Source organism: Dermacentor albipictus, unplaced genomic scaffold, assembly GCF_038994185.2.
Source record: "Dermacentor albipictus isolate Rhodes 1998 colony unplaced genomic scaffold, USDA_Dalb.pri_finalv2 scaffold_37, whole genome shotgun sequence".
NCBI classification, from domain to species: Eukaryota; Metazoa; Arthropoda; class Arachnida; order Ixodida; family Ixodidae; genus Dermacentor; species Dermacentor albipictus.
The window spans coordinates 593240-737418 of record NW_027225591.1 but is presented as its reverse complement, the minus strand read 5'-3'; positions in this window follow the sequence as shown (position 1 = coordinate 737418).

Genomic DNA, 144179 nt, shown 5'->3' with positions numbered 1-144179 from the left:
GCAAGGGAGTCATTCTTACTCCTGTCTTTTATCCACGCTTTTTTTTTTCAATTTTTCCCTTCGACATTTAGAGCACTGTGCAGAAATCACACTGCGTCAGCATGCTCAACGGCCCCCAGAATGGTTTGTTTTATTTGGACAGTGGATTCTGTCAGTCCGTGCCAGTTCATTCGCACCAGACCGCGCAAGAGCTGCACTGCGCTAGCCGCACCTAAAGGGTGTCATAGTTACTCCTGTCGTTTATCCAGCCCTTTCCTTAATTTATTTATTTCACGTTTAAAGCACTATGCAGAAATCAAATTGCGTCAGCATGGTCAACGGCCCTCGCAATCATTTGTTTTAAATGGACAGTCGGATTACCCCGATCCATCCCAGTTGAAGCGCACCAGGCAGCGCTAGAGCCGCACTGCTCTAGTCGCAGCTCAAGGGAGTCATTGTTACTCACTTAGCTCCCCCACGCCTTGATCTATTTCTTCAGCTTGACATTTAGGGCACTGGGCACAAATCACCTTGCATAAAAATGGTCAACCGCCCTCGCAATTATATCTTTTAAAAGCACAGTAAGATTCCCCCTGTGCATTCCAGTTGAACCACACCAGACAGTGCAAAGCAGCACTGTTCTAGCCGCACCTTAAGGGAGTCATTGTTACTAACGTCCTTCACCCACGCTTTGTTCCATTTCCTCACATTGACATTTAGAGCCCTGGGCACAAATCACATTGCGTCAGCATCGTCAAAACTCCTTGCAATGCTTTGTTTTAAGTGGACAGTCAGTTTCAGCCGGTCCATGCCAGTTGATGCACAACAGATAGCATAAAGCGCCACTCCTGAATCCACACTGCAAGGGAGTCATTCTTACTCCTGTCGTTTAACCACGCCTTTTTTTCATTTCTGCACGTTGACATTTACAGACCTGGGCAGAAATCACATTGCGTCAGCATGGTCAACGGCCCTCAAAATGCATTGTTTTATTTCGAGAGTCGGATTCTCCCGGTCCATGCCAGTTGAAGCGCACCAGGCAGCGCAAGCGCCACACTGCTCTAGCCGCACCTTAAGAGAGCCATTGTTACTCGCTTTGTGTAGCCATGCCTTGTTGCATTTCTTCACGTTGACATTTAGAGCGCTGGGCAGAAGTCACATTACGTCAGCATGATCAAAAGTCTTCGCAAAGCTTTGTTTTAATGGACAGTTGGATTCCACCGGTCCATACCAAATGAAGCATAATGGATAGCACAAAGCGAAACTGCTCAATAAACTCTGCACGGGAGTCATTCTTACTCCTGTCCTTTATACCCACCTTTTTGCATTTCTTCACGTTGACATTTAGAGCACTGGCTCCCAGAATGCTTTGTTTCATTTGGACAGTGAATTCCGCCGGTCCATGCCAGTTGAGGCGTACCATACCGCGCAAGAGCTGCACTGCTCCAGCCGCACCTCACAGGAGTCACTCTTACACCTGTCCTTTATCCAGGCATTTCTTTATTTCATCACTTTGCCGTTTATAGCACTAGGCAGAAATCACATTGCGTCAGCATGGTGAACGGCCCGCGCAATTATTTGTTTTAAATGGACAGTCGGATTCCCCCGATCTATGCCAGTTGGAGTGCAGCAGACTGCGCAAGGGCCGCACTGCTCTAGTCGCACCTCGAGGGAGTCATTGTTACTCTCATCGCATACACACCTTCTTGCATTTCTTCACGTTGACATTAAATAGCACTGGGCAGAAATCACATTGTGTCAGCATCGGCAACAGCCTTCACAATCATTTGTTTTAAGTGCACAGTGAGATTCCCCCGGTGCATGACAGGTAAACCACACCAGACAGTGCAAAGCTGTGCTGCTCTAGTCGCACCTCATGGGAGTCATTGTTAGTCTCTTCGTTTACCCACGCCTTGTTGATTTTATCAAGTTGACATATAGGGGACTGGGCAGAAATCACATTTCGTCAGCATGGTCAAAAGTCCCCGCAATGCTTTGTTTTAAATGGACAGTCGGATTCCCCCGGTCTATACCAGTTGAAGCGCAATGGAAAGTGCAAAGCGGCACAGCTGAATGCACACTGCAAGGGAGTCATTCTTACTCATGTCGTTTATCCATACCTTTTTTTCATTTTTTCACTTTGACATTTAGAGCACTGTGCAGAAATCACACTGCGTCAGCACGGTCAACGGCCCCCAAAATGCTCTGTTTTATTTGGGCATTTTATTTTACAGGAGGTATTCAGAGACATGGATTGGGAAGAATTGGGGATAAAAGTTAATCGAGAATAGCTTGGTAACTCGCAATTCGCTGATGACATTGCCTTGCTTAGTACCTCAGGGGACCAATTGCAATGCATGTTCAGTGACCTGGATAGGCAAAGCAGAAGAGTGGGTCTAAAAATTAATCTGCAGGAAACTAAAGTAATGCTTAACAGTCTCCGAAGAAAACCGCAATTTACAATAGGCAGCGAGGCACTGGAAGTCGTAAGGGAATACACCAACTTAGGTCAGGTAGTGACAGCGGATGCGCATCATAAGACAGAAATATTCAGAAGAACAAGAATGGGCTGGGGTGCGTTTGGCAGGCATTCTCAGATGATGAATAGCAGGTTGCCGTTATCCCCTCAAGAGGAAAGTATATAATACCTGTGTCTTACCAGCACTCACCTATGGGGCAGAAACCTTGAGGCTTACGAAAAGGGTTCTGCTCATATTGAGGACGACACAACGATCTATGGAAAGAAGAATGATAGGTGTAACGTTCAAGGATAAGAAAAGAGCAGATTGGGTGAGGGAACAAACGCGACCTAATGACATCTTAGTTGAAATCAAGAAAAAGAAATGGGCATGGGCAGGATACGCAATGAGGAGGGAAGATAACCGATGGTCATTGAGGGTTACGGAATGGATTCCAAGGGAAGGGAAGCTTAGCAGAGGGCGGCAGAAAGTTAGGCGGGCGCATGAGATTAAGAAGTTTGCAGGGACGACATGGCCACACATAGTACATGATCGGGGTTGTTGGAGATGTATGGGAGAGGCCTTTGCCCTGCAGTAGGCGTAACCAGGCCTATGCTGATGATGATTCCGCCGGTCCATGCCAGTTGAGGCGCACAAGACCACGCAATAGCCGCACTGCGATAGCCGCACCACGAGGGAGTCATTGTTACTCCTGTCGTCTATCCGTCCTTTTTTTTAATTACTTCACTTTGACGTTTAGAGCACTGGGCAGAAATCACATTCCGTCAGCATGGTCGACGGCGCTCACAATCATTTGTTTTAATTGGACAGTCGGATTCCCCCGATCTATGCCAGCTGGAGTGCAGCAGACTGTGCAAATGCTGCGCTGCTCTAGTCACACCTCAAGGGTGTCATTGTTACTCTCATCGCATACACACCTTCTTGCATTTCTTCACGTTGACATTAAATAGCACTGGGCAGAAATCACATTGTGTCAGCATCGGCAACAGCCTTCACAATCATTTGTTTTAAGTGCACAGTGAGATTCCCCCGGTGCATGACAGGTAAACCACACCAGACAGTGCAAAGCTGTGCTGCTCTAGTCGCACCTCATGGGAGTCATTGTTAATCTCTTCGTTTACCCACGCCTTGTTGATTTTATCAAGTTGACATATAGGGGACTGGGCAGAAATCACATTGCGTCAGCATGGTCAAAAGTCCCCGCAATGCTTTGTTTTAAATGGACAGTCGGATTCCCCCGGTCTATACCAGTTGAAGCGCAATGGAAAGTGCAAAGCGGCACAGCTGAATGCACACTGCAAGGGAGTCATTCTTACTCATGTCGTTTATCCAAACCTTTTTTTCATTTTTTCACTTTGACATTTAGAGCACTGTGCAGAAATCACACTGCGTCAGCACGGTCAACGGCCCCCAAAATGCTTTGTTTTATTTGGGCATTTTATTTTACAGGAGGTATTCAGAGACATGGATTGGGAAGAATTGGGGATAAAAGTTAGTCGAGAATAGCTTGGTAACTCGCGATTCGCTGATGACATTGCCTTGCTTAGTACCTCAGGGGACCAATTGCAATGCATGTTCAGTGACCTGGATAGGCAAAGCAGAAGAGTGGGTCTAAAAATTAATCTGCAGGAAACTAAAGTAATGCTTAACAGTCTCCGAAGAAAACCGCAATTTACAATAGGCAGCGAGGCACTGGAAGTCGTAAGGGAATACACCAACTTAGGTCAGGTAGTGACAGCGGATGCGGATCATAAGACAGAAATATTCAGAAGAACAAGAATGGGCTGGGGTGCGTTTGGCAGGCATTCTCAGATGATGAATAGCAGGTTGCCGTTATCCCCTCAAGAGGAAAGTATATAATACCTGTGTCTTACCAGCACTCACCTATGGGGCAGAAACCTTGAGGCTTACGAAAAGGGTTCTGCTCATATTGAGGACGACACAACGAGCTATGGAAAGAAGAATGATAGGTGTAACGTTCAAGGATAAGAAAAGAGCAGATTGGGTGAGGGAACAAACGCGACTTAATGACATCTTAGTTGAAATCAAGAAAAAGAAAGGGGCATGGGCAGGATACGCAATGAGGAGGGAAGATAACCGATGGTCATTGAGGGTTACGGAATGGATTCCAAGGGAAGAGAAGCTTAGCAGAGGGCGGCAGAAAGTTAGGCGGGCGCATGAGATTCAGAAGTTTGCGGGGACGACATGGCCACACTTAGTACATGATCGGGGTTGTTGGAGATGTATGGGAGAGGCCTTTGCCCTGCAGTAGGCGTAACCAGGCTGATGCTGATGATGATTCCGCCGGTCCATGCCAGTTGAGGCACACAAGACCACGCAAGAGCCGCACTGCGATAGCCGCACCACAAGGGAGTCATTGTGACTCCTGTAGTTTATCCATGCCTTTTTTATTTACTTCAGTTTCACGTTTAGAGCACTGGGCAGAAATCACATTGCGTCAGCATGGCCGACGGCCCTCGCAATCATTTGTTTTAAATGGACAGTCGGATTCCCCCGATCTATGCCGGCTGGAGTGCAGCAGACTGTGCAAAAGCTGCACTGCTCTAGTCGCACCTCAAGGGAGTCATCGTTACTCTCACCGCTTACACACACCTTCTTGCATTTCTTCACGTTGACATTAAATAGCACTGGGCAGAAATCACATAGTGTCAGCATCGGCAACAGCCTTCACAATCATTTGTTTTAAGTGCACAGTGAGATTTCCCCAGTGCATGCCAGGTAAGCCACACCAGACAGTGCAGAGCCGTGCTGCTCTAGTCGCACCTCATGGGAGTCATTGTTAGTCTCTTCGTTTACCCACGCCTTGATGATTTTATCAAGTTGACATATAGGGGACTGGGCAGAGATCACATTGCATCAGCATGGTCAAAAGTCCTCGCAATGCTTTGTTTTAAATGGACAGTCAGATTCTCCCGGTCCATACCAGTTGAAGCGCAACGGAAAGTGCAAAGTGGCACAGCTCAATCCACACTGCAAGGGAGTCAATCTTACTCCTGTCTTTTATCCACGCTTTTTTTTTAATTTTTTCACTTCGACATTTAGAGCACTGTGCAGAAATCACACTGCGTCAGCATGCTCAACGGCCCCCAGAATGGTTTGTTTTATTTGGACAGTGGATTCTGTCAGTCCGTGCCAGTTCATTCGCACCAGACCGCGCAAGAGCTGCACTGCGCTAGCCGCACCTAAAGGGTGTCATAGTTACTCCTGTCGTTTATCCAGCCCTTTCCCTAATTTATTTATTTCACGTTTAAAGCACTAGGCAGAAATCAAATTGCGTCGGCATGGTCAACGGCCCTCGCAATCATTTGTTTTAAATGGACAGTCGGATTACCCCGATCTATCCCAGTTGAAGCGCACCAGGCAGCGCTAGAGCCGCACTGCTCTAGTCGCAGCTCAAGGGAGTCATTGTTACTCACTTAGCTCCCCCACGCCTTGTTCTATTTCTTCAGGTTGACATTTAGGGCACTGGGCACAAATCACCTTGCATAAAAATGGTCAACCGCCCTCGCAATTATATCTTTTAAAAGCACAGTAAGATTCCCCCTGTGCATTCCAGTTGAACCACACCAGACAGTGCAAAGCAGCACTGTTCTAGCCGCACCTCAAGGGAGTCATTGTTACTAACGTCCTTCACCCACGCTTTGTTCCATTTCCTCACATTGACATTTAGAGCCCTGGGCACAAATCACATTGCGTCAGCATCGTCAAAAGTCCTTGCAATGCTTTGTTTTAAGTGGACAGTCAGTTTCAGCCGGTCCATGCCAGTTGAAGCACAACAGATAGCATAAAGCGCCACTCCTGAATCCACACTGCAAGGGAGTCATTCTTACTCCTGTCCTTTAACCACGCCTTTTTTTTCATTTCTGCACGTTGACATTTACAGACCTGGGCAGAAATCACATTGCGTCAGCATGGTCAACGGCCCTCAAAATGCATTGTTTTATTTCGAGAGTCGGATTCTCCCGGTCCATGCCAGTTGAAGCGCACCAGGCAGCGCAAGCGCCACACTGCTCTAGCCGCACCTTAAGAGAGCCATTGTTACTCGCTTTGTGTAGCCATGCCTTGTTGCATTTCTTCACGTTGACATTTAGGGCGCTGGGCAGAAGTCACATTACGTCAGCATGATCAAAAGTCTTCGCAAAGCTTTGTTTTAATGGACAGTTGGATTCCACCGGTCCATACCAAATGAAGCACAATGGATAGCACAAAGCGAAACTGCTCAATAAACTCTGCACGGGAGTCATTCTTACTCCTGTCCTTTATACCCACCTTTTTGCATTTCTTCACGTTGACATTTAGAGCACTGGCTCCCAGAATGCTTTGTTTCATTTGGACAGTGAATTCCGCCCGTCCATGCCAGTTGAGGCGTACCATACCGCGCAAGAGCTGCACTGCTCCAGCCGCACCTCACAGGAGTCACTCTTACACCTGTCCTTTATCCAGGCATTTCTTTATTTCATCACTTTGCCGTTTAGAGCACTAGGCAGAAATCACATTGCGTCAGCATGGTGAACGGCCCGCGTAATCATTTGTTTTAAATGGACAGTCGGATTCCCCCGATCTATGCCAGTTGGAGTGCAGCAGACTGCGCAAGGGCCGCACTGCTCTAGTCGCACCTCGAGGGAGTCATTGTTACTCTCATCGCATACACACCTTCTTGCATTTCTTCACGTTGACATTAAATAGCACTGGGCAGAAATCACATTGTGTCAGCATCGGCAACAGCCTTCACAATCATTTGTTTTAAGTGCACAGTGAGATTCCCCCGGTGCATGACAGGTAAACCACACCAGACAGTGCAAAGCTGTGCTGCTCTAGTCGCACCTCATGGGAGTCATTGTTAGTCTCTTCGTTTACCCACGCCTTGTTGATTTTATCAAGTTGACATATAGGGGACTGGGCAGAAATCACATTTCGTCAGCATGGTCAAAAGTCCCCGCAATGCTTTGTTTTAAATGGACAGTCGGATTCCCCCGGTCTATACCAGTTGAAGCGCAATGGAAAGTGCAAAGCGGCACAGCTGAATGCACACTGCAAGGGAGTCATTCTTACTCATGTCGTTTATCCACACCTTTTTTCATTTTTTCACTTTGACATTTAGAGCACTGTGCAGAAATCACACTGCGTCAGCACGGTCAACGGCCCCCAAAATGCTCTGTTTTATTTGGGCATTTTATTTTACAGGAGGTATTCAGAGACATGGATTGGGAAGAATTGGGGATAAAAGTTAATCGAGAATAGCTTGGTAACTCGCAATTCGCTGATGACATTGCCTTGCTTAGTACCTCAGGGGACCGATTGCAATGCATGTTCAGTGACCTGGATAGGCAAAGCAGAAGAGTGGGTCTAAAAATTAATCTGCAGGAAACTAAAGTAATGCTTAACAGTCTCCGAAGAAAACCGCAATTTACAATAGGCAGCGAGGCACTGGAAGTCGTAAGGGAATACACCAACTTAGGTCAGGTAGTGACAGCGGATGCGCATCATAAGACAGAAATATTCAGAAGAACAAGAATGGGCTGGGGTGCGTTTGGCAGGCATTCTCAGATGATGAATAGCAGGTTGCCGTTATCCCCTCAAGAGGAAAGTATATAATACCTGTGTCTTACCAGCACTCACCTATGGGCCAGAAACCTTGAGGCTTACGAAAAGGGTTCTGCTCATATTGAGGACGACACAACGAGCTATGGAAAGAAGAATGATAGGTGTAACGTTCAAGGATAAGAAAAGAGCAGATTGGGTGAGGGAACAAACGCGACTTAATGACATCTTAGTTGAAATCAAGAAAAAGAAAGGGGCATGGGCAGGATACGCAATGAGGAGGGAAGATAACCGATGGTCATTGAGGGTTACGGAATGGATTCCAAGGGAAGAGAAGCTTAGCAGAGGGCGGCAGAAAGTTAGGCGGGCGCATGAGATTCAGAAGTTTGCGGGGACGACATGGCCACACTTAGTACATGATCGGGGTTGTTGGAGATGTATGGGAGAGGCCTTTGCCCTGCAGTAGGCGTAACCAGGCTGATGCTGATGATGATTCCGCCGGTCCATGCCAGTTGAGGCACACAAGACCACGCAAGAGCCGCACTGCGATAGCCGCACCACAAGGGAGTCATTGTGACTCCTGTAGTTTATCCATGCCTTTTTTTATTTACTTCAGTTTCACGTTTAGAGCACTGGGCAGAAATCACATTGCGTCAGCATGGCCGACGGCCCTCGCAATCATTTGTTTTAAATGGACAGTTGGATTCCCCCGATCTATGCCAGTTGGAGTGCAGCAGACTGCGCAAGAGCCGCACTGCTCTAGTCGCACCTCGCGGGAGTCATTGTTACTCTCATCGCATTCACACCTTCTTGCATTTCTTCACGTTGACATTAAATAGTACTGGGCAGAAATCACATAGTGTCAGCATCGGCAACAGCCTTCACAATCATTTGTTTTAAGTGCACAGTGAGATTCCCCCGGTGCATGCCAGGTAAGCCACACCAGACAGTGCAGAGCCGTGCTGCTCTAGTCGCACCTCATGGGAGTCATTGTTAGTCTCTTCGTTTACCCACGCCTTGTTGGTTTTATCAAGTTGACATATAGGGGACTGGGCAGAGATCACATTGCATCAGCATGGTCAAAAGTCCTCGCAATGCTTTGTTTTCAATGGACAGTCAGATTCTCCCGGTCCATACCAGTTGAAGCGCAACGGAAAGTGCAAAGCGGCACAGCTCAATCCACACTGCAAGGGAGTCATTCTTACTCCTGTCTTTTATCCACGCTTTTTTTTTTTCATTTTTTCCCTTCGACATTTAGAGCACTGTGCAGAAATCACACTGCGTCAGCATGCTCAACGGCCCCCAGAATGGTTTGTTTTATTTGGACAGTGGATTCTGTCAGTCCGTGCCAGTTCATTCGCACCAGACCGTGCAAGAGCTGCACTGCGCTAGCCGCACCTAAAGGGTGTCATAGTTACTCCTGTCGTTTATCCAGCCCTTTCCTTAATTTATTTATTTCACGTTTAAAGCACTAGGCAGAAATCAAATTGCGTCAGCATGGTCAACGGCCCTCGCAATCATTTGTTTTAAATGGACAGTCGGATTACCCCGATCCATCCCAGTTGAAGCGCACCAGGCAGCGCTAGAGCCGCACTGCTCTAGTCGCAGCTCAAGGGAGTCATTGTTACTCACTTAGCTCCCCCACGCCTTGATCTATTTCTTCAGCTTGACATTTAGGGCACTGGGCACAAATCACCTTGCATAAAAATGGTCAACCGCCCTCGCAATTATATCTTTTAAAAGCACAGTAAGATTCCCCCTGTGCATTCCAGTTGAACCACACCAGACAGTGCAAAGCAGCACTGTTCTAGCCGCACCTTAAGGGAGTCATTGTTACTAACGTCCTTCACCCACGCTTTGTTCCATTTCCTCACATTGACATTTAGAGCCCTGGGCACAAATCACATTGCGTCAGCATCGTCAAAACTCCTTGCAATGCTTTGTTTTAAGTGGACAGTCAGTTTCAGCCGGTCCATGCCAGTTGATGCACAACAGATAGCATAAAGCGCCACTCCTGAATCCACACTGCAAGGGAGTCATTCTTACTCCTGTCGTTTAACCACGCCTTTTTTTCATTTCTGCACGTTGACATTTACAGACCTGGGCAGAAATCACATTGCGTCAGCATGGTCAACGGCCCTCAAAATGCATTGTTTTATTTGGAGAGTCGGATTCTCCCGGTCCATGCCAGTTGAAGCGCACCAGGCAGCGCAAGCGCCACACTGCTCTAGCCGCGCCTCAAGAGAGCCATTGTTACTCGCTTTGTGTAGCCATGCCTTGTTGCATTTCTTCACGTTGACATTTAGAGCGCTGGGCAGAAGTCACATTACGTCAGCATGATCAAAAGTCTTCGCAAAGCTTTGTTTTAATGGACAGTTGGATTCCACCGGTCCATACCAAATGAAGCATAATGGATAGCACAAAGCGAAACTGCTCAATAAACTCTGCACGGGAGTCATTCTTACTCCTGTCCTTTATACCCACCTTTTTGCATTTCTTCACGTTGACATTTAGAGCACTGGCTCCCAGAATGCTTTGTTTCATTTGGACAGTGAATTCCGCCCGTCCATGCCAGTTGAGGCGTACCATACCGCGCAAGAGCTGCACTGCTCCAGCCGCACCTCACAGGAGTCACTCTTACACCTGTCCTTTATCCAGGCATTTCTTTATTTCATCACTTTGCCGTTTATAGCACTAGGCAGAAATCACATGGCGTCAGCATGGTGAACGGCCCGCGCAATTATTTGTTTTAAATGGACAGTCGGATTCCCCCGATCTATGCCAGTTGGAGTGCAGCAGACTGCGCAAGAGCCGCACTGCTCTAGTCGCACCTCGCGGGAGTCATTGTTACTCTCATCGCATTCACACCTTCTTGCATTTCTTCACGTTGACATTAAATAGCACTGGGCAGAAATCACATAGTGTCAGCATCGGCAACAGCCTTCACAATCGTTTGTTTTAAGTGCACAGTGAGATTCCCGCGGTGCATGCCAGGTAAGCCACACCAGACAGTGCAGACCTGTGCTGCTCTAGTCGCACCTCATGGGAGTCATTGTTAGTCTCTTCGTTTACCCACGCCTTGTTGCATTTTATCAAGTTGACATATAGGGGACTGGGCAGAAATCACATTGCGTGAGCGTGGTCAAAAGTCCCCGCAATGCTTTGTTTTAAATGGACAGTCGGATTCCCCCGGTCTATACCAGTTCAAGCGCAATGGAAAGTGCAAAGCGGCACAGCTGAATGCACACTGCAAGGGAGTCATTCTTACTCCTGTCGTTTAACCACGCCTTTTTTTCATTTCTGCACGTTGACATTTACAGACCTGGGCAGAAATCACATTGCGTCAGCATGGTCAACGGCCATCAAAATGCATTGTTTTATTTGGAGAGTCGGATTCTCCCGGTCCATGCCAGTTGAAGCGCACCAGGCAGCGCAAGCGCCACACTGCTCTAGCCGCACCTCAAGAGAGCCATTGTTACTCGCTTTGTGTAGCCATGCCTTGTTGCATTTCTTCACGTTGAGCGCTGGGCAGAAGTCACATTACGTCAGCATGATCAAAAGTCTTCGCAAAGCTTTGTTTTAATGGACAGTTGGATTCCACCAGTCCATACCAAATGAAGCACAATGGATAGCACAAAGCGAAACTGCTCAATAAACTCTGCACGGGAGTCATTCTTACTCCTGTCCTTTATACCCACCTTTTTGCATTTCTTCACGTTGACATTTAGAGCACTGGCTCCCAGAATGCTTTGTTTCATTTGGACAGTGAATTCCGCCCGTCCATGCCAGTTGAGGCGTACCATACCGCGCAAGAGCTGCACTGCTCCAGCCGCACCTCACAGGAGTCACTGTTACACCTGTCCTTTATCCAGGCATTTCTTTATTTCATCACTTTGCCGTTTAGAGCACTAGGCAGAAATCACATTGCGTCAGCATCGGCAACAGCCTTCACAATCATTTGTTTTAAGTGCACAGTGAGATTCCCCCGGTGCATGCCAGGTAAGCCACACCAGACAGTGCAGAGCCGTGCTGCTCTAGTCGCACCTCATGGGAGTCATTTTTAGTCTCTTCGTTTACCCTCGCCTTGTTGATTTTATCAAGTTGACATATAGGGGACTGGGCAGAGATCACATTGCATCAGCATGGTCAAAAGTCCTCGCAATGCTTTGTTTTAAATGGACAGTCAGATTCTCCCGGTCCATACCAGTTGAAGCGCAACGGAAAGTGCAAAGCGGCACAGCTCAATCCACACTGCAAGGGAGTCATTCTTACTCCTGTCTTTTATCCACGCTTTTTTTTCATTTTTTCACTTCGACATTTAGAGCACTGTGCAGAAATCACACTGCGTCAGCATGCTCAACGGCCCCCAGAATGGTTTGTTTTATTTGGACAGTGGATTCTGTCAGTCCATGCCAGTTCATTCGCACCAGACCGCGCAAGAGCTGCACTGCGCTAGCCGCACCTAAAGGGTGTCATAGTTACTCCTGTCGTTTATCCAGCCCTTTCCTTAATTTATTTATTTCACGTTTAAAGCACTAGGCAGAAATCAAATTGCGTCAGCATGGTCAACGGCCCTCGCAATCATTTGTTTTAAATGGACAGTCGGATTACCCCGATCTATCCCAGTTGAAGCGCACCAGGCAGCGCTAGAGCCGCACTGCTCTAGCCGCAGCTCAAGGGAGTCATTGTTACTCTCATCGCATTCACACCTTCTTGCATTTCTTCACGTTGATATTAAGTAGCACTGGGCAGAAATCACATAGTGTCAGCATCGGCCACAGCCTTCACAATCGTTTGTTTTAAGTGCACAGTGAGATTCCCGCGGTGCATGCCAGGTAAGCCACACCAGACAGTGCAGACCTGTGCTGCTCTAGTCGCACCTCATGGGAGTCATTGTTAGTCTCTTCGTTTACCCACGCCTTGTTGCATTTTATCAAGTTGACATATAGGGGACTGGGCAGAAATCACATTGCGTCAGCGTGGTCAAAAGTCCCCGCAATGCTTTGTTTTAAATGGACAGTCGGATTCCCCCGGTCTATACCAGTTCAAGCGCAATGGAAAGTGCAAAGCGGCACAGCTGAATGCACACTGCAAGGGAGTCATTCTTACTCCTGTCGTTTAACCACGCCTTTTTTTCATTTCTGCACGTTGACATTTACAGACCTGGGCAGAAATCACATTGCGTCAGCATGGTCAACGGCCCTCAAAATGCATTGTTTTATTTGGAGAGTCGGATTCTCCCGGTCCATGCCAGTTGAAGCGCACCAGGCAGCGCAAGCGCCACACTGCTCTAGCCGCACCTCAAGAGAGCGATTGTTACTCGCTTTGTGTAGCCATGCCTTGTTGCATTTCTTCACGTTGACATTTAGCGCGCTGGGCAGAAGTCACATTACGTCAGCATGATCAAAAATCTTCGCAAAGCTTTGTTTTAATGGACAGTTGGATTCCACCGGTCCATACCAAATGAAGCGCAATGGATAGCACAAAGCGAAACTGCTCAATAAACTCTGCACGGGAGTCATTCTTACTCCTGTCCTTTATACCCACCTTTTTGCATTTCTTCACGTTGACATTTAGAGCACTGGCTCCCAGAATGCTTTGTTTCATTTGGACAGTGAATTCCGCCCGTCCATGCCAGTTGAGGCGTACCATACCGCGCAAGAGCTGCACTGCTCCAGCCGCACCTCACAGGAGTCACTCTTACACCTGTCCTTTATCCAGGCATTTCTTTATTTCATCACTTTGCCGTTTAGAGCACTAGGCAGAAATCACATTGCGTGAGCATGGTGAACGGCCCGCGTAATCATTTGTTTTAAATGGACAGTCGGATTCCCCCGATCTATGCCAGTTGGAGTGCAGCAGACTGCGCAAGAGCCGCACTGCTCTAGTCGCACCTCGAGGGAGTCATTGTTACTCTCATCGCATACACACCTTCTTGCATTTCTTCACGTTGACATTAAATAGCACTGGGCAGAAATCACATTGTGTCAGCATCGGCAACAGCCTTCACAATCATTTGTTTTAAGTGCACAGTGAGATTCCCCCGGTGCATGACAGGTAAACCACACCAGACAGTGCAAAGCTGTGCTGCTCTAGTCGCACCTCATGGGAGTCATTGTTAGTCCCTTCGTTTACCCACGCCTTGTTGATTTTATCAAGTTGACATATAGGGGACTGGGCAGAAATCACATTGCGTCAGCATGGTCAAAAGTCCCCGCAATGCTTTGTTTTAAATGGACAGTCGGATTCCCCCGGGCTATACCAGTTGAAGCGCAATGGAAAGTGCAAAGCGGCACAGCTGAATGCACACTGCAAGGGAGTCATTCTTACTCATGTCGTTTATCCACACCTTTTTTTCATTTTTTCACTTTGACATTTAGAGCACTGTGCAGAAATCACACTGCGTCAGCACGGTCAACGGCCCCCAAAATGCTTTGTTTTATTTGGGCATTTTATTTTAAAGGAGGTATTCAGAGACATGGATTGGGAAGAATTGGGGATAAAAGTTAATCGAGAATAGCTTGGTAACTCGCGATTCGCTGATGCCATTGCCTTGCTTAGTACCTCAGGGGACCAATTGCAATGCATGTTCAGTGACCTGGATAGGCAAAGCAGAAGAGTGGGTCTAAATATTAATCTGCAGGAAACTAAAGTAATGCTTAACAGTCTCCGAAGAAAACCGCAATTTACAATAGGCAGCGAGGCACTGGAAGTCGTAAGGGAATACACCAACTTAGGTCAGGTAGTGACAGCGGATGCGGATCATAAGACAGAAATATTCAGAAGAACAAGAATGGGCTGGGGTGCGTTTGGCGGGCATTCTCAGATGATGAATAGCAGGTTGCCGTTATCCCCTCAAGAGGAAAGTATATAATACCTGTGTCTTACCAGCACTCACCTATGGGGCAGAAACCTTGAGGCTTACGAAAAGGGTTCTGCTCATATTGAGGACGACACAACGAGCTATGGAAAGAAGAATGATAGGTGTAACGTTCAAGGATAAGAAAAGAGCAGATTGGGTGAGGGAACAAACGCGACCTAATGACATCTTAGTTGAAATCAAGAAAAAGAAAGGGGCATGGGCAGGATACGCAATGAGGAGGGAAGATAACCGATGGTCATTGAGGGTTACGGAATGGATTCCAAGGGAAGAGAAGCTTAGCAGAGGGCGGCAGAAAGTTAGGCGGGCGCATGAGATTCAGAAGTTTGCAGGGACGACATGGCCACACTTAGTACATGATCGGGGTTGTTGGAGATGTATGGGAGAGGCCTTTGCCCTGCAGTAGGCGTAACCAGGCCTATGCTGATGATGATTCCGCCGGTCCATGCCAGTTGAGGCGCACAAGACCACGCAATAGCCGCACTGCGATAGCCGCACCACGAGGGAGTCATTGTTACTCCTGTCGTCTATCCGTCCTTTTTTTTAATTACTTCACTTTGACGTTTAGAGCACTGGGCAGAAATCACATTCCGTCAGCATGGTCGACGGCGCTCACAATCATTTGTTTTAATTGGACAGTCGGATTCCCCCGATCTATGCCAGCTGGAGTGCAGCAGACTGTGCAAATGCTGCGCTGCTCTAGTCACACCTCAAGGGTGTCATTGTTACTCTCATCTCTTACACACACCTTTTTTGCATTTCTTCACGTTGACATTAAATAGCACTGGGCAGAAATCACATTGTGTCAGCATGGTCAACGGCCTTCGCAATCATTTCTTTTCATGGCAGGGGTTAGATTCCCCATTTGCATGCCAGGTAAACCACACCAGCCAGTGCAAAGCCGCGCTACTCTAGTCCCACCTCATGGGAGTCATTGTTAGTCTCTTCGTTTACCCTCGCCTTGTTGCATTTTATCACGTTGACATTTAGGGGACTGGGCAGAGATCACATTGCATCAGCATGGTCAAAAGTCCTCGCAATGCTTTGTTTTAAATGGACAGTCAGATTCTCCCGGTCCATTACCAGTTGAAGCGCAACGGAAAGTGCAAAGCGGCACAGCTCAATCCACACTGCAAGGGAGTCATTCTTACTCCTGTCTTTTATCCACGCTTTTTTTTTCATTTTTTCACTTCGACATTTAGAGCACTGTGCAGAAATCACACTGCGTCAGCATGCTCAACGGCCCCCAGAATGGTTTGTTTTATTTGGACAGTGGATTCTGTCAGTCCATGCCAGTTCATTCGCACCAGACCGCGCAAGAGCTGCACTGCGCTAGCCGCACCTAAAGGGTGTCATAGTTACTCCTGTCGTTTATCCAGCCCTTTCCTTAATTTATTTATTTCACGTTTAAAGCACAAGGCAGAAATCAAATTGCGTCAGCATGGTCAACGGCCCTCGCAATCATTTGTTTTAAATGGACAGTCGGATTACCCCGATCTATCCCAGTTGAAGCGCACCAGGCAGCGCTAGAGCCGCACTGCTCTAGTCGCAGCTCAAGGGAGTCATTGTTACTCACTTAGCTACCCCACGCCTTGTTCTATTTCTTCAGGTTGACATTTAGGGCACTGGGCACAAATCACCTTGCATAAAAATGGTCAACCGACCTCGCAATTATATCTTTTCAAAGCACAGTAAGATTCCCCCTGTGCATTCCAGTTGAACCACACCAGACAGTGCAAAGCAGCACTGTTCTAGCCGCACCTTAAGGGAGTCATTGTTACTAACGTCCTTCACCCACGCTTTGTTCCATTTCCTCACATTGACATTAAGAGCCCTGGGCACAAATCACATTGCGTCAGCATCGTCAAAAGTCCTTGCAATGCTTTGTTTTAAGTGGACAGTCAGTTTCAGCCGGTCCATGCCAGTTGATGCACAACAGATAGCATAAAGCGCCACTCCTGAATCCACACTGCAAGGGAGTCATTCCTACTCCTGTCGTTTAACCACGCCTTTTTTTCATTTCTGCACGTTGACATTTACAGACCTGGGCAGAAATCACATTGCGTCAGCATGGTCAACGGCCCTCAAAATGCATTGTTTTATTTCGAGAGTCGGATTCTCCCGGTCCATGCCAGTTGAAGCGCACCAGGCAGCGCAAGCGCCACACTGCTCTAGCCGCACCTTAAGAGAGCCATTGTTACTCGCTTTGTGTAGCCATGCCTTGTTGCATTTCTTCACGTTGACATTTAGGGCGCTGGGCAGAAGTCACATTACGTCAGCATGATCAAAAGTCTTCGCAAAGCTTTGTTTTAATGGACAGTTGGATTCCAGCGGTCCATACCAAATGAAGCACAATGGATAGCACAAAGCGAAACTGCTCAATAAACTCTGCACGGGAGTCATTCTTACTCCTGTCCTTTATACCCACCTTTTTGCATTTCTTCACGTTGACATTTAGAGCACTGGCTCCCAGAATGCTTTGTTTCATTTGGACAGTGAATTCCGCCCGTCCATGCCAGTTGAGGCGTACCATACCGCGCAAGACCTGCACTGCTCCAGCCGCACCTCACAGGAGTCACTCTTACACCTGTCCTTTATCCAGGCATTTCTTTATTTCATCACTTTGCCGTTTAGAGCACTAGGCAGAAATCACATTGCGTCAGCATGGTGAACGGCCCGCGTAATCATTTGTTTTAAATGGACAGTCGGATTCCCCCGATCTATGCCAGTTGGAGTGCAGCAGACTGCGCAAGAGCCGCACTGCTCTAGTCGCACCTCCAGGGAGTCATTGTTACTCTCATCGCATACACACCTTCTTGCATTTCTTCACGTTGACATTAAATAGCACTGGGCAGAAATCACATTGTGTCAGCATCGGCAACAGCCTTCACAATCATTTGTTTTAAGTGCACAGTGAGATTCCCCCGGTGCATGACAGGTAAACCACACCAGACAGTGCAAAGCTGTGCTGCTCTAGTCGCACCTCATGGGAGTCATTGTTAGTCTCTTCGTTTACCCACGCCTTGTTGATTTTATCAAGTTGACATATAGGGGACTGGGCAGAAACCACATTGCGTCAGCATGGTCAAAAGTCCCCGCAATGCTTTGTTTTAAATGGACAGTCGGATTCCCCGGTCCATGCCAGTTGATGCACAACAGATAGCATAAAGCGCCACTCCTGAATCCACACTGCAAGGGAGTCATTCTTACTCCTGTCGTTTAACCACGCCTTTTTTTCATTTCTGCACGTTGACATTTACAGACCTGGGCAGAAATCACATTCCGTCAGCATGGTCAACGGCCCCCAAAATGCTTTGTTTTATTTGGGCATTTTATTTTACAGGAGGTATTCAGAGACATGGATTGGGAAGATTTGGGGATAAAAGTTAATCGAGAATAGCTTAGTAACTCGCGATTCGCTGATGACATTGCCTTCCTTAGTACCTCAGGGGACCAATTGCAATGCATGTTCACTGACCTGGATAGGCAAAGCAGAAGAGTGGGTCTAAAAATTAATCTGCAGGAAACTAAAGTAATGCTTAACAGTCTCGGAAGAAAACAGCAATTTACAATTGGCAGCGAGGCACTAGAAGTCGTAAGGGATTACATCAACTTAGGGCAGGTAGTGACAGCGGATGCGGATCATGAGACAGAAATATTCAGAAGAACAAGAATGGGCTGGGGTGGGTTTGGCAGGCATTCTCAGATGATGATTAGCAGGTTGCCATTATCCCCTCAAGAGGAAAGTATATAATACCTGTGTCTTACCAGTACTCACCTATGGGGCAGAAACCTGGAGGCTTACGAAATAGGTTCTGCTCAAATTGAGGACGACGCAACGAGCTATGGAAAGAAGAATGATAGGTGTAACGTTAAAGGATAAGAAAACAGCAGATTGGGTGAGGGAACAAACGCGAGTTAATGACATCTTAGTTGAAATCAAGAAAAAGAAATGGGCATGGGCAGGATACGAAATGAGGAGGGAAGATAACCGATGGTCATTAAGGGTTACGGAATGGATTCCAAGGGAAGGGAAGCTTAGCAGAGGGCGGCAGAAAGTTAGGCGGGCGCATGAGATTAAGAAGTTTGCAGGGACGACATGGCCACACATAGTACATGATCGGGGTTGTTGGAGATGTACGGGAGAGGCCTTTGCCCTGCAGTAGGCGTAACCAGGCTGATGCTGATGATGATTCCGCCGGTCCATGCCAGTTGAGGCACACAAGACCACGCAAGAGCCGCACTGCGATAGCCGCACCACAAGGGAGTCATTGTGACTCCTGTAGTTTATCCATGCCTTTTTTTATTTACTTCAGTTTCACGTTTAGAGCACTGGGCAGAAATCACATTGCGTCAGCATGGTCGACGGCCCTCGCAATCATTTGTTTTAAATGGACAGTCGGATTCCCCCGATCTATGCCAGCTGGAGTGCAGCAGACTGTGCAAAAGCTGCACTGTTCTAGTCGCACCTCAAGGGAGTCATTGTTACTCTCATAGCTTACACACACCTTCTTGCATTTCTTCACGTTGACATTAAATAGCACTGGGCAGAAATCACATTGTGTCAGCATCGGCAACAGCCTTCACAATCATTTGTTTTAAGTGCACAGTGAGATACCCCCGGTGCATGCCAGGTAAGCCACACCAGACAGTGCAGAGCCGTGCTGCTCTAGTCGCACCTCATGGGAGTCATTGTTAGTCTCTTCGTTTACCCACGCCTTGTTGGTTTTATCAAGTTGACATATAGGGGACTGGGCAGAGATCACATTGCATCAGCATGGTCAAAAGTCCTCGCAATGCTTTGTTTTCAATGGACAGTCAGATTCTCCCGGTCCATACCAGTTGAAGCGCAACGGAAAGTGCAAAGCGGCACAGCTCAATCCACACTGCAAGGGAGTCATTCTTACTCCTGTCTTTTATCCACGCTTTTTTTTCATTTTTTCACTTCGACATTTAGAGCACTGTGCAGAAATCACACTGCGTCAGCATGCTCAACGGCCCCCAGAATGGTTTGTTTTATTTGGACAGTGGATTCTGTCAGTCCATGCCAGTTCATTCGCACCAGACCGCGCAAGAGCTGTACTGCGCTAGCCGCACCTAAAGGGTGTCATAGTTACTCCTGTCGTTTATCCAGCCCTTTCCTTAATTTATTTATTTCACGTTTAAAGCACTAGGCAGAAATCAAATTGCGTCAGCATGGTCAACGGCCCTCGCAATCATTTGTTTTAAATGGACAGTCGGATTACCCCGATCTATCCCAGTTGAAGCGCACCAGGCAGCGCTAGAGCCGCACTGCTCTAGTCGCAGCTCAAGGGAGTCATTGTTACTCACTTAGCTACCCCACGCCTTGTTCTATTTCTTCAGGTTGACAATTAGGGCACTGGGAACAAATCACCTTGCATAAAAATGGTCAACCGCCCTCGCAATTATATCTTTTAAAAGCACAGTAAGATTCCCCCTGTGCATTCCAGTTGAACCACACCAGACAATGCAAAGCAGCACTGTTCTAGCCGCACCTTAAGGGAGTCATTGTTACTAACGTCCTTCACCCACGCTTTGTTCCATTTCCTCACATTGACATTTAGAGCCCTGGGCACAAATCACATTGCGTCAGCATCGTCAAAAGTCCTTGCAATGCTTTGTTTTAAGTGGACAGTCAGTTTCAGCCGGTCCATGCCAGTTGATGCACAACAGATAGCATAAAGCGCCACTCCTGAATCCACACTGCAAGGGAGTCATTCTTACTCCTGTCGTTTAACGACGCCTTTTTTTCATTTCTGCACGTTGACATTTACAGACCTGGGCAGAAATCACATTGCGTCAGCATGGTCAACGGCCCTCAAAATGCATTGTTTTATTTGGAGAGTCGGATTCTCCCGGTCCATGCCAGTTGAAGCGCACCAGGCAGCGCAAGCGCCACACTGCTCTAGCCGCACCTCAAGAGAGCCATTGTTACTCGCTTTGTGTAGCCATGCCTTGTTGCATTTCTTCACGTTGACATTTAGAGCGCTGGGCAGAAGTCACATTACGTCAGCATGATCAAAAGTCTTCGCAAAGCTTTGTTTTAATGGACAGTTGGATTCCACCGGTCCATACCAAATGAAGCACAATGGATAGCACAAAGCGAAACTGCTCAATAAACTCTGCACGGGAGTCATTCTTACTCCTGTCCTTTATACCCACCTTTTTGCATTTCTTCACGTTGACATTTAGAGCACTGGCTCCCAGAATGCTTTGTTTCATTTGGACAGTGAATTCCGCCCGTCCATGCCAGTTGAGGCGTACCATACCGCGCAAGAGCTGCACTGCTCCAGCCGCACCTCACAGGAGTCACTCTTACACCTGTCCTTTATCCAGGCATTTCTTTATTTCATCACTTTGCCGTTTATAGCACTAGGCAGAAATCACATTGCGTCAGCATGGTGAACGGCCCGCGCAATTATTTGTTTTAAATGGACAGTCGGATTCCCCCGATTTATGCCAGTTGGAGTGCAGCAGACTGCGCAAGAGCCGCACTGCTCTAGTCGCACCTCGCGGGAGTCATTGTTACTCTCATCGCATTCACACCTTCTTGCATTTCTTCACGTTGACATTAAATAGCACTGGGCAGAAATCACATAGTGTCAGCATCGGCAACAGCCTTCACAATCGTTTGTTTTAAGTGCACAGTGAGATTCCCGCGGTGCATGCCAGGTAAGCCACACCAGACAGTGCATACCTGTGCTGCTCTAGTCGCACCTCATGGGAGTCATTGTTAGTCTCTTCGTTTACCCACGCCTTGTTGAATTTTATCAAGTTGACATATAGGGGACTGGGCAGAAATCACATTGCGTCAGCGTGGTCAAAAGTCCCCGCAATGCTTTGTTTTAAATGGACAGTCGGATTCCCCCGGTCTATACCAGTTCAAGCGCAATGGAAAGTGCAAAGCGGCACAGCTGAATGCACACTGCAAGGGAGTCATTCTTACTCCTTTCGTTTAACCACGCCTTTTTTTCATTTCTGCACGTTGACATTTACAGACCTGGGCAGAAATCACATTGCGTCAGCATGGTCAACGGCCCTCAAAATGCATTGTTTTATTTGGAGAGTCGGATTCTCCCGGTCCATGCCAGTTGAAGCGCACCAGGCAGCGCAAGCGCCACACTGCTCTAGCCGCACCTCAAGAGAGCGATTGTTACTCGCTTTGTGTAGCCATGCCTTGTTGCATTTCTTCACGTTGACATTTAGAGCGCTGGGCAGAAGTCACATTACGTCAGCATGATCAAAAGTCTTCGCAAAGCTTTGTTTTAATGGACAGTTGGATTCCACCGGTCCATACCAAATGAAGCACAATGGATAGCACAAAGCGAAACTGCTCAATAAACTCTGCACGGGAGTCATTCTTACTCCTGTCCTTTATACCCACCTTTTTGCATTTCTTCACGTTGACATTTAGAGCACTGGCTCCCAGAATGCGTTGTTTCATTTGGACAGTGAATTCCGCCCGTCCATGCCAGTTGAGGCGTACCATACCGCGCAAGAGCTGCACTGCTCCAGCCGCACCTCACAGGAGTCACTGTTACACCTGTCCTTTATCCAGGCATTTCTTTATTTCATCACTTTGCCGTTTAGAGCACTAGGCAGAAATCACATTGCGTCAGCATCGGCAACAGCCTTCACAATCATTTGTTTTAAGTGCACAGTGAGATTCCCCCGGTGCATGCCAGGTAAGCCACACCAGACAGTGCAGAGCCGTGCTACTCTAGTCGCACCTCATGGTAGTCATTGTTAGTCTCTTCGTTTACCCTCGCCTTGTTGATTTTATCAATTTGACATATAGGGGACTGGGCAGAGATCACATTGCATCAGCATGGTCAAAAGTCCTCGCAATGCTTTGTTTTCAATGGACAGTCAGATTCTCCCGGTCCATACCAGTTGAAGCGCAACGGAAAGTGCAAAGCGGCACAGCTCAATCCACACTGCAAGGGAGTCATTCTTACTCCTGTCTTTTATCCACGCTTTTTTTTTTCATTTTTTCACTTCGACATTTAGAGCACTGTGCAGAAATCACACTGCGTCAGCATGCTCAACGGCCCCCAGAATGGTTTGTTTTATTTGGACAGTGGATTCTGTCAGTCCATGCCAGTTCATTCGCACCAGACCGCGCAAGAGCTGTACTGCGCTAGCCGCACCTAAAGGGTGTCATAGTTACTCCTGTCGTTTATCCAGCCCTTTCCTTAATTTATTTATTTCACGTTTAAAGCACTAGGCAGAAATCAAATTGCGTCAGCATGGTCAACGGCCCTCGCAATCATTTGTTTTAAATGGACAGTCGGATTACCCCGATCTATCCCAGTTGAAGCGCACCAGGCAGCGCTAGAGCCGCACTGCTCTAGCCGCAGCTCAAGGGAGTCATTGTTACTCACTTAGCTCCCCCACGCCTTGTTCTATTTCTTCAGGTTGACATTTAGGGCACTGGGCACAAATCACCTTGCATAAAAATGCTCAACCGCCCTCGCAATTATATCTTTTAAAAGCACAGTAAGATTCCCCCTGTGCATTCCAGTTGAACCACACCAGACAGTGCAAAGCAGCACTGTTCTAGCCGCACCTCAAGGGAGTCATTGTTACTAACGTCCTTCACCCACGCTTTGTTCCATTTCCTCACATTGACATTTAGAGCCCTGGGCACAAATCACATTGCGTCAGCATCGTCAAAAGTCCTTGCAATGCTTTGTTTTAAGTGGACAGTCAGTTTCAGCCGGTCCATGCCAGTTGAAGCACAACAGATAGCATAAAGCGCCACTCCTGAATCCACACTGCAAGGGAGTCATTCTTACTCCTGTCGTTTAACCACGCCTTTTTTTTTCATTTCTGCACGTTGACATTTACAGACCTGGGCAGAAATCACATTGCGTCAGCATGGTCAACGGCCCTCAAAATGCATTGTTTTATTTGGAGAGTCGGATACTCCCGGTCCATGCCAGTTGAAGCGCACCAGGCAGCGCAAGCGCCACACTGCTCTAGCCGCACCTCAAGAGGGCCATTGTTACTCGCTTTGTGTAGCCATGCCTTGTTGCATTTCTTCACGTTGACATTTAGAGCGCTGGGCAGAAGTCACATTACGTCAGCATGATCAAAAATCTTCGCAAAGCTTTGTTTTATTGGACAGTTGGATTCCACCGGTCCATACCAAATGAAGCACAATGGATAGCACAAAGCGAAACTGCTCAATAAACTCTGCACGGGAGTCATTCTTACTCCTGTCCTTTATACCCACCTTTTTGCATTTCTTCACGATGACATTTAGAGCACTGGCTCCCAGAATGCTTTGTTTCATTTGGACAGTGAATTCCGCCCGTCCATGCCAGTTGAGGCGTACCATACCGCGCAAGAGCTGCACTGCTCCAGCCGCACCTCACAGGAGTCACTGTTACACCTGTCCTTTATCCAGGCATTTCTTTATTTCATCACTTTGCCGTTTAGAGCACTAGGCAGAAATCACATTGCGTCAGCATCGGCAACAGCCTTCACAATCATTTGTTTTAAGTGCACAGTGAGATTCCCCCGGTGCATGCCAGGTAAGCCACACCAGACAGTGCAGAGCCGTGCTGCTCTAGTCGCACCTCATGGGAGTCATTGTTAGTCTCTTCGTTTACCCTCGCCTTGTTGATTTTATCAAGTTGACATATAGGGGACTGGGCAGAGATCACATTGCATCAGCATGGTCAAAAGTCCTCGCAATGCTTTGTTTTAAATGGACAGTCAGATTCTCCCGGTCCATACCAGTTGAAGCGCAACGGAAAGTGCAAAGCGGCACAGCTCAATCCACACTGCAAGGGAGTCATTCTTACTCCTGTCTTTTATCCACGCTTTTTTTTTCATTTTTTCACTTCGACATTTAGAGCACTGTGCAGAAATCACACTGCGTCAGCATGCTCAACGGCCCCCAGAATGGTTTGTTTTATTTGGACAGTGGATTCTGTCAGTCCATGCCAGTTCATTCGCACCAGACCGCGCAAGAGCTGCACTGCGCTAGCCGCACCTAAAGGGTGTCATAGTTACTCCTGTCGTTTATCCAGCCCTTTCCTTAATTTATTTATTTCACGTTTAAAGCACTAGGCAGAAATCAAATTGCGTCAGCATGGTCAACGGCCCTCGCAATCATTTGTTTTAAATGGACAGTCGGATTACCCCGATCTATCCCAGTTGAAGCGCACCAGGCAGCGCTAGAGCCGCACTGCTCTAGCCGCAGCTCAAGGGAGTCATTGTTACTCACTTAGCTCCCCCACGCCTTGTTCTATTTCTTCAGGTTGACATTTAGGGCACTGGGCACAAATCACCTTGCATAAAAATGGTCAACCGCCCTCGCAATTATATCTTTTAAAAGCACAGTAAGATTCCCCCTGTGCATTCCAGTTGAACCACACCAGACAGTGCAAAGCAGCACTGTTCTAGCCGCACCTTAAGGGAGTGATTGTTACTAACGTCCTTCACCCACGCTTTGTTCCATTTCCTCACATTGACATTTAGAGCCCTGGGCACAAATCACATTGCGTCAGCATCGTCAAAAGTCCTTGCAATGCTTTGTTTTAAGTGGACAGTCAGTTTCAGCCGGTCCATGCCAGTTGAAGCACAACAGATAGCATAAAGCGCCTATCCTGAATCCACACTGCAAGGGAGTCATTCTTACTCCTGTCCTTTAACCACGCCTTTTTTTTCATTTCTGCACGTTGACATTTACAGACCTGGGCAGAAATCACATTGCGTCAGCATGGTCAACGGCCCTCAAAATGCATTGTTTTATTTCGAGAGTCGGATTCTCCCGGTCCATGCCAGTTGAAGCGCACCAGGCAGCGCAAGCGCCACACTGCTCTAGCCGCACCTTAAGAGAGCCATTGTTACTCGCTTTGTGTAGCCATGCCTTGTTGCATTTCTTCACGTTGACATTTAGGGCGCTGGGCAGAAGTCACATTACGTCAGCATGATCAAAAGTCTTCGCAAAGCTTTGTTTTAATGGACAGTTGGATTCCACCGGTCCATACCAAATGAAGCACAATGGATAGCACAAAGCGAAACTGCTCAATAAACTCTGCACGGGAGTCATTCTTACTCCTGTCCTTTATACCCACCTTTTTGCATTTCTTCACGTTGACATTTAGAGCACTGGCTCCCAGAATGCTTTGTTTCATTTGGACAGTGAATTCCGCCCGTCCATGCCAGTTGAGGCGTACCATACCGCGCAAGACCTGCACTGCTCCAGCCGCACCTCACAGGAGTCACTCTTACACCTGTCCTTTATCCAGGCATTTCTTTATTTCATCACTTTGCCGTTTAGAGCACTAGGCAGAAATCAGATTGCGTCAGCATGGTGAACGGCCCGCGTAATCATTTGTTTTAAATGGACAGTCGGATTGCCCCGATCTATGCCAGTTGGAGTGCAGCAGACTGCGCAAGAGCCGCACTGCTCTAGTGGCACCTCGAGGGAGTCATTGTTACTCTCATCGCATACACACCTTCTTGCATTTCTTCACGTTGACATTAAATAGCACTGGGCAGAAATCACATTGTGTCAACATCGGCAACAGCCTTCACAATCATTTGTTTTAAGTGCACAGTGAGATTCCCCCGGTGCATGACAGTTAAACCAGACCAGACAGTGCAAAGCTGTGCTGCTCTAGTCGCACCTCATGGGAGTCATTGTTAGTCTCTTCGTTTACCCACGCCTTGTTGATTTTATCAAGTTGACATATAGGGGACTGGGCAGAAATCACATTGCGTCAGCATGGTCAAAAGTCCCCGCAATGCTTTGTTTTAAATGGACAGTCGGATTCCCCCGGTCCGTGCCAGTTGGTGCACAACAGATAGCATAAAGCGCCACTCCTGAATCCACACTGCAAGGGAGTCATTCTTACTCCTGTCGTTTAACCACGCCTTTTTTTCATTTCTGCACGTTGACATTTACAGACCTGGGCAGAAATCACATTGCGTCAGCATGGTCAACGGCCCCCAAAATGCTTTGTTTTATTTGGGCATTTTATTTTACAGGAGGTATTCAAAGACATGGATTGGGAAGATTTGGGGATAAAAGTTAATCGAGAATAGCTTATTAACTCGCGATTCGCTGATGACATTGCCTTCCTTAGTACCACAGGGGACCAATTGCAATGCATGTTCACTGACCTGGATAGGCAAAGCAGAAGAGTGGGTCTAAAAATTATTCTGCAGGAAACTAAAGTAATGCTTAACAGTCTCGGAAGAAAACAGCAATTTACAATTGGCAGCGAGGCACTAGAAGTCGTAAGGGATTACATCAACTTAGGGCAGGTAGTGACAGCGGATGCGGATCATGAGACAGAAATATTCAAAAGAACAAGAATGGGCTGGGGTGGGTTTGGCAGGCATTCTCAGATGATGATTAGCAGGTTGCCATTATCCCCTCAAGAGGAAAGTATATAATACCTGTGTCTTACCAGTACTCACCTATGGGGCAGAAACCTGGAGGCTTACGAAATAGGTTCTGCTCAAATTGAGGACGACGCAACGAGCTATGGAAAGAAGAATGATAGGTGTAACGTTAAAGGATAAGAAAAGAGCAGATTGGGTGAGGGAACAAACGCGAGTTAATGACATCTTAGTTGAAATCAAGAAAAAGAAATGGGCATGGGCAGCATACGAAATGAGGAGGGAAGATAACCGATGGTCATTAAGGGTTACGGAATGGATTCCAAGGGAAGGGAAGCTTAGCAGAGGGCGGCAGAAAGTTAGGCGGGCGCATGAGATTAAGAAGTTTGCAGGGACGACATGGCCACACATAGTACATGATCGGGGTTGTTGGAGATGTACGGGAGAGGCCTTTGCCCTGCAGTAGGCGTAACCAGGCTGATGCTGATGATGATTCCGCCGGTCCATGCCAGTTGAGGCACACAAGACCACGCAAGAGCCGCACTGCGATAGCCGCACCACAAGGGAGTCATTGTGACTCCTGTAGTTTATCCATGCCTTTTTTTATTTACTTCAGTTTCACGTTTAGAGCACTGGGCAGAAATCACATTGCGTCAGCATGGTCGACGGCCCTCGCAATCATGTGTTTTAAATGGACAGTCGGATTCCCCCGATCTATGCCAGCTGGAGTGCAGCAGACTATGCAAAAGCTGCACTGTTCTAGTCACACCTCAAGGGAGTCATTGTTACTCTCATAGCTTACGCACACCGTCTTGCATTTCTTCACGTTGACATTAAATAGCACTGGGCAGAAATCACATTGTGTCAGCATCGGCAACAGCCTTCACAATCATTTGTTTTAAGTGCACAGTGAGATTCCCCCGGTGCATGCCAGGTAAGCCACACCAGACAGTGCAGAGCCGTGCTGCTCTAGTCGCACCTCATGGGAGTCATTGTTAGTCTCTTCGTTTACCCACGCCTTGTTGATTTTATCAAGTTGACATATAGGGGACTGGGCAGAGATCACATTGCATCAGCATGGTCAAAAGTCCTCGCAATGCTTTGTTTTCAATGGACAGTCAGATTCTCCCGGTCCATACCAGTTGAAGCGCAACGGAAAGTGCAAAGCGGCACAGCTCAATCCACACTGCAAGGGAGTCATTCTTACTCCTGTCTTTTATCCACGCTTTTTTTTTCATTTTTTCACTTCGACATTTAGAGCACTGTGCAGAAATCACACTGCGTCAGCATGCTCAACGGCCCCCAGAATGGTTTGTTTTATTTGGACAGTGGATTCTGTCAGTCCATGCCAGTTCATTCGCACCAGACCGCGCAAGAGCTGTACTGCGCTAGCCGCACCTAAAGGGTGTCATAGTTACTCCTGTCGTTTATCCAGCCCTTTCCTTAATTTATTTATTTCACGTTTAAAGCACTAGGCAGAAATCAAATTGCGTCAGCATGGTCAACGGCCCTCGCAATCATTTGTTTTAAATGGACAGTCGGATTACCCCGATCTATCCCAGTTGAAGCGCACCAGGCAGCGCTAGAGCCGCACTGCTCTAGCCGCAGCTCAAGGGAGTCATTGTTACTCACTTAGCTCCCCCACGCCTTGTTCTATTTCTTCAGGTTGACATTTAGGGCACTGGGCACAAATCACCTTGCATAAAAATGGTCAGCCGCCCTCGCAATTATATCTTTTAAAAGCACAGTAAGATTCCCCCTGTGCATTCCAGTTGAACCACACCAGACAGTGCAAAGCAGCACTGTTCTAGCCGCACCTCAAGGGAGTCATTGTTACTAACGTCCTTCACTCACGCTTTGTTCCATTTCCTCACATTGACATTTAGAGCCCTGGGCACAAATCACATTGCGTCAGCATCGTCAAAAGTCCTTGCAATGCTTTGTTTTAAGTGGACAGTCAGTTTCAGCCGGTCCATGCCAGTTGAAGCACAACAGATAGCATAAAGCGCCACTCCTGAATCCACACTGCAAGGGAGTCATTCTTACTCCTGTCGTTTAACCACGCCTTTTTTTCATTTCTGCACGTTGACATTTACAGACCTGGGCAGAAATCACATTGCGTCAGCATGGTCAACGGCCCTCAAAATGCATTGTTTTATTTGGAGAGTCGGATTCTCCCGGTCCATGCCAGTTGAAGCGCACCAGGCAGCGCAAGCGCCACACTGCTCTAGCCGCACCTCAAGAGAGCCATTGTTACTCGCTTTGTGTAGCCATGCCTTGTTGCATTTCTTCACGTTGACATTTAGAGCGCTGGGCAGAAGTCACATTACGTCAGCATGATCAAAAGTCTTCGCAAAGCTTTGTTTTAATGGACAGTTGGATTCCACCGGTCCATACCAAATGAAGCACAATGGATAGCACAAAGCGAAACTGCTCAATAAACTCTGCACGGGAGTCATTCTTACTCCTGTCCTTTATACCCACCTTTTTGCATTTCTTCACGTTGACATTTAGAGCACTGGCTCCCAGAATGCTTTGTTTCATTTGGACAGTGAATTCCGCCCGTCCATGCCAGTTGAGGCGTACCATACCGCGCAAGAGCTGCACTGCTCCAGCCGCACCTCACAGGAGTCACTCTTACACCTGTCCTTTATCCAGGCATTTCTTTATTTCATCACTTTGCCGTTTAGAGCACTAGGCAGAAATCACATTGCGTCAGCATGGTGAACGGCCCGCGTAATCATTTGTTTTAAATGGACAGTCGGATTCCCCCGATCTATGCCAGTTGGAGTGCAGCAGACTGCGCAAGAGCCGCACTGCTCTAGTCGCACCTCGAGGGAGTCATTGTTACTCTCATCGCATACACACCTTCTTGCATTTCTTCACGTTGACATTAAATAGCACTGGGCAGAAATCACATTGTGTCAGCATCGGCAACAGCCTTCACAATCATTTGTTTTAAGTGCACAGTGAGATTCCCCCGGTGCATGACAGGTAAACTACACCAGACAGTGCAAAGCTGTGCTGCTCTAGTCGCACCTCATGGGAGTCATTGTTAGTCCCTTCGTTTACCCACGCCTTGTTGATTTTATCAAGTTGACATATAGGGGACTGGGCAGAAATCACATTGCGTCAGCATGGTCAAAAGTCCCCGCAATGCTTTGTTTTAAATGGACAGTCGGATTCCCCCGGTCTATACCAGTTGAAGCGCAATGGAAAGTGCAAAGCGGCACAGCTGAATGCACACTGCAAGGGAGTCATTCATACTCATGTCGTTTATCCACACCTTTTTTTCATTTTTTCACTTTGACATTTAGAGCACTGTGCAGAAATCACACTGCGTCAGCACGGTCAACGGCCCCCAAAATGCTTTGTTTTATTTGGGCATTTTATTTTACAGGAGGTATTCAGAGACATGGATTGGGAAGAATTGGGGATAAAAGTTAATCGAGAATAGCTTGGTAACTCGCGATTCGCTGATGACATTGCCTTGCTTAGTACCTCAGGGGACCAATTGCAATGCATGTTCAGTGACCTGGATAGGCAAAGCAGAAGAGTGGGTCTAAAAATTAATCTGCAGGAAACTAAAGTAATGCTTAACAGTCTCCGAAGAAAACCGCAATTTACAATAGGCAGCGAGGCACTGGAAGTCGTAAGGGAATACACCAACTTAGGTCAGGTAGTGACAGCGGATGCGGATCATAAGACAGAAATATTCAGAAGAACAAGAATGGGCTGGGGTGCGTTTGGCAGGCATTCTCAGATGATGAATAGCAGGTTGCCGTTATCCCCTCAAGAGGAAAGTATATAATACCTGTGTCTTACCAGCACTCACCTATGGGGCAGAAACCTTGAGGCTTACGAAAAGGGTTCTGCTCATATTGAGGACGACACAACGAGCTATGGAAAGAAGAATGATAGGTGTAACGTTCAAGGATAAGAAAAGAGCAGATTAGGTGAGGGAACAAACGCGACTTAGTGACATCTTAGTTGAAATCAAGAAAAAGAAAGGGGCATGGGCAGGATACGCAATGAGGAGGGAAGATAACCGATGGTCATTGAGGGAGTACGGAATGGATTCCAAGGGAAGAGAAGCTTAGCAGAGGGCGGCAGAAAGTTAGGCGGGCGCATGAGATTCAGAAGTTTGCAGGGACGACATAGCCACACTTAGTACATGATCGGGGTTGTTGGAGATGTATGGGAGAGGCCTTTGCCCTGCAGTAGGCGTAACCAGGCCTATGCTGATGATGATTCCGCCGGTCCATGCCAGTTGAGGCGCACAAGACCACGCAATAGCCGCACTGCGATAGCCGCACCACGAGGGAGTCATTGTTACTCCTGTCGTTTATCCGTCCTTTTTTTTAATTACTTCACTTTGACGTTTAGAGCACTGGGCAGAAATCACATTCCGTCAGCATGGTCGACGGCGCTCACAATCATTTGTTTTAATTGGACAGTCGGATTCCCCCGATCTATGCCAGCTGGAGTGCAGCAGACTGTGCAAATGCTGCGCTGCTCTAGTCACACCTCAAGGGTGTCAATGTTACTCTCATCGCTTACACACACCTTTTTTGCATTTCTTCACGTTGACATTAAATAGCACTGGGCAGAAATCACATTGTGTCAGCATGGTCAACGGCCTTCGCAATCATTTCTTTTCATGGCAGAGTTAGATTTCCCCGTTGCATGCCAGGTAAACCACACCAGACAGTGCAAAGCCGCGCTACTCTAGTCCTACCTCATGGGAGTCCTTGTTAGTCTCTTCGTTTACCCTCGCCTTGTTGCATTTTATCACGTTGACATTTAGGGGACTGGGCAGAGATCACATTGCATCAGCATGGTCAAAAGTCCTCGCAATGCTTTGTTTTAAATGGACAGTCAGATTCTCCCGGTCCATACCAGTTGAAGCGCAACGGAAAGTGCAAAGCGGCACAGCTCAATCCACACTGCAAGGGAGTCATTCTTACTCCTGTCTTTTATCCACGCTTTTTTTTTTCATTTTTTCACTTCGACATTTAGAGCACTGTGCAGAAATCACACTGCGTCAGCATGCTCAACGGCCCCCAGAATGGTTTGTTTTATTTGGACAGTGGATTCTGTCAGTCCATGCCAGTTCATTCGCACCAGACCGCGCAAGAGCTGCACTGCGCTAGCCGCACCTAAAGGGTGTCATAGTTACTCCTGTCATTTATCCAGCCCTTTCCTTAATTTATTTATTTCACGTTTAAAGCACTAGGCAGAAATCAAATTGCGTCAGCATGGTCAACGGCCCTCGCAATCATTTGTTTTAAATGGACAGTCGGATTACCCCGATCTATCCCAGTTGAAGCACACCAGGCAGCGCTAGAGCCGCACTGCTCTAGTCGCAGCTCAAGGGAGTCATTGTTACTCACTTAGCTACCCCACGCCTTGTTCTATTTCTTCAGGTTGACATTTAGGGCACTGGGCACAAATCACCTTGCATAAAAATGGTCAACCGCCCTCGCAATTATATCTTTTAAAAGCACAGTAGGATTCCCCCTGTGCATTCCAGTTGAACCACACCAGACAGTGCAAAGCAGCACTGTTCTAGCCGCACCTTAGGGGAGTCATTGTTACTAACGTCCTTCACCCACGCTTTGTTCCATTTCCTCACATTGACATTTAGAGCCCTGGGCACAAATCACATTGCGTCAGCATCGTCAAAAGTCCTTGCAATGCTTTGTTTTAAGTGGACAGTCAGTTTCAGCCGGTCCATGCCAGTTGATGCACAACAGATAGCATAAAGCGCCACTCCTGAATCCACACTGCAAGGGAGTCATTCTTACTCCTGTCGTTTAACCACGCCTTTTCTTCATTTCTGCACGTTGACATTTACAGACCTGGGCAGAAATCACATTGCGTCAGCATGGTCAACGGCCCTCAAAATGCATTGTTTTATTTGGAGAGTCGGATTCTCCCGGTCCATGCCAGTTGAAGCGCACCAGGCAGCGCAAGCGCCACACTGCTCTAGCCGCACCTCAAGACAGCCATTGTTACTCGCTTTGTGTAGCCATGCCTTGTTGCATTTCTTCACGTTGACATTTAGAGCGCTGGGCAGAAGTCACATTACGTCAGCATGATCAAAAGTCTTCGCAAAGCTTTGTTTTAATGGACAGTTGGATTCCACCGGTCCATACCAAATGAAGCACAATGGATAGCACAAAGCGAAACTGCTCAATAAACTCTGCACGGGAGTCATTCTTACTCCTGTCCTTTATACCCACCTTTTTGCATTTCTTCACGTTGACATTTAGAGCACTGGCTCCCAGAATGCTTTGTTTCATTTGGACAGTGAATTCCGCCCGTCCATGCCAGTTGAGGCGTACCATACCGCGCAAGAGCTGCACTGCTCCAGCCGCACCTCACAGGAGTCACTCTTACACCTGTCCTTTATCCAGGCATTTCTTTATTTCATCACTTTGCCGTTTATAGCACTAGGCAGAAATCACATTGCGCCAGCATGGTGAACGGCCCGCGTAATCATTTGTTTTAAATGGACAGTCGGATTCCCCCGATCTATGCCAGTTGGAGTGCAGCAGACTGCGCAAGAGCCGCACTGCTCTAGTCGCACCTCGAGGGAGTCATTGTTACTCTCATCGCATACACACCTTCTTGCATTTCTTCACGTTGACATTAAATAGCACTGGGCAGAAATCACATTGTGTCAGCATCGGCAACAGCCTTCACAATCATTTGTTTTAAGTGCACAGTGAGATTCCCCCGGTGCATGACAGGTAAACCACACCAGACAGTGCAAAGCTGTGCTGCTCTAGTCGCACCTCATGGGAGTCATTGTTAGTCTCTTGGTTTACCCACGCCTTGTTGATTTTACCAAGTTGACATATAGGGGACTGGGCAGAAATCACATTGCGTCAGCATGGTCAAAAGTCCCCACAATGCTTTGTTTTAAATGGACAGTCGGATTCTCCCGGTCCATACCAGTTGAAGCGCAACGGAAAGTGCAAAGCGGCACAGCTCAATCCACACTGCAAGGGAGTCATTCTTACTCCTGTCTTTTATCCACGCTTTTTTTTTCATTTTTTCACTTCGACATTTAGAGCACTGTGCAGAAATCACACTGCGTCAGCATGCTCAACGGCCCCCAGAATGGTTTGTTTTATTTGGACAGTGGATTCTGTCAGTCCATGCCAGTTCATTCGCACCAGACCGCGCAAGAGCTGCACTGCGCTAGCCGCACCTAAAGGGTGTCATAGTTACTCCTGTCGTTTATCCAGCCCTTTCCTTAATTTATTTATTTCACGTTTAAAGCACTAGGCAGAAATCAAATTGCGTCAGCATGGCCAACGGCCCTCGCAATCATTTGTTTTAAATGGACAGTCGAATTACCCCGATCTATCCCAGTTGAAGCGCGCCAGGCAGCGCTAGAGCCGCACTGCTCTAGCCGCAGCTCAAGGGAGTCATTGTTACTCACTTAGCTCCCCCACGCCTTGTTCTATTTCTTCAGGTTGACATTTAGGGCACTGGGCACAAATCACCTTGCATAAAAATGGTCAACCGCCCTCGCAATTATATCTTTTAAAAGCACAGTAAGATTCCCCCTGTGCATTCCAGTTGAACCACACCAGACAGTGCAAAGCAGCACTGTTCTAGCCGCACCTCAAGGGAGTCATTGTTACTAACGTCCTTCACCCACGCTTTGTTCCATTTCCTCACATTGGCATTTAGAGCCCTGGGCACAAATCACATTGCGTCAGCATCGTCAAAAGTCCTTGCAATGCTTTGTTTTAAGTGGACAGTCAGTTTCAGCCGGTCCATGCCAGTTGAAGCACAACAGATAGCATAAAGCGCCACTCCTGAATCCACACTGCAAGGGAGTCATTCTTACTCCTGTCGTTTAACCACGCTTTTTTTTCATTTCTGCACGTTGACATTTACAGCCCTGGGTAGAAATCACATTGCGTCAGCATGGTCAACGGCCCTCAAAATGCAGTGTTTTATTTGGAGAGTCGGATTCTCCCGGTCCATGCCAGTTGAAGCGCACCAGGCAGCGCAAGCGCCACACTGCTCTAGCCGCACCTCAACAGGGCCATTGTTACTCGCTTTGTGTAGCCATGCCTTGTTGCATTTCTTCACGTTGACATTTAGAGCGCTGGGCAGAAGTCACATTACGTCAGCATGATCAAAAGTCTTCGCAAAGCTTTGTTTTAATGGACAGTTGGATTCCACCGGTCCATACCAAATGAAGCACAATGGATAGCACAAAGCGAAACTGCTCAATAAACTCTGCACGGGAGTCATTCTTACTCCTGTCCTTTATACCCACCTTTTTGCATTTCTTCACGCTGACATTTAGAGCACTGGCTCCCAGAATGCTTTGTTTCATTTGGACAGTGAATTCCGCCCGTCCATGCCAGTTGAGGCGTACCATACCGCGCAAGAGCTGCACTGCTCCAGCCGCACCTCACAGGAGTCACTCTTACACCTGTCCTTTATCCAGGCATTTCTTTATTTCATCACTTTGCCGTTTAGAGCACTAGGCAGAAATCACATTGCGTCAGCATGGTGAACGGCCCGCGTAATCATTTGTTTTAAATGGACAGTCGGATTCCCCCGATCTATGCCAGTTGGAGTGCAGCAGACTGCGCAAGAGCCGCACTGCTCTAGTCGCACCTCGAGGGAGTCATTGTTACTCTCATCGCATACACACCTTCTTGCATTTCTTCACGTTGACATTAAATAGCACTGGGCAGAAATCACATTGTGTCAGCATCGGCAACAGCCTTCACAATCATTTGTTTTAAGTGCACAGTGAGATTCCCCCGGTGCATGACAGGTAAACCACACCAGACAGTGCAAAGCTGTGCTGCTCTAGTCGCACCTCATGGGAGTCATTGTTAGTCCCTTCGTTTACCCACGCCTTGCTGATTTTATCAAGTTGACATATAGGGGACTGGGCAGAAATCACATTGCGTCAGCATCGTCAAAAGTCCCCGCAATGCTTTGTTTTAAATGGACAGTCGGATTCCCCCGGTCTATACCAGTTGAAGCGCAATGGAAAGTGCAAAGCGGCACAGCTGAATGCACACTGCAAGGGAGTCATTCTTACTCATGTCGTTTATCCACACCTTTTTTTCATTTTTTCACTTTGACATTTAGAGCACTGTGCAGAAATCACACTGCGTCAGCACGGTCAACGGCCCCCAAAATGCTTTGTTTTATTTGGGCATTTTATTTTACAGGAGGTATTCAGAGACATGGATTGGGAAGAATTGGGGATAAAAGTTAACCGAGAATAGCTTGGTAACTCGCGATTCGCTGATGACATTGCCTTGCTTAGTACCTCATGGGACCAATTGCAATGCATGTTCAGTGACCTGGATAGGCAAAGCAGAAGAGTGGGTCTAAAAATTAATCTGCAGGAAACTAAAGTAATGCTTAACAGTCTCCGAAGAAAACCGCAATTTACAATAGGCAGCGAGGCACTGGAAGTCGTAAGGGAATACACCAACTTAGGTCAGGTAGTGACAGCGGATGCGGATCATAAGACAGAAATATTCAGAAGAACAAGAATGGGCTGGGGTGCGTTTGGCAGGCATTCTCAGATGATGAATAGCAGGTTGCCGTTATCCCCTCAAGAGGAAAGTATATAATACCTGTGTCTTACCAGCACTCACCTATGGGGCAGAAACCTTGAGGCTTACGAAAAGGGTTCTGCTCATATTGAGGACGACACAACGAGCTATGGAAAGAATGATAGGCGTAACGTTCAAGGATAAGAAAAGAGCAGATTGGGTGAGGGAACAAACGCGACCTAATGACATCTTAGTTGAAATCAAGAAAAAGAAAGGGGCATGGGCAGGATACGCAATGAGGAGGGAAGATAACCGATGGCCATTGAGGGTTACGGAATGGATTCCAAGGGAAGAGAAGCTTAGCAGAGGGCGGCAGAAAGTTAGGCGGGCGCATGAGATTCAGAAGTTTGCGGGGACGACTTGGCCACACTTAGTACATGATCGGGGTTGTTGGAGATGTATGGGAGAGGCCTTTGCCCTGCAGTAGGCGTAACCAGGCTGATGCTGATGATGATTCCGCCGGTCCATGCCAGTTGAGGCACACAAGACCACGCAAGAGCCGCACTGCGATAGCCGCACCACAAGGGAGTCATTGTGACTCCTGTAGTTTATCCATGCCTTTTTTTATTTACTTCAGTTTCACGTTTAGAGCACTGGGCAGAAATCACATTGCGTCAGCATGGCCGACGGCCCTCGCAATCATTTGTTTTAAATGGACAGTCGGATTCCCCCGATCTATGCCAGCTGGAGTGCAGCACACTGTGCAAAAGCTGCACTGCTCTAGTCGCACCTCAAGGGAGTCATTGTTACTCTCACCGCTTACACACACCTTCTTGCATTTCTTCACGTTGACATTAAATAGCACTGGGCAGAAATCACATAGTGTCAGCATCGGCAACAGCCTTCACAATCATTTGTTTTAAGTGCACAGTGAGATTCCCCCAGTGCATGCCAGGTAAGCCACACCAGACAGTGCAGAGCCGTGCTGCTCTAGTCGCACCTCATGGGAGTCATTGTTAGTCTCTTCGTTTACCCACGCCTTGATGATTTTATCAAGTTGACATATAGGGGACTGGGCAGAGATCACATTGCATCAGCATGGTCAAAAGTCCTCGCAATGCTTTGTTTTAAATGGACAGTCAGATTCTCCCGGTCCATACCAGTTGAAGCGCAACGGAAAGTGCAAAGCGGCACAGCTCAATCCACACTGCAAGGGAGTCATTCTTACTCCTGTCTTTTATCCACGCTTTTTTTTCATTTTTTCACTTCGACATTTAGAGCACTGTGCAGAAATCACACTGCGTCAGCATGCTCAACGGCCCCCAGAATGGTTTGTTTTATTTGGACAGTGGATTCTGTCAGTCCGTGCCAGTTCATTCGCACCAGACCGCGCAAGAGCTGCACTGCGCTAGCCGCACCTAAAGGGTGTCATAGTTACTCCTGTCGTTTATCCAGCCCTTTCCTTAATTTATTTATTTCACGTTTAAAGCACTAGGCAGAAATCAAATTGCGTCGGCATGGTCAACGGCCCTCGCAATCATTTGTTTTAAATGGACAGTCGGATTACCCCGATCTATCCCAGTTGAAGCGCACCAGGCAGCGCTAGAGCCGCACTGCTCTAGTAGCAGCTCAAGGGAGTCATTGTTACTCACTTAGCTCCCCCACGCCTTGTTCTATTTCTTCAGGTTGACATTTAGGGCACTGGGCACAAATCACCTTGCATAAAAATGGTCAACCGCCCTCGCAATTATATCTTTTAAAAGCACAGTAAGATTCCCCCTGTGCATTCCAGTTGAACCACACCAGACAGTGCAAAGCAGCACTGTTCTAGCCGCACCTCAAGGGAGTCATTGTTACTAACGTCCTTCACCCACGCTTTGTTCCATTTCCTCACATTGACATTTAGAGCCCTGGGCACAAATCACATTGCGTCAGCATCGTCAAAAGTCCTTGCAATGCTTTGTTTTAAGTGGACAGTCAGTTTCAGCCGGTCCATGCCAGTTGAAGCACAACAGATAGCATAAAGCGCCACTCCTGAATCCACACTGCAAGGGAGTCATTCTTACTCCTGTCCTTTAACCACGCCTTTTTTTTCATTTCTGCACGTTGACATTTACAGACCTGGGCAGAAATCACATTGCGTCAGCATGGTCAACGGCCCTCAAAATGCATTGTTTTATTTCGAGAGTCGGATTCTCCCGGTCCATGCCAGTTGAAGCGCACCAGGCAGCGCAAGCGCCACACTGCTCTAGCCGCACCTTAAGAGAGCCATTGTTACTCGCTTTGTGTAGCCATGCCTTGTTGCATTTCTTCACGTTGACATTTAGGGCGCTGGGCAGAAGTCACATTACGTCAGCATGATCAAAAGTCTTCGCAAAGCTTTGTTTTAATGGACAGTTGGATTCCACCGGTCCATACCAAATGAAGCACAATGGATAGCACAAAGCGAAACTGCTCAATAAACTCTGCACGGGAGTCATTCTTACTCCTGTCCTTTATACCCACCTTTTTGCATTTCTTCACGTTGACATTTAGAGCAAATGGACAGTCGTATTACCCCGATCTATCCCAGTTGAAGCGCACCAGGCAGCGCTAGAGCCGCACTGCTCTAGCCGCAGCTCAAGGGAGTCATTGTTACTCACTTAGCTCCCCCACGCCTTGTTCTATTTCTTCAGGTTGACATTTAGGGCACTGGGCACAAATCACCTTGCATAAAAATGGTCAACCGCCCTCGCAATTATATCTTTTAAAAGCACAGTAAGATTCCCCCTGTGCATTCCAGTTGAACCACACCAGACAGTGCAAAGCAGCACTGTTCTAGCCGCACCTCAAGGGAGTCATTGTTACTAACGTCCTTCACCCACGCTTTGTTCCATTTCCTCACATTGACATTTAGAGCCCTGGGCACAAATCACATTGCGTCAGCATCGTCAAAAGTCCTTGCAATGCTTTGTTTTAAGTGGACAGTCAGTTTCAGCCGGTCCATGCCAGTTGAAGCACAACAGATAGCATAAAGCGCCACTCCTGAATCCACACTGCAAGGGAGTCATTCTTACTCCTGTCGTTTAACCACGCCTTTTTTTTCATTTCTGCACGTTGACATTTACAGACCTGGGCAGAAATCACATTGCGTCAGCATGGTCAACGGCCCTCAAAATGCATTGTTTTATTTGGAGAGTCGGATTCTCCCGGTCCATGCCAGTTGAAGCGCACCAGGCAGCGCAAGCGCCACACTGCTCTAGCCGCACCTCAAGAGAGCCATTGTTACTCGCTTTGTGTAGCCATGCCTTGTTGCATTTCTTCACGTTGACATTTAGAGCGCTGGGCAGAAGTCACATTACGTCAGCATGATCAAAAGTCTTCGCAAAGCTTTGTTTTAATGGACAGTTGGATTCCACCGGTCCATACCAAATGAAGCACAATGGATAGCACAAAGCGAAACTGCTCAATAAACTCTGCACGGGAGTCATTCTTACTCCTGTCCTTTATACCCACCTTTTTGCATTTCTTCACGTTGACATTTAGAGCACTGGCTCCCAGAATGCTTTGTTTCATTTGGACAGTGAATTCCGCCCGTCCATGCCAGTTGAGGCGTACCATACCGCGCAAGAGCTGCACTGCTCTAGCCGCACCTCACAGGAGTCACTCTTACACCTGTCCTTTATCCAGGCATTTCTTTATTTCATCACTTTGCCGTTTAGAGCACTAGGCAGAAATCACATTGCGTCAGCATGGTGAACGGCCCGCGTAATCATTTGTTTTAAATGGACAGTCGGATTCCCCCGATCTATGCCAGTTGGAGTGCAGCAGACTGCGCAAGAGCCGCACTGCTCTAGTCGCACCTCGAGGGAGTCATTGTTACTCTCATCGCATACACACCTTCTTGCATTTCTTCACGTTGACATTAAATAGCACTGGGCAGAAATCACATTGTGTCAGCATCGGCAACAGCCTTCACAATCATTTGTTTTAAGTGCACAGTGAGATTCCCCCGGTGCATGACAGGTAAACCACACCAGACAGTGCAAAGCTGTGCTGCTCTAGTCGCACCTCATGGGAGTCATTGTTAGTCTCTTCGTTTACCCACGGCTTGTTGATTTTATCAAGTTGACATATAGGGGACTGGGCAGAAATCACATTGCGTCAGCATGGTCAAAAGTCCCCGCAATGCTTTGTTTTAAATGGACAGTCGGATTCCCCCGGCCTATACCAGTTGAAACGCAATGGAAAGTGCAAAGCGGCACAGCTGAATGCGCACTGCAAGGGAGTCATTCTTACTCATGTCGTTTATCCACACCTTTTTTTCATTTTTTCACTTTGACATTTAGAGCACTGTGCAGAAATCACACTGCGTCAGCACGGTCAACGGCCCCCAAAATGCTTTGTTTTATTTGGGCATTTTATTTTACAGGAGGTATTCAGAGACATGGATTGGGAAGAATTGGGGATAAAAGTTAATCGAGAATAGCTTGGTAACTCGCGATTCGCTGATGACATTGCCTTGCTTAGTACCTCAGGGGACCAATTGCAATGCATGTTCAGTGACCTGGATAGGCAAAGCAGAAGAGTGGGTCTAAAAATTAATCTGCAGGAAACTAAAGTAATGCTTAACAGTCTCCGAAGAAAAGCGCAATTTACAATAGGCAGCGAGGCACTGGAAGTCGTAAGGGAATACACCAACTTAGGTCAGGTAGTGACAGCGGATGCGGATCATAAGACAGAAATATTCAGAAGAAGAAGAATGGGCTGGGGTGCGTTTGGCAGGCATTCTCAGATGATGAATAGCAGGTTGCCGTTATCCCCTCAAGAGGAAAGTATATAATACCTGTGTCTTACCAGTACTCACCTATGGAGCAGAAACCTGGAGGCTTACGAAATGGGTTCTGCTCAAATTGAGGACGACGCAACGAGCTATGGAAAGAAGAATGATAGGTGTAACGTTAAAGGATAAGAAAAGAGCAGATTGGGTGAGGGAACAAACGCGAGTTAATGACATCTTAGTTGAAATCAAGAAAAAGAAATGGGCATGGGCAGGATATGAAATGAGGAGGGAAGATAACCGATGGTCATTAAGGTTTACGGAATGGATTCCAAGGGAAGGGAAGCTTAGCAGAGGGCGGCAGAAAGTTAGGCGGGCGCATGAGATTAAGAAGTTTGCAGGGACGACATGGCCACACATAGTACATGATCGGGGTTGTTGGAGATGTATGGAAGAGGCCTTTGCCCTGCAGTAGGCGTAACCAGGCTGATGCTGATGATGATTCCGCCGGTCCATGCCAGTTGAGGCACACAAGACCACGCAAGAGCCGCACTGCGATAGCCGCACCACAAGGGAGTCATTGTGACTCCTGTAGTTTATCCATGCCTTTTTTTATTTACTTCAGTTTCACGTTTAGAGCACTGGGCAGAAATCACATTGCGTCAGCATGGCCGACGGCCCTCGCAATCATTTGTTTTAAATGGACAGTCGGATTCCCCCGATCTATGCCAGCTGGAGTGCAGCAGACTGTGCAAAAGCTGCACTGCTCTAGTCGCACCTCAAGGGAGTCATTGTTACTCTCACCGCTTACACACCTTCTTGCATTTCTTCACGTTGACATTAAATAGCACTGGGCAGAAATCACATTGTGTCAGCATCGGCAACAGCCTTCACAATCATTTGTTTTTAGTGCACAGTGAGATTCCCCCGGTGCATGACAAGTAAACCACACCAGACAGTGCAAAGCTGTGCTGCTCTAGTCGCACCTCATGGGAGTCATTGTTAGTCTCTTCGTTTACCCACGCCTTGTTGATTTTATCAAGTTGACATATAGGTGACTGGGCAGAAATCACATTGCGTCAGCGTGGTCAAAAGTCCCCGCAATGCTTTGTTTTAAATGGACAGTCGGATTCCCCCGGTCTATACCAGTTCAAGCGCAATGGAAAGTGCAAAGCGGCACAGCTGATTGCACACTGCAAGGGAGTCATTCTTACTCCTGTCGTTTAACCACGCCTTTTTTTCATTTTTTCACTTTGACATTTACAGACCTGGGCAGAAAACACATTGCGTCAGCATGGTCAACGGCCCTCAAAATGCATTGTTTTATTTGGAGAGTCGGATTCTCCCGGTCCATGCCAGTTGAAGCGCACCAGGCAGCGCAAGCGCCACACTGCTCTAGCCGCACCTCAAGAGAGCGATTGTTACTCGCTTTGTGTAGCCATGCCTTGTTGCATTTCTTCACGTTGACATTTAGAGCGCTGGGCAGAAGTCACATTACGTCAGCATGATCAAAAGTCTTCGCAAAGCTTTGTTTTAATGGACAGTTGGATTCCACCGGTCCATACCAAATGAAGCACAATGGATAGCACAAAGCGAAACTGCTCAATAAACTCTGCACGGGAGTCATTCTTACTCCTGTCCTTTATACCCACCTTTTTGCATTTCTTCACGTTGACATTTAGAGCACTGGCTCCCAGAATGCTTTGTTTCATTTGGACAGTGAATTCCGCCCGTCCATGCCAGTTGAGGCGTACCATACCGCGCAAGAGCTGCACTGCTCCAGCCGCACCTCACGGGAGTCACTGTTACACCTGTCCTTTATCCAGGCATTTCTTTATTTCATCACTTTGCCCTTTAGAGCACTAGGCAGAAATCACATTGCGTCAGCATCGGCAACAGCCTTCACAATCATTTGTTTTAAGTGCACAGTGAGATTCCCCCGGTGCATGCCAGGTAAGCCACACCAGACAGTGCAGAGCCGTGCTGCTCTAGTCGCACCTCATGGGAGTCATTGTTAGTGTCTTCGTTTACCCTCGCCTTGTTGATTTTATCAAGTTGACATATAGGGGACTGGGCAGAGATCACATTGCATCAGCATGGTCAAAAGTCCTCGCAATGCTTTGTTTTAAATGGACAGTCAGATTCTCCCGGTCCATACCATTTGAAGCGCAACGGAAAGTGCAAAGCGGCACAGCTCAATCCACACTGCAAGGGAGTCATTCTTACTCCTGTCTTTTATCCACGCTTTTTTTTTATTTTTTCACTTCGACATTTAGAGCACTGTGCAGAAATCACACTGCGTCAGCATGCTCAACGGCCCCCAGAATGGTTTGTTTTATTTGGACAGTGGATTCTGTCAGTCCATGCCAGTTCATTCGCACCAGACCGCGCAAGAGCTGCACTGCGCTAGCCGCACCTAAAGGGTGTCATAGTTACTCCTGTCGTTTATCCATCCCTTTCCTTAATTTATTTATTTCACGTTTAAAGCACTAGGCAGAAATCAAGTTGCGTCAGCATGGTCAACGGCCCTCGCAATCATTTGTTTTAAATGGACAGTCGGATTACCCCGATCTATCCCAGTGGAAGCGCACCAGGCAGCGCTAGAGCCGCACTGCTCTAGCCGCAGCTCAAGCGAGTCCTTGTTACTCACTTAGCTCCCCCACGCCTTGTTCTATTTCTTCAGGTTGACATTTAGGGCACTGGGCACAAATCACCTTGCATAAAATGGTCAACCGCCCTCGCAATTATATCTTTTAAAAGCACAGTAAGATTCCCCCTGTGCATTCCAGTTGAACCACGCCAGACAGTGCAAAGCAGCACTGTTCTAGCCGCACCTCAAGGGAGTCATTGTTACTAACGTCCTTCACCCACGCTTTGTTCCATTTCCTCACATTGACATTTAGAGCCCTGGGCACAAATCACATTGCGTCAGCATCGTCAAAAGTCCTTGCAATGCTTTGTTTTAAGTGGACAGTCAGTTTCAGCCGGTCCATGCCAGTTGAAGCACAACAGATAGCATAAAGCGCCACTCCTGAATCCACACTGCAAGGGAGTCATTCTTACTCCTGTCCTTTAACCACGCCTTTTTTTTCATTTCTGCACGTTGACATTTACAGACCTGGGCAGAAATCACATTGCGTCAGCATGGTCAACGGCCCTCAAAATGCATTGTTTTATTTCGAGAGTCGGATTCTCCCGGTCCATGCCAGTTGAAACGCACCAGGCAGCGCAAGCGCCACACTGCTCTAGCCGCACCTTAAGAGAGCCATTGTTACTCGCTTTGTGTAGCCATGCCTTGTTGCATTTCTTCACGTTGACATTTAGGGCGCTGGGCAGAAGTCACATTACGTCAGCATGATCAAAAGTCTTCGCAAAGCTTTGTTTTAATGGAAGTTGGATTCCACCGGTCCATACCAAATGAAGCACAATGGATAGCACAAAGCGAAACTGCTCAATAAACTCTGCACGGGAGTCATTCTTACTCCTGTCCTTTATACCCACCTTTTTGCATTTCTTCACGTTGACATTTAGAGCACTGGCTCCCAGAATGCTTTGTTTCATTTGGACAGTGAATTCCGCCCGTCCATGCCAGTTGAGGCGTACCATACCGCGCAAGAGCTGCACTGCTCCAGCCGCACCTCACAGGAGTCACTCTTACACCTGTCCTTTATCCAGGCATTTCTTTATTTCATCACTTTGCCGTTTAGAGCACTAGGCAGAAATCACATTGCGTCAGCATGGTGAACGGCCCGCGTAATCATTTGTTTTAAATGGACAGTCGGATTCCCCCGATCTATGCCAGTTGGAGTGCAGCAGACTGCGCAAGAGCCGCACTGCTCTAGTCGCACCTCGAGGGAGTCATTGTTACTCTCATCGCATACACACCTTCTTGCATTTCTTCACGTTGACATTAAATAGCACTGGGCAGAAATCACATTGTGTCAGCATCGGCAACAGCCTTCACAATCATTTGTTTTAAGTGCACAGTGAGATTCCCCCGGTGCATGACAGGTAAACCACACCAGACAGTGCAAAGCTGTGTTGCTCTAGTCGCACCTCATGGGAGTCATTGTTAGTCCCTTCGTTTACCCACGCCTTGTTGATTTTATCAAGTTGACATATAGGGGACTGGGCAGAAATCACATTGCGTCAGCATGGTCAAAAGTCCCCGCAATGCTTTGTTTTAAATGGACAGTGGGATTCCCCCGGTCTATACCAGTTGAAGCGCAATGGAAAGTGCAAAGCGGCACAGCTGAATGCACACTGCAAGGGAGTCATTCTTACTCATGTCGTTTATCCACACCTTTTTTTCATTTTTTCACTTTGACATTTAGAGCACTGTGCAGAAATCACACTGCGTCAGCACGGTCAACGGCCCCCAAAATGCTTTGTTTTATTTGGGCATTTTATTTTACAGGAGGTATTCAGAGACATGGATTGGGAAGAATTGGGGATAAAAGTTAATCGAGAATAGCTTGGTAACTCGCGATTCGCTGATGACATTGCCTTGCTTAGTACCTCAGGGGACCAATTGCAATGCATGTTCAGTGACCTGGATAGGCAAAGCAGAAGAGTGGGTCTAAAAATTAATCTGCAGGAAACTAAAGTAATGCTTAACAGTCTCCGAAGAAAAGCGCAATTTACAATAGGCAGCGAGGCACTGGAAGTCGTAAGGGAATACACCAACTTAGGTCAGGTAGTGACAGCGGATGCGGATCATAAGACAGAAATATTCAGAAGAAGAAGAATGGGCTGGGGTGCGTTTGGCAGGCATTCTCAGATGATGAATAGCAGGTTGCCGTTATCCCCTCAAGAGGAAAGTATATAATACCTGTGTCTTACCAGCACTCACCTATGGGGCAGAAACCTTGAGGCTTACGAAAAGGGTTCTGCTCATATTGAGGACGACACAACGATCTATGGAAAGAAGAATGATAGGTGTAACGTTCAAGGATAAGAAAAGAGCAGATTGGGTGAGGGAACAAACGCGACTTAATGACATCTTAGTTGAAATCAAGAAAAAGAAAGGTGCATGGGCAGGATACGCAATGAGGAGGGAAGATAACCGATGGTCATTGAGGGTTACGGAATGGATTCCAAGGGAAGAGAAGCTTAGCAGAGGGCGGCAGAAAGTTAGGCGGGCGCATGAGATTCAGAAGTTTGCGGGGACGACATGGCCACACTTAGTACATGGTCGGGGTTGTTGGAGATGTATGGGAGAGGCCTTTGCCCTGCAGTAGGCGTAACCAGGCCTATGCTGATGATGATTCCGCCGGTCCATGCCAGTTGAGGCGCACAAGACCACGCAATAGCCGCACTGCGATAGCCGCACCACGAGGGAGTCATTGTTACTCATGTCGTTTATCCGTCCTATTTTTTATTTACTTCACTTTGACGTTTAGAGCACTGGGCAGAAATCACATTCCGTCAGCATGGTCGACGGCGCTCACAATCATTTGTTTTAATTGGACAGTCGGATTCCCCCGATCTATGCCAGCTGGAGTGCAGCAGACTGTGCAAATGCTGCGCTGCTCTAATCACACCTCAAGGGTGTCATTGTTACTCTCATCGCTTACACACACCTTTTTTGCATTTCTTCACATTGACATTAAATAGCACTGGGCAGAAATCGCATTGTGTCAGCATGGTCAATGGCCTTCGCAATCATTTCTTTTCATGGCAGAGTTACATTCCCCCGTTGCATGCCAGGTAAACCACACCAGACAGTGCAAAGCCGCGCTACTCTAGTCCCACCTCATGGGAGTCATTGTTAGTCTCTTCGTTTACCCTCGCCTTTTTGCATTTTATCACGTTGACATTTAGGGGACTGGGCAGAGATCACATTGCATCAGCATGGTCAAAAGTCGTCGCAATGCTTTGTTTTAAATGGACAGTCAGATTCTCCCGGTCCATACCAGTTGAAGCGCAACGGAAAGTGCAAAGCGGCACAGCTCAATCCACACAGCAAGGGAGTCATTCTTACTCCTGTCTTTTATCCACGCTTTTTTTTCGTTTTTTCACTTCGACATTTAGAGCACTGTGCAGAAATCACACTGCGTCAGCATGCTCAACGGCCCCCAGAATGGTTTGTTTTATTTGGACAGTGGATTCTGTCAGTCCATGCCAGTTCATTCGCACCAGACCGCGCAAGAGCTGCACTGCGCTAGCCGCACCTAAAGGGTGTCATAGTTACTCCTGTCGTTTATCCAGCCCTTTCCTTAATTTATTTATTTCACGTTTAAAGCACTAGGCAGAAATCAAATTGCGTCAGCATGGTCAACGGCCCTCGCAATCATTTGTTTTAAATGGACAGTCGGATTACCCCGATCTATCCCAGTTAAAGCGCACCAGGCAGCGCTAGAGCCGCACTGCTCTAGTCGCAGCTCAAGGGAGTCATTGTTACTCACTTAACTACCCCACGCCTTGTTCTATTTCTTCAGGTTGACATTTAGGGCACTGGGCACAAATCACCTTGCATAAAAATGGTCAACCGCCCTCGCAATTATATCTTTTAAAAGCACAGTAAGATTCCCCCTGTGCATTCCAGTTGAACCACACCAGACAGTGCAAAGCAGCACTGTTCTAGCCGCACCTTAAGGGAGTCATTGTTACTAACGTCCTTCACCCACGCTTTGTTCCATTTCCTCACATTGACATTTAGAGCCCTGGGCACAAATCACATTGCGTCAGCATCGTCAAAAGTCCTTGCAATGCTTTGTTTTAGGTGGACAGTCAGTTTCAGCCGGTCCATGCCAGTTGAAGCACAACAGATAGCATAAAGCGCCACTCCTGAATCCACACTGCAAGGGAGTCATTCTTACTCCTGTCCTTTAACCACGCCTTTTTTTTCATTTCTGCACGTTGACATTTACAGACCTGGGCAGAAATCACATTGCGTCAGCATGGTCAACGGCCCTCAAAATGCATTGTTTTATTTCGAGAGTCGGATTCTCCCGGTCCATGCCAGTTGAAGCGCACCAGGCAGCGCAAGCGCCACACTGCTCTAGCCGCACCTTAAGAGAGCCATTGTTACTCGCTTTGTGTAGCCATGCCTTGTTGCATTTCTTCACGTTGACATTTAGGGCGCTGGGCAGAAGTCACATTACGTCAGCATGATAAAAAGTCTTCGCAAAGCTTTGTTTTAATGGACAGTTGGATTCCACCGGTCCATACCAAATGAAGCACAATGGATAGCACAAAGCGAAACTGCTCAATAAACTCTGCACGGGAGTCATTCTTACTCTTGTCCTTTATACCCACCTTTTTGCATTTCTTCACGTTGACATTTAGAGCACTGGCTCCCAGAATGCTTTGTTTCATTTGGACAGTGAATTCCGCCCGTCCATGCCAGTTGAGGCGTACCATACCGCGCAAGAGCTGCACTGCTCCAGCCGCACCTCACAGGAGTCACTCTTACACCTGTCCTTTATCCAGGCATTTCTTTATTTCATCACTTTGCCGTTTAGAGCACTAGGCAGAAATCACATTGCGTCAGCATGGTGAACGGCCCGCATAATCATTTGTTTTAAATGGACAGTCGGATTCCCCCGATCTATGCCAGTTGGAGTGCAGCAGACTGCGCAAGAGCCGCACTGCTCTAGTCGCACCTCGAGGGAGTCATTGTTACTCTCATCGCATACACACCTTCTTGCATTTCTTCACGTTGACATTAAATAGCACTGGGCAGAAATCACATTGTGTCAGCATCGGCAACAGCCTTCACAATCATTTGTTTTAAGTGCACAGTGAGATTCCCCCGGTGCATGACAGGTAAACCACACCAGACAGTGCAAAGCTGTGCTGCTCTAGTCGCACCTCATGGGAGTCATTGTTAGTCTCTTCGTTTACCCACGCCTTGTTGATTTTATCAAGTTGACATATAGGGGACTGGGCAGAAATCACATTGCGTCAGCATGGTCAAAAGTCCCCGCAATGCTTTGTTTTAAATGGACAGTCGGATTCCCCCGGTCTATACCAGTTGAAGCGCAATGGAAAGTGCAAAGCGGCACAGCTGAATGCACACTGCAAGGGAGTCATTCTTACTCATGTCGTTTATCCACACCTTTTTTTCATTTTTTCACTTTGACATTTAGAGCACTGTGCAGAAATCACACTGCGTCAGCACGGTCAACGGCCCCCAAAATGCTTTGTTTTATTTGGGCATTTTATTTTACAGGAGGTATTCAGAGACATGGATTGGGAAGAATTGGGGATAAAAGTTAATCGAGAATAGCTTAGTACCTCGCGATTCGCTGATGACATTGCCTTCCTTAGTACCTCAGGGGACCAATTGCAATGCATGTTCACTGACCTGGATAGGCAAAGCAGAAGAGTGGGTCTAAAATTAATCTGCAGGAAACTAAAGTAATGCTTAACAGTCTCGGAAGAAAACAGCAATTTACAATTGGCAGCGAGGCACTAGAAGTCGTAAGGGATTACATCAACTTAGGGCAGGTAGTGACAGCGGATGCGGATCATGAGACAGAAATATTCAGAAGAACAAGAATGGGCTGGGGTGCGTTTGGCAGGCATTCTCAGATGATGATTAGCAGGTTGCCATTATCCCCTCCAGAGGAAAGTATATAATACCTGTGTCTTACCAGTACTCACCTATGGAGCAGAAACCTGGAGGCTTACGAAATGGGTTCTGCTCAAATTGAGGACGACGCAACGAGCTATGGAAAGAAGAATGATAGGTGTAACGTTAAAGGATAAGAAAAGAGCAGATTGGGTGAGGGAACAAACGCGAGGTAATGACATCTTAGTTGAAATCAAGAAAAAGAAATGGGCATGGGCATGATATGAAATGAGGAGGGAAGATAACCGATGGTCATTAAGGTTTACGGAATGGATTCCAAGGGAAGGGAAGCTTAGCAGAGGGCGGCAGAAAGTTAGGCGGGCGCATGAGATTAAGAAGTTTGCAGGGACGACATGGCCACACATAGTACATGATCGGGGTTGTTGGAGATGTATGGGAGAGGCCTTTGCCCTGCAGTAGGCGTAACCAGGCTGATGCTGATGATGATTCCGCCGGTCCATGCCAGTTGAGGCACACAAGACCACGCAAGAGCCGCACTGCGATAGCCGCACCACAAGGGAGTCATTGTGACTCCTGTAGTTTATCCATGCCTTTTTTTATTTACTTCAGTTTCACGTTTAGAGCACTGGGCAGAAATCACATTGCGTCAGCATGGCCGACGGCCCTCGCAATCATTTGTTTTAAATGGACAGTCGGATTCCCCCGATCTATGCCAGCTGGAGTGCAGCAGACTGTGCAAAAGCTGCACTGCTCTAGTCGCACCTCAAGGGAGTCATTGTTACTCTCACCGCTTACACACCTTCTTGCATTTCTTCACGTTGACATTAAATAGCACTGGGCAGAAATCACATTGTGTCAGCATCGGCAACAGCCTTCACAATCATTTGTTTTTAGTGCACAGTGAGATTCCCCCGGTGCATGACAAGTAAACCACACCAGACAGTGCAAAGCTGTGCTGCTCTAGTCGCACCTCATGGGAGTCATTGTTAGTCTCTTCGTTTACCCACGCCTTGTTGATTTTATCAAGTTGACATATAGGGGACTGGGCAGAAATCACATTGCGTCAGCGTGGTCAAAAGTCCCCGCAATGCTTTGTTTTAAATGGACAGTCGGATTCCCCCGGTCTATACCAGTTCAAGCGCAATGGAAAGTGCAAAGCGGCACAGCTGATTGCACACTGCAAGGGAGTCATTCTTACTCCTGTCGCTTAACCACGCCTTTTTTTCATTTTTTCACTTTGACATTTACAGACCTGGGCAGAAAACACATTGCGTCAGCATGGTCAACGGCCCTCAAAATGCATTGTTTTATTTGGAGAGTCGGATTCTCCCGGTCCATGCCAGTTGAAGCGCACCAGGCAGCGCAAGCGCCACACTGCTCTAGCCGCACCTCAAGAGAGCGATTGTTACTCGCTTTGTGTAGCCATGCCTTGTTGCATTTCTTCACGTTGACATTTAGAGCGCTGGGCAGAAGTCACATTACGTCAGCATGATCAAAAGTCTTCGCAAAGCTTTGTTTTAATGGACAGTTGGATTCCACCGGTCCATACCAAATGAAGCACAATGGATAGCACAAAGCGAAACTGCTCAATAAACTCTGCACGGGAGTCATTCTTACTCCTGTCCTTTATACCCACCTTTTTGCATTTCTTCACGTTGACATTTAGAGCACTGGCTCCCAGAATGCTTTGTTTCATTTGGACAGTGAATTCCGCCCGTCCATGCCAGTTGAGGCGTACCATACCGCGCAAGAGCTGCACTGCTCCAGCCGCACCTCACAGGAGTCACTGTTACACCTGTCCTTTATCCAGGCATTTCTTTATTTCATCACTTTGCCCTTTAGAGCACTAGGCAGAAATCACATTGCGTCAGCATCGGCAACAGCCTTCACAATCATTTGTTTTAAGTGCACAGTGAGATTCCCCCGGTGCATGCCAGGTAAGCCACACCAGACAGTGCAGAGCCGTGCTGCTCTAGTCGCACCTCATGGGAGTCATTGTTAGTGTCTTCGTTTACCCTCGCCTTGTTGATTTTATCAAGTTGACATATAGGGGACTGGGCAGAGATCACATTGCATCAGCATGGTCAAAAGTCCTCGCAATGCTTTGTTTTAAATGGACAGTCAGATTCTCCCGGTCCATACCATTTGAAGCGCAACGGAAAGTGCAAAGCGGCACAGCTCAATCCACACTGCAAGGGAGTCATTCTTACTCCTGTCTTTTATCCACGCTTTTTTTTTATTTTTTCACTTCGACATTTAGAGCACTGTGCAGAAATCACACTGCGTCAGCATGCTCAACGGCCCCCAGAATGGTTTGTTTTATTTGGACAGTGGATTCTGTCAGTCCATGCCAGTTCATTCGCACCAGACCGCGCAAGAGCTGCACTGCGCTAGCCGCACCTAAAGGGTGTCATAGTTACTCCTGTCGTTTATCCAACCCTTTCCTTAATTTATTTATTTCACGTTTAAAGCACTAGGCAGAAATCAAGTTGCGTCAGCATGGTCAACGGCCCTCGCAATCATTTGTTTTAAATGGACAGTCGGATTACCCCGATCTATCCCAGTGGAAGCGCACCAGGCAGCGCTAGAGCCGCACTGCTCTAGCCGCAGCTCAAGCGAGTCATTGTTACTCACTTAGCTCCCCCACGCCTTGTTCTATTTCTTCAGGTTGACATTTAGGGCACTGGGCACAAATCACCTTGCATAAAAATGGTCAACCGCCCTCGCAATTATATCTTTTAAAAGCACAGTAAGATTCCCCCTGTGCATTCCAGTTGAACCACACCAGACAGTGCAAAGCAGCACTGTTCTAGCCGCACCTCAAGGGAGTCATTGTTACTAACGTCCTTCACCCACGCTTTGTTCCATTTCCTCACATTGACATTTAGAGCCCTGGGCACAAATCACATTGCGTCAGCATCGTCAAAAGTCCTTGCAATGCTTTGTTTTAAGTGGACAGTCAGTTTCAGCCGGTCCATGCCAGTTGAAGCACAACAGATAGCATAAAGCGCCACTCCTGAATCCACACTGCAAGGGAGTCATTCTTACTCCTGTCCTTTAACCACGCCTTTTTTTTCATTTCTGCACGTTGACATTTACAGACCTGGGCAGAAATCACATTGCGTCAGCATGGTCAACGGCCCTCAAAATGCATTGTTTTATTTCGAGAGTCGGATTCTCCCGGTCCATGCCAGTTGAAACGCACCAGGCAGCGCTAGCGCCACACTGCTCTAGCCGCACCTTAAGAGAGCCATTGTTACTCGCTTTGTGTAGCCATGCCTTGTTGCATTTCTTCAAGTTGACATTTAGGGCGCTGGGCAGAAGTCACATTACGTCAGCATGATCAAAAGTCTTCGCAAAGCTTTGTTTTAATGGAAGTTGGATTCCACCGGTCCATACCAAATGAAGCACAATGGATAGCACAAAGCGAAACTGCTCAATAAACTCTGCACGGGAGTCATTCTTACTCCTGTCCTTTATACCCACCTTTTTGCATTTCTTCACGTTGACATTTAGAGCACTGGCTCCCAGAATGCTTTGTTTCATTTGGACAGTGAATTCCGCCCGTCCATGCCAGTTGAGGCGTACCATACCGCGCAAGAGCTGCACTGCTCCAGCCGCACCTCACAGGAGTCACTCTTACACCTGTCCTTTATCCAGGCATTTCTTTATTTCATCACTTTGCCGTTTAGAGCACTAGGCAGAAATCACATTGCGTCAGCATGGTGAACGGCCCGCGTAATCATTTGTTTTAAATGGACAGTCGGATTCCCCCGATCTATGCCAGTTGGAGTGCAGCAGACTGCGCAAGAGCCGCACTGCTCTAGTCGCACCTCGAGGGAGTCATTGTTACTCTCATCGCATACACACCTTCTTGCATTTCTTCACGTTGACATTAAATAGCACTGGGCAGAAATCACATTGTGTCAGCATCGGCAACAGCCTTCACAATCATTTGTTTTAAGTGCACAGTGAGATTCCCCCGGTGCATGACAGGTAAACCACACCAGACAGTGCAAAGCTGTGTTGCTCTAGTCGCACCTCATGGGAGTCATTGTTAGTCCCTTCGTTTACCCACGCCTTGTTGATTTTATCAAGTTGACATATAGGGGACTGGGCAGAAATCACATTGCGTCAGCATGCTCAAAAGTCCCCGCAATGCTTTGTTTTAAATGGACAGTGGGATTCCCCCGGTCTATACCAGTTGAAGCGCAATGGAAAGTGCAAAGCGGCACAGCTGAATGCACACTGCAAGGGAGTCATTCTTACTCATGTCGTTTATCCACACCTTTTTTTCAGTTTTTTCACTTTGACATTTAGAGCACTGTGCAGAAATCACACTGCGTCAGCACGGTCAACGGCCCCCAAAATGCTTTGTTTTATTTGGGCATTTTATTTTACAGGAGGTATTCAGAGACATGGATTGGGAAGAATTGAGGATAAAAGTTAATTGAGAATAGCTTGGTAACTTTGCGATTCGCTGATGACATTGCCTTGCTTAGTACCTCAGGGGACCAATTGCAATGCATGTTCAGTGACCTGGATAGGCAAAGCAGAAGAGTGGGTCTAAAAATTAATCTGCAGGAAACTAAAGTAATGCTTAACAGTCTCCGAAGAAAACCGCAATTTACAATAGGCAGCGAGGCACTGGAAGTCGTAAGGGAATACACCAACTTAGGTCAGGTAGTGACAGCGGATGCGGATCATAAGACAGAAATATTCAGAAGAACAAGAATGGGCTGGGGTGCGTTTGGCAGGCATTCTCAGATGATGAATAGCAGGTTGCCGTTATCCCCTCAAGAGGAAAGTATATAATACCTGTGTCTTACCAGCACTCACCTATGGGGCAGAAACCTTGAGGCTTACGAAAAGGGTTCTGCTCATATTGAGGACGACACAACGAGCTATGGAAAGAAGAATGATAGGTGTAACGTTCAAGGATAAGAAAAGAGCAGATTGGGTGAGGGAACAAACGCGACTTAATGACATCTTAGTTGAAATCAAGAAAAAGAAAGGGGCATGGGCAGGATACGCAATGAGGAGGGAAGATAACCGATGGTCATTGAGGGTTACGGAATGGATTCCAAGGGAAGAGAAGCTTAGCAGAGGGCGGCAGAAAGTTAGGCGGGCGCATGAGATTCAGAAGTTTGCGGGGACGACATGGCCACACTTAGTACATGATCGGGGTTGTTGGAGATGTATGGGAGAGGCCTTTGCCCTGCAGTAGGCGTAACCAGGCTGATGCTGATGATGATTCCGCCGGTCCATGCCAGTTGAGGCACACAAGACCACGCAAGAGCCGCACTGCGATAGCCGCACCACAAGGGAGTCATTGTGACTCCTGTAGTTTATCCATGCCTTTTTTTATTTACTTCAGTTTCACGTTTAGAGCACTGGGCAGAAATCACATTGCGTCAGCATGGCCGACGGCCCTCGCAATCATTTGTTTTAAATGGACAGTCGGATTCCCCCGATCTATGCCAGCTGGAGTGCAGCAGACTGTGCAAAAGCTGCACTGCTCTAGTCGCACCTCAAGGGAGTCATTGTTACTCTCACCGCTTACACACACCTTCTTGCATTTCTTCACGTTGACATTAAATAGCACTGGGCAGAAATCACATAGTGTCAGCATCGGCAACAGCCTTCACAATCATTTGTTTTAAGTGCACAGTGAGATTCCCCCAGTGCATGCCAGGTAAGCCACACCAGACAGTGCAGAGCCGTGCTGCTCTAGTCGCACCTCATGGGAGTCATTGTTAGTCTCTTCGTTTACACACGCCTTGATGATTTTATCAAGTTGACATATAGGGGACTGGGCAGAGATCACATTGCATCAGCATGGTCAAAAGTCCTCGCAATGCTTTGTTTTAAATGGACAGTCAGATTCTACCGGTCCATACCAGTTGAAGCGCAACGGAAAGTGCAAAGCGGCACAGCTCAATCCACACTGCAAGGGAGTCATTCTTACTCCTGTCTTTTATCCACGCTTTTTTTTTCATTTTTTCACTTCGACATTTAGAGCACTGTGCAGAAATCACACTGCGTCAGCATGCTCAACGGCCCCCAGAATGGTTTGTTTTATTTGGACAGTGGATTCTGTCAGTCCGTGCCAGTTCATTCGCACCAGACCGCGCAAGAGCTGCACTGCGCTAGCCGCACCTAAAGGGTGTCATAGTTACTCCTGTCGTTTATCCAGCCCTTTCCTTAATTTATTTATTTCACGTTTAAAGCACTAGGCAGAAATCAAATTGCGTCGGCATGGTCAACGGCCCTCGCAATCATTTGTTTTAAATGGACAGTCGGATTACCCCGATCTATCCCAGTTGAAGCGCACCAGGCAGCGCTAGAGCTGCACTGCTCTAGTCGCAGCTCAAGGGAGTCATTGTTACTCACTTATCTCCCCCACGCCTTGTTCTATTTCTTCAGGTTGACATTTAGGGCACTGGGCACAAATCACCTTGCATAAAAATGGTCAACCGCCCTCGCAATTATATCTTTTAAAAGCACAGTAAGATTCCCCCTGTGCATTCCAGTTGAACCACACCAGACAGTGCAAAGCAGCACTGTTCTAGCCGCACCTCAAGGGAGTCATTGTTACTAACGTCCTTCACCCACGCTTTGTTCCATTTCCTCACATTGACATTTAGAGCCCTGGGCACAAATCACATTGCGTCAGCATCGTCAAAAGTCCTTGCAATGCTTTGTTTTAAGTGGACAGTCAGTTTCAGCCGGTCCATGCCAGTTGAAGCACAACAGATAGCATAAAGCGCCACTCCTGAATCCACACTGCAAGGGAGTCATTCTTACTCCTGTCCTTTAACCACGCCTTTTTTTTTCATTTCTGCACGTTGACATTTACAGACCTGGGCAGAAATCACATTGCGTCAGCATGGTCAACGGCCCTCAAAATGCATTGTTTTATTTCGAGAGTCGGATTCTCCCGGTCCATGCCAGTTGAAGCGCACCAGGCAGCGCAAGCGCCACACTGCTCTAGCCACACCTTAAGAGAGCCATTGTTACTCGCTTTGTGTAGCCATGCCTTGTTGCATTTCTTCACGTTGACATTTAGGGAGCTGGGCAGAAGTCACATTACGTCAGCATGATCAAAAGTCTTCGCAAAGCTTTGTTTTAATGGACAGTTGGATTCCACCGGTCCATACCAAATGAAGCACAATGGATAGCACAAAGCGAAACTGCTCAATAAACTCTGCACGGGAGTCATTCTTACTCCTGTCCTTTATACCCACCTTTTTGCATTTCTTCACGTTGACATTTAGAGCACTGGCTCCCAGAATGCTTTGTTTCATTTGGACAGTGAATTCCGCCCGTCCATGCCAGTTGAGGCGTACCATACCGCGCAAGAGCTGCACTGCTCCAGCCGCACCTCACAGGAGTCACTCTTACACCTGTCCTTTATCCAGGCATTTCTTTATTTCATCACTTTGCCGTTTAGAGCACTAGGCAGAAATCACATTGCGTCAGCATGGTGAACGGCCCGCGTAATCATTTGTTTTAAATGGACAGTCGGATTCCCCCGATCTATGCCAGTTGGAGTGCAGCAGACTGCGCAAGAGCCGCACTGCTCTAGTCGCACCTCGAGGGAGTCATTGTTACTCTCATCGCAAACACACCTTCTTGCATTTCTTCACGTTGACATTAAATAGCACTGGGCAGAAATCACATTGTGTCAGCATGGGCAACAGCCTTCACAATCATTTGTTTTAAGTGCACAGTGAGATTCCCCCGGTGCATGACAGGTAAACCACACCAGACAGTGCAAAGCTGTGCTGCTCTAGTCGCACCTAATGGGAGTCATTGTTAGTCCCTTCGATTACCCACGCCTTGTTGATTTTATCAAGTTGACATATAGGGGACTGGGCAGAAATCACATTGCGTCAGCATGGTCAAAAGTCCCCGCAATGCTTTGTTTTAAATGGACAGTCGGATTCCTCCGGTCTATACCAGTTGAAGCGCAATGGAAAGTGCAAAGCGGCACAGCTGAATGCACACTGCAAGGGAGTCATTCTTACTCATGTCGTTTATCCACACCTTTTTTTCATTTTTTCACTTTGACATTTAGAGCATTGTGCAGAAATCACACTGCGTCAGCACGGTCAACGGCCCCCAAAATGCTTTGTTTTATTTGGCCATTTTATTTTACAGGAGGTATTCAGAGACATGGATTGGGAAGAATTGGGGATAAAAGTTAATCGAGAATAGCTTAGTAACTCGCGATTCGCTGATGACATTGGCTTCCTCAGTACCTCAGGGGACCAATTGCAATGCATGTTCACTGACCTGGATAGGCAAAGCAGAAGAGTGGGTCTAAAAATTAATCAGCAGGACACTAAAGTAATGCTTAACAGTCTCGGAAGAAAACAGCAATTTACAATTGGCAGCGAGGCACTAGAAGTCGTAAGGGAATACATCACCTTAGGGCAGGTAGTGACAGCGGATGCGGATCATGAGACAGAAATATTCAGAAGAACAAGAATGGGCTGGGGTGCGTTTGGCAGGCATTCTCAGATGATGAATAGCAGGTTGCCGTTATCCCCTCAAGAGGAAAGTATATAATACCTGTGTCTTACCAGCACTCACCTATGGGGCAGAAACCTTGAGGCTTACGAAAAGGGTTCTGCTCATATTGAGGACGACACAACGAGATATGGAAAGAAGAATGATAGGTGTAACGTTCAAGGATAAGAAAAGAGCAGATTGGGTGAGGGAACAAACGCGACTTAATGACATCTTAGTTGAAATCAAGAAAAAGAAAGGGGCATGGGCAGGATACGCAATGAGGAGGGAAGATAACCGATGGTCATTGAGGGTTACGGAATGGATTCCAAGGGAAGAGAAGCTTAGCAGAGGGCGGCAGAAAGTTAGGCGGGCGCATGAGATTCAGAAGTTTGCGGGGACGACATGGCCACACTTAGTACATGATCGGGGTTGTTGGAGATGTATGGGAGAGGCCTTTGCCCTGCAGTAGGCGTAATCAGGCTGATGCTGATGATGATTCCGCCGGTCCATGCCAGTTGAGGCACACAAGACCACGCAAGAGCCGCACTGCGATAGCCGCACCACAAGGGAGTCATTGTGACTCCTGTAGTTTATCCATGCCTTTTTTTATTTACTTCAGTTTCACGTTTAGAGCACTGGGCAGAAATCACATTGCGTCAGCATGGCCGACGGCCCTCGCAATCATTTGTTTTAAATGGACAGTCGGATTCCCCCGATCTATGCCAGCTGGAGTGCAGCAGACTGTGCAAAAGCTGCACTGCTCTAGTCGCACCTCAAGGGAGTCATTGTTACTCTCACCGCTTACACACACCTTCTTGCATTTCTTCACGTTGACATTAAATAGCACTGAGCAGAAATCACATAGTGTCAGCATCGGCAACAGCCTTCACAATCATTTGTTTTAAGTGCACAGTGAGATTCCCCCAGTGCATGCCAGGTAAGCCACACCAGACAGTGCAGAGCCGTGCTGCTCTAGTCGCACCTCATGGGAGTCATTGTTAGTCTCTTCGTTTACCCACGCCTTGATGATTTTATCAAGTTGACATATAGGGGACTGGGCAGAGATCACATTGCATCAGCATGGTCAAAAGTCCTCGCAATGCTTTGTTTTAAATGGACAGTCAGATTCTCCCGGTCCATACCAGTTGAAGCGCAACGGAAAGTGCAAAGCGGCACAGCTCAATCCACACTGCAAGGGAGTCATTCTTACTCCTGTCTTTTATCCACGCTTTTTTTCATTTTTTCACTTCGACATTTAGAGCACTGTGCAGAAATCACACTGCGTCAGCATGCTCAACGGCCCCCAGAATGGTTTGTTTTATTTGGACAGTGGATTCTGTCAGTCCGTGCCAGTTCATTCGCACCAGACCGCGCAAGAGCTGCACTGCGCTAGCCGCACCTAAAGGGTGTCATAGTTACTCCTGTCGTTTATCCAGCCCTTTCCTTAATTTATTTATTTCACGTTTAAAGCACTAGGCAGAAATCAAATCGCGTCGGCATGGTCAACGGCCCTCGCAATCATTTGTTTTAAATGGACAGTCGGATTACCCCGATCTATCCCAGTTGAAGCGCACCAGGCAGCGCTAGAGCCGCACTGCTCTAGTCGCAGCTCAAGGGAGTCATTGTTACTCACTTAGCTCCCCCACGCCTTGTTCTATTTCTTCAGGTTGACATTTAGGGCACTGGGCACAAATCACCTTGCATAAAAATGGTCAACCGCCCTCGCAATTATATCTTTTAAAAGCACAGTAAGATTCCCCCTGTGCATTCCAGTTGAACCACACCAGACAGTGCAAAGCAGCACTGTTCTAGCCGCACCTCAAGGGAGTCATTGTTACTAACGTCCTTCACCCACGCTTTGTTCCATTTCCTCACATTGACATTTAGAGCCCTGGGCACAAATCACATTGCGTCAGCATCGTCAAAAGTCCTTGCAATGCTTTGTTTTAAGTGGACAGTCAGTTTCAGCCGGTCCATGCCAGTTGAAGCACAACAGATAGCATAAAGCGCCACTCCTGAATCCACACTGCAAGGGAGTCATTCTTACTCCTGTCCTTTAACCACGCCTTTTTTTTCATTTCTGCACGTTGACATTTACAGACCTGGGCAGAAATCACATTGCGTCAGCATGGTCAACGGCCCTCAAAATGCATTGTTTTATTTCGAGAGTCGGATTCTCCCGGTCCATGCCAGTTGAAGCGCACCAGGCAGCGCAAGCGCCACACTGCTCTAGCCGCACCTTAAGAGAGCCATTGTTACTCGCTTTGTGTAGCCATGCCTTGTTGCATTTCTTCACGTTGACATTTAGGGCGCTGGGCAGAAGTCACATTACGTCAGCATGATCAAAAGTCTTCGCAAAGCTTTGTTTTAATGGACAGTTGGATTCCACCGGTCCATACCAAATGAAGCACAATGGATAGCACAAAGCGAAACTGCTCAATAAACTCTGCACGGGAGTCATTCTTACTCCTGTCCTTTATACCCACCTTTTTGCATTTCTTCACGTTGACATTTAGAGCACTGGCTCCCAGAATGCTTTGTTTCATTTGGACAGTGAATTCCGCCCGTCCATGCCAGTTGAGGCGTACCATACCGCGCAAGAGCTGCACTGCTCCAGCCGCACCTCACAGGAGTCACTCTTACACCTGTCCTTTATCCAGGCATTTCTTTATTTCATCACTTTGCCGTTTAGAGCACTAGGCAGAAATCACATTGCGTCAGCATGGTGAACGGCCCGCGTAATCATTTGTTTTAAATGGACAGTCGGATTCCCCCGATCTATGCCAGTTGGAGTGCAGCAGACTGCGCAAGAGCCGCACTGCTCTAGTCGCACCTCGAGGGAGTCATTGTTACTCTCATCGCATACACACCTTCTTGCATTTCTTCACGTTGACATTAAATAGCACTGGGCAGAAATCACATTGTGTCAGCATCGGCAACAGCCTTCACAATCATTTGTTTTAGGTGCACAGTGAGATTCCCCCGGTGCATGACAGGTAAACCACACCAGACAGTGCAAAGCTTTGCTGCTCTAGTCGCACCTCATGGGAGTCATTGTTAGTCTCTTCGTTTACCCACGCCTTGTTGATTTTATCAAGTTGACATATAGGGGACTGGGCAGAAATCACATTGCGTCAGCATGGTCAAAAGTCCCCGCAATGCTTTGTTTTAAATGGACAGTCGGATTCCCCCGGTCTATACCAGTTGAAGCGCAATGGAAAGTGCAAAGCGGCACAGCTGAATGCACACTGCAAGGGAGTCATTCTTACTCATGTCGTTTACCCACACCTTTTTTTCATTTTTTCACTTTGACATTTAGAGCACTGTGCAGAAATCACACTGCGTCAGCACGGTCAACGGCCCCCAAAATGCTTTGTTTTATTTGGGCATTTTATTTTACAGGAGGTATTCAGAGACATGGATTGGGAAGAATTGGGGATAAAAGTTAATCGAGAATAGCTTGGTAACTCGCGATTCGCTGATGACATTGCCTTGCTTAGTACCTCAGGGGACCAATTGCAATGCATGTTCAGTGACCTGGATAGGCAAAGCAGAAGAGTGGGTCTAAAAATTAATCTGCAGGAAACTAAAGTAATGCTTAACAGTCTCCGAAGAAAACCGCAATTTACAATAGGCAGCGAGGCACTGGAAGTCGTAAGGGAATACACCAACTTAGGTCAGGTAGTGACAGCGGATGCGGATCATAAGACAGAAATATTCAGAAGAACAAGAATGGGCTGGGGTGCGTTTGGCAGGCATTCTCAGATGATGAATAGCAGGTTGCCGTTATCCCCTCAAGAGGAAAGTATATAATACCTGTGTCTTACCAGCACTCACCTATGGGGCAGAAACCTTGAGGCTTACGAAAAGGGTTCTGCTCATATTGAGGACGACACAACGAGCTATGGAAAGAAGAATGATAGGTGTAACGTTCAAGGATAAGAAAAGAGCAGATAGGGTGAGGGAACAAACGCGACTTAATGACATCTTAGTTGAAATCAAGAAAAAGAAAGGGGCATGGGCAGGATACGCAATGAGGAGGGAAGATAACCGATGGTCATTGAGGGTTACGGAATGGATTCCAAGGGAAGAGAAGCTTAGCAGAGGGCGGCAGAAAGTTAGGCGGGCGCATGAGATTCAGAAGTTTGCGGGGACGACATGGCCACACTTAGTACATGATCGGGGTTGTTGGAGATGTATGGGAGAGGCCTTTGCCCTGCAGTAGGCGTAACCAGGCTGATGCTGATGATGATTCCGCCGGTCCATGCCAGTTGAGGCACACAAGACCACGCAAGAGCCGCACTGCGATAGCCGCACCACAAGGGAGTCATTGTGACTCCTGTAGTTTATCCATGCCTTTTTTTATTTACTTCAGTTTCACGTTTAGAGCACTGGGCAGAAATCACATTGCGTCAGCATGGCCGACGGCCCTCGCAATCATTTGTTTTAAATGGACAGTCGGATTCCCCCGATCTATGCCAGCTGGAGTGCAGCAGACTGTGCAAAAGCTGCACTGCTCTAGTCGCACCTCAAGGGAGTCATTGTTACTCTCACCGCTTACACACACCTTCTTGCATTTCTTCACGTTGACATTAAATAGCACTGGGCAGAAATCACATAGTGTCAGCATCGGCAACAGCCTTCACAATCATTTGTTTTAAGTGCACAGTGAGATTCCCCCGGTGCATGCCAGGTAAGCCACACCAGACAGTGCAGAGCCGTGCTGCTCTAGTCGCACCTCATGGGAGTCATTGTTAGTCTCTTCGTTTACCCACGCCTTGATGATTTTATCAAGTTGACATATAGGGGACTGGGCAGAGATCACATTGCATCAGCATGGTCAAAAGTCCTCGCAATGCTTTGTTTTAAATGGACAGTCAGATTCTCCCGGTCCATACCAGTTGAAGCGCAACGGAAAGTGCAAAGCGGCACAGCTCAATCCACACTGCAAGGGAGTCATTCTTACTCCTGTCTTTTATCCACGCTTTTTTTTCATTTTTTCACTTCGACATTTAGAGCACTGTGCAGAAATCACACTGCGTCAGCATGCTCAACGGCCCCCAGAATGGTTTGTTTTATTTGGACAGTGGATTCTGTCAGTCCATGCCAGTTCATTCGCACCAGACCGCGCAAGAGCTGCACTGCGCTAGCCGCACCTAAAGGGTGTCATAGTTACTCCTGTCGTTTATCCAGCCCTTTCCTTAATTTATTTATTTCACGTTTAAGGCACTAGGCAGAAATCAAATTGCGTCAGCATGGTCAACGGCCCTCGCAATCATTTGTTTTAAATGGACAGTCGGATTACCCCGATCTATCCCAGTTGAAGCGCACCAGGCAGCGCTAGAGCCGCACTGCTCTAGTCGCAGCTCAAGGGAGTCATTGTTACTCACTTAGCTCCCCCACGCCTTGATCTATTTCTTCAGGTTTACATTTAGGGCACTGGGCACAAATCACCTTGCATAAAAATGGTCAACCGCCCTCGCAATTATATCTTTTAAAAGCACAGTAAGATTCCCCCTGTGCATTCCAGTTGAACCACACCAGACAGTGCAAAGCAGCACTGTTCTAGCCGCACCTTAAGGGAGTCATTGTTACTAACGTCCTTCACCCACGCTTTGTTCCATTTCCTCACATTGACATTTAGAGCCCTGGGCACAAATCACATTGCGTCAGCATCGTCAAAAGTCCTTGCAATGCTTTGTTTTAAGTGGACAGTCAGTTTCAGCCGGTCCATGCCAGTTGATGCACAACAGATAGCATAAAGCACCACTCCTGAATCCACACTGCAAGGGAGTCATTCTTACTCCTGTCGTTTAACCACGCCTTTTTTTCATTTCTGCACGTTGACATTTACAGACCTGGGCAGAAAGCACATTGCGTCAGCATGGTCAACGGCCCTCAAAATGCATTGTTTTATTTGGAGAGTCGGATTCTCCCGGTCCATGCCAGTTGAAGCGCACCAGGCAGCGCAAGCGCCACACTGCTCTAGCCGCGCCTCAGGAGAGCCATTGTTACTCGCTTTGTGTAGCCATGCCTTGTTGCATTTCTTCACGTTGACATTTAGAGCGCTGGGCAGAAGTCACATTACGTCAGCATGATCAAAAGTCTTCGCAAAGCTTTGTTTTAATGGACAGTTGGATTCCACCGGTCCATACCAAATGAAGCACAATGGATAGCACAAAGCGAAACTGCTCAATAAACTCTGCACGGGAGTCATTCTTACTCCGGTCCTTTATACCCACCTTTTTGCATTTCTTCACGTTGACATTTAGAGCACTGGCTCCCAGAATGCTTTGTGTCATTTGGACAGTGAATTCCGCCCGTCCATGCCAGTTGAGGCGTACCATACCGCGCAAGAGCTGCACTGCTCCAGCCGCACCTCACAGGAGTCACTCTTACACCTGTCCTTTATCCAGGCATTTCTTTATTTCATCACTTTGCCGTTTAGAGCACTAGGCAGAAATCACATTGCGTCAGCATGGTGAACGGCCCGCGTAATCATTTGTTTTAAATGGACAGTCGGATTCCCCCGATCTATGCCAGTTGGAGTGCAGCAGACTGCGTAAGAGCCGCACTGCTCTAGACGCACCTCGAGGGAGTCATTGTTACTCTCATCGCATACACACCTTCTTGCATTTCTTCACGTTGACATTAAATAGCACTGGGCAGAAATCACATTGTGTCAGCATCGGCAACAGCCTTCACAATCATTTGTTTTAAGTGCACAGTGAGATTCCCCCGGTGCATGACAGGTAAACCACACCAGACAGTGCAAAGCTGTGCTGCTCTAGTCGCACCTCATGGGAGTCATTGTTAGTCTCTTCGTTTACCCACGCCTTGTTGATTTTATCAAGTTGACATATAGGGGACTGGGCAGAAATCACATTGCGTCAGCATGGTCAAAAGTCCCCGCAATGCTTTGTTTTAAATGGACAGTCGGATTCCCCCGGTCTATACCAGTTGAAGCGCAATGGAAAGTGCAAAGAGGCACACCTGAATGCACACTGCAAGGGAGTCATTCTTACTCATGTCGTTTTTCCACACCTTTTTTTCATTTTTTCACTTTGACATTTAGAGCACTGTGCAGAAATCACACTTCGTCAGCACGGTCAACGGCCCCCAAAATGCTTTGTTTTATTTGGGCATTTTATTTTACAGGAGGTATTCAGAGACATGGATTGGGAAGAATTGGGGATAAAAGTTAATCGAGAATAGCTTGGTAACTCGCGATTCGCTGATGACATTGCCTTGCTTAGTACCTCAGGGGACCAATTGCAATGCATGTTCAGTGACCTGGATAGGCAAAGCAGAAGACTGGGTCTAAAAATTAATCTGCAGGAAACTAAAGTAATGCTTAACAGTCTCCGAAGAAAACCGCAATTTACAATAGGCAGCGAGGCACTGGAAGTCGTAAGGGAATACACCAACTTAGGTCAGGTAGTGACAGCGGATGCGGATCATAAGACAGAAATATTCAGAAGAACAAGAATGGGCTGGGGTGCGTTTGGCAGGCATTCTCAGATGATGAATAGCAGGTTGCCGTTATCCCCTCAAGAGGAAAGTATATAATACCTGTGTCTTACCAGCACTCACCTATGGGGCAGAAACCTTGAGGCTTACGAAAAGGGTTCTGCTCATATTGAGGACGACACAACGAGCTATGGAAAGAAGAATGATAGGTGTAACGTTCAAGGATAAGAAAAGAGCAGATTGGGTGAGGGAACAAACGCGACTTAATGACATCTTAGTTGAAATCAAGAAAAAGAAAGGGGCATGGGCAGGATACGCAATGAGGAGGGAAGATAACCGATGGTCATTGAGGGTTACGGAATGGATTCCAAGGGAAGAGAAGCTTAGCAGAGGGCGGCAGAAAGTTAGGCGGGCGCATGAGATTCAGAAGTTTGCGGGGACGACATGGCCACACTTAGTACATGATCGGGGTTGTTGGAGATGTATGGGAGAGGCCTTTGCCCTGCAGTAGGCGTAACCAGGCTGATGCTGATGATGATTCCGCCGGTCCATGCCAGTTGAGGCACACAAGACCACGCAAGAGCCGCACTGCGATAGCCGCACCACAAGGGAGTCATTGTGACTCCTGTAGTTTATCCATGCCTTTTTTTATTTACTTCAGTTTCACGTTTAGAGCACTGGGCAGAAATCACATTGCGTCAGCATGGCCGACGGCCCTCGCAATCGTTTGTTTTAAATGGACAGTCGGATTCCCCCGATCTATGCCAGCTGGAGTGCAGCAGACTGTGCAAAAGCTGCACTGCTCTAGTCGCACCTCAAGGGAGTCATTGTTACTCTCACCGCTTACACACACCTTCTTGCATTTCTTCACGTTGACATTAAATAGCACTGGGCAGAAATCACATAGTGTCAGCATCGGCAACAGCCTTCACAATCATTTGTTTTAAGTGCACAGTGAGATTCCCCCAGTGCATGCCAGGTAAGCCACACCAGACAGTGCAGAGCCGTGCTGCTCTAGTCGCACCTCATGGGAGTCATTGTTAGTCTCTTCGTTTACCCACGTCTTGATGATTTTATCAAGTTGACATATAGGGGACTGGGCAGAGATCACATTGCATCAGCATGGTCAAAAGTCCTCGCAATGCTTTGTTTTAAATGGACAGTCAGATTCTCCCGGTCCATACCAGTTGAAGCGCAACGGAAAGTGCAAAGCGGCACAGCTCAATCCACACTGCAAGGGAGTCATTCTTACTCCTGTCTTTTATCCACGCTTTTTTTTTAATTTTTTCACTTCGACATTTAGAGCACTGTGCAGAAATCACACTGCGTCAGCATGCTCAACGGCCCCCAGAATGGTTTGTTTTATTTGGACAGTGGATTCTGTCAGTCCGTGCCAGTTCATTCGCACCAGACCGCGCAAGAGCTGCACTGCGCTAGCCGCACCTAAGGGGTGTCATAGTTACTCCTGTCGTTTATCCAGCCCTTTCCTTTATTTATTTCACGTTTAAAGCACTAGGCAGAAATCAAATTGCGTCGGCATGGTCAACGGCCCTCGCAATCATTTGTTTTAAATGGACAGTCGGATTACCCCGATCTATCCCAGTTGAAGCGCACCAGGCAGCGCTAGAGCCGCACTGCTCTAGCCGCAGCTCAAGGGAGTCATTGTTACTCACTTAGCTCCCCCACGCCTTGTTCTATTTCTTCAGGTTGACATTTAGGGCACTGGGCACAAATCACCTTGCATAAAAATGGTCAACCGCCCTCGCAATTATATCTTTTAAAAGCACAGTAAGATTCCCCCTGTGCATTCCAGTTGAACCACACCAGACAGTGCAAAGCAGCACTGTTCTAGCCGCACCTCAAGGGAGTCATTGTTACTAACGTCCTTCACCCACGCTTTGTTCCATTTCCTCACATTGACATTTAGAGCCCTGGGCACAAATCACATTGCGTCAGCATCGTCAAAAGTCCTTGCAATGCTTTGTTTTAAGTGGACAGTCAGTTTCAGCCGGTCCATGCCAGTTGAAGCACAACAGATAGCATAAAGCGCCACTCCTGAATCCACACTGCAAGGGAGTCATTCTTACTCCTGTCCTTTAACCACGCCTTTTTTTTCATTTCTGCACGTTGACATTTACAGACCTGGGCAGAAATCACATTGCGTCAGCATGGTCAACGGCCCTCAAAATGCATTGTTTTATTTGGAGAGTCGGATTCTCCCGGTCCCTGCCAGTTGAAGCGCACCAGGCAGCGCAAGCGCCACACTGCTCTAGCCGCACCTCAAGAGGGCCATTGTTACTCGCTTTGTGTAGCCATGCCTTGTTGCATTTCTTCACGTTGACATTTAGAGCGCTGGGCAGAAGTCACATTACGTCAGCATGATCAAAAGTCTTCGCAAAGCTTTGTTTTAATGGACAGTTGGATTCCACCGGTCCATACCAAATGAAGCGCAATGGATAGCACAAAGCGAAACTGCTCAATAAACTCTGCACGGGAGTCATTCTTACTCCTGTCCTTTATACCCACCTTTTTGCATTTCTTCACGTTGACATTTAGAGCACTGGCTCCCAGAATGCTTTGTTTCATTTGGACAGTGAATTCCGCCCGTCCATGCCAGTTGAGGCGTACCATACCGCGCAAGAGCTGCACTGCTCCAGCCGCACCTCACAGGAGTCACTCTTACACATGTCCTTTATCCAGGCATTTCTTTATTTCATCACTTTGCCGTTTAGAGCACTAGGCAGAAATCACATTGCGTCAGCATGGTGAACGGCCCGCGTAATCATTTGTTTTAAATGGACAGTCGGATTCCCCCGATCTATGCCAGTTGGAGTGCAGCAGACTGCGTAAGAGCCGCACTGCTCTAGACGCACCTCGAGGGAGTCATTGTTACTCTCATCGCATACACACCTTCTTGCATTTCATCACGTTGACATTAAATAGCACTGGGCAGAAATCACATTGTGTCAGCATCGGCAACAGCCTTCACAATCATTTGTTTTAAGTGCACAGTGAGATTCCCCCGGTGCATGACAGGTAAACCACACCAGACAGTGCAAAGCTGTGCTGCTCTAGTCGCACCTCATGGGAGTCATTGTTAGTCTCTTCGTTTACCCACGCCTTGTTGATTTTATCAAGTTGACATATAGGGGACTGGGCAGAAATCACATTGCGTCAGCATGGTCAAAAGTCCCCGCAATGCTTTGTTTTAAATGGACAGTCGGATTCCCCCGGTCTATACCAGTTGAAGCGCAATGGAAAGTGCAAAGAGGCACACCTGAATGCACACTGCAAGGGAGTCATTCTTACTCATGTCGTTTATCCACACCTTTTTTTCATTTTTTCACTTTGACATTTAGAGCACTGTGCAGAAATCACACTGCGTCAGCACGGTCAACGGCCCCCAAAATGCTTTGTTTTATTTGGGCATTTTATTTTACAGGAGGTATTCAGAGACATGGATTGGGAAGAATTGGGGATAAAAGTTAATCGAGAATAGCTTGGTAACTCGCGATTCGCTGATGACATTGCCTTGCTTAATACCTCAGGGGACCAATTGCAATGCATGTTCAGTGACCTGGATAGGCAAAGCAGAAGACTGGGTCTAAAAATTAATCTGCAGGAAACTAAAGTAATGCTTAACAGTCTCCGAAGAAAACCGCAATTTACAATAGGCAGCGAGGCACTGGAAGTCGTTAGGGAATACACCAACTTAGGTCAGGTAGTGACAGCGGATGCGGATCATAAGACAGAAATATTCAGAAGAACAAGAATGGGCTGGGGTGCGTTTGGCAGGCATTCTCAGATGATGAATAGCAGGTTGCCGTTATCCCCTCAAGAGGAAAGTATATAATACCTGTGTCTTACCAGCACTCACCTATGGGGCAGAAACCTTGAGGCTTACGAAAAGGGTTCTGCTCATATTGAGGACGACACAACGAGCTATGGAAAGAAGAATGATGGGTGTAACGTTCAAGGATAAGAAAAGAGCAGATTGGGTGAGGGAACAAACGCGACTTAATGACATCTTAGTTGAAATCAAGAAAAAGAAAGGGGCATGGGCAGGATACGCAATGAGGAGGGAAGATAACCGATGGTCATTGAGGGTTACGGAATGGATTCCAAGGGAAGAGAAGCTTAGCAGAGGGCGGCAGAAAGTTAGGCGGGCGCATGAGATTCAGAAGTTTGCGGGGACGACATGGCCACACTTAGTACATGATCGGGGTTGTTGGAGATGTATGGGAGAGGCCTTTGCCCTGCAGTAGGCGTAACCAGGCTGATGCTGATGATGATTCCGCCGGTCCATGCCAGTTGAGGCACACAAGACCACGCAAGAGCCGCACTGCGATAGCCGCACCACAAGGGAGTCATTGTGACTCCTGTAGTTTATCCATGCCTTTTTTTATTTACTTCAGTTTCACGTTTAGAGCACTGGGCAGAAATCACATTGCGTCAGCATGGCCGACGGCCCTCGCAATCATTTGTTTTAAATGGACAGTCGGATTCCCCCGATCTATGCCAGCTGGAGTGCAGCAGACTGCAAAAGCTGCACTGCTCTAGTCGCACCTCAAGGGAGTCATTGTTACTCTCACCGCTTACACACACCTTCTTGCATTTCTTCACGTTGACATTAAATAGCACTGGGCAGAAATCACATAGTGTCAGCATCGGCAACAGCCTTCACAATCATTTGTTTTAAGTGCACAGTGAGATTCCCCCAGTGCATGCCAGGTAAGCCACACCAGACAGTGCAGAGCCGTGCTGCTCTAGTCGCACCTCATGGGAGTCATTGTTAGTCTCTTCGTTTACCCACGCCTTGATGATTTTATCAAGTTGACATATAGGGGACTGGGCAGAGATCACATTGCATCAGCATGGTCAAAAGTCCTCGCAATGCTTTGTTTTAAATGGACAGTCAGATTCTCCCGGTCCATACCAGTTGAAGCGCAACGTAAAGTGCAAAGCGGCACAGCTCAATCCACACTGCAAGGGAGTCATTCTTACTCCTGGCTTTTATCCACGCTTTTTTTTAATTTTTTCACTTCGACATTTAGAGCACTGTGCAGAAATCACACTGCGTCAGCATGCTCAACGGCCCCCAGAATGGTTTGTTTTATTTGGACAGTGGATTCTGTCAGTCCGTGCCAGTTCATTCGCACCAGACCGCGCAAGAGCTGCACTGCGCTAGCCGCACCTAAAGGGTGTCATAGTTACTCCTGTCGTTTATCCAGCCCTTTCCTTAATTTATTTATTTCACGTTTAAAGCACTAGACAGAAATCAAATTGCGTCGGCATGGTCAACGGCCCTCGCAATCATTTGTTTTAAATGGACAGTCGGATTACCCCGATCTATCCCAGTTGAAGCGCACCAGGCAGCGCTAGAGCCGCACTGCTCTAGTCGCAGCTCAAGGGAGTCATTGTTACTCACTTAGCTCCCCCACGCCTTGTTCTATTTCTTCAGGTTGACATTTAGGGCACTGGGCACAAATCACCTTGCATAAAAATGGTCAACCGCCCTCGCAATTATATCTTTTAAAAGCACAGTAAGATTCCCCCTGTGCATTCCAGTTGAACCACACCAGACAGTGCAAAGCAGCACTGTTCTAGCCGCACCTCAAGGGAGTCATTGTTACTAACGTCCTTCACCCACGCTTTGTTCCATTTCCTCACATTGACATTTAGAGCCCTGGGCACAAATCACATTGCGTCAGCATCGTCAAAAGTCCTTGCAATGCTTTGTTTTAAGTGGACAGTCAGTTTCAGCCGGTCCATGCCAGTTGAAGCACAACAGATAGCATAAAGCGCCACTCCTGAATCCACACTGCAAGGGAGTCATTCTTACTCCTGTCCTTTAACCACGCCTTTTTTTCATTTCTGCACGTTGACATTTACAGACCTGGGCAGAAATCACATTGCGTCAGCATGGTCAACGGCCCTCAAAATGCATTGTTTTATTTCGAGAGTCGGATTCTCCCGGTCCATGCCAGTTGAAGCGCACCAGGCAGCGCAAGCGCCACACTGCTCTAGCCGCACCATAAGAGAGCCATTGTTACTCGCTTTGTGTAGCCATGCCTTGTTGCATTTCTTCACGTTGACATTTAGGGCTCTGGGCAGAAGTCACATTACGTCAGCATGATCAAAAGTCTTCGCAAAGCTTTGTTTTAATGGACAGTTGGATTCCACCGGTCCATACCAAATGAAGCACAATGGATAGCACAAAGCGAAACTGCTCAATAAACTCTGCACGGGAATCATTCTTACTCCTGTCCTTTATACCCACCTTTTTGCATTTCTTCACGTTGACATTTAGAGCACTGGCTCCCAGAATGCTTTGTTTCATTTGGACAGTGAATTCCGCCCGTCCATGCCAGTTGAGGCGTACCATACCGCACAAGAGCTGCACTGCTCCAGCCGCACCTCACAGGAGTCACTGTTACACCTGTCCTTTATCCAGGCATTTCTTTATTTCATCACTTTGCCGTTTAGAGCACTAGGCAGAAATCACATTGCGTCAGCATCGGCAACAGCCTTCACAATCATTTGTATTAAGTGCACAGTGAGATTCCCCCGGTGCATGCCAGGTAAGCCACACCAGACAGTGCAGAGCCGTGCTGCTCTAGTCGCACCTCATGGGAGTCATTGTAAGTCTCTTCGTTTACCCTCGCCTTGTTGATTTTATCAAATTGACATATAGGGGACTGGGCAGAGATCACATTGCATCAGCATGGTCAAAAGTCCTCGCAATGCTTTGTTTTAAATGGACAGTCAGATTCTCCCGGTCCATACCAGTTGAAGCGCAACGGAAAGTGCAAAGCGGCACAGCTCAATCCACACTGCAAGGGAGTCATTCTTACTCCTGTCTTTTATCCACGCTTTTTTTTTCATTTTTTCACTTCGACATTTAGAGCACTGTGCAGAAATCACACTGCGTCAGCATGCTCAACGGCCCCCAGAATGGTTTGTTTTATTTGGACAGTGGATTCTGTCAGTCCATGCCAGTTCATTCGCACCAGACCGCGCAAGAGCTGCACTGCACTAGCCGCACCTAAAGGGTGTAATAGTTACTCCTGTCGTTTATCCAGCCCTTTCCTTAATTTATTTATTTCACGTTTAAAGCACTAGGCAGAAATCAAATTGCGTCAGCATGGTCAACGGCCCTCGCAATCATTTGTTTTAAATGGACAGTCGGATTACCCCGATCTATCCCAGTTGAAGCGCACCAGGCAGCGCTAGAGCTGCACTGCTCTAGCCGCAGCTCAAGGGAGTCATTGTTACTCACTTAGCTCCCCCACGCCTTGTTCTATTTCTTCAGGTTGACATTTAGGGCACTGGGCACAAATCACCTTGCATAAAAATGGTCAACCGCCCTCGCAATTATATCTTTTAAAAGCACAGTAAGATTCCCCCTGTGCATTCCAGTTGAACCACACCAGACAGTGCAAAGCAGCACTGTTCTAGCCGCACCTCAAGGGAGTCATTGTTACTAACGTCCTTCACCCACGCTTTGTTCCATTTCCTCACATTGACATTTAGAGCCCTGGGCACAAATCACATTGCGTCAGCATCGTCAAAAGTCCTTGCAATGCTTTGTTTTAAGTGGACAGTCAGTTTCAGCCGGTCCATGCCAGTTGAAGCACAACAGATAGCATAAAGCGCCACTCCTGAATCCACACTGCAAGGGAGTCATTCTTACTCCTGTCGTTTAAACACGCCTTTTTTTTCATTTCTGCACGTTGACATTTACAGACCTGGGCAGAAATCACATTGCGTCAGCATGGTCAACGGCCCTCAAAATGCATTGTTTTATTTGGAGAGTCGGATTCTCCCGGTCCATGCCAGTTGAAGCGCACCAGGCAGCGCAAGCGCCACACTGCTCTAGCCGCACCTCAAGAGGGCCATTGTTACTCGCTTTGTGTAGCCATGCCTTGTTGCATTTCTTCAAGTTGACATTTAGAGCGCTGGGCAGAAGTCACATTACGTCAGCATGATCAAAAGTCTTCGCAAAGCTTTGTTTTAATGGACAGTTGGATTCCACCGGTCCATACCAAATGAAGCACAATGAATAGCACAAAGCGAAACTGCTCAATAAACTCTGCACGGGAGTCATTCTTACTCCTGTCCTTTATACCCACCTTTTTGCATTTCTTCACGTTGACATTTAGAGCACTGGCTCCCAGAATGCTTTGTTTCATTTGGACAGTGAATTCCGCCCGTCCATGCCAGTTGAGGCGTAACATACCGCGCAAGAGCTGCACTGCTCCAGCCGCACCTCACAGGAGTCACTCTTACACCTGTCCTTTATCCAGGCATTTCTTTATTTCATCACTTTGCCGTTCAGAGCACTAGGCAGAAATCACATTGCGTCAGCATGGTGAACGGCCCGCGTAATCATTTGTTTTAAATGGACAGTCGGATTCCCCCGATCTATGCCAGTTGGAGTGCAGCAGACTGCGCAAGAGCCGCACTGCTCTAGTCGCACCTCGAGGGAGTCATTGTTACTCTCATCGCATACACACCTTCTTGCATTTCTTCACGTTGACATTAAATAGCACTGGGCAGAAATCACATTGTGTCAGCATCGGCAACAGCCTTCACAATCATTTGTTTTAAGTGCACAGTGAGATTCCCCCGGTGCATGACAGGTAAACCACACCAGACAGTGCAAAGCTGTGCTGCTCTAGTCGCACCTCATGCGAGTCATTGTTAGTCCCTTCGTTTACCCACGCCTTGTTGATTTTATCAAGTTGACATATAGGGGACTGGGCAGAAATCACATTGCGTCAGCATGGTCAAAAGTCCCCGCAATGCTTTGTTTTAAATGGACAGTCGGATTCCCCCGGTCTATACCAGTTGAAGCGCAATGGAATGTGCAAAGCGGCACAGCTGAATGCACACTGCAAGGGAGTCATTCTTACTCATGTCGTTTATCCACACCTTTTTTTCATTTTTTCACTTTGACATTTAGAGCACTGTGCCGAAATCACACTGCGTCAGCACGGTCAACGGCCCCAAAATGCTTTGTTTTATTTTGGCATTTTATTTTACAGGAGGTATTCAGAGACATGGATTGGGAAGAATTGGGGATAAAAGTTAATCGAGAATAGCTTGGTAACTCGCGATTCGCTGATGACATTGCCTTGCTTAGTACCTCAGGGGACCAATTGCAATGCATGTTCAGTGATCTGGATAGGCAAAGCAGAAGAGTGGGTCTAAAAATTAATCTGCAGGAAACTAAAGTAATGCTTAACAGTCTCCGAAGAAAACCGCAATTTACAATAGGCAGCGAGGCACTGGAAGTCGTAAGGGAATACACCAACTTAGGTCAGGTAGTGACAGCGTATGCGGATCATAAGACAGAAATATTCAGAAGAACAAGAATGGGCTGGGGTGCGTTTGGCAGGCATTCTCAGATGATGAATAGCAGGTTGCCGTTATCCCCTCAAGAGGAAAGTATATAATACCTGTGTCTTACCAGCACTCACCTATGGGGCAGAAACCTTGAGGCTTACGAAAAGGGTTCTGCTCATATTGAGGACGACACAACGAGCTATGGAAAGAAGAATGATAGGTGTAACGTTCAAGGATAAGAAAAGAGCAGATTGGATGAGGGAACAAACGCGACTTAATGACATCTTAGTTGAAATCAAGAAAAAGAAAGGGGCATGGGCAGGATACGCAATGAGGAGGGAAGATAACCGATGGTCATTGAGGGTTACGGAATGGATTCCAAGGGAAGAGAAGCTTAGCAGAGGGCGGCAGAAAGTTAGGCGGGCGCATGAGATTCAGAAGTTTGCGGGGACGACATGGCCACACTTAGTACATGATCGGGGTTGTTGGAGATGTATGGGAGAGGCCTTTGCCCTGCAGTAGGCGTAACCAGGCTGACGCTGATGATGATTCCGCCGGTCCATGCCAGTTGAGGCATACAAGACCACGCAAGAGCCGCACTGCGATAGCCGCACCACAAGGGAGTCATTGTGACTCCTGTAGTTTATCCATGCCTTTTTTTATTTACTTCAGTTTCACGTTTAGAGCACTGGGCAGAAATCACATTGCGTCAGCATGGCCGACGGCCCTCGCAATCATTTGTTTTAAATGGACAGTCGGATTCCCCCGATCTATGCCAGCTGGAGTGCAGCAGACTGTGCAAAAGCTGCACTGCTCTAGTCGCACCTCAAGGGAGTCATTGTTACTCTCACCGCTTACACACACCTACTTGCATTTCTTCACGTTGACATTAAATAGCACTGGGCAGAAATCACATAGTGTCAGCATCGGCAACAGCCTTCACAATCATTTGTTTTAAGTGCACAGTGAGATTCCCCCAGTGCATGCCAGGTAAGCCACACCAGACAGTGCAGAGCCGTGCTGCTCTAGCCGCACTTCATGGGAGTCATTGTTAGTCTCTTCGTTTACCCACGCCTTGATGATTTTATCAAGTTGACATATAGGGGACTGGGCAGAGATCACATTGCATCAGCATGGTCAAAAGTCCTCGCAATGCTTTGTTTTAAATGGACAGTCAGATTCTCCCGGTCCATACCAGTTGAAGCGCAACGGAAAGTGCAAAGCGGCACAGCTCAATCCACACTGCAAGGGAGTCATTCTTACTCCTGTCTTTTATCCACGCTTTTTTTTTCATTTTTTCACTTCGACATTTAGAGCACTGTGCAGAAATCACACTGCGTCAGCATGCTCAACGGCCCCCAGAATGGTTTGTTTTATTTGGACAGTGGATTCTGTCAGTCCATGCCAGTTCATTCGCACCAGACCGCACAAGAGCTGCACTGCGCTAGCCGCACCTAAAGGGCGTCATAGTTACTCCTGTCGTTTATCCAGCCCTTTCCTTAATTTATTTATTTCACGTTTAAAGCACTAGGCAGAAATCAAATTGCGTCAGCATGGTCAACGGCCCTCGCAATCATTTGTTTTAAATGGACAGTCGGATTACCCCGATCTATCCCAGTTGAAGCGCACGAGGCAGCGCTAGAGCCGCACTGCTCTAGCCGCAGCTCAAGGGAGTCATTGTTACTCACTTAGCTCCCCCACGCCTTGTTCTATTTCTTCAGGTTGACATTTAGGGCACTGGGCACAAATCACCTTGCATAAAAATGGTCAACCGCCCTCGCAATTATATCTTTTAAAAGCACAGTAAGATTCCCCCTGTGCATTCCAGTTGAACCACACCAGACAGTGCAAAGCAGCACTGTTCTAGCCGCACCTCAAGGGAGTCATTGTTACTAACGTCCTTCATCCACGCTTTGTTCCATTTCCTCACATTGACATTTAGAGCCCTGGGCACAAATCACATTGCGTCAGCATCGTCAAAAGTCCTTGCAATGCTTTGTTTTAAGTGGACAGTCAGTTTCAGCCGGTCCATGCCAGTTGAAGCACAACAGATAGCATAAAGCGCCACTCCTGAATCCACACTGCAAGGGAGTCATTCTTACTCCTGTCGTTTAACCACGCCTTTTTTTTCATTTCTGCACGTTGACATTTACAGACCTGGGCAGAAATCACATTGCGTCAGCATGGTCAACGGCCCTCAAAATGCATTGTTTTATTTGGAGAGTCGGATTCTCCCGGTCCATGCCAGTTGAAGCGCACCAGGCAGCGCAAGCGCCACACTGCTCTAGCCGCACCTCAAGAGGGCCATTGTTACTCGCTTTGTGTAGCCATGCCTTGTTGCATTTCTTCACGTTGACATTTAGAGCGCTGGGCAGAAGTCACATTACGTCAGCATGATCAAAAGTCTTCGCAAAGCTTTGTTTTAATGGACAGTTGGATTCCACCGGTCCATACCAAATGAAGCACAATGAATAGCACAAAGCGAAACTGCTCAATAAACTCTGCACGGGAGTCATTCTTACTCCTGTCCTTTATACCCACCTTTTTGCATTTCTTCACGTTGACATTTAGAGCACTGGCTCCCAGAATGCTTTGTTTCATTTGGACAGTGAATTCCGCACGTCCATGCCAGTTGAGGCGTACCATACCGCGCAAGAGCTGCCCTGCTCCAGCCGCACCTCACAGGAGTCACTCTTACACCTGTCCTTTATCCAGGCATTTCTTTATTTCATCACTTTGCCGTTTAGAGCACTAGGCAGAAATCACATTGCGTCAGCATGGTGAACGGCCCGCGTAATCATTTGTTTTAAATGGACAGTCGGATTCCCCCGATCTATGCCAGTTGGAGTGCAGCAGACTGCGCAAGAGCCGCACTGCTCTAGTCGCACCTCGAGGGAGTCCTTGTTACTCTCATCGCATACACACCTTCTTGCATTTCTTCACGTTGACATTAAATAGCACTGGGCAGAAATCACATTGTGTCAGCATCGGCAACAGCCTTCACAATCATTTGTTTTAAGTGCACAGTGAGATTCCCCCGGTGCATGACAGGTAAACCACACCAGACAGTGCAAAGCTGTGCTGCTCTAGTCGCACCTCATGGGAGTCATTGTTAGTCCCTTCGTTTACCCACGCCTTGTTGATTTTATCAAGTTGACATATAGGGGACTGGGCAGAAATCACATTGCGTCAGCATGGTCAAAAGTCCCCGCAATGCTTTGTTTTAAATGGACAGTCGGATTCCCCCGGTCTATACCAGTTGAAGCGCAATGGAAAGTGCAAAGCGGCACAGCTGAATGCACACTGCAAGGGAGTCATTCTTACTCATGTCGTTTATCCACACCTTTTTTTCATTTTTTTCACTTTGACATTTAGAGCACTGTGCAGAAATCACACTGCGTCAGCACGGTCAACGGCCCCCAAAATGCTTTGTTTTATTTGGGCATTTTATTTTACAAGAGGTATTCAGAGACATGGATTGGGAAGAATTGGGGATAAAAGTTAATCGAGAATAGCTTGGTAAACCGCGATTCGCTGATGACATTGCCTTGCTTAGTACCTCAGGGGACCAATTGCAATGCATGTTCAGTGACCTGGATAGGCAAAGCAGAAGAGTGGGTCTAAAAATTAATCTGCAGGAAACTAAAGTAATGCTTAACAGTCTCCGAAGAAAACCGCAATTTACAATAGGCAGCGAGGCACTGGAAGTCGTAAGGGAATACACCAACTTAGGTCAGGTAGTGACAGCGGATGCGGATCATAAGACAGAAATATTCAGAAGAACAAGAATGGGCTGGGGTGCGTTTGGCAGGCATTCTCAGATGATGAATAGCAGGTTGCCGTTATCCCCTCAAGAGGAAAGTGTATAATACCTGTGTCTTACCAGCACTCACCTATGGGGCAGAAACCTTGAGGCTTACGAAAAGGGTTCTGCTCATATTGAGGACGACACAACGAGCTATGGAAAGAAGAATGATAGGTGTAACGTTCAAGGATAAGAAAAGAGCAGATTGGGTGAGGGAACAAACGCGACTTAATGACATCTTAGTTGAAATCAAGAAAAAGAAAGGGGCATGGGCAGGATACGCAATGAGGAGGGAAGATAACCGATGGTCATTGAGGGTTACGGAATGGATTCCAAGGGAAGAGAAGCTTAGCAGAGGGCGGCAGAAAGTTAGGCGGGCGCATGAGATTCAGAAGTTTGCGGGGACGACATGGCCACACTTAGTACATGATCGGGGTTGTTGGAGATGTATGGGAGAGGCCTTTGCCCTGCAGTAGGCGTAACCAGGCTGACGCTGATGATGATTCCGCCGGTCCATGCCAGTTGAGGCATACAAGACCACGCAAGAGCCGCACTGCGATAGCCGCACCACAAGGGAGTCATTGTGACTCCTGTAGTTTATCCATGCCTTTTTTTATTTACTTCAGTTTCACGTTTAGAGCACTGGGCAGAAATCACATTGCGTCAGCATGGCCGACGGCCCTCGCAATCATTTGTTTTAAATGGACAGTCGGATTCCCCCGATCTATGCCAGCTGGAGTGCAGCAGACTGTGCAAAAGCTGCACTGCTCTAGTCGCACCTCAAGGGAGTCATTGTTACTCTCACCGCTTACACACACCTACTTGCATTTCTTCACGTTGACATTAAATAGCACTGGGCAGAAATCACATAGTGTCAGCATCGGCAACAGCCTTCACAATCATTTGTTTTAAGTGCACAGTGAGATTCCCCCAGTGCATGCCAGGTAAGCCACACCAGACAGTGCAGAGCCGTGCTGCTCTAGCCGCACTTCATGGGAGTCATTGTTAGTCTCTTCGTTTACCCACGCCTTGATGATTTTATCAAGTTGACATATAGGGGACTGGGCAGAGATCACATTGCATCAGCATGGTCAAAAGTCCTCGCAATGCTTTGTTTTAAATGGACAGTCAGATTCTCCCGGTCCATACCAGTTGAAGCGCAACGGAAAGTGCAAAGCGGCACAGCTCAATCCACACTGCAAGGGAGTCATTCTTACTCCTGTCTTTTATCCACGCTTTTTTTTTCATTTTTTCACTTCGACATTTAGAGCACTGTGCAGAAATCACACTGCGTCAGCATGCTCAACGGCCCCCAGAATGGTTTGTTTTATTTGGACAGTGGATTCTGTCAGTCCATGCCAGTTCATTCGCACCAGACCGCACAAGAGCTGCACTGCGCTAGCCGCACCTAAAGGGTGTCATAGTTACTCCTGTCGTTTATCCAGCCCTTTCCTTAATTTATTTATTTCACGTTTAAAGCACTAGGCAGAAATCAAATTGCGTCAGCATGGTCAACGGCCCTCGCAATCATTTGTTTTAAATGGACAGTCGGATTACCCCGATCTATCCCAGTTGAAGCGCACGAGGCAGCGCTAGAGCCGCACTGCTCTAGCCGCAGCTCAAGGGAGTCATTGTTACTCACTTAGCTCCCCCACGCCTTGTTCTATTTCTTCAGGTTGACATTTAGGGCACTGGGCACAAATCACCTTGCATAAAAATGGTCAACCGCCCTCGCAATTATATCTTTTAAAAGCACAGTAAGATTCCCCCTGTGCATTCCAGTTGAACCACACCAGACAGTGCAAAGCAGCACTGTTCTAGCCGCACCTCAAGGGAGTCATTGTTACTAACGTCCTTCATCCACGCTTTGTTCCATTTCCTCACATTGACATTTAGAGCCCTGGGCACAAATCACATTGCGTCAGCATCGTCAAAAGTCCTTGCAATGCTTTGTTTTAAGTGGACAGTCAGTTTCAGCCGGTCCATGCCAGTTGAAGCACAACAGATAGCATAAAGCGCCACTCCTGAATCCACACTGCAAGGGAGTCATTCTTACTCCTGTCGTTTAACCACGCCTTTTTTTTCATTTCTGCACGTTGACATTTACAGACCTGGGCAGAAATCACATTGCGTCAGCATGGTCAACGGCCCTCAAAATGCATTGTTTTATTTGGAGAGTCGGATTCTCCCGGTCCATGCCAGTTGAAGCGCACCAGGCAGCGCAAGCGCCACACTGCTCTAGCCGCACCTCAAGAGGGCCATTGTTACTCGCTTTGTGTAGCCATGCCTTGTTGCATTTCTTCACGTTGACATTTAGAGCGCTGGGCAGAAGTCACATTACGTCAGCATGATCAAAAGTCTTCGCAAAGCTTTGTTTTAATGGACAGTTGGATTCCACCGGTCCATACCAAATGAAGCACAATGAATAGCACAAAGCGAAACTGCTCAATAAACTCTGCACGGGAGTCATTCTTACTCCTGTCCTTTATACCCACCTTTTTGCATTTCTTCACGTTGACATTTAGAGCACTGGCTCCCAGAATGCTTTGTTTCATTTGGACAGTGAATTCCGCACGTCCATGCCAGTTGAGGCGTACCATACCGCGCAAGAGCTGCCCTGCTCCAGCCGCACCTCACAGGAGTCACTCTTACACCTGTCCTTTATCCAGGCATTTCTTTATTTCATCACTTTGCCGTTTAGAGCACTAGGCAGAAATCACATTGCGTCAGCATGGTGAACGGCCCGCGTAATCATTTGTTTTAAATGGACAGTCGGATTCCCCCGATCTATGCCAGTTGGAGTGCAGCAGACTGCGCAAGAGCCGCACTGCTCTAGTCGCACCTCGAGGGAGTCCTTGTTACTCTCATCGCATACACACCTTCTTGCATTTCTTCACGTTGACATTAAATAGCACTGGGCAGAAATCACATTGTGTCAGCATCGGCAACAGCCTTCACAATCATTTGTTTTAAGTGCACAGTGAGATTCCCCCGGTGCATGACAGGTAAACCACACCAGACAGTGCAAAGCTGTGCTGCTCTAGTCGCACCTCATGGGAGTCATTGTTAGTCCCTTCGTTTACCCACGCCTTGTTGATTTTATCAAGTTGACATATAGGGGACTGGGCAGAAATCACATTGCGTCAGCATGGTCAAAAGTCCCCGCAATGCTTTGTTTTAAATGGACAGTCGGATTCCCCCGGTCTATACCAGTTGAAGCGCAATGGAAAGTGCAAAGCGGCACAGCTGAATGCACACTGCAAGGGAGTCATTCTTACTCATGTCGTTTATCCACACCTTTTTTTCATTTTTTTCACTTTGACATTTAGAGCACTGTGCAGAAATCACACTGCGTCAGCACGGTCAACGGCCCCCAAAATGCTTTGTTTTATTTGGGCATTTTATTTTACAAGAGGTATTCAGAGACATGGATTGGGAAGAATTGGGGATAAAAGTTAATCGAGAATAGCTTGGTAACTCGCGATTCGCTGATGACATTGCCTTGCTTAGTACCTCAGGGGACCAATTGCAATGCATGTTCAGTGACCTGGATAGGCAAAGCAGAAGAGTGGGTCTAAAAATTAATCTGCAGGAAACTAAAGTAATGCTTAACAGTCTCCGAAGAAAACCGCAATTTACAATAGGCAGCGAGGCACTGGAAGTCGTAAGGGAATACACCAACTTAGGTCAGGTAGTGACAGCGGATGCGGATCATAAGACAGAAATATTCAGAAGAACAAGAATGGGCTGGGGTGCGTTTGGCAGGCATTCTCAGATGATGAATAGCAGGTTGCCGTTATCCCCTCAAGAGGAAAGTGTATAATACCTGTGTCTTACCAGCACTCACCTATGGGGCAGAAACCTTGAGGCTTACGAAAAGGGTTCTGCTCATATTGAGGACGACACAACGAGCTATGGAAAGAAGAATGATAGGTGTAACGTTCAAGGATAAGAAAAGAGCAGATTGGGTGAGGGAACAAACGCGACTTAATGACATCTTAGTTGAAATCAAGAAAAAGAAAGGGGCATGGGCAGGATACGCAATGAGGAGGGAAGATAACCGATGGCCATTGAGGGTTACGGAATGGATTCCAAGGGAAGAGAAGCTTAGCAGAGGGCGGCAGAAAGTTAGGCGGGCGCATGAGATTCAGAAGTTTGCGGGGACGACATGGCCACACTTAGTACATGATCGGGGTTGTTGGAGATGTATGGGAGAGGCCTTTGCCCTGCAGTGGGCGTAACCAGGCTGATGCTGATGATGATTCCGCCGGTCCATGCCAGTTGAGGCACACAAGACCACGCAAGAGCCGCACTGCGATAGCCGCACCACGAGGGAGTCATTGTTACTCCCGTCGTTTATCCGTCCTTTTTTTTAATTACTTCACTTTGACGTTTAGAGCACTGGGCAGAAATCACATTCCGTCAGCATGGTCGACGGCGCTCACAATCATTTGTTTTAATTGGACAGTCGGATTCCCCCGATCTATGCCAGCTGGAGTGCAGCAGACTGTGCAAATGCTGCGCTGCTCTAGTCACACCTCAAGGGTGTCATTGTTACTCTCATCGCTTACACACACCTTCTTGCATTTCTTCACGTTGACATTAAATAGCACTGGGCAGAAATCACATAGTGTCAGCATCGGCAACAGCCTTCACAATCATTTGTTTTAAGTGCACAGTTAGATTCCCCCAGTGCATGCCAGGTAAGCCACACCAGACAGTGCAGAGCCGTGCTGCTCTAGTCGCACCTCATGGGAGTCATTGTTAGTCTCTTCGTTTACCCACGCCTTGTTGATTTTATCAAGTTGACATATAGGGGACTGGGCAGAGATCACATTGCATCAGCATGGTCAAAAGTCCTCGCAATGCTTTGTTTTAAATGGACAGTCAGATTCTCCCGGTCCATACCAGTTGAAGCGCAACGGAAAGTGCAAAGCGGCACAGCTCAATCCACACTGCAAGGGAGTCATTCTTACTCCTGTCTTTTATCCACGCTTTTTTTTTAATTTTTTCACTTCGACATTTAGAGCACTGTGCAGAAATCACTCTGCGTCAGCATGCTCAACGGCCCCCAGAATGGTTTGTTTTATTTGGACAGTGGATTCTGTCAGTCCGTGCCAGTTCATTCGCACCAGACCGCGCAAGAGCTGCACTGCGCTAGCCGCACCTAAAGGGCGTCATAGTTACTCCTGTCGTTTATCCAGCCCTTTCCTTAATTTATTTATTTCACGTTTAAAGCACTAGGCAGAAATCAAATTGCGTCGGCATGGTCAACGGCCCTCGCAATCATTTGTTTTAAATGGACAGTCGGATTACCCCGATCTATCCCAGTTGAAGCGCACCAGGCAGCGCTAGAGCCGCACTGCTCTAGTCGCAGCTCAAGGCAGTCATTGTTACTCACTTAGCTCCCCCACGCCTTGTTCTATTTCTTCAGGTTGGCATTTAGGGCACTGGGCACAAATCACCTTGCATAAAAATGGTCAACCGCCCTCGCAATTATATCTTTTAAAAGCACAGTAAGATTCCCCCTGTGCATTCCAGTTGAACCACACCAGACAGTGCAAAGCAGCACTGTTCTAGCCGCACCTCAAGGGAGTCATTGTTACTAACGTCCTTCACCCACGCTTTGTTCCATTTCCTCACATTGACATTTAGAGCCCTGGGCACAAATCACATTGCGTCAGCATCGTCAAAAGTCCTTGCAATGCTTTGTTTTAAGTGGACAGTCAGTTTCAGCCGGTCCATGCCAGTTGAAGCACAACAGATAGCATAAAGCGCCACTCCTGAATCCACACTGCAAGGGAGTCATTCTTACTCCTGTCCTTTAACCACGCCTTTTTTTTCATTTCTGCACGTTGACATTTACAGACCTGGGCAGAAATCACATTGCGTCAGCATGGTCAACGGCCCTCAAAATGCATTGTTTTATTTCGAGAGTCGGATTCTCCCGGTCCATGCCAGTTGAAGCGCACCAGGCAGCGCAAGCGCCACACTGCTCTAGCCGCACCTTAAGAGAGCCATTGTTACTCGCTTTGTGTAGCCATGCCTTGTTGCATTTCTTCACGTTGACATTTAGGGCGCTGGGCAGAAGTCACATTACGTCAGCATGATCAAATGTCTTCGCAAAGCTTTGTTTTAATGGACAGTTGGATTCCACCGGTCCATACCAAATGAAGCACAATGGATAGCACAAAGCGAAACTGCTCAATAAACTCTGCACGGGAGTCATTCTTACTCCTGTCCTTTATACCCACCTTTTTGCATTTCTTCACGTTGACATTTAGAGCACTGGCTCCCAGAATGCTTTGTTTCATTTGGACAGTGAATTCCGCCCGTCCATGCCAGTTGAGGCGTACCATACCGCGCAAGAGCTGCACTGCTCCAGCCGCACCTCACAGGAGTCACTCTTACACCTGTCCTTTATCCAGGCATTTCTTTATTTCATCACTTTGCCGTTTAGAGCACTAGGCAGAAATCACATTGCGTCAGCATGGTGAACGGCCCGCGTAATCATTTGTTTTAAATGGACAGTCGGATTCCCCCGATCTATGCCAGTTGGAGTGCAGCAGACTGCGCAAGGGCCGCACTGCTCTAGTCGCACCTCGAGGGAGTCATTGTTACTCTCATCGCATACACACCTTCTCGCATTTCTTCACGTTGACATTAAATAGCACTGGGCAATAATCACATTGTGTCAGCATCGGCAACAGCCTTCACAATCATTTGTTTTAAGTGCACAGTGAGATTCCCCCGGTGCATGACAGGTAAACCACACCAGACAGTGCAAAGCTGTGCTGCTCTAGTCGCACCTCATGGGAGTCATTGTTAGTCTCTTCGTTTACCCACGCCTTGTTGATTTTATCAAGTTGACATATAGGGGACTGGGCAGAAATCACATTGCGTCAGCATGGTCAAAAGTCCCCGCAATGCTTTGTTTTAAATGGACAGTCGGATTCCCCCGGTCTATACCAGTTGAAGCGCAATGGAAAGTGCAAAGCGGCACAGCTGAATGCACACTGCAAGGGAGTCATTCTTACTCATGTCGTTTATCCACACCTTTTTTTCATTTTTTCACTTTGACATTTAGAGCACTGTGCAGAAATCACACTGCGTCAGCACGGTCAACGGCCCCCAAAATGCTTTGTTTTATTTGGGCATTTTATTTTACAGGAGGTATTCAGAGACATGGATTGGGAAGAATTGGGGATAAAAGTTAATCGAGAATAGCTTGGTAACTCGCGATTCGCTGATGACATTGGCTTGCTTAGTACCTCAGGGGACCAATTGCAATGCATGTTCAGTGACCTGGATAGGCAAAGCAGAAGAGTGGGTGTAAATATTAATCTGCAGGAAACTAAAGGAATGCTTAACAGTCTCCGAAGAAAACCGCAATTTACAATAGGCAGCGAGGCACTGGAAGTTGTAAGGGAATACACCAACTAAGGTCAGGTAGTGACAGCGGATGCGGATCATAAGACAGAAATATTCAGAAGAACAAGAATGGGCTGGGGTGCGTTTGGCAGGCATTCTCAGATGATGAATAGCAGGTTGCCGTTATCCCCTCAAGAGGAAAGTATATAATACCTGTGTCTTACCAGCACTCACCTATGGGGCAGAAACCTTGAGGCTTACGAAAAGGGTTCTGCTCATATTGAGGACGACACAACGAGCTATGGAAAGAAGAATGATAGGTGTAACGTTCAAGGATAAGAAAAGAGCAGATTGGGTGAGGGAACAAACGCGACTTAATGACATCTTAGTTGAAATCAAGAAAAAGCAAGGGGCATGGGCAGGATACGCAATGAGGAGGGAAGATAACCGATGGTCATTGAGGGTTACGGAATGGATTCCAAGGGAAGAGAAGCTTAGCAGAGGGCGGCAGAAAGTTAGGCGGGCGCATGAGATTCAGAAGTTTGTGGGGACGACATGGCCACACTTAGTACATGATCGGGGTTGTTGGAGATGTATGGGAGAGGCCTTTGCCCTGCAGTAGGCGTAACCAGGCTGATGCTGATGATGATTCCGCCGGTCCATGCCAGTTGAGGCATACAAGACCACGCAAGAGCCGCACTGCGATAGCCGCACCACAAGGGAGTCATTGTGACTCCTGTAGTTTATCCATGCCTTTTTTTATTTACTTCAGTTTCACGTTTAGAGCACTGGGCAGAAATCACATTGCGTCAGCATGGCCGACGGCCCTCGCAATCATTTGTTTTAAATGGACAGTCGGATTCCCCCGATCTATGCCAGCTGGAGTGCAGCAGACTGTGCAAAAGCTGCACTGCTCTAGTCGCACCTCAGGGGAGTCATTGTTACTCTCACCGCTTACACACACCTAATTGCATTTCTTCACGTTGACATTAAATAGCACTGGGCAGAAATCACATAGTGTCAGCATCGGCAACAGCCTTCACAATCATTTGTTTTAAGTGCACAGTGAGATTCCCCCAGTGCATGCCAGGTAAGCCACACCAGACAGTGCAGAGCCGTGCTGCTCTAGTCGCACCTCATGGGAGTCATTGTTAGTCTCTTCGTTTACCCACGCCTTGATGATTTTATCAAGTTGACATATAGGGGACTGGGCAGAGATCACATTGCATCAGCATGGTCAAAAGTCCTCGCAATGCTTTGTTTTAAATGGACAGTCAGATTCTCCCGGTCCATACCAGTTGAAGCGCAACGGAAAGTGCAAAGCGGCACAGCTCAATCCACACTGCAAGGGAGTCATTCTTACTCCTGTCTTTTATCCACGCTTTTTTTTAATTTTTTCACTTCGACATTTAGAGCACTGTGCAGAAATCACACTGCGTCAGCATGCTCAACGGCCCCCAGAATGGTTTGTTTTATTTGGACAGTGGATTCTGTCAGTCGGTGCCAGTTCATTCGCACCAGACCGCGCAAGAGCTGCACTGCGCTAGCCGCACCTAAAGGGTGTCATAGTTACTCCTGTCGTTTATCCAGCCCTTTCCTTAATTTATTTATTTCACGTTTAAAGCACTAGGCAGAAATCAAATTGCGTCGGCATGGTCAACGGCCCTCGCAATCATTTGTTTTAAATGGACAGTCGGATTACCCCGATCTATCCCAGTTGAAGCGCACCAGGCAGCGCTAGAGCCGCACTGCTCTAGCCGCAGCTCAAGGGAGTCATTGTTACTCACTTAGCTACCCCACGCCTTGTTCTATTTCTTCAGGTTGACATTTAGGGCACTGGGCACAAATCACCTTGCATAAAAATGGTCAACCGCCCTCGCAATTATATCTTTTAAAAGCACAGTAAGATTCCCCCTGTGCATTCCAGTTGAACCACACCAGACAGTGCAAAGCAGCACTGTTCTAGCCGCACCTCAAGGGAGTCATTGTTACTAACGTCCTTCACCCACGCTTTGTTCCATTTCCTCACATTGACATTTAGAGCCCTGGGCACAAATCACATTGCGTCAGCATCGTCAAAAGTCCTTGCAATGCTTTGTTTTAAGTGGACAGTCAGTTTCAGCCGGTCCATGCCAGTTGAAGCACAACAGATAGCATAAAGCGCCACTCCTGAATCCACACTGCAAGGGAGTCATTCTTACTCCTGTCCTTTAACCACGCCTTTTTTTTCATTTCTGCACGTTGACATTTACAGACCTGGGCAGAAATCACATTGCGTCAGCATGGTCAACGGCCCTCAAAATGCATTGTTTTATTTGGAGAGTCGGATTCTCCCGGTCCATGCCAGTTGAAGCGCACCAGGCAGCGCAAGCGCCACACTGCTCTAGCCGAACCTCAAGAGGGCCATTGTTACTCGCTTTGTGTAGCCATGCCTTGTTGCATTTCTTCACGTTGACATTTAGAGCGCTGGGCAGAAGTCACATTACGTCAGCATGATCAAAAGTCTTCGCAAAGCTTTGTTTTAATGGACAGTTGTATTCCACCGGTCCATACCAAATGAAGCACAATGGATAGCACAAAGCGAAACTGCTCAATAAACTCTGCACGGGAGTCATTCTTACTCCTGTCCTTTATACCCACCTTTTTGCATTTCTTCACGTTGACATTTAGAGCACTGGCTCCCAGAATGCTTTGTTTCATTTGGACAGTGAATTCCGCCCGTCCATGCCAGTTGAGGCGTACCATACCGCGCAAGAGCTGCACTGCTCCAGCCGCACCTCACAGGAGTCACTCTTACACCTGTCCTTTATCCAGGCATTTCTTTATTTCATCACTTTGCCGTTTAGAGCACTAGGCAGAAATCACATTGCGTCAGCATGGTGAACGGCCCGCGTAATCATTTGTTTTAAATGGACAGTTGGATTCCCCCGATCTATGCCAGTTGGAGTGCAGCAGACTGCGCAAGAGCCGCACTGCTCTAGTCGCACCTCGAGGGAGTCATTGTTACTCTCATCGCATACACACCTTCTAGCATTTCTTCACGTTGACATTAAATAGCACTGGGTAGAAATCACATTGTGTCAGCATCGGCAACAGCCTTCACAATCATTTGTTTTAAGTGCACAGTGAGATTCCCCCGGTGCATGACAGGTAAACCACACCAGACAGTGCAAAGCTGTGCTGCTCTAGTCGCACCTCATGGGAGTCATTGTTAGTCTCTTCGTTTACCCACGCCTTGTTGATTTTATCAAGTTGACATATAGGGGACTGGGCAGAAATCACATTGCGTCAGCATGGTCAAAAGTCCCCGCAATGCTTTGTTTTAAATGGACAGTCGGATTCCCCCGGTCCATGCCAGTTGATGCACAACAGATAGCATAAAGCGCCACTCCTGAATCCACACTGCAAGGGAGTCATTCTTACTCCTGTCGTTTAACCACGCCTTTTTTTCATTTCTGCACGTTGACATTTACAGTCCTGGGCAGAAATCACATTGCGTCAGCATGGTCAACGGCCCCCAAAATGCTTTGTTTTATTTGGGCATTTTATTTTACAGGAGGTATTCAGAGACATGGATTGGGAACATCTGGGGATAAAAGTTAATCGAGAATAGCTTAGTAACTCGCGATTCCCTGATGACATTGCCTTCCTTAGTACCTCAGGGGACCAATTGCAATGCGTGTTCACTGACCTGGATAGGCAAAGCAGAAGAGTGGGTCTAAAAATTAATCTGCAGGAAACTAAAGTAATGCTTAACAGTCTCGGAAGAAAACAGCAATTTACAATTGGCAGCGAGGCACTAGAAGTCGTAAGGGATTACATCAACTTAGGGCAGGTAGTGACAGCGGATGCGGATCATGAGACAGAAATATTCAGAACAAGAATGGGCTGGGGTGCGTTTGGCAGGCATTCTCAGATGATGATTAGCAGGTTGCCATTATCCCCTCAAGAGGAAAGTATATAATACCTGTGTCTTACCAGTACTCACCTATGGGGCAGAAACCTGGAGGCTTACGAAATGGGTTCTGCTCAAATTGAGGACGACGCAACGAGCTATGGAAAGAAGAATGATAGGTGTAACGTTAAAGGATAAGAAAAGAGCAGATTGGGTGAGGGAACAAACGCGAGGTAATGACATCTTAGTTGAAATCAAGAAAAAGAAATGGGCATGGGCAGGATACGAAATGAGGAGGGAAGATAACCGATGGTCATTAAGGGTTACGGAATGGATTCCAAGGGAAGGGAAGCTTAGCAGAGGGCGGCAGAAAGTTAGGCGGGCGCATGAGATTAAGAAGTTTGCAGGGACGACATGGCCACACATAGTACATGATCGGGGTTGTTGGAGATGTACGGGAGAGGCCTTTGCCCTGCAGTAGGCGTAACCAGGCTGATGCTGATGATGATTCCGCCGGTCCATGCCAGTTGAGGCACACAAGACCACGCAAGAGCCGCACTGCGATAGCCGCACTACAAGGGAGTCATTGTGACTCCTGTAGTTTATCCATGCCTTTTTTTATTTACTTCAGTTTCACGTTTAGAGCACTGGGCAGAAATCACATTGCGTCAGCATGGTCGACGGCCCTCGCAATCATTTGTTTTAAAGGGACAGTCGGATTCCCCCGATCTATGCCAGCTGGAGTGCAGCAGACTGTGCAAAAGCTGCACTGTTCTAGTCGCACCTCAAGGGAGTCATTGTTACTCTCATAGCTTACACACACCTTCTTGCATTTCTTCACGTTGACATTAAATAGCACTGGGCAGAAATCACATTGTGTCAGCATGGGCAACGGCCTTCGCAATCATTTCTTTTCATGGCAGAGTTAGATTCCCCCGTTGCATGCCAGGTAAACCACACCAGACAGTGCAAAGCCGCGCTACTCTAGTCCCACCTCATGGGAGTCATTGTTAGTCTCTTCGTTTACCCTCGCCTTGTTGCATTTTATCACGTTGACATTTAGGGGACTGGGCAGAGATCACTTTGCATCAGCATGGTCAAAAGTCCTCGCAATGCTTTGTTTTAAATGGACAGTCAGATTCTCCCGGTCCATACCAGTTGAAGCGCAACGGAAAGTGCAAAGCGGCACAGCTCAATCCACACTGCAAGGGAGTCATTCTTACTCCTGTCTTTTATCCACGCTTTTTTTTTCATTTTTTCACTTCGACATTTAGAGCACTGTGCAGAAATCACACTGCGTCAGCATGCTCAACGGCCCCCAGAATGGTTTGTTTTATTTGGACAGTGGATTCTGTCAGTCCATGCCAGTTCATTCGCACCAGACCGCGCAAGAGCTGCACTGCGCTAGCCGCACCTAAAGGGTGTCATAGTTACTCCTGTCGTTTATCCAGCCCTTTCCTTAATTTATTTATTTCACGTTTAAAGCACTAGGCAGAAATCAAATTGCGTCAGCATGGTCAACGGCCCTCGCAATCATTTGTTTTAAATGGACAGTCGGATTACCCCGATCTATCCCAGTTGAAGCGCACCAGGCAGCGCTAGAGCCGCACTGCTCTAGCCGCAGCTCAAGGGAGTCATTGTTACTCACTTAGCTCCCCCACGCCTTGTTCTATTTCTTCAGGTTGACATTTAGGGCACTGGGCACAAATCACCTTGCATAAAAATGGTCAACCGCCCTCGCAATTATATCTTTTAAAAGCACAGTAAGATTCCCCCTGTGCATTCCAGTTGAACCACACCAGACAGTGCAAAGCAGCACTGTTCTAGCCGCACCTCAAGGGAGTCATTGTTACTAACGTCCTTCACCCACGCTTTGTTCCATTTCCTCACATTGACATTTAGAGCCCTGGGCACAAATCACATTGCGTCAGCATCGTCAAATGTCCTTGCAATGCTTTGTTTTAAGTGGACAGTCAGTTTCAGCCGGTCCATGCCAGTTGAAGCACAACAGATAGCATAAAGCGCCACTCCTGAATCCACACTGCAAGGGAGTCATACTTACTCCTGTCGTTTAACCACGCCTTTTTTTTCATTTCAGCACGTTGACATTTACAGACCTGGGCAGAAATCACATTGCGTCAGCATGGTCAACGGCCCTCAAAATGCATTGTTTTATTTGGAGAGTCGGATTCTCCCGGTCCATGCCAGTTGAAGCGCACAAGGCAGCGCAAGCGCCACACTGCTCTAGCCGCGCCTCAAGAGAGCCATTGTTACTCGCTTTGTGTAGCCATGCCTTGTTGCATTTCTTCACGTTGACATTTAGAGCGCTGGGCAGAAGTCACATTACGTCAGCATGATCAAAAGTCTTCGCAAAGCTTTGTTTTAATGGACAGTTGGATTCCACCGGTCCATACCAAATGAAGCACAATGGATAGCACAAAGCGAAACTGCTCAATAAACTCTGCACGGGAGTCATTCTTACTCCTGTCCTTTATACCCACCTTTTTGCATTTCTTCACGTTGACATTTAGAGCACTGGCTCCCAGAATGCTTTGTTTCATTTGGACAGTGAATTCCGCCCGTCCATGCCAGTTGAGGCGTACCATACCGCGCAAGAGCTGCACTGCTCCAGCCGCACCTCACAGGAGTCACTCTTACACCTGTCCTTTATCCAGGCATTTCTTTATTTCATCACTTTGCCGTTTATAGCACTAGGCAGAAATCACATTGCGTCAGCATGGTGAACGGCCCGCGCAATTATTTGTTTTAAATGGACAGTCGGATTCCCCCGATCTATGCCAGTTGGAGTGCAGCAGACTGCGCAAGAGCCGCACTGCTCTAGTCGCACCTCGCGGGAGTCATTGTTACTCTCATCGCATTCACACCTTCTTGCATTTCTTCACGTTGACATTAAATAGCACTGGGCAGACATCACATAGTGTCAGCATCGGCAACAGCCTTCACAATCGTTTGTTTTAAGTGCACAGTGAGATTCCCGCGGTGCATGCCAGGTAAGCGACACCAGACAGTGCAGACCTGTGCTGCTCTAGTCGCACCTCATGGGAGTCATTGTTAGTCTCTTTGTTTACCAACGCCTTGTTGCATTTTATCAAGTTGACATATAGGGGACTGGGCAGAAATCACATTGCGTCAGCGTGGTCAAAAGTCCCCGCAATGCTTTGTTTTAAATGGACAGTCAGATTCTCCCGGTCCATACCAGTTGAAGCGCAACGGAAAGTGCAAAGCGGCACAGCTCAATCCACACTGCAAGGGAGTCATTCTTACTCCTGCCTTTTATCCACGCTTTTTTTTTCATTTTTTCACTTCGACATTTAGAGCACTGTGCAGAAATCACACTGCGTCAGCATGCTCAACGGCCCCCAGAATGGTTTGTTTTATTTGGACAGTGGATTCTGTCAGTCCATGCCAGTTCATTCGCACCAGACCGCGCAAGAGCTGCACTGCGCTAGCCGCACCTAAAGGGTGTCATAGTTACTCCTGTAGTTTATCCAGCCCTTTCCTTAATTTATTTATTTCACGTTTAAAGCACTAGGCAGAAATCAAATTGCGTCAGCATGGTCAACGGCCCTCGCAATCATTTGTTTTAAATGGACAGTCGGATTACCCCGATCTATCCCAGTTGAAGCGCACCAGGCAGCGCTAGAGCCGCACTGCTCTAGCCGCAGCTCAAGGGAGTCATTGTTACTCACTTAGCTCCCCCACGCCTTGTTCTATTTCTTCACGTTGACATTTAGGGCACTGGGCACAAATCACCTTGCATAAAAATGGTCAACCGCCCTCGCAATTATATCTTTTAAAAGCACAGTAAGATTCCCCCTGTGCATTCCAGTTGAACCACACCAGACAGTGCAAAGCAGCACTGTTCTAGCCGCACCTCAAGGGAGTCATTGTTACTAACGTCCTTCACCCACGCTTTGTTCCATTTCCTCACATTGACATTTAGAGCCCTGGGCACAAATCACATTGCGTCAGCATCGTCAAATGTCCTTGCAATGCTTTGTTTTAAGTGGACAGTCAGTTTCAGCCGGTCCATGCCAGTTGAAGCACAACAGATAGCATAAAGCGCCACTCCTGAATCCACACTGCAAGGGAGTCATACTTACTCCTGTCGTTTAACCACGCCTTTTTTTTCATTTCAGCACGTTGACATTTACAGACCTGGGCAGAAATCACATTGCGTCAGCATGGTCAACGGCCCTCAAAATGCATTGTTTTATTTGGAGAGTCGGATTCTCCCGGTCCATGCCAGTTGAAGCGCACCAGGCAGCGCAAGCGCCACACTGCTCTAGCCGCGCCTCAAGAGAGCCATTGTTACTCGCTTTGTGTAGCCATGCCTTGTTGCATTTCTTCACGTTGACATTTAGAGCGCTGGGCAGAAGTCACATTACGTCAGCATGATCAAAAGTCTTCGCAAAGCTTTGTTTTAATGGAGAGTTGGATTCCACCGGTCCATACCAAATGAAGCACAATGGATAGCACAAAGCGAAACTGCTCAATAAACTCTGCACGGGAGTCATTCTTACTCCTGTCCTTTATACCCACCTTTTTGCATTTCTTCACGTTGACATTTAGAGCACTGGCTCCCAGAATGCTTTGTTTCATTTGGACAGTGAATTCCGCCCGTCCATGCCAGTTGAGGCGTACCATACCGCGCAAGAGCTGCACTGCTCCAGCCGCACCTCACAGGAGTCACTCTTACACCTGTCCTTTATCCAGGCATTTCTTTATTTCATCACTTTGCCGTTTATAGCACTAGGCAGAAATCACATTGCGTCAGCATGGTGAACGGCCCGCGCAATTATTTGTTTTAAATGGACAGTCGGATTCCCCCGATCTATGCCAGTTGGAGTGCAGCAGACTGCGCAAGAGCCGCACTGCTCTAGTCGCACCTCGCGGGAGTCATTGTTACTCTCATCGCATTCACACCTTCTTGCATTTCTTCACGTTGACATTAAATAGCACTGGGCAGACATCACATAGTGTCAGCATCGGCAACAGCCTTCACAATCGTTTGTTTTAAGTGCACAGTGAGATTCCCGCGGTGCATGCCAGGTAAGCGACACCAGACAGTGCAGACCTGTGCTGCTCTAGTCGCACCTCATGGGAGTCATTGTTAGTCTCTTTGTTTACCAACGCCTTGTTGCATTTTATCAAGTTGACATATAGGGGACTGGGCAGAAATCACATTGCGTCAGCGTGGTCAAAAGTCCCCGCAATGCTTTGTTTTAAATGGACAGTCAGATTCTCCCGGTCCATACCAGTTGAAGCGCAACGGAAAGTGCAAAGCGGCACAGCTCAATCCACACTGCAAGGGAGTCATTCTTACTCCTGCCTTTTATCCACGCTTTTTTTTTTCATTTTTTCACTTCGACATTTAGAGCACTGTGCAGAAATCACACTGCGTCAGCATGCTCAACGGCCCCCAGAATGGTTTGTTTTATTTGGACAGTGGATTCTGTCAGTCCATGCCAGTTCATTCGCACCAGACCGCGCAAGAGCTGCACTGCGCTAGCCGCACCTAAAGGGTGTCATAGTTACTCCTGTAGTTTATCCAGCCCTTTCCTTAATTTATTTATTTCACGTTTAAAGCACTAGGCAGAAATCAAATTGCGTCAGCATGGTCAACGGCCCTCGCAATCATTTGTTTTAAATGGACAGTCGGATTACCCCGATCTATCCCAGTTGAAGCGCACCAGGCAGCGCTAGAGCCGCACTGCTCTAGCCGCAGCTCAAGGGAGTCATTGTTACTCACTTAGCTCCCCCACGCCTTGTTCTATTTCTTCACGTTGACATTTAGGGCACTGGGCACAAATCACCTTGCATAAAAATGGTCAACCGCCCTCGCAATTATATCTTTTAAAAGCACAGTAAGATTCCCCCTGTGCATTCCAGTTGAACCACACCAGACAGTGCAAAGCAGCACTGTTCTAGCTGCACCTCAAGGGAGTCATTGTTACTAACGTCCTTCACCCACGCTTTGTTCCATTTCCTCACATTGACATTTAGAGCCCTGGGCACAAATCACATTGCGTCAGCATCGTCAAAAGTCCTTGCAATGCTTTGTTTTAAGTGGACAGTCAGTTTCAGCCGGTCCATGCCAGTTGAAGCACAACAGATAGCATAAAGCGCCACTCCTGAATCCACACTGCAAGGGAGTCATTCCTACTCCTGTCGTTTAACCACGCCTTTTTTTTCATTTCTGCACGTTGACATTTACAGACCTGGGCAGAAATCACATTGCGTCAGCATGGTCAACGGCCCTCAAAATGCATTGTTTTATTTGGAGAGTCGGATTCTCCCGGTCCATGCCAGTTGAAGCGCACCAGGCAGCGCAAGCGCCACACTGCTCTAGCCGCACCTCAAGAGGGCCATTGTTATTCGCTTTGTGTAGCCATGCCTTGTTGCATTTCTTCACGTTGACATTTAGAGCGCTGGGCAGAAGTCACATTACGTCAGCATGATCAAAAGTCTTCGCAAAGCTTTGTTTTAATGGACAGTTGGATTCCACCGGTCCATACCAAATGAAGCACAATGGATAGCACAAAGCGAAACTGCTCAATAAACTCTGCACGGGAGTCATTCTTACTCCTGTCCTTTATACCCACCTTTTTGCATTTCTTCACGTTGACATTTAGAGCACTGGCTCCCAGAATGCTTTGTTTCATTTGGACAGTGAATTCCGCCCGTCCATGCCAGTTGAGGCGTACCATACCGCGCAAGAGCTGCACTGCTCCAGCCGCACCTCACAGGAGTCACTCTTACACCTGTCCTTTATCCAGGCATTTCTTTATTTCATCACTTTGCCGTTTAGAGCACTAGGCAGAAATCACATTGCGTCAGCATTGTGAACGGCCCGCGTAATCATTTGTTTTAAATGGACAGTCGGATTCCCCCGATCTATGCCAGTTGGAGTGCAGCAGACTGCGCAAGAGCCGCACTGCTCTAGACGCACCTCGAGGGAGTCATTGTTACTCTCATCGCATACACACCTTCTTGCATATCTTCACGTTGACATTAAATAGCACTGGGCAGAAATCACATTGTGTCAGCATCGGCAACAGCCTTCACAATCATTTGTTTTAAGTGCACAGTGAGATTCCCCCGGTGCATGACAGGTAAACCACACCAGACAGTGCAAAGCTGTGCTGCTCTAGTCGCACCTCATGGGAGTCATTGTTAGTCTCTTCGTTTACCCACGCCTTGTTGATTTTATCAAGTTGACATATAGGGGACTGGGCAGAAATCACATTGCGTCAGCATGGTCAAAAGTCCCCGCAATGCTTTGTTTTAAATGGACAGTCGGATTCCCCCGGTCTATAACAGTTGAAGCGCAATGGAAAGTGCAAAGCGGCACAGCTGAATGCACACTGCAAGGGAGTCATTCTTACTCATGTCGTTTATCCACACCTTTTTTTCATTTTTTCACTTTGACATTTAGAGCACTGTGCAGAAATCACACTGCGTCAGCACGGTCAACGGCCCCCAAAATGCTTTGTTTTATTTGGGCATTTTATTTTACAGGAGGTATTCAGAGACATGGATTGGGAAGAATTGGGGATAAAAGTTAATCGAGAATAGCTTGGTAACTCGCGATTCGCTGATGACATTGCCTTGCTTAGTACCTCAGGGGACCAATTGCATTGCATGTTCAGTGACCTGGATAGGCAAAGCAGAAGAGTGGGTCTAAAAATTAATCTGCAGGAAACTAAAGTAATGCTTAACAGTCTCCGAAGAAAACCGCAATTTACAATAGGCAGCGAGGCACTGGAAGTCGTAAGGGAATACACCAACTTAGGTCAGGTAGTGACAGCGGATGCGGATCATAAGACAGAAATATTCAGAAGAACAAGAATGGGCTGGGGTGCGTTTGGCAGGCATTCTCAGATGATGAATAGCAGGTTGCCGTTATCCCCTCAAGAGGAAAGTATATAATACCTGTGTCTTACCAGCACTCACCTATGGGGCAGAAATCTTGAGGCTTACGAAAAGGGTTCTGCTCATATTGAGGACGACACAACGAGCTATGGAAAGAAGAATGATAGGTGTAACGTTCAAGGATAAGAAAAGAGCAGATTGAGTGAGGGAACAAACGCGACTTAATGACATCTTAGTTGAAATCAAGAAAAAGAAAGGGGCATGGGCAGGATACGCAATGAGGAGGGAAGATAACCGATGGTCATTGAGGGTTACGGAATGGATTCCAAGGGAAGAGAAGCTTAGCAGAGGGCGGCAGAAAGTTAGGCGGGCGCATGAGATTCAGAAGTTTGCGGGGACGACATGGCCACACTTAGTACATGATCGGGGTTGTTGGAAATGTATGGGAGAGGCCTTTGCCCTGCAGTAGGCGTAACCAGGCTGATGCTGATGATGATTCCGCCGGTCCATGCCAGTTGAGGCACACAAGACCACGCAAGAGCCGCACTGCGATAGCCGCACCACAAGGGAGTCATTGTGACTCCTGTAGTTTATCCATGCCTTTTTTTATTTACTTCAGTTTCACGTTTAGAGCACTGGGCAGAAATCACATTGCGTCAGCATGGCCGACGGCCCTCGCAATCATTTGTTTTAAATGGACAGTCGGATTCCCCCGATCTATGCCAGCTGGAGTGCAGCAGACTGTGCAAAATCTGCACTGCTCTAGTCGCACCTCAAGGGAGTCATTGTTACTCTCACCGCTTACACACACCTTCTTGCATTTCTTCACGTTGACATTAAATAGCACTGGGCAGAAATCACATAGTGTCAGCATCGGCAACAGCCTTCACAATCATTTGTTTTAAGTGCACAGTGAGATTCCCCCAGTGCATGCCAGGTAAGCCACACCAGACAGTGCAGAGCCGTGCTGCTCTAGTCGCACCTCATGGGAGTCATTGTTAGTCTCTTCGTTTACCCACGCCTTGATGATTTTATCAAGTTGACATATAGGGGACTGGGCAGAGATCACATTGCATCAGCATGGTCAAAAGTCCTCGCAATGCTTTGTTTTAAATGGACAGTCAGATTCTCCCGGTCCATACCAGTTGAAGCGCAACGGAAAGTGCAAAGCGGCACAGCTCAATCCACACTGCAAGGGAGTCATTCTTACTCCTGTCTTTTATCCACGCTTTTTTTTTAATTTTTTCACTTCGATATTTAGAGCACTGTGCAGAAATCACACTGCGTCAGCATGCTCAACGGCCCCCAGAATGGTTTGTTTTATTTGGACAGTGGATTCTGTCAGTCCATGCCAGTTCATTCGCACCAGACCGCGCAAGAGCTGCACTGCGCTAGCCGCACCTAAAGGGTGTCATAGTTACTCCTGTCGTTTATCCAGCCCTATCCTTAATTTATTTATTTCACGTTTAAAGCACTAGGCAGAAATCAAATTGCGTCAGCATGGTCAACGGCCCTCGCAATCATTTGTTTTAAATGGACAGTCGGATTACCCCGATCTATCCCAGTTGAAGCGCACCAGGCAGCGCTAGAGCCGCACTGCTCTAGTCGCAGCTCAAGGGAGTCATTGTAACTCACTTAGCTCCCCCACGCCTTGATCTATTTCTTCAGGTTGACATTTAGGGCACTGGGCACAAATCACCTTGCATAAAAATGGTCAACCGCCCTCGCAATTATATCTTTTAAAAGCACAGTAAGATTCCCCCTGTGCATTCCAGTTGAACCACACCAGACAGTGCAAAGCAGCACTGTTCTAGCCGCACCTTAAGGGAGTCATTGTTACCAACGTCCTTCACCCACGCTTTGTTCCATTTCCTCACATTGACATTTAGAGCCCTGGGCACAAATCACATTGCGTCAGCATCGTCAAAAGTCCTTGCACTGCTTTGTTTTAAGTGGACAGTCAGTTTCAGCCGGTCCATGCCAGTTGATGCACAACAGATAGCATAAAGCGCCACTCCTGAATCCACAATGCAAGGGAGTCATTCTTACTCCTGTCGTTTAACCACGCCTTTTTTTCATTTCTGCACGTTGACATTTACAGACCTGGGCAGAAATCACATTGCGTCAGCATGATCAACGGCCCTCAAAATGCATTGTTTTATTTGGAGAGTCGGATTCTCCCGGTCCATGCCAGTTGAAGCGCACCAGGCAGCGCAAGCGCCACACTGCTCTAGCCGCACCTCAAGAGAGCCATTGTTACTCGCTTTGTGTAGCCATGCCTTGTTGCATTTCTTCACGTTGACATTTAGAGCGCTGGGCAGAAGTCACATTACGTCAGCATGATCAAAAGTCTTCGCAAAGCTTTGTTTTAATGGACAGTTGGATTCCACCGGTCCATACCAAATGAAGCACAATGGATAGCATAAAGCGAAACTGCTCAATAAACTCTGCACGGGAGTCATTCTTACTCCTGTCCTTTATACCCACCTTTTTGCATTTCTTCACGTTGACATTTAGAGCACTGGCTCCCAGAATGCTTTGTTTCATTTGGACAGTGAATTCCGCCCGTCCATGCCAGTTGAGGCGTACCATACCGCGCAAGAGCTGCACTGCTCCAGCCGCACCTCACAGGAGTCACTCTTACACCTGTCCTTTATCCAGGCATTTCTTTATTTCATCACTTTGCCGTTTATAGCACTAGGCAGAAATCACATTGCGTCAGCATGGTGAACGGCCCGCGTAATCATTTGTTTTAAATGGACAGTCGGATTCCCCCGATCTATGCCAGTTGGAGTGCAGCAGACTGCGCAAGAGCCGCACTGCTCTAGTCGCACCTCGAGGGAGTCATTGTTACTCTCCTCGCATACACACCTTCTTGCATTTCTTCACGTTGACATTAAATAGCACTGGGCAGAAATCACATTGTGTCAGCATCGGCAACAGCCTTCACAATCATTTGTTTTCAGTGCACAGTGAGATTCCCCCGGTGCATGACAGGTAAACCACACCAGACAGTGCAAAGCTGTGCTGCTCTAGTCGCACCTCATGGGAGTCATTGTTAGTCTCTTCGTTTACCCACGCCTTGTTGATTTTATCAAGTTGACATATAGGGGACTGGGCAGAAATCACATTGCGTCAGCATGGTCAAAAGTCCCCGCAATGCTTTGTTTTAAATGGACAGTCGGATTCCCCCGGTCCATGCCAGTTGATGCACAACAGATAGCATAAAGCGCCACTCCTGAATCCACACTGCAAGGGAGTCATTCTTACTCCTGTCGTTTAACCACGCCTTTTTTTCATTTCTGCACGTTGACATTTACAGACCTGGGCAGAAATCACATTGCGTCAGCATGGTCAACGGCCCCCAAAATGCTTTGTTTTATTTGGGCATTTTATTTTACAGGAGGTATTCAGAGACATGGATTGGGAAGATTTGGGGATAAAAGTTAATCGAGAATAGCTTAGTAACTCGCGATTCGCTGATGACATTGCCTTCCTTAGTACCTCAGGGGACCAATTGCAATGCATGTTCACTGACCTGGATAGGCAAAGCAGAAGAGTGGGTCTAAAAATTAATCTGCAGGAAACTAAAGTAATGCTTAACAGTCTCGGAAGAAAACAGCAATTTACAATTGGCAGCGAGGCACTAGAAGTCGTAAGGGATTACATCAACTTAGGGCAGGTAGTGACAGCGGATGCGGATCATGAGACAGAAATATTCAGAAGAACAAGAATGGGCTGGGGTGCGTTTGGCAGGCATTCTCAGATGATGATTAGCAGGTTGCCATTATCCCCTCAAGAGGAAAGTATATAATACCTGTGTCTTACCAGTACTCACCTATGGGGTAGAAACCTGGAGGCTTACGAAATGGGTTCTGCTCAAATTGAGGACGACGCAACGAGCTATGGAAAGAAGAATGATAGGTGTAACGTTAAAGGATAAGAAAAGAGCAGATTGGGTGAGGGAACAAACGCGAGTTAATGACATCTTAGTTGAAATCAAGAAAAAGAAATGGGCATGGGCAGGATACGAAATGAGGAGGGAAGATAACCGATGGTCATTAAGGGTTACGGAATGGATTCCAAGGGAAGGGAAGCTTAGCAGAGGGCGGCAGAAAGTTAGGCGGGCGCATGAGATTAAGAAGTTTGCAGGGACGACATGGCCACACATAGTACATGATCGGGGTTGTTGGAGATGTACGGGAGAGGCCTTTGCCCTGCAGTAGGCGTAACCAGGCTGATGCTGATGATGATTCCGCCGGTCCATGCCAGTTGAGGCACACAAGACCACGCAAGAGCCGCACTGCGATAGCCGCACCACAAGGGAGTCATTGTGACTCCTGTAGTTTATCCATGCCTTTTTTTATTTACTTCAGTTTCACGTTTAGAGCACTGGGCAGAAATCACATTGCGTCAGCATGGCCGACGGCCCTCGCAATCATTTGTTTTAAATGGACAGTCGGATTCCCCCGATCTATGCCAGCTGGAGTGCAGCAGACTGAGCAAAAGCTGCACTGTTCTAGTCGCACCTCAAGGGAGTCATTGTTACTCTCATAGCTTACACACACCTTCTTGCATTTCTTCACGTTGACATTAAATAGCACTGGGCAGAAATCACATTGTGTCAGCATCGGCAACGGCCTTCGCAATCATTTCTTTTCATGGCAGAGTTAGATTCCCCCGTTGCATGCCAGGTAAACCACACCAGACAGTGCAAAGCCGCGCTACTCTAGTCCCACCTCATGGGAGTCATTGTTAGTCTCTTCGTTTACCCTCGCCTTGTTGCATTTTATCACGTTGACATTTAGGGGACTGGGCAGAGATCACATTGCATCAGCATGGTCAAAAGTCCTCGCAATGCTTTGTTTTAAATGGACAGTCAGATTCTCCCGGTCCATACCAGTTGAAGCGCAACGGAAAGTGCAAAGCGGCACAGCTCAATCCACACTGCAAGGGAGTCATTCTTACTCCTGTCTTTTATCCACGCTTTTTTTTTCATTTTTTCACTTCGACATTTAGAGCACTGTGCAGAAATCACACTGCGTCAGCATGCTCAACGGCCCCCAGAATGGTTTGTTTTATTTGGACAGTGGATTCTGTCAGTCCATGCCAGTTCATTCGCACCAGACCGCGCAAGAGCTGCACTGCGCTAGCCGCACCTAAAGGGTGTCATAGTTACTCCTGTCGTTTATCCAGCCCTTTCCTTAATTTATTTATTTCACGTTTAAAGCACTAGGCAGAAATCAAATTGCGTCAGCATGGTCAACGGCCCTCGCAATCATTTGTTTTAAATGTACAGTCGGATTACCCCGATCTATCCCAGTTGAAGCGCACCAGGCAGCGCTAGAGCCGCACTGCTCTAGTCGCAGCTCAAGGGAGTCATTGTTACTCACTTAGCTCCCCCACGCCTTGATCTATTTCTTCAGGTTGACATTTAGGGCACTGGGCACAAATCACCTTGCATAAAAATGGTCAACCGCCCTCGCAATTATATCTTTTAAAAGCACAGTAAGATTCCCCCTGTGCATTCCAGTTGAACCACACCAGACAGTGCAAAGCAGCACTGTTCTAGCCGCACCTCAAGGGAGTCATTGTTACTAACGTCCTTCACCCACGCTTTGTTCCATTTCCTCACATTGACATTTAGAGCCCTGGGCACAAATCACATTGCGTCAGCATCGTCAAAAGTCCTTGCAATGCTTTGTTTTAAGTGGACAGTCAGTTTCAGCCGGTCCATGCCAGTTGAAGCACAACAGATAGCATAAAGCGCCACTCCTGAATCCACACTGCAAGGGAGTCATTCTTACTCCTGTCCTTTAACCACGCCTTTTTTTTCATTTCTGCACGTTGACATTTACAGACCTGGGCAGAAATCACATTGCGTCAGCATGGTCAACTGCCCTCAAAATGCATTGTTTTATTTCGAGAGTCGGATTCTCCCGGTCCATGCCAGTTGAAGCGCACCAGGCAGCGCAAGCGCCACACTGCTCTAGCCGCACCTTAAGAGAGCCATTGTTACTCGCTTTGTGTAGCCATGCCTTGTTGCATTTCTTCACGTTGACATTTAGGGCGCTGGGCAGAAGTCACATTACGTCAGCATGATCAAAAGTCTTCGCAAAGCTTTGTTTTAATGGACAGTTGGATTCCACCGGTCCATACCAAATGAAGCACAATGGATAGCACAAAGCGAAACTGCTCAATAAACTCTGCACGGGAGTCATTCTTACTCCTGTCCTTTATACCCACCTTTTTGCATTTCTTCACGTTGACATTTAGAGCACTGGCTCCCAGAATGCTTTGTTTCATTTGGACAGTGAATTCCGCCCGTCCATGACAGTTGAGGCGTACCATACCGCGCAAGAGCTGCACTGCTCCAGCCGCACCTCACAGGAGTCACTCTTACACCTGTCCTTTATCCAGGCATTTCTTTATTTCATCACTTTGCCGTTTAGAGCACTAGGCAGAAATCACATTGCGTCAGCATCGGCAACAGCCTTCACAATCATTTGTTTTAAGTGCACAGTGAGATTCCCCCGGTGCATGCCAGGTAAGCCACACCAGACAGTGCAGAGCCGTGCTGCTCTAGTCGCACCTCATGGAAGTCATTGTTAGTCTCTACGTTTACCCTCGCCTTGTTGATTTTATCAAGTTGACATATAGGGGACTGGGCAGAGATCACATTGCATCAGCATGGTCAAAAGTCCTCGCAATGCTTTGTTTTAAATGGACAGTCAGATTCTCCCGGTCCATACCAGTTGAAGCGCAACGGAAAGTGCAAAGCGGCACAGCTCAATCCACACTGCAAGGGAGTCATTCTTACTCCTGTCTTTTATCCACGCTTTTTTTTTCATTTTTTCACTTCGACATTTAGAGCACTGTGCAGAAATCACACTGCGTCAGCATGCTCAACGGCCCCCAGAATGGTTTGTTTTATTTGGACAGTGGATTCTGTCAGTCCATGCCAGTTCATTCGCACCAGACCGCGCAAGAGCTGCACTGCGCTAGCCGCACCTAAAGGGTGTCATAGTTACTCCTGTCGTTTATCCAGCCCTTTCCTTAATTTATTTATTTCACGTTTAAAGCACTAGGCAGAAATCAAATTGCGTCAGCATGATCAACGGCCCTAGCAATCATTTGTTTTAAATGGACAGTCGGATTACCCCGATCTATCCCAGTTGAAGCGCACCAGGCAGCGCTAGAGCCGCACTGCTCTAGTCGCAGCTCAAGGGAGTCATTGTTACTCACTTAGCTCCCCCACGCCTTGTTCTATTTCTTCAGGTTGACATTTAGGGCACTGGGCACAAATCACCTTGCATAAAAATGGTCAACCGCCCTCGCAATTATATCTTTTAAAAGCACAGTAAGATTCCCCCTGTGCATTCCAGTTGAACCACACCAGACAGTGCAAAGCAGCACTGTTCTAGCCGCACCTCAAGGGAGTCATTGTTACTAACGTCCTTCACCCACGCTTTGTTCCATTTCCTCACATTGACATTTAGAGCCCTGGGCACAAATCACATTGCGTCAGCATCGTCAAAAGTCCTTGCAATGCTTTGTTTTAAGTGGACAGTCAGTTTCAGCCGGTCCATGCCAGTTGAAGCACAACAGATAGCATAAAGCGCCACTCCTGAATCCACACTGCAAGGGAGTCATTCTTACTCCTGTCGTTTAACCACGCCTTTTTTTTCATTTCTGCACGTTGACATTTACAGACCTGGGCAGAAATCACATTGCGTCAGCATGGTCAACGGCCCTCAAAATGCATTGTTTTATTTGGAGAGTCGGATTCTCCCGGTCCATGCCAGTTGAAGCGCACCAGGCAGCGCAAGCGCCACACTGCTCTAGCCGCACCTCAAGAGGGCCATTGTTACTCGCTTTGTGTAGCCATGCCTTGTTGCATTTCTTCACGTTGACATTTAGAGCGCTGGGCAGAAGTCACATTACGTCAGCATGATCAAAAGTCTTCGCAAAGCTTTGTTTTATTGGACAGTTGGATTCCACCGGTCCATACCAAATGAAGCACAATGGGTAGCACAAAGCGAAACTGCTCAATAAACTCTGCACGGGAGTCATTCTTACTCCTGTCCTTTATACCCACCTTTTTGCATTTCTTCACGTTGACATTTAGAGCACTGGCTCCCAGAATGCTTTGTTTCATTTGGACAGTGAATTCCGCCCGTCCATGCCAGTTGAGGCGTACCATACCGCGCAAGAGCTGCACTGCTCCAGCCGCACCTCACAGGAGTCACTCTTACACCTGTCCTTTATCCAGGCATTTCTTTATTTCATCACTTTGCCGTTTAGAGCACTAGGCAGAAATCACATTGCGTCAGCATGGTGAACGGCCCGCGTAATCATTTGTTTTAAATGGACAGTCGGATTCCCCCGATCTATGCCAGTTGGAGTGCAGCAGACTGCGCAAGAGCCGCACTGCTCTAGTCGCACCTCGAGGGAGTCATTGTTACTCTCATCGCATACACACCTTCTTGCATTTCTTCACGTTGACATTAAATAGCACTGGGCAGAAATCACATTGTGTCAGCATCGGCAACAGCCTTCACAATCATTTGTTTTAAGTGCACAGTGAGATTCCCCCGGTGCATGACAGGTAAACCACACCAGACAGTGCAAAGCTGTGCTGCTCTAGTCGCACCTCATGGGAATCATTGTTAGTCTCTTCGTTTACCCACGCCTTGTTGATTTTATCAAGTTGACATATAGGGGACTGGGCAGAAATCACATTGCGTCAGCATGGTCAAAAGTCCCCGCAATGCTTTGTTTTAAATGGACAGTCGGATTCCCCCGGTCCATGCCAGATGATGCACAACAGATAGCATGAAGCGCCACTCCTGAATCCACACTGCAAGGGAGTCATTCTTACTCCTGTCGTTTAACCACGCCTTTTTTTCATTTCTGCACGTTGACATTTACAGACCTGGGCAGAAATCACATTGCGTCAGCATGGTCAACGGCCCCCAAAATGCTTTGTTTTATTTGGGCATTTTATTTTACAGGAGGTATTCAGAGACATGGATTGGGAAGATTTGGGGATAAAAGTTAATCGAGAATAGCTTAGTAACTCGCGATTCGCTGATGACATTGCCTTCCTTAGTACCTCAGGGGACCAATTGCAATGCATGTTCACTGACCTGGATAGGCAAAGCAGAAGAGTGGGTCTAAAAATTAATCTGCAGGAAACTAAAGTAATGCTTAACAGTCTCGGAAGAAAACAGCAATTTACAATTGGCAGCGAGGCACTAGAAGTCGTAAGGGATTACATCAACTTAGGGCAGGTAGTGACAGCGGATGCGGATCATGAGACAGAAATATTCAGAAGAACAAGAATGGGCTGGGGTGCGTTTGGCAGGCATTCTCAGATGATGATTAGCAGGTTGCCATTATCCCCTCAAGAGGAAAGTATATAATACCTGTGTCTTACCAGTACTCACCTATGGGGCAGAAACCTGGAGGCTTACGAAATGGGTTCTGCTCAAATTGAGGACGACGCAACGAGCTATGGAAAGAAGAATGATAGGTGTAACGTTAAAGGATAAGAAAAGAGCAGATTGGGTGAGGGAACAAACGCGACTTAATGACATCTTAGTTGAAATCAAGAAAAAGAAATGGGCATGGGCAGGATACGAAATGAGGAGGGAAGATAACCGATGGTCATTAAGGGTTACGGAATGGATTCCAAGGGAAGGGAAGCTTAGCAGAGGGCGGCAGAAAGTTAGGCGGGCGCATGAGATTAAGAAGTTTGCAGGGACGACATGGCCACACATAGTACATGATCGGGGTTGTTGGAGATGTACGGGAGAGGCCTTTGCCCTGCAGTAGGCGTAACCAGGCTGATGCTGATGATGATTCCGCCGGTCCATGCCAGTTGAGGCACACAAGACCACGCAAGAGCCGCACTGCGATAGCCGCACCACAAGGGAGTCATTGTGACTCCTGTAGTTTATCCATGCCTTTTTTTATTTACTTCAGTTTCACGTTTAGAGCACTGGGCAGAAATCACATTGCGTCAGCATGGCCGACGGCCCTCGCAATCATTTGTTTTAAATGGACAGTCGGATTCCCCCGATCTATGCCAGCTGGAGTGCAGCAGACTGTGCAAAAGCTGCACTGTTCTAGTCGCACCTCAAGGGAGTCATTGTTACTCTCATAGCTTACACACACCTTCTTGCATTTCTTCACGTTGACATTAAATAGCACTGGGCAGAAATCACATTGTGTCAGCATCGGCAACGGCCTTCGCAATCATTTCTTTTCATGGCAGAGTTAGATTCCCCCGTTGCATGCCAGGTAAACCACACCAGACAGTGCAAAGCCGCGCTACTCTAGTCCCACCTCATGGGAGTCATTGTTAGTCTCTTCGTTTACCCTCGCCTTGTTGCATTTTATCACGTTGACATTTAGGGGACTGGGCAGAGATCACATTGCATCAGCATGGTCAAAAGTCCTCGCAATGCTTTGTTTTAAATGGACAGTCAGATTCTCCCGGTCCATACCAGTTGAAGCGCAACGGAAAGTGCAAAGCGGCACAGCTCAATCCACACTGCAAGGGAGTCATTCTTACTCCTGTCTTTTATCCACGCTTTTTTTTTCATTTTTTCACTTCGACATTTAGAGCACTGTGCAGAAATCACACTGCGTCAGCATGCTCAACGGCCCCCAGAATGGTTTGTTTTATTTGGACAGTGGATTCTGTCAGTCCATGCCAGTTCATTCGCACCAGACCGCGCAAGAGCTGCACTGCGCTAGCCGCACCTAAAGGGTGTCATAGTTACTCCTGTCGTTTATCCAGCCCTTTCCTTAATTTATTTATTTCACGTTTAAAGCACTAGGCAGAAATCAAATTGCGTCAGCATGGTCAACGGCCCTCGCAATCATTTGTTTTAAATGGACAGTCGGATTACCCCGATCTATCCCAGTTGAAGCGCACCAGGCAGCGCTAGAGCCGCACTGCTCTAGTCGCAGCTCAAGGGAGTCATTGTTACTCACTTAGCTCCCCCACGCCTTGATCTATTTCTTCCGGTTGACATTTAGGGCACTGGGCACAAATCACCTTGCATAAAAATGGTCAACCGCCCTCGCAATTATACCTTTTAAAAGCACAGTAAGATTCCCCCTGTGCATTCCACTTGAACCACACCATACAGTGCAAAGCAGCACTGTTCTAGCCGCACCTCAAGGGAGTCATTGTTACTAACGTCCTTCACCCACGCTTTGTTCCATTTCCTCACATTGACATTTAGAGCCCTGGGCACAAATCACATTGCGTCAGCATCGTCAAAAGTCCTTGCAATGCTTTGTTTTAAGTGGACAGTCAGTTTCAGCCGGTCCATGCCAGTTGAAGCACAACAGATAGCATAAAGCGCCACTCCTGAATCCACACTGCAAGGGAGTCATTCTTACTCCTGTCCTTTAACCACGCCTTTTTTTTCATTTCTGCACGTTGACATTTACAGACCTGGGCAGAAATCACATTGCGTCAGCATGGTCAACGGCCCTCAAAATGCATTGTTTTATTTCGAGAGTCGGATTCTCCCGGTCCATGCCAGTTGAAGCGCACCAGGCAGCGCAAGCGCCACACTGCTCTAGCCGCACCTTAAGAGAGCCATTGTTACTCGCTTTGTGTAGCCATGCCTTGTTGCATTTCTTCACGTTGACATTTAGGGCGCTGGGCAGAAGTCACATTACGTCAGCATGATCAAAAGTCTTCGCAAAGCTTTGTTTTAATGGACAGTTGGATTCCACCGGTCCATACCAAATGAAGCACAATGGATAGCACAAAGCGAAACTGCTCAATAAACTCTGCACGGGAGTCATTCTTACTCCTGTCCTTTATACCCACCTTTTTGCATTTCTTCACGTTGACATTTAGAGCACTGGCTCCCAGAATGCTTTGTTTCATTTGCACAGTGAATTCCGCCCGTCCATGCCAGTTGAGGCGTACCATACCGCGCAAGAGCTGCACTGCTCCAGCCGCACCTCACAGCAGTCACTCTTACACCTGTCCTTTATCCAGGCATTTCTTTATTTCATCACTTTGCCGTTTAGAGCACTAGGCAGAAATCACATTGCGTCAGCATGGTGAACGGCCCGCGTAATCATTTGTTTTAAATGGACAGTCGGATTCCCCCGATCTATGCCAGTTGGAGTGCAGCAGACTGCGCAAGAGCCGCACTGCTCTAGTCGCACCTCGAGGGAGTCATTGTTACTCTCATCGCATACACACCTTCTTGCATTTCTTCACGTTGACATTAAATAGCACTGGGCAGAAATCACATTGTGTCAGCATCGGCAACAGCCTTCACAATCATTTGTTTTAAGTGCACAGTGAGATTCCCCCGGTGCATGACAGGTAAACCACACCAGACAGTGCAAAGCTGTGCTGCTCTAGTCGCACCTCATGGGAGTCATTGTTAGTCTCTTCGTTTACCCACGCCTTGTTGATTTTATCAAGTTGACATATAGGGGACTGGGCAGAAATCACATTGCGTCAGCATGGTCAAAAGTCCCCGCAATGCTTTGTTTTAAATGGACAGTCGGATTCCCCCGGTCTATACCAGTTGAAGCGCAATGGAAAGTGCAAAGCGGCACAGCTCAATCCACACTGCAAGGGAGTCATTCTTACTCCTGTCTTTTATCCACGCTTTTTTTTTCTTTTTTTCACTTCGACATTTAGAGCACTGTGCAGAAATCACACTGCGTCAGCATGCTCAACGGCCCCCAGAATGGTTTGTTTTATTTGGACAGTGGATTCTGTCAGTCCGTGCCAGTTCATTCGCACCAGACCGAACAAGAGCTGCACTGCGCTACCCGCACCTAAAGGGTGTCATAGTTACTCCTGTCGTTTATCCAGCCCTTTCCTTAATTTATTTATTTCACGTTTAAAGCACTAGGCAGAAATCAAATTGCGTCGGCATGGTCAACGGCCCTCGCAATCATTTGTTTTAAATGGACAGTCGGATTACCCCGATCTATCCCAGTTGAAGCGCACCAGGCAGCGCTAGAGCCGCACTGCTCTAGTCGCAGCTCAAGGGAGTCATTGTTACTCACTTAGCTCCCCCACGCCTTGTTCTATTTCTTCAGGTTGACATTTAGGGCACTGGGCACAAATCACCTTGCATAAAAATGGTCAACCGCCCTCGCAATTATATCTTTTAAAAGCACAGTAAGATTCCCCCTGTGCATTCCAGTTGAACCACACCAGACAGTGCAAAGCAGCACTGTTCTAGCCACACCTCAAGGGAGTCATTGTTACTAACGTCCTTCACCCACGCTTTGTTCCATTTCCTCACATTGACATTTAGAGCCCTGGGCACAAATCACATTGCGTCAGCATCGTCAAAAGTCCTTGCACTGCTTTGTTTTAAGTGGACAGTCAGTTTCAGCCGGTCCATGCCAGTTGATGCACAACAGATAGCATAAAGCGCCACTCCTGAATCCACAATGCAAGGGAGTCATTCTTACTCCTGTCGTTTAACCACGCCTTTTTTTCATTTCTGCACGTTGACATTTACAGACCTGGGCAGAAATCACATTGCGTCAGCATGATCAACGGCCCTCAAAATGCATTGTTTTATTTGGAGAGTCGGATTCTCCCGGTCCATGCCAGTTGAAGCGCACCAGGCAGCGCAAGCGCCACACTGCTCTAGCCGCACCTCAAGAGAGCCATTGTTACTCGCTTTGTGTAGCCATGCCTTGTTGCATTTCTTCACGTTGACATTTAGGGCGCTGGGCAGAAGTCACATTACGTCAGCATGATCAAAAGTCTTCGCAAAGCTTTGTTTTAATGGACAGTTGGATTCCACCGGTCCATACCAAATGAAGCACAATGGATAGCACAAAGCGAAACTGCTCAATAAACTCTGCACGGGAGTCATTCTTACTCCTGTCCTTTATACCCACCTTTTTGCATTTCTTCACGTTGACATTTAGAGCACTGGCTCCCAGAATGCTTTGTTTCATTTGGACAGTGAATTCCGCCCGTCCATGCCAGTTGAGGCGTACCATACCGCGCAAGACCTGCACTGCTCCAGCCGCACCTCACAGGAGTCACTCTTACACCTGTCCTTTATCCAGGCATTTCTTTATTTCATCACTTTGCCGTTTAGAGCACTAGGCAGAAATCACATTGCCTCAGCATGGTGAAAGGCCCGCGTAATCATTTGTTTTAAATGGACAGTCGGATTCCCCCGATCTATGCCAGTTGGAGTGCAGCAGACTGCGCAAGAGCCGCACTGCTCTAGTCGCACCTCGAGGGAGTCATTGTTACTCTCCTCGCATACACACCTTCTTGCATTTCTTCACGTTGACATTAAATAGCACTGGGCAGAAATCACATTGTGTCAGCATCGGCAACAGCCTTCACAATCATTTGTTTTCAGTGCACAGTGAGATTCCCCCGGTGCATGACAGGTAAACCACACCAGACAGTGCAAAGCTGTGCTGCACTAGTCGCACCTCATGGGAGTCATTGTTAGTCTCTTCGTTTACCCACGCCTTGTTGATTTTATCAAGTTGACATATAGGGGACTGGGCAGAAATCACATTGCGTCAGCATGGTCAAAAGTCCCCGCAATGCTTTGTTTTAAATGGACAGTCGGATTCCCCCGGTCCATGCCAGTTGATGCACAACAGACAGCATAAAGCGCCACTCCTGAATCCACACTGCAAGGGAGTCATTCTTACTCCTGTCGTTTAACCACGCCTTTTTTTCATTTCTGCACGTTGACATTTACAGACCTGGGCAGAAATCACATTGCGTCAGCATGGTCAACGGCCCCCAAAATGCTTTGTTTTATTTGGGCATTTTATTTTACAGGAGGTATTCAGAGACATGGATTGGGAAGATTTGGGGATAAAAGTTAATCGAGAATAGCTTAGTAACTCGCGATTCGCTGATGACATTGCCTTCCTTAGTACCTCAGGGGACCAATTGCAATGCATGTTCACTGACCTGGATAGGCAAAGCAGAAGAGTGGGTCTAAAAATTAATCTGCAGGAAACTAAAGTAATGCTTAACAGTCTCGGAAGAAAACAGCAATTTACAATTGGCAGCGAGGCACTAGAAGTCGTAAGGGATTACATCAACTTAGGGCAGGTAGTGACAGCGGATGCGGATCATGAGACAGAAATATTCAGAAGAACAAGAATGGGCTGGGGTGCGTTTGGCAGGCATTCTCAGATGATGATTAGCAGGTTGCCATTATCCCCTCAAGAGGAAAGTATATAATACCTGTGTCTTACCAGTACTCACCTATGGGGTAGAAACCTGGAGGCTTACGAAATGGGTTCTGCTCAAATTGAGGACGACGCAACGAGCTATGGAAAGAAGAATGATAGGTGTAACGTTAAAGGATAAGAAAAGAGCAGATTGGGTGAGGGAACAAACGCGAGTTAATGACATCTTAGTTGAAATCAAGAAAAAGAAATGGGCATGGGCAGGATACGAAATGAGGAGGGAAGATAACCGATGGTCATTAAGGGTTACGGAATGGATTCCAAGGGAAGGGAAGCTTAGCAGAGGGCGGCAGAAAGTTAGGCGGGCGCATGAGATTAAGAAGTTTGCAGGGACGACATGGCCACACATAGTACATGATCGGGGTTGTTGGAGATGTACGGGAGAGGCCTTTGCCCTGCAGTAGGCGTAACCAGGCTGATGCTGATGATGATTCCGCCGGTCCATGCCAGTTGAGGCACACAAGACCACGCAAGAGCCACACTGCGATAGCCGCACCACAAGGGAGTCATTGTGACTCCTGTAGTTTATCCATGCCTTTTTTTATTTACTTCAGTTTCACGTTTAGAGCACTGGGCAGAAATCACATTGCATCAGCATGGCCGACGGCCCTCGCAATCATTTGTTTTAAATGGACAGTCGGATTCCCCCGATCTATGCCAGCTGGAGTGCAGCAGACTGTGCAAAAGCTGCACTGTTCTAGTCGCACCTCAAGGGAGTCATTGTTACTCTCATAGCTTACACACACCTTCTTGCATTTCTTCACGTTGACATTAAATAGCACTGGGCAGAAATCACATTGTGTCAGCATCGGCAACGGCCTTCGCAATCATTTCTTTTCATGGCAGAGTTAGATTCCCCCGTTGCATGCCAGGTAAACCACACCAGACAGTGCAAAGCCGCGCTACTCTAGTCCCACCTCATGGGAGTCATTGTTAGTCTCTTCGTTTACCCTCGCCTTGTTGCATTTTATCACGTTGACATTTAGGGGACTGGGCAGAGATCACATTGCATCAGCATGGTCAAAAGTCCTCGCAATGCTTTGTTTTAAATGGACAGTCAGATTCTCCCGGTCCATACCAGTTGAAGCGCAACGGAAAGTGCAAAGCGGCACAGCTCAATCCACACTGCAAGGGAGTCATTCTTACTCCTGTCTTTTATCCACGCTTTTTTTTCATTTTTTCACTTCGACATTTAGAGCACTGTGCAGAAATCACACTGCGTCAGCATGCTCAACGGCCCCCAGAATGGTTTGTTTTATTTGGACAGTGGATTCTGTCAGTCCATGCCAGTTCATTCGCACCAGACCGCGCAAGAGCTGCACTGCGCTAGCCGCACCTAAAGGGTGTCATAGTTACTCCTGTCGTTTATCCAGCCCTTTCCTTAATTTATTTATTTCACGTTTAAAGCACTAGGCAGAAATCAAATTGCGTCAGCATGGTCAACGGCCCTCGCAATCATTTGTTTTAAATGGACAGTCGGATTACCCCGATCTATCCCAGTTGAAGCGCACCAGGCAGCGCTAGAGCCGCACTGCTCTAGTCGCAGCTCAAGGGAGTCATTGTTACTCACTTAGCTCCCCCACGCCTTGATCTATTTCTTCAGGTTGACATTTAGGGCACTGGGCACAAATCACCTTGCATAAAAATGGTCAACCGCCCTCGCAATTATATCTTTTAAAAGCACAGTAAGATTCCCCCTGTGCATTCCAGTTGAACCACACCAGACAGTGCGAAGCAGCACTGTTCTAGCCGCACCTCAAGGGAGTCATTGTTACTAACGTCCTTCACCCACGCTTTGTTCCATTTCCTCACATTGACATTTAGAGCCCTGGGCACAAATCACATTGCGTCAGCATCGTCAAAAGTCCTTGCAATGCTTTGTTTTAAGTGGACAGTCAGTTTCAGCCGGTCCATGCCAGTTGAAGCACAACAGATAGCATAAAGCGCCACTCCTGAATCCACACTGCAAGGGAGTCATTCTTACTCCTGTCCTTTAACCACGCCTTTTTTTTCATTTCTGCACGTTGACATTTACAGACCTGGGCAGAAATCACATTGCGTCAGCATGGTCAACGGCCCTCAAAATGCATTGTTTTATTTCGAAAGTCGGATTCTCCCGGTCCATGCCAGTTGAAGCGCACCAGGCAGCGCAAGCGCCACACTGCTCTAGCCGCACCTTAAGAGAGCCATTGTTACTCGCTTTGTGTAGCCATGCCTTGTTGCATTTCTTCACGTTGACATTTAGGGCGCTGGGCAGAAGTCACATTACGTCAGCATGATCAAAAGTCTTCGCAAAGCTTTGTTTTAATGGACAGTTGGATTCCACCGGTCCATACCAAATGAAGCACAATGGATAGCACAAAGCGAAACTGCTCAATAAACTCTGCACGGGAGTCATTCTTACTCCTGTCCTTTATACCCACCTTTTTGCATTTCTTCACGTTGACATTTAGAGCACTGGCTCCCAGAATGCTTTGTTTCATTTGCACAGTGAATTCCGCCCGTCCATGCCAGTTGAGGCGTACCATACCGCGCAAGAGCTGCACTGCTCCAGCCGCACCTCACAGCAGTCACTCTTACACCTGTCCTTTATCCAGGCATTTCTTTATTTCATCACTTTGCCGTTTAGAGCACTAGGCAGAAATCACATTGCGTCAGCATGGTGAACGGCCCGCGTAATCATTTGTTTTAAATGGACAGTCGGATTCCCCCGATCTATGCCAGTTGGAGTGCAGCAGACTGCGCAAGAGCCGCACTGCTCTAGTCGCACCTCGAGGGAGTCATTGTTACTCTCATCGCATACACACCTTCTTGCATTTCTTCACGTTGACATTAAATAGCACTGGGCAGAAATCACATTGTGTCAGCATCGGCAACAGCCTTCACAATCATTTGTTTTAAGTGCACAGTGAGATTCCCCCGGTGCATGACAGGTAAACCACACCAGACAGTGCAAAGCTGTGCTGCTCTAGTCGCACCTCATGGGAGTCATTGTTAGTCTCTTCGTTTACCCACGCCTTGTTGATTTTATCAAGTTGACATATAGGGGACTGGGCAGAAATCACATTGCGTCAGCATGGTCAAAAGTCCCCGCAATGCTTTGTTTTAAATGGACAGTCGGATTCCCCCGGTCTATACCAGTTGAAGCGCAATGGAAAGTGCAAAGCGGCACAGCTCAATCCACACTGCAAGGGAGTCATTCTTACTCCTGTCTTTTATCCACGCTTTTTTTTTCTTTTTTTCACTTCGACATTTAGAGCACTGTGCAGAAATCACACTGCGTCAGCATGCTCAACGGCCCCCAGAATGGTTTGTTTTATTTGGACAGTGGATTCTGTCAGTCCGTGCCAGTTCATTCGCACCAGACCGAACAAGAGCTGCACTGCGCTACCCGCACCTAAAGGGTGTCATAGTTACTCCTGTCGTTTATCCAGCCCTTTCCTTAATTTATTTATTTCACGTTTAAAGCACTAGGCAGAAATCAAATTGCGTCGGCATGGTCAACGGCCCTCGCAATCATTTGTTTTAAATGGACAGTCGGATTACCCCGATCTATCCCAGTTGAAGCGCACCAGGCAGCGCTAGAGCCGCACTGCTCTAGTCGCAGCTCAAGGGAGTCATTGTTACTCACTTAGCTCCCCCACGCCTTGTTCTATTTCTTCAGGTTGACATTTAGGGCACTGGGCACAAATCACCTTGCATAAAAATGGTCAACCGCCCTCGCAATTATATCTTTTAAAAGCACAGTAAGATTCCCCCTGTGCATTCCAGTTGAACCACACCAGACAGTGCAAAGCAGCACTGTTCTAGCCACACCTCAAGGGAGTCATTGTTACTAACGTCCTTCACCCACGCTTTGTTCCATTTCCTCACATTGACATTTAGAGCCCTGGGCACAAATCACATTGCGTCAGCATCGTCAAAAGTCCTTGCACTGCTTTGTTTTAAGTGGACAGTCAGTTTCAGCCGGTCCATGCCAGTTGATGCACAACAGATAGCATAAAGCGCCACTCCTGAATCCACAATGCAAGGGAGTCATTCTTACTCCTGTCGTTTAACCACGCCTTTTTTTCATTTCTGCACGTTGACATTTACAGACCTGGGCAGAAATCACATTGCGTCAGCATGATCAACGGCCCTCAAAATGCATTGTTTTATTTGGAGAGTCGGATTCTCCCGGTCCATGCCAGTTGAAGCGCACCAGGCAGCGCAAGCGCCACACTGCTCTAGCCGCACCTCAAGAGAGCCATTGTTACTCGCTTTGTGTAGCCATGCCTTGTTGCATTTCTTCACGTTGACATTTAGGGCGCTGGGCAGAAGTCACATTACGTCAGCATGATCAAAAGTCTTCGCAAAGCTTTGTTTTAATGGACAGTTGGATTCCACCGGTCCATACCAAATGAAGCACAATGGATAGCACAAAGCGAAACTGCTCAATAAACTCTGCACGGGAGTCATTCTTACTCCTGTCCTTTATACCCACCTTTTTGCATTTCTTCACGTTGACATTTAGAGCACTGGCTCCCAGAATGCTTTGTTTCATTTGGACAGTGAATTCCGCCCGTCCATGCCAGTTGAGGCGTACCATACCGCGCAAGACCTGCACTGCTCCAGCCGCACCTCACAGGAGTCACTCTTACACCTGTCCTTTATCCAGGCATTTCTTTATTTCATCACTTTGCCGTTTAGAGCACTAGGCAGAAATCACATTGCCTCAGCATGGTGAAAGGCCCGCGTAATCATTTGTTTTAAATGGACAGTCGGATTCCCCCGATCTATGCCAGTTGGAGTGCAGCAGACTGCGCAAGAGCCGCACTGCTCTAGTCGCACCTCGAGGGAGTCATTGTTACTCTCCTCGCATACACACCTTCTTGCATTTCTTCACGTTGACATTAAATAGCACTGGGCAGAAATCACATTGTGTCAGCATCGGCAACAGCCTTCACAATCATTTGTTTTCAGTGCACAGTGAGATTCCCCCGGTGCATGACAGGTAAACCACACCAGACAGTGCAAAGCTGTGCTGCACTAGTCGCACCTCATGGGAGTCATTGTTAGTCTCTTCGTTTACCCACGCCTTGTTGATTTTATCAAGTTGACATATAGGGGACTGGGCAGAAATCACATTGCGTCAGCATGGTCAAAAGTCCCCGCAATGCTTTGTTTTAAATGGACAGTCGGATTCCCCCGGTCTATACCAGTTGAAGCGCAATGGAAAGTGCAAAGCGGCACAGCTCAATCCACACTGCAAGGGAGTCATTCTTACTCCTGTCTTTTATCCACGCTTTTTTTTTCTTTTTTTCACTTCGACATTTAGAGCACTGTGCAGAAATCACACTGCGTCAGCATGCTCAACGGCCCCCAGAATGGTTTGTTTTATTTGGACAGTGGATTCTGTCAGTCCGTGCCAGTTCATTCGCACCAGACCGAACAAGAGCTGCACTGCGCTACCCGCACCTAAAGGGTGTCATAGTTACTCCTGTCGTTTATCCAGCCCTTTCCTTAATTTATTTATTTCACGTTTAAAGCACTAGGCAGAAATCAAATTGCGTCGGCATGGTCAACGGCCCTCGCAATCATTTGTTTTAAATGGACAGTCGGATTACCCCGATCTATCCCAGTTGAAGCGCACCAGGCAGCGCTAGAGCCGCACTGCTCTAGTCGCAGCTCAAGGGAGTCATTGTTACTCACTTAGCTCCCCCACGCCTTGTTCTATTTCTTCAGGTTGACATTTAGGGCACTGGGCACAAATCACCTTGCATAAAAATGGTCAACCGCCCTCGCAATTATATCTTTTAAAAGCACAGTAAGATTCCCCCTGTGCATTCCAGTTGAACCACACCAGACAGTGCAAAGCAGCACTGTTCTAGCCACACCTCAAGGGAGTCATTGTTACTAACGTCCTTCACCCACGCTTTGTTCCATTTCCTCACATTGACATTTAGAGCCCTGGGCACAAATCACATTGCGTCAGCATCGTCAAAAGTCCTTGCACTGCTTTGTTTTAAGTGGACAGTCAGTTTCAGCCGGTCCATGCCAGTTGATGCACAACAGATAGCATAAAGCGCCACTCCTGAATCCACAATGCAAGGGAGTCATTCTTGCTCCTGTCGTTTAACCACGCCTTTTTTTCATTTCTGCACGTTGACATTTACAGACCTGGGCAGAAATCACATTGCGTCAGCATGATCAACGGCCCTCAAAATGCATTGTTTTATTTGGAGAGTCGGATTCTCCCGGTCCATGCCAGTTGAAGCGCACCAGGCAGCGCAAGCGCCACACTGCTCTAGCCGCACCTCAAGAGAGCCATTGTTACTCGCTTTGTGTAGCCATGCCTTGTTGCATTTCTTCACGTTGACATTTAGGGCGCTGGGCAGAAGTCACATTACGTCAGCATGATCAAAAGTCTTCGCAAAGCTTTGTTTTAATGGACAGTTGGATTCCACCGGTCCATACCAAATGAAGCACAATGGATAGCACAAAGCGAAACTGCTCAATAAACTCTGCACGGGAGTCATTCTTACTCCTGTCCTTTATACCCACCTTTTTGCATTTCTTCACGTTGACATTTAGAGCACTGGCTCCCAGAATGCTTTGTTTCATTTGGACAGTGAATTCCGCCCGTCCATGCCAGTTGAGGCGTACCATACCGCGCAAGACCTGCACTGCTCCAGCCGCACCTCACAGGAGTCACTCTTACACCTGTCCTTTATCCAGGCATTTCTTTATTTCATCACTTTGCCGTTTAGAGCACTAGGCAGAAATCACATTGCCTCAGCATGGTGAAAGGCCCGCGTAATCATTTGTTTTAAATGGACAGTCGGATTCCCCCGATCTATGCCAGTTGGAGTGCAGCAGACTGCGCAAGAGCCGCACTGCTCTAGTCGCACCTCGAGGGAGTCATTGTTACTCTCCTCGCATACACACCTTCTTGCATTTCTTCACGTTGACATTAAATAGCACTGGGCAGAAATCACATTGTGTCAGCATCGGCAACAGCCTTCACAATCATTTGTTTTCAGTGCACAGTGAGATTCCCCCGGTGCATGACAGGTAAACCACACCAGACAGTGCAAAGCTGTGCTGCACTAGTCGCACCTCATGGGAGTCATTGTTAGTCTCTTCGTTTACCCACGCCTTGTTGATTTTATCAAGTTGACATATAGGGGACTGGGCAGAAATCACATTGCGTCAGCATGGTCAAAAGTCCCCGCAATGCTTTGTTTTAAATGGACAGTCGGATTCCCCCGGTCCATGCCAGTTGATGCACAACAGACAGCATAAAGCGCCACTCCTGAATCCACACTGCAAGGGAGTCATTCTTACTCCTGTCGTTTAACCACGCCTTTTTTTCATTTCTGCACGTTGACATTTACAGACCTGGGCAGAAATCACATTGCGTCAGCATGGTCAACGGCCCCCAAAATGCTTTGTTTTATTTGGGCATTTTATTTTACAGGAGGTATTCAGAGACATGGATTGGGAAGATTTGGGGATAAAAGTTAATCGAGAATAGCTTAGTAACTCGCGATTCGCTGATGACATTGCCTTCCTTAGTACCTCAGGGGACCAATTGCAATGCATGTTCACTGACCTGGATAGGCAAAGCAGAAGAGTGGGTCTAAAAATTAATCTGCAGGAAACTAAAGTAATGCTTAACAGTCTCGGAAGAAAACAGCAATTTACAATTGGCAGCGAGGCACTAGAAGTCGTAAGGGATTACATCAACTTAGGGCAGGTAGTGACAGCGGATGCGGATCATGAGACAGAAATATTCAGAAGAACAAGAATGGGCTGGGGTGCGTTTGGCAGGCATTCTCAGATGATGATTAGCAGGTTGCCATTATCCCCTCAAGAGGAAAGTATATAATACCTGTGTCTTACCAGTACTCACCTATGGGGTAGAAACCTGGAGGCTTACGAAATGGGTTCTGCTCAAATTGAGGACGACGCAACGAGCTATGGAAAGAAGAATGATAGGTGTAACGTTAAAGGATAAGAAAAGAGCAGATTGGGTGAGGGAACAAACGCGAGTTAATGACATCTTAGTTGAAATCAAGAAAAAGAAATGGGCATGGGCAGGATACGAAATGAGGAGGGAAGATAACCGATGGTCATTAAGGGTTACGGAATGGATTCCAAGGGAAGGGAAGCTTAGCAGAGGGCGGCAGAAAGTTAGGCGGGCGCATGAGATTAAGAAGTTTGCAGGGACGACATGGCCACACATAGTACATGATCGGGGTTGTTGGAGATGTACGGGAGAGGCCTTTGCCCTGCAGTAGGCGTAACCAGGCTGATGCTGATGATGATTCCGCCGGTCCATGCCAGTTGAGGCACACAAGACCACGCAAGAGCCGCACTGCGATAGCCGCACCACAAGGGAGTCATTGTGACTCCTGTAGTTTATCCATGCCTTTTTTTATTTACTTCAGTTTCACGTTTAGAGCACTGGGCAGAAATCACATTGCATCAGCATGGCCGACGGCCCTCGCAATCATTTGTTTTAAATGGACAGTCGGATTCCCCCGATCTATGCCAGCTGGAGTGCAGCAGACTGTGCAAAAGCTGCACTGTTCTAGTCGCACCTCAAGGGAGTCATTGTTACTCTCATAGCTTACACACACCTTCTTGCATTTCTTCACGTTGACATTAAATAGCACTGGGCAGAAATCACATTGTGTCAGCATCGGCAACGGCCTTCGCAATCATTTCTTTTCATGGCAGAGTTAGATTCCCCCGTTGCATGCCAGGTAAACCACACCAGACAGTGCAAAGCCGCGCTACTCTAGTCCCACCTCATGGGAGTCATTGTTAGTCTCTTCGTTTACCCTCGCCTTGTTGCATTTTATCACGTTGACATTTAGGGGACTGGGCAGAGATCACATTGCATCAGCATGGTCAAAAGTCCTCGCAATGCTTTGTTTTAAATGGACAGTCAGATTCTCCCGGTCCATACCAGTTGAAGCGCAACGGAAAGTGCAAAGCGGCACAGCTCAATCCACACTGCAAGGGAGTCATTCTTACTCCTGTCTTTTATCCACGCTTTTTTTTCATTTTTTCACTTCGACATTTAGAGCACTGTGCAGAAATCACACTGCGTCAGCATGCTCAACGGCCCCCAGAATGGTTTGTTTTATTTGGACAGTGGATTCTGTCAGTCCATGCCAGTTCATTCGCACCAGACCGCGCAAGAGCTGCACTGCGCTAGCCGCACCTAAAGGGTGTCATAGTTACTCCTGTCGTTTATCCAGCCCTTTCCTTAATTTATTTATTTCACGTTTAAAGCACTAGGCAGAAATCAAATTGCGTCAGCATGGTCAACGGCCCTCGCAATCATTTGTTTTAAATGGACAGTCGGATTACCCCGATCTATCCCAGTTGAAGCGCACCAGGCAGCGCTAGAGCCGCACTGCTCTAGTCGCAGCTCAAGGGAGTCATTGTTACTCACTTAGCTCCCCCACGCCTTGATCTATTTCTTCAGGTTGACATTTAGGGCACTGGGCACAAATCACCTTGCATAAAAATGGTCAACCGCCCTCGCAATTATATCTTTTAAAAGCACAGTAAGATTCCCCCTGTGCATTCCAGTTGAACCACACCAGACAGTGCGAAGCAGCACTGTTCTAGCCGCACCTCAAGGGAGTCATTGTTACTAACGTCCTTCACCCACGCTTTGTTCCATTTCCTCACATTGACATTTAGAGCCCTGGGCACAAATCACATTGCGTCAGCATCGTCAAAAGTCCTTGCAATGCTTTGTTTTAAGTGGACAGTCAGTTTCAGCCGGTCCATGCCAGTTGAAGCACAACAGATAGCATAAAGCGCCACTCCTGAATCCACACTGCAAGGGAGTCATTCTTACTCCTGTCCTTTAACCACGCCTTTTTTTTCATTTCTGCACGTTGACATTTACAGACCTGGGCAGAAATCACATTGCGTCAGCATGGTCAACGGCCCTCAAAATGCATTGTTTTATTTCGAAAGTCGGATTCTCCCGGTCCATGCCAGTTGAAGCGCACCAGGCAGCGCAAGCGCCACACTGCTCTAGCCGCACCTTAAGAGAGCCATTGTTACTCGCTTTGTGTAGCCATGCCTTGTTGCATTTCTTCACGTTGACATTTAGGGCGCTGGGCAGAAGTCACATTACGTCAGCATGATCAAAAGTCTTCGCAAAGCTTTGTTTTAATGGACAGTTGGATTCCACCGGTCCATACCAAATGAAGCACAATGGATAGCACAAAGCGAAACTGCTCAATAAACTCTGCACGGGAGTCATTCTTACTCCTGTCCTTTATACCCACCTTTTTGCATTTCTTCACGTTGACATTTAGAGCACTGGCTCCCAGAATGCTTTGTTTCATTTGGACAGTGAATTCCGCCCGACCATGCCAGTTGAGGCGTACCATACCGCGCAAGAGCTGCACTGCTCCAGCCGCACCTCACAGGAGTCACTCTTACACCTGTCCTTTATCCAGGCATTTCTTTATTTCATCACTTTGCCGTTTAGAGCACTAGGCAGAAATCACATTGCGTCAGCATCGGCAACAGCCTTCACAATCATTTGTTTTAAGTGCACAGTGAGATTCCCCCGGTGCATGCCAGGTAAGCCACACCAGACAGTGCAGAGCCGTGCTGCTCTAGTCGCACCTCATGGGAGTCATTGTTAGTCTCTACGTTTACCCTCGCCTTGTTGATTTTATCAAGTTGACATATAGGGGACTGGGCAGAGATCACATTGCATCAGCATGGTCAAAAGTCCTCGCAATGCTTTGTTTTAAATGGACAGTCAGATTCTCCCGGTCCATACCAGTTGAAGCGCAACGGAAAGTGCAAAGCGGCACAGCTCAATCCACACTGCAAGGGAGTCATTCTTACTCCTGTCTTTTATCCACGCTTTTTTTTTCATTTTTTCACTTCGACATTTAGAGCACTGTGCAGAAATCACACTGCGTCAGCATGCTCAACGGCCCCCAGAATGGTTTGTTTTATTTGGACAGTGGATTCTGTCAGTCCATGCCAGTTCATTCGCACCAGACCGCGCAAGAGCTGCACTGCGCTAGCCGCACCTAAAGGGTGTCATAGTTACTCCTGTCGTTTATCCAGCCCTTTCCTTAATTTATTTATTTCACGTTTAAAGCACTAGGCAGAAATCAAATTGCGTCAGCATGGTCAACGGCCCTAGCAATCATTTGTTTTAAATGGACAGTCGGATTACCCCGATCTATCCCAGTTGAAGCGCACCAGGCAGCGCTAGAGCCGCACTGCTCTAGCCGCAGCTCAAGGGAGTCATTGTTACTCACTTAGCTCCCCCACGCCTTGTTCTATTTCTTCAGGTTGACATTTAGGGCACTGGGCACAAATCACCTTGCATAAAAATGGTCAACCGCCCTCGCAATTATATCTTTTAAAAGCACAGTAAGATTCCCCCTGTGCATTCCAGTTGAACCACACCAGACAGTGCAAAGCAGCACTGTTCTAGCCGCACCTCAAGGGAGTCATTGTTACTAAAGTCCTTCGCCCACGCTTTGTTCCATTTCCTCACATTGACATTTAGAGCCCTGGGCACAAATCACATTGCGTCAGCATCGTCAAAAGTCCTTGCAATGCTTTGTTTTAAGTGGACAGTCAGTTTCAGCCGGTCCATGCCAGTTGAAGCACAACAGATAGCATAAAGCGCCACTCCTGAATCCACACTGCAAGGGAGTCATTCTTACTCCTGTCGTTACCACGCCTTTTTTTTCATTTCTGCACGTTGACATTTACAGACCTGGGCAGAAATCACATTGCGTCAGCATGGTCAACGGCCCTCAAAATGCATTGTTTTATTTGGAGAGTCGGATTCTCCCGGTCCATGCCAGTTGAAGCGCACCAGGCAGCGCAAGCGCCACACTGCTCTAGCCGCACCTCAAGAGGGCCATTGTTACTCGCTTTGTGTAGCCATGCCTTGTTGCATTTCTTCACGTTGACATTTAGAGCGCTGGGCAGAAGTCACATTACGTCAGCATGATCAAAAGTCTTCGCAAAGCTTTGTTTTAATGGACAGTTGGATTCCACCGGTCCATACCAAATGAAGCACAATGGGTAGCACAAAGCGAAACTGCTCAATAAACTCTGCACGGGAGTCATTCTTACTCCTGTCCTTTATACCCACCTTTTTGCATTTCTTCACGTTGACATTTAGAGCACTGGCTCCCAGAATGCTTTGTTTCATTTGGACAGTGAATTCCGCCCGTCCATGCCAGTTGAGGCGTACCATACCGCGCAAGAGCTGCACTGCTCCAGCCGCACCTCACAGGAGTCACTCTTACACCTGTCCTTTATCCAGGCATTTCTTTATTTCATCACTTTGCCGTTTAGAGCACTAGGCAGAAATCACATTGCGTCAGCATGGTGAACGGCCCGCGTAATCATTTGTTTTAAATGGACAGTCGGATTCCCCCGATCTATGCCAGTTGGAGTGCAGCAGACTACGCAAGAGCCGCACTGCTCTAGTCGCACCTCGAGGGAGTCATTGTTACTCTCATCGCATACACACCTTCTTGCATTTCTTCACGTTGACATTAAATAGCACTGGGCAGAAATCACATTGTGTCAGCATCGGCAACAGCCTTCACAATCATTTGTTTTAAGTGCACAGTGAGATTCCCCCGGTGCATGACAGGTAAACCACACCAGACAGTGCAAAGCTGTGCTGCTCTAGTCGCACCTCATGGGAGTCATTGTTAGTCTCTTCGTTTACCCACGCCTTGTTGATTTTATCAAGTTGACATATAGGGGACTGGGCAGAAATCACATTGCGTCAGCATGGTCAAAAGTCCCCGCAATGCTTTGTTTTAAATGGACAGTCGGATTCCCCCGGTCCATGCCAGATGATGCACAACAGATAGCATAAAGCGCCACTCCTGAATCCACACTGCAAGGGAGTCATTCTTACTCCTGTCGTTTAACCACGCCTTTTTTTCATTTCTGCACGTTGACATTTACAGACCTGGGCAGAAATCACATTGCGTCAGCATGGTCAACGGCCCCCAAAATGCTTTGTTTTATTTGGGCATTTTATTTTACAGGAGGTATTCAGAGACATGGATTGGGAAGATTTGGGGATAAAAGTTAATCGAGAATAGCTTAGTAACTCGCGATTCGCTGATGACATTGCCTTCCTTAGTACCTCAGGGGACCAATTGCAATGCATGTTCACTGACCTGGATAGGCAAAGCAGAAGAGTGGGTCTAAAAATTAATCTGCAGGAAACTAAAGTAATGCTTAACAGTCTCGGAAGAAAACAGCAATTTACAATTGGCAGCGAGGCACTAGAAGTCGTAAGGGATTACATCAACTTAGGGCAGGTAGTGACAGCGGATGCGGATCATGAGACAGAAATATTCAGAAGAACAAGAATGGGCTGGGGTGCGTTTGGCAGGCATTCTCAGATGATGATTAGCAGGTTGCCATTATCCCCTCAAGAGGAAAGTATATAATACCTGTGTCTTACCAGTACTCACCTATGGGGCAGAAACCTGGAGGCTTACGAAATGGGTTCTGCTCAAATTGAGGACGACGCAACGAGCTATGGAAAGAAGAATGATAGGTGTAACGTTAAAGGATAAGAAAAGAGCAGATTGGGTGAGGGAACAAACGCGAGTTAATGACATCTTAGTTGAAATCAAGAAAAAGAAATGGGCATGGGCAGGATACGAAATGAGGAGGGAAGATAACCGATGGTCATTAAGGGTTACGGAATGGATTCCAAGGGAAGGGAAGCTTAGCAGAGGGCGGCAGAAAGTTAGGCGGGCGCATGAGATTAAGAAGTTTGCAGGGACGACATGGCCACACATAGTACATGATCGGGGTTGTTGGAGATGTACGGGAGAGGCCTTTGCCCTGCAGTAGGCGTAACCAGGCTGATGCTGATGATGATTCCGCCGGTCCATGCCAGTTGAGGCACACAAGACCACGCAAGAGCCGCACTGCGATAGCCGCACCACAAGGGAGTCATTGTGACTCCTGTAGTTTATCCATGCCTTTTTTTATTTACTTCAGTTTCACGTTTAGAGCACTGGGCAGAAATCACATTGCATCAGCATGGTCGACGGCCCTCGCAATCATTTGTTTTAAATGGACAGTCGGATTCCCCCGATCTATGCCAGCTGGAGTGCAGCAGACTGTGCAAAAGCTGCACTGTTCTAGTCGCACCTCAAGGGAGTCATTGTTACTCTCATAGCTTACACACACCTTCTTGCATTTCTTCACGTTGACATTAAATAGCACTGGGCAGAAATCACATTGTGTCAGCATCGGCAACGGCCTTCGCAATCATTTCTTTTCATGGCAGAGTTAGATTCCCCCGTTGCATGCCAGGTAAACCACACCAGACAGTGCAAAGCCGCGCTACTCTAGTCCCACCTCATGGGAGTCATTGTTAGTCTCTTCGTTTACCCTCGCCTTGTTGCATTTTATCACGTTGACATTTAGGGGACTGGGCAGAGATCACATTGCATCAGCATGGTCAAAAGTCCTCGCAATGCTTTGTTTTAAATGGACAGTCAGATTCTCCCGGTCCATACCAGTTGAAGCGCAACGGAAAGTGCAAAGCGGCACAGCTCAATCCACACTGCAAGGGAGTCATTCTTACTCCTGTCTTTCATCCACAATTTTTTTTCATTTTTTCACTTCGACATTTAGAGCACTGTGCAGAAATCACACTGCGTCAGCATGCTCAACGGCCCCCAGAATGGTTTGTTTTATTTGGACAGTGGATTCTGTCAGTCCATGCCAGTTCATTTCCACCAGACCGCGCAAGAGCTGCACTGCGCTAGCCGCACCTAAAGGGTGTCATAGTTACTCCTGTCGTTTATCCAGCCCTTTCCTTAATTTATTTATTTCACGTTTAAAGCACTAGGCAGAAATCAAATTGCGTCAGCATGGTCAACGGCCCTCGCAATCATTTGTTTTAAATGGACAGTCGGATTACCCCGATCTATCCCAGTTGAAGCGCACCAGGCAGCGCTAGAGCCGCACTGCTCTAGTCGCAGCTCAAGGGAGTCATTGTTACTCACTTAGCTCCCCCACGCCTTGATCTATTTCTTCAGGTTGACATTTAGGGCACTGGGCACAAATCACCTTGCATAAAAATGGTCAACCGCCCTCGCAATTATATCTTTTAAAAGCACAGTAAGATTCCCCCTGTGCATTCCAGTTGAACCACACCAGACAGTGCAAAGCAGCACTGTTCTAGCCGCACCTTAAGGGAGTCATTGTTACTAACGTCCTTCACCCACGCTTTGTTCCATTTCCTCACATTGACATTTAGAGCCCTGGGCACAAATCACATTGCGTCAGCATCGTCAAAAGTCCTTGCAATGCTTTGTTTTAAGTGGACAGTCAGTTTCAGCCGGTCCATGCCAGTTGATGCACAACAGATAGCATAAAGCGCCACTCCTGAATCCACACTGCAAGGGAGTCATTCTTACTCCTGTCGTTTAACCACGCCTTTTTTTCATTTCTGCACGTTGACATTTACAGACCTGGGCAGAAATCACATTGCGTCAGCATGGTCAACGGCCCTCAAAATGCATTGTTTTATTTGGAGAGTCGGATTCTCCCGGTCCATGCCAGTTGAAGCGCACCAGGCAGCGCAAGCGCCACACTGCTCTAGCCGCGCCTCAAGAGAGCCATTGTTACTCGCTTTGTGTAGCCATGCCTTGTTGCATTTCTTCACGTTGACATTTAGAGCGCTGGGCAGAAGTCACATTACGTCAGCATGATCAAAAGTCTTCGCAAAGCTTTGTTTTAATGGACAGTTGGATTCCACCGGTCCATACCAAAGGAAGCACAATGGATAGCACAAAGCGAAACTGCTCAATAAACTCTGCACTGGAGTCATTCTTACTCCTGTCCTTTATACCCACCTTTTTGCATTTCTTCACGTTGACATTTAGAGCACTGGCTCCCAGAATGCTTTGTTTCATTTGGACAGTGAATTCCGCCCGTCCATGCCAGTTGAGGCGTACCATACCGCGCAAGAGCTGCACTGCTCCAGCCGCACCTCACAGGAGTCACTCTTACACCTGTCCTTTATCCAGGCATTTCTTTATTTCATCACTTTGCCGTTTATAGCACTAGGCAGAAATCACATTGCGTCAGCATGGTGAACGGCCCGCGCAATTATTTGTTTTAAATGGACAGTCGGATTCCCCCGATCTATGCCAGTTGGAGTGCAGCAGACTGCGCAAGAGCCGCACTGCTCTAGTCGCACCTCGCGGGAGTCATTGTTACTCTCATCGCATTCACACCTTCTTGCATTTCTTCACGTTGACATTAAATGGCACTGGGCAGAAATCACATAGTGTCAGCATCGGCAACAGCCTTCACAATCGTTTGTTTTAAGTGCACAGTGAGATTCCCGCGGTGCATGCCAGGTAAGCCACACCAGACAGTGCAGACCTGTGCTGCTCTAGTCGCACCTCATGGGAGTCATTGTTAGTCTCTTTGTTTACCCACGCCTTGTTGCATTTTATCAAGTTGACATATAGGGGACTGGGCAGAAATCACATTGCGTCTGCGTGGTCAAAAGTCCCCGCAATGCTTTGTTTTAAATGGACAGTCAGATTCCCCCGGTCCATACCAGTTGAAGCGCAACGGAAAGTGCAAAGCGGCACAGCTCAATCCACACTGCAAGGGAGTCATTCTTACTCCTGCCTTTTATCCACGCTTTTTTTTTCATTTTTTCACTTCGACATTTAGAGCACTGTGCAGAAATCACACTGCGTCAGCATGCTCAACGGCCCCCAGAATGGTTTGTTTTATTTGGACAGTGGATTCTGTCAGTCCATGCCAGTTCATTCGCACCAGACCGCGCAAGAGCTGCACTGCGCTAGCCGCACCTAAAGGGTGTCATAGTTACTCCTGTCGTTTATCCAGCCCTTTCCCTAATTTATTTATTTCACGTTTAAAGCACTAGGCAGAAATCAAATTGCGTCAGCATGGTCAACGGCCCTCGCAATCATTTGTTTTAAATGGACAGTCGGATTACCCCGATCTATCCCAGTTGAAGCGCACCAGGCAGCGCTAGAGCCGCACTGCTCTAGCCGCAGCTCAAGGGAGTCATTGTTACTCACTTAGCTCCCCCACGCCTTGTTCTATTTCTTCAGGTTGACATTTAGGGCACTGGGCACAAATCACCTTGCATAAAAATGGTCAACCGCCCTCGCAATTATATCTTTTAAAAGCACAGTAAGATTCCCCCTGTGCATTCCAGTTGAACCACACCAGACAGTGCAAAGCAGCACTGTTCTAGCCTCACTTCAAGGGAGTCATTGTTACTAACGTCCTTCACCCACGCTTTGTTCCATTTCCTCACATTGACATTGAGAGCCCTGGGCACAAATCACATTGCGTCAGCATCGTCAAAGTCCTTGCAATGCTTTGTTTTAAGTGGACAGTCAGTTTCAGCCGGTCCATGCCAGTTGAAGCACAACAGATAGCATAAAGCGCCACTCCTGAATCCACACTGCAAGGGAGTCATTCTTACCCCTGTCGTTTAACCACGCCTTTTTTTTCATTTCTGCACGTTGACATTTACAGACCTGGGCAGAAATCACATTGCGTCAGCATGGTCAACGGCCCTCAAAATGCATTGTTTTATTTCGAGAGTCGGATTCTCCCGGTCCATGCCAGTTGAAGCGCACCAGGCAGCGCAAGCGCCACACTGCTCTAGCCGCACCTTAAGAGAGCCATTGTTACTCGCTTTGTGTAGCCATGCCTTGTTGCATTTCTTCACGTTGACATTTAGGGCGCTGGGCAGAAGTCACATTACGTCAGCATGATCAAAAGTCTTCGCAAAGCTTTGTTTTAATGGACAGTTGGATTCCACCGGTCCATACCAAATGAAGCACAATAGATAGCACAAAGCGAAACTGCTCAATAAACTCTGCACGGGAGTCATTCTTACTCCTGTCCTTTATACCCACCTTTTTGCATTTCTTCACGTTGACATTTAGAGCACTGGCTCCCAGAATGCTTTGTTTCATTTGGACAGTGAATTCCGCCCGTCCATGCCAGTTGAGGCGTACCATAACGCGCAAGAGCTGCACTGCTCCAGCCGCACCTCACAGGAGTCACTCTTACACCTTTCCTTTATCCAGGCATTTCTTTATTTCATCACTTTGCCGTTTAGAGCACTAGGCAGAAATCACATTGCGTCAGCATGGTGAACGGCCCGCGTAATCATTTGTTTTAAATGGACAGTCGGATTCCCCCGATCTATGCCAGTTGGAGTGCAGCAGACTGCGCAAGAGCCGCACTGCTCTAGTCGCACCTCGAGGGAGTCATTGTTACTCTCATCGCATACACACCTTCTTGCATTTCTTCACGTTGACATTAAATAGCACTGGGCAGAAATCACATTGTGTCAGCATCGGCAACAGCCTTCACAATCATTTGCTTTAAGTGCACAGTGAGATTCCCCCGGTGCATGACAGGTAAACCACACCAGACAGTGCAAAGCTGTGCTGCTCTAGTCGCACCTCATGGGAGTCATTGTTAGTCTCTTCGTTTACCCACGCCTTTTTGATTTTATCAAGTTGACATATAGGGGACTGGGCAGAAATCACATTGCGTCAGCATGGTCAAAAGTCCCCGCAATGCTTTGTTTTAAATGGACAGTCGGATTCCCCCGGTCTATACCAGTTGAAGCGCAATGGAAAGTGCAAAGCGGCACAGCTGAATGCACACTGCAAGGGAGTCATTCTTACTCATGTCGTTTATCCACACCTTTTTTTCATTTTTTCACTTTGACATTTAGAGCACTGTGCAGAAATCACACTGCGTCAGCACGGTCAACCGCCCCCAAAATGCTTTGTTTTATTTGGGCATTTTATTTCACAGGAGGTATTCAGAGACATGGATTGGGAAGAATTGGGGATAAAAGTTAATCGAGAATAGCTTGGTAACTCGCGATTCGCTGATGACATTGCCTTGCTTAGTACCTCAGGGGACCAATTGCAATGCATGTTCAGTGACCTGGATAGGCAAAGCAGAAGAGTGGGTCTAAAAATTAATCTGCAGGAAACGAAAGTAATGCTTAACAGTCTCCGAAGAAAACCGCAATTTACAATAGGCAGCGAGGCACTGGAAGTCGTAAGGGAATACACCAACTTAGGTCAGGTAGTGACAGCGGATGCGGATCATAACACAGAAATATTCAGAAGAACAAGAATGGGCTGGGGTGCGTTTCGCAGGCATTCTCAGATGATGAATAGCAGGTTGCCGTTATCCCCTCAAGAGGAAAGTATATAATACCTGTGTCTTACCAGCACTCACCTATGGGGCAGAAACCTTGAGGCTTACGAAAAGGGTTCTGCTCATATTGAGGACGACACAACGAGCTATGGAAAGAAGAATGATAGGTGTAACGTTCAAGGATAAGAAAAGAGCAGATTGGGTGAGGGAACAAACGCGACTTAATGACATCTTAGTTGAAATCAAGAAAAAGAAAGGGGCATGGGCAGGATACGCAATGAGGAGGGAAGATAACCGATGGTCATTGAGGGTTACGGAATGGATTCCAAGGGAAGAGAAGCTTAGCAGAGGGCGGCAGAAAGTTAGGCGGGCGCATGAGATTCAGAAGTTTGCGGGGACGACATGGCCACACTTAGTACATGATCGGGGTTGTTGGAGATGTATGGGAGCGGCCTTTGCCCTGCAGTAGGCGTAACCAGGCTGATGCTGATGATGATTCCGCCGGTCCATGCCAGTTGAGGCACACAAGACCACGCAAGAGCCGCACTGCGATAGCCGCACCACAAGGGAGTCATTGTGACTCCTGTAGTTTATCCATGCCTTTTTTTATTTACTTCAGTTTCACGTTTAGAGCACTGGGCAGAAATCACATTGCGTCAGCATGGCCGACGGCCCTCGCAATCATTTGTTTTAAATGGACAGTCGGATTCCCCCGATCTATGCCAGCTGGAGTGCAGCAGACTGTGCAAAAGCTGCACTGCTCTAGTCGCACCTCAAGGGAGTCATTGTTACTCTCACCGCTTACACACACCTTCTTGCATTTCTTCACGTTGACATTAAATAGCACTGGGCAGAAATCACATAGTGTCAGCATCGGCAACAGCCTTCACAATCATTTGTTTTAAGTGCACAGTGAGATTCCCCCAGTGCATGCCAGGTAAGCCACACCAGACAGTGCAGAGCCGTGCTGCTCTAGTCGCACCTCATGGGAGTCATTGTTAGTCTCTTCGTTTACCCACGCCTTGATGATTTTATCAAGTTGACATATAGGGGACTGGGCAGAGATCACATTGCATCAGCATGGTCAAAAGTCCTCGCAATGCTTTGTTTTAAATGGACAGTCAGATTCTCCCGGTCCATACCAGTTGAAGCGCAACGGAAAGTGCAAAGCGGCACAGCTCAATCCACACTGCAAGGGAGTCATTCTTACTCCTGTCTTTTATCCACGCTTTTTTTTTTCATTTTTTCACCTCGACATTTAGAGCACTGTGCAGAAATCACACTGCGTCAGCATGCGCAACGGCCCCCAGAATGGTTTGTTTTATTTGGACAGTGGATTCTGTCAGTCCGTGCCAGTTCATTCGCACCAGACCGCGCAAGAGCTGCACTGCGCTAGCCGCACCTAAAGGGTGTCATAGTTACTCCTGTCGTTTATCCAGCCCTTTCCTTAATTTATTTATTTCACGTTTAAAGCACTAGGCAGAAATCAAATTGCGTCGGCATGGTCAACGGCCCTCGCAATCATTTGTTTTAAATGGACAGTCGGATTACCCCGATCTATCCCAGTTGAAGCGCACCAGGCAGCGCTAGAGCCGCACTGCTCTAGTCGCAGCTCAAGGGAGTCATTGTTACTCACTTAGCTCCCCCACGCCTTGTTCTATTTCTTCAGGTTGACATTTAGGGCACTGGGCACAAATCACCTTGCATAAAAATGGTCAACCGCCCTCGCAATTATATCTTTTAAAAGCACAGTAAGATTCCCCCTGTGCATTCCAGTTGAACCACACCAGACAGTGCAAAGCAGCACTGTTCTAGCCGCACCTCAAGGGAGTCATTGTTACTAACGTCCTTCACCCACGCTTTGTTCCATTTCCTCACATTGACATTTAGAGCCCTGGGCACAAATCACATTGCGTCAGCATCGTCAAAAGTCCTTGCAATGCTTTGTTTTAAGTGGACAGTCAGTTTCAGCCGGTCCATGCCAGTTGAAGCACAACAGATAGCATAAAGCGCCACTCCTGAATCCACACTGCAAGGGAGTCATTCTTACTCCTGTCCTTTAACCACGCCTTTTTTTTCATTTCTGCACGTTGACATTTACAGACCTGGGCAGAAATCACATTGCGTCAGCATGGTCAACGGCCCTCAAAATGCATTGTTTTATTTCGAGAGTCGGATTCTCCCGGTCCATGCCAGTTGAAGCGCACCAGGCAGCGCAAGCGCCACACTGCTCTAGCCGCACCTTAAGAGAGCCATTGTTACTCGCTTTGTGTAGCCATGCCTTGTTGCATTTCTTCACGTTGACATTTAGGGCGCTGGGCAGAAGTCACATTACGTCAGCATGATCAAAAGTCTTCGCAAAGCTTTGTTTTAATGGACAGTTGGATTCCACCGGTCCATACCAAATGAAGCACAATAGATAGCACAAAGCGAAACTGCTCAATAAACTCTGCACGGGAGTCATTCTTACTCCTGTCCTTTATACCCACCTTTTTGCATTTCTTCACGTTGACATTTAGAGCACTGGCTCCCAGAATGCTTTGTTTCATTTGGACAGTGAATTCCGCCCGTCCATGCCAGTTGAGGCGTACCATACCGCGCAAGAGCTGCACTGCTCCAGCCGCACCTCACAGGAGTCACTCTTACACCTGTCCTTTAACCAGGCATTTCTTTATTTCATCACTTTGCCGTTTAGAGCACTAGGCAGAAATCACATTGCGTCAGCATGGTGAACGGCCCGCGTAATCATTTGTTTTAAATGGACAGTCGGATTCCCCCGATCTATGCCAGTTGGAGTGCAGCAGACTGCGCAAGAGCCGCACTGCTCTAGTCGCACCTCGAGGGAGTCATTGTTACTCTCATCGCATACACACCTTCTTGCATTTCTTCACGTTGACATTAAATAGCACTGGGCAGAAATCACATTGTGTCAGCATCGGCAACAGCCTTCACAATCATTTGCTTTAAGTGCACAGTGAGATTCCCCCGGTGCATGACAGGTAAACCACACCAGACAGTGCAAAGCTGTGCTGCTCTAGTCGCACCTCATGGGAGTCATTGTTAGTCTCTTCGTTTACCCACGCCTTTTTGATTTTATCAAGTTGACATATAGGGGACTGGGCAGAAATCACATTGCGTCAGCATGGTCAAAAGTCCCCGCAATGCTTTGTTTTAAATGGACAGTCGGATTCCCCCGGTCTATACCAGTTGAAGCGCAATGGAAAGTGCAAAGCGGCACAGCTGAATGCACACTGCAAGGGAGTCATTCTTACTCATGTAGTTTATCCACACCTTTTTTTCATTTTTTCACTTTGACATTTAGAGCACGGTGCAGAAATCACACTGCGTCAGCACGGTCAACGGCCCCCAAAATGCTTTGTTTTATTTGGGCATTTTATTTTACAGGAGGTATTCAGAGACATGGATTGGGAAGAATTGGGGATAAAAGTTAATCGAGAATAGCTTGGTAACTCGCGATTCGCTGATGACATTGCCTTGCTTAGTACCTCAGGGGACCAATTGCAATGCATGTTCAGTGACCTGGATAGGCAAAGCAGAAGATTGGGTCTAAAAATTAATCTGCAGGAAACTAAAGTAATGCTTAACAGTCTCCGAAGAAAACCGCAATTTACAATAGGCAGCGAGGCACTGGAAGTCGTAAGGGAATACACCAACTTAGGTCAGGTAGTGACAGCGGATGCGGATCATAAGACAGAAATATTCAGAAGAACAAGAATGGGCTGGGGTGCGTTTGGCAGGCATTCTCAGATGATGAATAGCAGGTTGCCGTTATCCCCTCAAGAGGAAAGTATATAATACCTGTGTCTTACCAGCACTCACCTATGGGGCAGAAACCTTGAGGCTTACGAAAAGGGTTCTGCTCATATTGAGGACGACACAACGAGCTATGGAAAGAAGAATGATAGGTGTAACGTTCAAGGATAAGAAAAGAGCAGATTGGGTGAGGGAACAAACGCGACTTAATGACATCTTAGTTGAAATCAAGAAAAAGAAAGGGGCATGGGCAGGATACGAAATGAGGAGGGAAGATAACCGATGGTCATTGAGGGTTACGGAATGGATTCCAAGGGAAGAGAAGCTTAGCAGAGGGCGGCAGAAAGTTAGGCGGGCGCATGAGATTCAGAAGTTTGCGGGGACGACATGGCCACACTTAGTACATGGTCGGGGTTGTTGGAGATGTATGGGAGAGGCCTTTGCCCTGCAGTAGGCGTAACCAGGCTGATGCTGATAATGATTCCGCCGGTCCATGCCAGTTGAGGCACACAAGACCACGCAAGAGCCGCACTGCGATAGCCGCACCACAAGGGAGTCATTGTGACTCCTGTAGTTTATCCATGCCTTTTTTTATTTACTTCAGTTTCACGTTTAGAGCACTGGGCAGAAATCACATTGCGTCAGCATGGCCGACGGCCCTCGCAATCATTTGTTTTAAATGGACAGTCGGATTCCCCCGATCTATGCCAGCTGGAGTGCAGCAGACTGTGCAAAAGCTGCACTGCTCTAGTCGCACCTCAAGGGAGTCATTGTTACTCTCACCGCTTACGCACACCTTCTTGCATTTCTTCACGTTGACATTAAATAGCACTGGGCAGAAATCACATAGTGTCAGCATCGGCAACAGCCTTCACAATCATTTGTTTTAAGTGCACAGTGAGATTCCCCCAGTGCATGCCAGGTAAGCCACACCAGACAGTGCAGAGCCGTGCTGCTCTAGTCGCACCTCATGGGAGTCATTGTTAGTCTCTTCGTTTACCCACGCCTTGATGATTTTATCAAGTTGACATATAGGGGACTGGGCAGAGATCACATTGCATCAGCATGGTCAAAAGTCCTCGCAATGCTTTGTTTTAAATGGACAGTCAGATTCTCCCGGTCCATACCAGTTGAAGCGCAACGGAAATTGCAAAGCGGCACAGCTCAATCCACACTGCAAGGGAGTCATTCTTACTCCTGTCTTTTGTCCACGCTTTTTTTTAATTTTTTCACTTCGATATTTAGAGCACTGTGCAGAAATCACACTGCGTCAGCATGCTCAACGGCCCCCAGAATGGTTTGTTTTATTTGGACAGTGGATTCTGTCAGTCCATGCCAGTTCATTCGCACCAGACCGCGCAAGAGCTGCACTGCGCTAGCCGCACCTAAAGGGTGTCATAGTTACTCCTGTCGTTTATCCAGCCCTATCCTTAATTTATTTATTTCACGTTTAAAGCACTAGGCAGAAATCAAATTGCGTCAGCATGGTCAACGGCCCTCGCAATCATTTGTTTTAAATGGACAGTCGGATTACCCCGATCTATCCCAGTTGAAGCGCACCAGGCAGCGCTAGAGCCGCACTGCTCTAGTCGCAGCTCAAGGGAGTCATTGTAACTCACTTAGCTCCCCCACGCCTTGATCTATTTCTTCAGGTTGACATTTAGGGCACTGGGCACAAATCACCTTGCATAAAAATGGTCAACCGCCCTCGCAATTATATCTTTTAAAAGCACAGTAAGATTCCCCCTGTGCATTCCAGTTGAACCACACCAGACAGTGCAAAGCAGCACTGTTCTAGCCGCACCTTAAGGGAGTCATTGTTACCAACGTCCTTCACCCACGCTTTGTTCCATTTCCTCACATTGACATTTAGAGCCCTGGGCACAAATCACATTGCGTCAGCATCGTCAAAAGTCCTTGCACTGCTTTGTTTTAAGTGGACAGTCAGTTTCAGCCGGTCCATGCCAGTTGATGCACAACAGATAGCATAAAGCGCCACTCCTGAATCCACAATGCAAGGGAGTCATTCTTACTCCTGTCGTTTAACCACGCCTTTTTTTCATTTCTGCACGTTGACATTTACAGACCTGGGCAGAAATCACATTGCGTCAGCATGGTCAACGGCCCTCAAAATGCATTGTTTTATTTGGAGAGTCGGATTCTCCCGGTCCATGCCAGTTGAAGCGCACCAGGCAGCGCAAGCGCCACACTGCTCTAACCGCACCTCAAGAGAGCCATTGTTACTCGCTTTGTGTAGCCATGCCTTGTTGCATTTCTTCACGTTGACATTTAGAGCGCTGGGCAGAAGTCACATTACGTCAGCATGATCAAAAGTCTTCGCAAAGCTTTGTTTTAATGGACAGTTGGATTCCACCGGTCCATACCAAATGAAGCACAATGGATAGCATAAAGCGAAACTGTTCAATAAACTCTGCACGGGAGTCATTCTTACTCCTGTCCTTTATACCCACCTTTTTGCATTTCTTCACGTTGACATTTAGAGCACTGGCTCCCAGAATGCTTTGTTTCATTTGGACAGTGAATTCCGCCCGTCCATGCCAGTTGAGGCGTACCATACCGCGCAAGAGCTGCACTGCTCCAGCCGCACCTCACAGGAGTCACTCTTACACCTGTCCTTTATCCAGGCATTTCTTTATTTCATCACTTTGCCGTTTAGAGCACTAGGCAGAAATCACATTGCGTCAGCATGGTGAACGGCCCGCGTAATCATTTGTTTTAAATGGACAGTCGGATTCCCCCGATCTATGCCAGTTGGAGTGCAGCAGACTGCGCAAGAGCCGCACTGCTCTAGTCGCACCTCGAGGGAGTCATTGTTACTCTCATCGCATACACACCTTCTTGCATTTCTTCACGTTGACATTAAATAGCACTGGGCAGAAATCACATTGTGTCAGCATCGGCAACAGCCTTCACAATCATTTGCTTTAAGTGCACAGTGAGATTCCCCCGGTGCATGACAGGTAAACCACACCAGACAGTGCAAAGCTGTGCTGCTCTAGTCGCACCTCATGGGAGTCATTGTTAGTCTCTTCGTTTACCCACGCCTTTTTGATTTTATCAAGTTGACATATAGGGGACTGGGCAGAAATCACATTGCGTCAGCATGGTCAAAAGTCCCCGCAATGCTTTGTTTTAAATGGACAGTCGGATTCCCCCGGTCTATACCAGTTGAAGCGCAATGGAAAGTGCAAAGCGGCACAGCTGAATGCACACTGCAAGGGAGTCATTCTTACTCATGTAGTTTATCCACACCTTTTTTTCATTTTTTCACTTTGACATTTAGAGCACGGTGCAGAAATCACACTGCGTCAGCACGGTCAACGGCCCCCAAGATGCTTTGTTTTATTTGGGCATTTTATTTTACAGGAGGTATTCAGAGACATGGATTGGGAAGAATTGGGGATAAAAGGTAATCGAGAATAGCTTGGTAACTCGCGATTCGCTGATGACATTGCCTTGCTTAGTACCTCAGGGGACCAATTGCAATGCATGTTCAGTGACCTGGATAGGCAAAGCAGAAGAGTGGGTCTAAAAATTAATCTGCAGGAAACTAAAGTAATGCTTAACAGTCTCCGAAGAAAACCGCAATTTACAATAGGCAGCGAGGCACTGGAAGTCGTAAGGGAATACACCAACTTAGGCTCAGGTAGTGACAGCGGATGCGGATCATAAGACAGAAATATTCAGAAGAACAAGAATGGGCTGGGGTGCGTTTGGCAGGCATTCTCAGATGATGAATAGCAGGTTGCCGTTATCCCCTCAAGAGGAAAGTATATAATACCTGTGTCTTACCAGCACTCACCTATGGGGCAGAAACCTTGAGGCTTACGAAAAGGGTTCTGCTCATATTGAGGACGACACAACGAGCTATGGAAAGAAGAATGATAGGTGTAACGTTCAAGGATAAGAAAAGAGCAGATTGGGTGAGGGAACAAACGCGACTTAATGACATCTTAGTTGAAATCAAGAAAAAGAAAGGGGCATGGGCAGGATACGCAATGAGGAGGGAAGATAACCGATGGTCATTGAGGGTTACGGAATGGATTCCAAGGGAAGAGAAGCTTAGCAGAGGGCGGCAGAAAGTTAGGCGGGCGCATGAGATTCAGAAGTTTGCGGGGACGACATGGCCACACTTAGTACATGATCGGGGTTGTTGGAGATGTATGGGAGAGGCCTTTGCCCTGCAGTAGGCGTAACCAGGCTGATGCTGATGATGATTCCGCCGGTCCATGCCAGTTGAGGCACACAAGACCACGCAAGAGCCGCACTGCGATAGCCGCACCACAAGGGAGTCATTGTGACTCCTGTAGTTTATCCATGCCTTTTTTTATTTACTTCAGTTTCACGTTTAGAGCACTGGGCAGAAATCACATTGCGTCAGCATGGCCGACGGCCCTCGCAATCTTTGTTTTAAATGGACAGTCGGATTCCCCCGATCTATGCCAGCTGGAGTGCAGCAGACAATGCAAAAGCTGCACTGCTCTAGTCGCACCTCAAGGGAGTCATTGTTACTCTCACCGCTTACGCACACCTTCTTGCATTTCTTCACGTTGACATTAAATAGCACTGGGCAGAAATCACATAGTGTCAGCATCGGCAACAGCCTTCACAATCATTTGTTTTAAGTGCACAGTGAGATTCCCCCAGTGCATGCCAGGTAAGCCACACCAGACAGTGCAGAGCCGTGCTGCTCTAGTCGCACCTCATGGGAGTCATTGTTAGTCTCTTCGTTTACCCACGCCTTGATGATTTTATCAAGTTGACATATAGGGGACTGGGCAGAGATCACATTGCATCAGCATGGTCAAAAGTCCTCGCAATGCTTTGTTTTAAATGGACAGTCAGATTCTCCCGGTCCATACCAGTTGAAGCGCAACGGAAAGTGCAAAGCGGCACAGCTCAATCCACACTGCAAGGGAGTCATTCTTACTCCTGTCTTTTATCCACGCTTTTTTTTAATTTTTTCACTTCGATATTTAGAGCACTGTGCAGAAATCACACTGCGTCAGCATGCTCAACGGCCCCCAGAATGGTTTGTTTTATTTGGACAGTGGATTCTGTCAGTCCATGCCAGTTCATTCGCACCAGACCGCGCAAGAGCTGCACTGCGCTAGCCGCACCTAAAGGGTGTCATAGTTACTCCTGTCGTTTATCCAGCCCTATCCTTAATTTATTTATTTCACGTTTAAAGCACTAGGCAGAAATCAAATTGCGTCAGCATGGTCAACGGCCCTCGCAATCATTTGTTTTAAATGGACAGTCGGATTACCCCGATCTATCCCAGTTGAAGCGCACCAGGCAGCGCTAGAGCCGCACTGCTCTAGTCGCAGCTCAAGGGAGTCATTGTAACTCACTTAGCTCCCCCACGCCTTGATCTATTTCTTCAGGTTGACATTTAGGGCACTGGGCACAAATCACCTTGCATAAAAATGGTCAACCGCCCTCGCAATTATATCTTTTAAAAGCACAGTAAGATTCCCCCTGTGCATTCCAGTTGAACCACACCAGACAGTGCAAAGCAGCACTGTTCTAGCCGCACCTTAAGGGAGTCATTGTTACCAACGTCCTTCACCCACGCTTTGTTCCATTTCCTCACATTGACATTTAGAGCCCTGGGCACAAATCACATTGCGTCAGCATCGTCAAAAGTCCTTGCACTGCTTTGTTTTAAGTGGACAGTCAGTTTCAGCCGGTCCATGCCAGTTGATGCACAACAGATAGCATAAAGCGCCACTCCTGAATCCACAATGCAAGGGAGTCATTCTTACTCCTGTCGTTTAACCACGCCTTTTTTTCATTTCTGCACGTTGACATTTACAGACCTGGGCAGAAATCACATTGCGTCAGCATGGTCAACGGCCCTCAAAATGCATTGTTTTATTTGGAGAGTCGGATTCTCCCGGTCCATGCCAGTTGAAGCGCACCAGGCAGCGCAAGCGCCACACTGCTCTAGCCGCACCTCAAGAGAGCGATTGTTACTCGCTTTGTGTAGCCATGCCTTGTTGCATTTCTTCACGTTGACATTTAGAGCGCTGGGCAGAAGTCACATTACGTCAGCATGATCAAAAGTCTTCGCAAAGCTTTGTTTTAATGGACAGATGGATTCCACCGGTCCATACCAAATGAAGCACAATGGATAGCACAAAGCGAAACTGCTCAATAAACTCTGCACGGGAGTCATTCTTACTCCTGTCCTTTATACCCACCTTTTTGCATTTCTTCACGTTGACATTTAGAGCACTGGCTCCCAGAATGCTTTGTTTCATTTGGACAGTGAATTCCGCCCGTCCATGCCAGTTGAGGCGTACCATACCGCGCAAGAGCTGCACTGCTCCAGCCGCACCTCACAGGCGTCACTGTTACACCTGTCCTTTATCCAGGCATTTCTTTATTTCATCACTTTGCCGTTTAGAGCACTAGGCAGAAATCACATTGCGTCAGCATCGGCAACAGCCTTCACAATCATTTGTTTTAAGTGCACAGTGAGATTCCCCCGGTGCATGCCAGGTAAGCCACACCAGACAGTGCAGAGCCGTGCTGATCTAGTCGCACTTCATGGGAGTCATTGTTAGTCTCTTCGTTTACCCTCGCCTTGTTGATTTTATCAAGTTGACATATAGGGGACTGGGCAGAGATCACATTGCATCAGCATGGTCAAAAGTCCTCGCAATGCTTTGCTTTAAATGGACAGTCAGATTCTCCCGGTCCATACCAGTTGAAGCGCAACGGAAAGTGCAAAGCGGCACAGCTCAATCCACACTGCAAGGGAGTCATTCTTACTCCTGTCATTTATCCACGCTTTTTTTTTCATTTTTTCACTTCGACATTTAGAGCACTGTGCAGAAATCACACTGCGTCAGCATGCTCAACGGCCCCCAGAATGGTTTGTTTTATTTGGACAGTGGATTCTGTCAGTCCATGCCAGTTCATTCGCACCAGACCGCGCAAGAGCTGCACTGCGCTAGCCGCACCTAGAGGGTGTCATAGTTACTCCTGTCGTTTATCCAGCCCTTTCCTTAATTTATTTATTTCACGTTTAAAGCACTAGGCAGAAATCAAATTGCGTCAGCATGGTCAACGGCCCTCGCAATCATTTGTTTTAAATGGACAGTCGGATTACCCCGATCTATCCCAGTTGAAGCGCACCAGGCAGCGCTAGAGCCGCACTGCTCTAGCCGCAGCTCAAGGGAGTCATTGTTACTCACTTAGCTCCCCCACGCCTTGTTCTATTTCTTCAGGTTGACATTTAGGGCACTGGGCACAAATCACCTTGCATAAAAATGGTCAACCGCCCTCGCAATTATATCTTTTAAAAGCACAGTAAGATTCCCCCTGTGCATTCCAGTTGAACCACACCAGACAGTGCAAAGCAGCACTGTTCTAGCCGCACCTCAAGGGAGTCATTGTTACTAACGTCCTTCACCCACGCTTTGTTCCATTTCCTCACATTGACA